At 38.5% G+C, this 114882-nt stretch overlaps 4 protein-coding genes across 5 annotated transcripts; all 4 read right to left on the bottom strand.

Moving 5' to 3' along the window:
- Positions 1-1836: 1836 nt before the first annotated feature.
- LOC139144453 (uncharacterized) lies at positions 1837-24783 on the bottom strand. The gene is made up of 14 exons (XM_070715153.1): positions 24639-24783; positions 18262-18411; positions 16819-16992; positions 15960-16238; positions 14674-15018; positions 13203-13529; positions 11184-11531; positions 10679-10864; positions 10275-10448; positions 8140-8313; positions 7693-7866; positions 6880-6903; positions 6248-6323; positions 1837-5976 (listed from the first exon to the last, which is right to left on the bottom strand). The coding sequence occupies exons 1-14, from the start codon at positions 24697-24699 to the stop codon at positions 3759-3761; spliced, it is 4710 nt and encodes a 1569-aa protein (XP_070571254.1). The 5' UTR covers positions 24700-24783; the 3' UTR covers positions 1837-3758.
- A 6488-nt stretch (positions 24784-31271) lies between these two features.
- LOC139143994 (CMP-N-acetylneuraminate-beta-galactosamide-alpha-2,3-sialyltransferase 1-like) lies at positions 31272-41232 on the bottom strand. Its single transcript, XM_070714623.1, has 8 exons — positions 41077-41232; positions 38352-38571; positions 37725-37899; positions 37191-37350; positions 35423-35531; positions 34865-34956; positions 34015-34139; positions 31272-33242 (listed from the first exon to the last, which is right to left on the bottom strand). The coding sequence occupies exons 1-8, from the start codon at positions 41178-41180 to the stop codon at positions 33001-33003; spliced, it is 1227 nt and encodes a 408-aa protein (XP_070570724.1). The 5' UTR covers positions 41181-41232; the 3' UTR covers positions 31272-33000.
- A 5062-nt stretch (positions 41233-46294) lies between these two features.
- Positions 46295-59063, bottom strand: LOC139143993 (CMP-N-acetylneuraminate-beta-galactosamide-alpha-2,3-sialyltransferase 1-like). The gene is made up of 8 exons (XM_070714622.1): positions 58772-59063; positions 51380-51611; positions 50908-51082; positions 49527-49686; positions 48632-48740; positions 48143-48234; positions 47079-47203; positions 46295-46733 (listed from the first exon to the last, which is right to left on the bottom strand). The coding sequence occupies exons 1-8, from the start codon at positions 58954-58956 to the stop codon at positions 46480-46482; spliced, it is 1332 nt and encodes a 443-aa protein (XP_070570723.1). The 5' UTR covers positions 58957-59063; the 3' UTR covers positions 46295-46479.
- A 5119-nt stretch (positions 59064-64182) lies between these two features.
- LOC139143992 (CMP-N-acetylneuraminate-beta-galactosamide-alpha-2,3-sialyltransferase 1-like) lies at positions 64183-77747 on the bottom strand. Of its 2 annotated transcripts, none has more exons than XM_070714619.1 (9): positions 77441-77747; positions 72872-73007; positions 68782-69043; positions 67873-68047; positions 67543-67702; positions 66663-66771; positions 65804-65895; positions 65269-65393; positions 64183-64945 (listed from the first exon to the last, which is right to left on the bottom strand). In XM_070714619.1, exons 2-9 carry the CDS (start codon positions 72985-72987, stop codon positions 64704-64706), a joined length of 1281 nt encoding a protein of 426 aa, XP_070570720.1. In that variant the 5' UTR covers positions 72988-73007; positions 77441-77747; the 3' UTR covers positions 64183-64703. The 2 variants fall into 2 exon arrangements, with proteins under 2 accessions (XP_070570720.1, XP_070570722.1); XM_070714621.1 differs by lacking the exon at positions 77441-77747 and adding an exon at positions 73430-73619.
- Positions 77748-114882: the final 37135 nt, after the last annotated feature.

Here is a 114882-nt window from a genome sequence, read left to right as displayed (position 1 = left end):
ACAGAGCGATTAAGTTTTCTTGCTGATGTTGAAACTTCTAATGCGTAGAACTTTTGTAAAAAAGAGGCCTAACCAAAACAGAAGTAATATCATCGTCCCATTAAATGTGTGTTAGAGTGACCTTCGTCTCGCAAATTCTTAAAATTCAAATAAATTAATTTCAAGTGTAGCATGTCACGCTCTTTGTGAAAAGTGTCATTTTACAAGGTCCCCTATTTTTTGCAGGAAGATAAAATCAACGTAGATATACTGGTTTTTTGTTGGCCTTGTTATTTCTTTCTGTGTCCTCCGCTTTGTCTATACGTCAAAGAGAAAATAAGGAGTGTATTGTATCACGTACCATTCTCTTGAAACAAATAATTGATATGGAATGTATCTTTAATACTACTGATTTTTTATTCATTCATTGTTTTCTTAAATTGACCATCCTACAGACAAAAGAGCCGGATTACATGATGAAGTACCCATCGCCTCTTATCCCATGAAGCGATGAGAAATAAACTGCCTTCCTTAGGGGTCAAGTCTCGGGCTCACCATCCTATCTGAAAGGTCAATACGCAATCAGACCAAGGCTCCAGTGAGTACTTCATATTATTGACCTACTTAACGCTATGAGCGGAAAAGTTTTCTTTGTCGCCGCACTTGAGCGCGTCAAACCTTGTGACACTTACAGACATGGAGTGGGTTTTAATGTTTGTTTTTGGTCGAGTTTGGACTTCCAATGTTTTGATGAAAGTTCAAGGCGGAGAGACCGAGTCACATGCATACGATAATGTTTAGCGAGCAGGAATTTAAACTAAATAAATGTTGATTATGATTTTCTTATCATTATTTGCTTTATATGTCAAGTACCGCTCTTGTTTCACTCAAACAAACTTTATCAAGATGCCTGGCGTTCAACTTGTCAGGTGTGTCTGACGCATGTGATGCCAAATGTTGTCGTTAAGCATTATCATTGCACACAACGCCAATACTCTGTAGTTTAACATAAGCAGTAGAAAAACATGCATATGTCTTTATAGAATAAAAATAAAGAGTACTTTCTAAAGTTAAAGTTGCTTCACTTCTTTTGACGGTGAGCAAAGCTCCGTTGAAACTAGGACGCCCTTAACGACACCCTTTGCAGATAGCCTCCAGGAAAAAGAAAAGCGTTTTCAAAATTAAACAAAACGGAGCTCGAAGTTATAGTAACTGATCCATGGCGTGACTGATCAAATGCCAGCACTGATTCGACAAGTCCTTTCCAAGCGAGTCCATTACATGAAGGTTTGTTGAGGAGGCTACAGCTTGAAAAACAAGGCTATACGAGATGACTTAAGGTAGAACGCGCCTCTGGGATAGATATTCGGACTCTCAAACTTTTTCAATTCTTTTCTGATCTACCACTTGTGGGGGTTCATTTTAAAGCTCTTGGTGTGAGAAAACTTTTTACCGTCTTAATCTTTCGAAAATCGAAAATTTTTATTTTTTTCCATAGAGTTAACACAGGGGTGGCGGCCATTTTGAATTTCGAATATGAGAAATATCTCTAGTTACTTGTCTCTCTGGTACCAAATTTTGCAAGATGACCCCTGATTTTTATTGTTGATTTGGTAAGAGGAGGGTTAGAGGTTTCATTGAGGAAAGTTTAAGCAAAAGTTTAAGACTTTCACTTTGGAGGTGTATTCTACCTTAACCCTTTCACCCCCAGTTCCCTGTGTACAGGTCCAACTTTACCATAGAAAACGATGGATGTGGGACAAACCATGGTGGTGAAAGAGTAAAGATACATCAGCCTGCACCACAATGACTGTCACGCTCTTAACAAATGCAATAGAAAATAGAGAAGACATTGGAGCTCATCAATCCTCTTTGTTGTTTATTTCAGGGAAGCAATGAAGACACTGCAAACCCCCAACTGTTATAAGTTTTATCTAGGTGATACCTACATGTAGGTCAGGACACGTGAGGGCGCTAAGGCGCACATCTCATCACAGTTTAAGAAATAGAAGTATGCAAACACAGTCCCTGAAATACTTCTTAGCTGTCCGGTTTCCTGTCCCATTTCTTCCGCTGGCTGCTCTGTGCTTAAAAAAGTTAAGCAAAGCGCAGCCAGCAACGGAAATATGCAACTAGACTAACTTAATGATCTAATGTCATGGAAAACAAAAACGGTTAAGATTGTTATTACTATTTCTGCCTTCAGCGGTTTTTATTTAACAATTTTTACGTACATATAATCATAACTGAGTGAAAACTGAGTGAAAAAATAAACTAAATTTAAAAAAGTATCTCTCGTAATGTTCTTCGCCGGGAAGTTACAATGGCTACAATGAAAAAATCAAACTCACAAAATTTACATTTACATTTTAATTTACATATCAAACGGTGACTGGTAGTTTATAAATTTGATTGGCTTTTACCAGACAGGAGACAATTTACATTGGTGTCGAAACAAACTGCTTTACTCAAAGCTTAAGTTCTGAAGGATGTGAAATTATGAAGTCTAGATTTGCACTAACGTTTTAGTGAAATTTACAATGTCGATGCACATGGCAGTGAATGAGGAAGATATGGTAGTGCAATTTTAATTCGACATTGAACGCAAGATTTTTAGAAATATTACTCATGTACTATTATTGCTGTTTGGTGTTTTACTCGCACATATAAATATAGATTGCTTGTAAAAAAGCGTCAAGGGAAACCCCGAAAACCTTTCATTATAAATTCTTTGAACTAAATTAGTACTTGAATACTTGCTGTTTACATATCCTGTATAGCTCAGTTTCGTTGCATCATGATGAGCGCCCTCAGAGGTGAACTTTTATTAAAGTAATGGTCATCATGAGAACGCGTACTCAATAGAACAAATACAATATAGGGCCACCATAATAATCATGTTGATAGATCATGTATGGCGCAGGCATGTTGTATATGGTTTTTGGTAATTACTCTTACCGAATAATAAGGAAAAATAAATTGAGCAATAAAAAGGACATGAACTACAACCAACTACTACTCTTCCAGATCTTATTGAAGACTTTCAAAGTTCTCGTACGGCAATTCACTACTATCAAAGCTCTGCGCCAAATATGATCTCACGTGCACGTTCTGGATAATGCTTGGCGGAAATGCGAACAAATGCATCTACAGTGGAGGGCCATATCCTAGCATGACAGTGCACCCAGAAGTTGCGATGGGTTCTTTCTGTTATTGCACCGAAACGTGAAGTGACGCTGAGGCTGGATATTACAGTCCTCTTGTTACCGGTTTGGAAAGCGATCTTGTCTTGCATTAACTTTACAATAGAATACTTCATAGCAGGCAATGTGACAGTCCCGGTCCGTCATAAAAAATAGTTAATTCATCAAAAATATTATTTTATACCGTCGGATACTTCAAGTAATTTCAAGTACTGGCATGCTATATATGATATCTCAAAGTTTCAGGGTTTTGGATTGGTTACTGTTTGACGGATGAACAACAGATATAGTATATGGTTAGCTTTATCACAACTTATTTTAATTTGTTGTACTTAAATTTCTTCGAGGTAGCTTACCCTATTGAATTTTGTAAATTTCGTCATTTTGGAACCCGTTCGAACTATTTGAATCGCGCATGCATCTTAGACCCGACAAATAAGTTAGCTTATCGTCTGCTGTTCTGTAGAGATTGTTGATTACCGTCGATGGCGTGATTCGCCGCGATCTGCTCTGATGGCTTCATCGCACAGTTGTGGTCTTGAGACGAGATTTGAACCACTTGATTATATTCTGATATTAGAAGCCACTGCGATAATCACTACGGTCTAGAGTTCCTCTATTTTCGTAAAGATTATTTTCAACAGATATGTGGCCCTGGTCGGGCATATTGACATAATGTGGCGGAGTATGTAACGTATTCTCCCTCGCAAGTTCGTAAATATTTTCTGTGAGCTCGACGTCCTGTTCGTATAAGTCTCGATTCGAGCTACTTGAGGCGCTCGTAATGTTATCGTTAGATCCTAGTCGTGAAATGTTCCTAGTTTCGCGCATGCGTGAATCACTAGTAAAACGGGTGTCGTCTGCTGATTCGTAGAGAATGCCATCACCGTGGATCAATTCACCTCGGTGGACATTACCGTCGGCTCCGAGGGCTTCCTCGTAGATGGGTGCTTTTGAACGAGGGCGATGAGACCCATTTGGCTGGAAGACACCGCGATAATCGGCATGGTCACGATTCAACCCATGACTTTCATTCGGATCATTCACTACAGATATGTAGTCCCGGTCGCGCACATTGATATACACTGGCGGTTTATGTGACGCATTTCCCCTGGCAGGACTGTAAACGTCATTTTCTCTGAACTTGGTATCCCGTGCGTTTGAAGAGTTTTGAATCGCTCTTCTGGCGGTATTAGGAACATAGTCGTACGATCTATCGCGCGAAATGTTCCAAGTGTCTCGGATGTATGATTCACTCTCTAAACGGCGGGCGTCGTCTGCTGGTTCATAGAGAATATTATCCCTTTCGAGCCAATTGCGATCGTCGCGGTCGCCAGCGTCGTCGCCTCTACCGACCTTATCGTAGTGGTGGGTTTTCGAGCTCAAATGATGTAAGCCACTGCGATTGCCATCGCGATCTCCATCGACACCGCGGTCGTATACGTCATTTTCGTCGGAAATATTGTCGTGGTTGTACATATTGGCATAGTCCGGCAGATTATCTAAGGAATGTCCACGGGCAGGCTTGTGTATATCATTTTCTCTGAGCCTGAAATCGTGTACAGTCGAGTAACGAATCGGGGTTCTGGGAGTGTCGCGAATGTAATCGTAAGTGGGCAGTCGGGAAATTTGCCTGGTGTCGCGCGTGCTTGATGCACCGGTAAGGTCGGCGGTGTCCGCTGATTCATACAGAATGTTTTCACGATGGAGCAATTCACCGCGGTCGTCAGGGCCGTCAGTTTCGGTGTCTCCAACGTAAAAGTTTGTTTTTGAGCCTCTGTGACGTAAACCATTTGTGCCGGAGTCACTGCGATTATAGTCGCCATTTTGGTTCATTCCTCTGTCATACAGCTCGTTCTCAACGAAACCAAAGTCCTGGCCTTCTACTTCGGCATATTCTGGCAGGTCCTCCGACGGGAACCTTCTGACTGGTTTGTAAATTTTATTTTCTTTGTACCCAGCATCCTCTCGGTTCGAATCATTAATCTCACCCCTTGAAGAGGTTTTGGGTATGTAAGAGGATGGTCCTAAACGTTTCTTGTCATCGGGCACGCTTGCTGGATTCACAAAACCTGTGTTGTCAGCTGTGTGGTAGAGACTGTTGTCGCGTTGGAGAAATTCGCCACGATCGTCGGAGTCGTCCGCTTCGAAGGGATTGTCGTAGATGGGCGAGTTTTGAGCAGTTTGATGTGAACCACTTGACTCGGCGTGAACGCGATCATCGCCAAGGGCTTGGTTCGTTCCTCTTTCACGTTGTTCACCAGCAAAACGGGCATCCTTCTTGTGCACACTGGCATAGTATGGCAAGTTATCTGACATATTTCCGCCAGTAGGTTTCATAATGTTACTGTCTTTAAGGCCAACGTCCTGCACCGTTGCGTCCAGAACCGTTTGACTGGGGCTGTTGGGTAGTGTACGACTGTCTCGCTGTGAACGTCTCCCATTGTCTGCATTCTTTGAAGCTGTCGGTTCCGCCTTGCCGTGGTCAAGTTGGTAAATATTATTTAACGCGACAACACTGGATATTAAACCGGAATTAATTGTTTGAATGTACACACCACCAACATATTCCTTTGACAAGGAACCCTTCGATGCAATCCTCGGCAATTGTTTTTCCGAATCATTCATATCCTCCATGGCGAAAGTTTGGGAAATCGTGGCTCTGCTGTTTTTAGCGTTGTTGAGCGAATCAGTTCCCTGGTCCATAGATGGCGCTATGCCTTGGTTATGAGGTGTTGCTGGTTCACCGTAAGGTTGCTGGACCTGCTCCAAGTTCGCCTTCCCTTTCGACGACCTGAAAAAAAGAGACAATGTATGCTTTAGAATCCAACTGTCCGTTAATTACAGCTACTTTCGTAACATTTATTACTTTCGACACTAGTGCCAATGTATTGCAATTTTTTAAATTCACTTTTCTTTTCACATGCCGTTTTTATACTTGATTCCGAAACCAAAAACTGACAAAAATACAAGATGAAAACATTGATAAAGAATAAATTTAAGAAATGTATATTGAAAACAAGTTAACGTGAAGTTACGCTGACTAGATTTAGCTTTAAAATTACCTTCGACAGCAGACGATTAACACTATAATGAGGATAATTAATACTGCCAACGAACATCCTGTAACGATCGCAATATCTGTATATAATAAGAAAAATAAACAAATGGTATTAACTTGCAGTTGGAATAATGTTTATCTAATCAGGTTTCGTAATATCCTCTCTTTTGCGGGAAAAGATGCCCTCAAGGTCCCTAATGACTAAATTGTCTTCTTTGATGGTTGACTCGCCGGTCCATTTACATAGGTATGTTATCCGCTCTGCCTCCACTCAGGTCACCATTATTACCCTCCCTACCACCAAGTTGAAGGTTCACTGGTGGGTCCAGTGATCACGTCCCAAGGACACACTCAATTCACAAGGTCAGCAAACGGAACAACTACAGTTGGGACTTAAGTGAAACTGAGGAAGTGTCGCTGTGGTGTTACAGCTCCCATCGTGCCCACCCATCTTCAATAAACGAACTCAACCGTATTTTGACTTCAAATATACTGTTTATTCGTCCTCTTTCAGAGTTTAGTTTGGTTCTCTTTATTCAGAGGCAAATTCATGGGACGAAGAAATAGAAACAGAGAAAGGATACATTTTGTGAATTAGTATCGTCAAAATAATATGCATGGTTAATATTTACTTACACATAGCCTGTTGAGTAGCTGCCTCTGAAAGAGATGGTATGTTCAAAGTAGCATGTCATTTCTGATTATGAAATAGTTGAGCAAGCGAGGTATATCCGCGTTTGTCAGGTTGCCTTGGCAATTGACAACAGAATCTAACAACCCTCACTTTTCTTTACAAAGCAGAACATTTAAAAAAAAATATTTCAATTTCCGCAAACACAAGCCGCTGAATTTTATTTAAACCTTGAACAAAAAAGGGTCCCCAAAGGTGGTAGATCAAAAGTTTATAATCGATTAACGTGGACGCCATCAATCGTTATTGAGCACTAACGAAAGCTGCAATGTTGAATCATTAAGGATGATTTTGAGGCATTTTTGACATCAAATCCAAAATGGACAACAATATAGCGGCGTTTCAGAAGAACAAATCTTTAGTCATTACATCAGTATAGATTTTCTAATATACTTTGAAAGGTAATATTGTTCTAGTCTATATGACCAGGGAGTTCGGCGCCCTCTAGAGACTGGAGCTAACTGGCTTGACTGTTAGCCTCTCCCCATCTATACGTTGATTAGGGTGCTGCTTCAATAGGACGTTTTAAAGCTATCATAACATTGTGTAAAATATGACGATTTCGTGACAATTCTATTCACAATTTTACATAGTTATTTCTACAGAACGGTCGAAACTTTAACTTGCTAAGGGATCTAAATCATCCAGTTATAATATTTTGTAGTTGCGGTCAGCTAGTCACTGCTTGAAAATCACATGGATAATAAAATGAATCTAGCTAGGACTGACATTTTTTGTATAATTCCGCTGACACCTACCGACACATGTTGGGACATCATCACTCCAGTATCCATTTGATAAACAGGTTATGCTTTCTGTACCGTTGAGGGTGTACCCTTCGTTGCAGACAAATTTGATTTCTGATTCGTACGTGAAGTTTTCACCAATTTTGTTGCCATTTTCAATTTCTCCGGGATCTCCACAGGAAACCGCTAGGTAAGGTGAATTAGACAAATTTACCATGATCTAAAAATAATCTTGTGGAATACATGTCTGAAAATGTAATACATTGTTGTCTTTTTTTCAGAGATGGGAGGTTTGTACTTTCCTTGGTGATGAAACCTGATTGTCGCCCCGGTTTGGATGTTGTGCGGTAAGTAAAGAGCGAATTCTGAATCAACGCTTAGCTGAGCACCAAGGTATATGTGTGCGCTGGGGTTATCTGATACAAGTTACTGGACACATAAAAGGTCAAGAACACTTACGATAGCATGTAGGCGGTTCTGAATCCCATGTTCCGTTTATCAGGCATGTCATGGTTTCAGTTCCGTTCAGTATATACCCATCGTGACAGTAATATGTGACGTTACTACCGTGGGTAAAGTCGACGCCCTCGAAGTAGCCATTATCTGGTTGACCTGGGTCATCGCACGACACAACTTTGGGAAAAACACAGTGTTATTAAACCAGAACACAAAAGAGGAAATGAGAGTCATCGAATGAAACCAGCGAACGGCCACTTTTCGTGTGTGGATGAAAAGTTGACGTTACCTGTCGATATCAAGGGAGCCTTCAGTAATTACTATAAAATGTGACCCTCCCCCTATCCTTGTGTGTAAAATGTGAACCCCTTTGTACGGCATTCTAAAACTTAACCCTCCCCCCCAAAAAAACAACTCTGCAGTTCTCCCAGGAATAAATCAGAAAAAAATAAAATAATTTACATAACAATAAGCTTAATTGTTATGTAAATTACAGACAGAGTTACAGGGGGTTGGCCTGGCATTTTGGGAGGGAGGTTTGCAATTTATCACGCAAACATTTTTGAAGAGTCATGCATTTGCGGGAGTGTCACTATATTTTGCGCAACTATAAGGAGGCAAGATGTGGCAAGAACATCAAATCATAATACATGGGAGTCTATCAGGCAAAGTATTGACCATTCCCCCCGCACAACAAGCCACATCTGTACATTTATGTATGTTTGAATGTATATGTAAATGTACTTTACTTGAAGTGGGAAGTAAACCGTGCATGTGTGTACAAGCATTTGGATTTTTGGATTTCACTGAAAATGTTGTTTTATTATACATGGTAGTCTATGATGGTACAATTGGATGTGTGTGCAAGAAATTGGATTTTGCAATTTCACCGAAATGTTGATTCTAATATACATGGTAGTCTATGAGGAAACCAGAATCCTTTTTTCCAGTACAAAACTCGGTAAATCTGCGTATTAAAGTGTGCTTGATTATTGATATTGATGTACTTGATTAGACTGGGATGGTTACAAATGGATGATTGTGTGTGCAAGAAATTGGATTTTGGAACTTCAACGAAATGTTGAATTCACCATACATGCTAGTCTATGAGAGAACTATGATCAGATTTTTACAATGATAAAACATAAAACTAACAATATCTGCGCATTTATAGACATTTGATAATTGATATACACTTTGCAATTCCTCATATTTTTGTCTCTTGTCTTTATCAATTTTAATTGGTCAAGGTGTTCAATGTGGGATACCACTGCATCTTCTTGGCCTGTGAAGCTTGTCGATATTGTGTATGTATTTAAAAGAATCAATGTATTTCGTTGGCGATTTCCTAATCAGGAAATATCAAATGGACATTCAAAGGTTTGGCCGTAAAATCGTCTTCTGCTAAAAGTGACCCTCCCCAAGATAGGTTTTTAACAAGTGACCCTCCCCCTTGGAAAGTTTTCTAAAAAGTGACCAACCACCAATTCCACCGGCCCATCCCCCCAGAAGATCAAATGTAGATCACAGAGTCCGGATTTTTCACGTTGTATGCAGTCTATTATCTTAGTTTGAGGAAATCATTAGGCAGATGAACAAACATAGACAATGTCAATATGATCTACGGTTATCAACTTTGATGTTAACAAGAGCACACGCTACGTCTACTCGCAGGTTAATCAATTTCAGCCGACTGGTGATTGCAGAGCATAGGAACAAACTGATTATTTATAAAAATTGAATTTGTAAATACATCTACATGTTGCAGCCGAATGTTCCAAAGCAAACGGTAACCTGCAAAATGTTATATAGTTTCACACTATGAGGGCATTGCTATTGTGATAATTTTTTTCTCTATTTGCAAACCTTGTTGTGTGCACATACATGTAACAAGTGTCGAGCAGATTGAATACTGCTTGTTACAAAGGAACCAAAGGGTAGTGATTTCATTTATTGATCATCGCCTAACTAAGTCGGGAACTCATGGATCCGGTTTCCCTGCGTGCGTGCGTGCGTTTATTTGTCCGCCCGCAGCCGTTTCTAGGACATGACTGAATCGATTTGTCGCAAACTTGGTAACTTAACGAAATTGAGACAAAATGTGAAATTACACCCACACTGATGGAGAAGAAGCTTACCGATGCAGACCGGAGGTGGTGCACTCCACTCAGCATCAGCCTGACACGTCACTATCTCACTTCCGTTGAGGGTGTAGCCTTCGTAGCAAGAATAAGTGACGTTGTTGCCGTAGGTGGTGTCATTCCACTCAGCGTACCCGTAATCCACATCCTCAGGATCTTCACACGTCGCAACTTTAAGTACAAATTTATTTTTGTTTCAGCAAATATTCAGAAATACAGCTGATAGCATCTTGTGTGTTTAAAAGAATGGTGGCGTTAGAAATGAAGATTATTTGATGTGTAGTCTCTTTGACTTGTATTTGTCAGAAATGTTGTTCTTATGTCGTTCAACATATATATAAACATTAGTTTAGAAACAACCAACTGATATTTTGTTTTTGCTGTCATATTTTTGAACTTACTTGCACAATCTGGCAACTTTCCATCCCATGTCCCGTTTTCAAGGCATGTGATTTCTGTGAGATTGGAAGTTGGTAAGTAACCTTTGTCGCATTCCAATGTTAGATTTTCGCCAGGTTTGTGACTTGACTCCGATGGCACCGCCTGACCGTTCTCCACACTCTCGTTGTAGTAACACGACCATACAGCTGGAATATTGACGATGAAGGATAGTTATTCGACTTATTCTGGTAATGTCTGAATTTTCTATAGTCTTATAATTAACACGAAAGACAATTCAAGGAACTTTAAAATCAACAAACTGAGTGACAGACAGTTTCGATTTAAAGGCGTGGAGCTACTAGCTGTCGTGCGGTACTAAATTCGAATACTGAAAAGAATTGGAGATTTTATCTCCCGGCATGTACTATGGCAAAACATTTCTAAAATTTAGTATTCTCGGTAAAAAAGTAGCAATGTTTGTTTTACTGTCCTATGAATCTGTAATTCGAAATTTGATCGCATTACCGTAGAATATTGCTCTAAATCGTCCAATGGCGGAAGGATCAGCTTCTGACGAGGACAGTCGTATCGCTGTTTGGTTAGAATTTGAGTACGGTACTTTTGGTAATCCGCAGTTGCAGTTCCAATAGTACCTTACGATTGACGAACTGTTTTCCGTTGAATCTCCAATCTCAACATAGTCGTTTTCCCGGAGGAAAAATTCGAGGAACATCACTTTAACCAGAGCATCATCCTCAGTTTGTATGTACCAGGTGTAGGACATATTTGTCGGGTACGCCAAGGGATAAAATGGCGACACCACTGTCCCGTTCAGACCCTGTATCGTTTCTTCAGACCTGTTTGAAGGTATTGCTAAAAGAATATACACATCGTATTAAATTTAAATGTTGAAACATCCCAAGACTTCGTTGACAAAATCAGAGTGTTTTCCAGATAAAAAATATGCTTGCATATCCGTGCTGATGCTTAAAGGTTTTTACCTATAGTAATCCTATATAGTTTTGTTTCTAAAATATTGTAGAATTAGACAATATCTATGTTCATTTAATATAAAAGCAGAGATAGACATTTCAATGCTCTGTTACACACTGACTGAATGATCCCACAAACATGTATCTCTGAGTACAAATAATATTCTTGTCCACATGATTGTTGCCTATTAACAGAACTTATACTTGTGACCTTTTTGTTTCCTTTTAATTTTATTAGGACGTTCGAGAAATAAAGAATAAATAAATAACAATATACGCTACGCCTTTTCTTATGTCAGGTGCGAACGTTGACTGCACTTTGATTTAGCTGCCTGTGTTTGCATTCGCTCGTCCAGGATACGGATAGAGCGCTAATCTAAAAGGCAGTATGAAGCACTGATATCGACAGTTATTAGAATGTACAAAGAAAGTCACTGCACATGTACCCCTGTCAGGATACAGGTATGGCTGACTGTCATCCAGTGAAAATTCTATCCAATTTATCTGATTATTTTAAGATACTAAATACAACGTGCATAGATATAAATACAATTACATGGTCAAAAATATAATTATGTAAAACAATCACTCTACTCCAATTTTTAACTTCATCGAAGCACTTCTATTTCAAGTGGCCCCTAACCGACCGCCATTGTTCCAATGCTGCAGACGACACCCTACAAACGGTCACGTGAAAGGGCACTTGTACAATACCCGACGTCATTTTGTTTTTGTTTATTTGTTTTTTCCCTTTTGGCACTAGACTTCTCTATTTCTCGTCACGTATTTTTTTGGCGAATCGCGCATCGGAAAAGCAAGGTTGAGTGTAATACTGACTGTTACCTTGAAAGTAAATCATTCGCATATCGTGAAACTTTTTGTGTTTGGTAGATACAAATCTTTTAGTTTGACTGTGAACAACTGCATATTCATCACACTTCTTCTAAAGTATACAAGACTGTGTTAATAAGCCAAACTTTAAAGTTGCCAACTCGTTTAATCACTGGTTAGAAAAACATGAAAGTCTTTCCGGGCTTAGGAAAGACATAACCTAAATATTTTAGAAAAACATACCTAGGGGTTATGGTCTTAGCAGAGATAGATGACTATTGCCAAAACACACTGTGCAAGTTAAGGTAGAACGCGCCTCAGGGACAGACATTCGGACTCTCAAACTTTTACAATTCTTTTTTGATCTACCTCTTGTAGGGGTTCATTTTAAAGCTCTTGGTTTGAGAAAAAAATAACCGTCGTAGTTTTTCGAAATTCGAAAAAGCTGAAAGACCTGCATATCAGTACTGTTTGTTGATAGTCAGTAACACAGTTATGGTAAAATTTAAATATCAACAATTAAGAAACGCTTACGACTCCTTGTGTCACCGTAATATAAGGGGAAGCATTCACAATACGTAAATTTACCAGACTTTCACTTTCAATTCGCAAGGCTACACAGTGTTTCGAGGTTCGCAAAGCCGAAACCAACTCTGGTTTTTGATTTGTCTGCCAGTGGGTATATAGAGTATTTTTAGATGCAAACGATGACTGTACTAACCTTTCCATGCCAATGCAAATTTGAATTCATCACCAGATGCCTCCTTTGCCGTAAAAGTGACATCTACCCGATTTGATGTTGATATGTAAATGCCTGGTAGATTGTTTTTCGTGAAAGTTTCACTGAGTCCAGATTCGACGTCGATGACAACTACCTTGTCGTTCTTCTTGTTCAGCTCAAATATCGGAAATGAAATGTTGATCACACTGCCATTTGGCGCGAATATATTCCACTCAGCATCAACTTGTGGATATGCTGCTGGATAGTCTGGCGAATAAATAGTTCCTCTCTCACCGGTGACACGTTCTCCCAAATCACCAGTGTTTGCTATAAACGATGAGACTTACATGTACTTTAAAGACCGCAGACAAATGGTTATAATTTACATGTAAGTGTGTTTTGTAGTACTAATATTTATATTGCACACACCACCAGTTCAACTTGGTAACTTGGTTCAAACCAACTGGCTCTTCAGAAGATATGACAATGATCACTTCTTTTCTTAGTTAAAAGGGAAAGATATGTATACGAGAGGAGTAGTGAAGATGTAATGGTATTTAATGACACCAGCACGTGACGCTTACGGTAATTCCTATCGTTCGCTTCTAATTCCGTTTTAAATTTGCGTATTCTGGAAACATGCATTTTACAGTCATGTATGCCCAACGTTGCGATAAGTACAAACACACATTAAAATAGTCTCGAAAACCCCCCTCGTGTACGTGCTGTCTCTCACCTGCACGACACTTTTCTTTATTTATGTGCATAATTCACTGCAAGTTTTGAGTTTATGCAGAGCTCGTTGTTGGCGAGGGTAATAATTGAAAGACAAGGAGTGATCAAATGAAAGGAAGCGTTTTGATGTCTACATGACAATGAATGACATGGCAAAATGATCATGACATACAAGTAACACAAGCATTAAAAGAATTATGAAAAATCTAAATGGATATGATGACCGTGTTTCAAGTTGGTTAACAGTTTCGGTACTAAGTCACTGGTGCCATGTATATATAACAGTACTCAAATTATCATTATTCACTCGCTTTGTATTTATCACCGAAGACGTGCGCTAAAAGTTATTACATTTGCTGTGTTTTGCAGTATTTTTGTTGTGTCAAAATACGGTCAATATTCTTCTCCGACAATCACGATCGAAAAGCAGGCTGTTCGAGTTCACAAGTAAACGTTGCCTGTCTACAACTAAATTTCAGTTTGGAATAAAAATCATTTGTCAGAAATAGTTCACATATTATCCGGAAAGAGTAAGAAAATGTACATAATACATTTACGTATTTAGGCTATTAGTATACTTACATGCTCGATCGCTTGCCCTCGCTTTAAGTCACTCACTCACTCACTCACTCACTCATTCTCACACACACTAACCCCACACCCAGTCACTTATTTATCCAATCGCAATATACACACAGTGTAGATAGGGACGTTTACTTGACGGCGTACTACTCACCTTCGAATTGTATCGCAAACCTGTATTGGCCGTCAGAGACACCCATGTCGTCCGTGTGAAAGGTTACTATCATTTCGTTGGCGGACATATCTGGTATGTACAAGTCTGCGACGTCTGCTTTGGAGAAACTCACTTTTCTATCTGCATTGTTATCTTCGATAACAATTGTATCGTTGTCGTTCTTCAAATCAAAAACTGTGAAAGTACTCGAGATGAAAGTGTCTTCCGCCGTGGTAATAACCCACCGACAAGAGTTGTTCGCATAGCCTCCTGGGAAGCCTGGCGAGTATATAGTGCCGTTATCCCTCCGTATGTTGGTATCATTTCCACAGTAACCCATGTGTCCTGAAATTACAGGTAGTGAGAGGTTTGGATTGTTGATTAATTATCAGTATGGGGACTTTTTTCGAATTACTCTGCGTGAGCAGATCGTACAGAGGTGTCGTCTTGTAAGTCACAGATTTCAAAATGGAGATCAGTGTTCAAATTACTCCAAAACATTTAACTTTTTATCGAGCGAACTACAATTTGCGAGGCATCGGCAATGCCGAGATGTGACAGTTTTACAAAGAATTTGATTTGCAGACGTTTCCTATACTCCTTGACATTTACATGTTTATCCTACACCGTATGCCTGTGAGCGAGATTGTGCACGTATAATCGTATAATGCAGTCAGCTCATTTGAAAATGTGTTTCCTGTGACTTGTATAAATAGAAAGTACCCTTTTACGCTGTGCCAGTGCAATAGGTATACTTTAAAATGTTCACAATGTTCGCGAATTAGAAGACAGACAACTTTAACTCTTCAATTAGGATAATATACTTAGAATTGTAAGAAATTCCTTCATTTTTACAAAATTATGCGTATAGCTCACTCAAGGGAGTACAATTCAACGGTGTGCTGAAGTTTTATTGCCATCTTGCTTCTTTTAAGGGAGCCTTCGTGAAACATTTGTACCCGCAGGCAGACCACCTTGGGGACAATATGCCGACTTTGCCTTTGCTCGGCCAATTCGTTAGTACGCCCTCATATGCTGTCGAACAACCGAAGTGACCCCTTTATTTTAGCAAAGACTTTAATACAACTTACTTATGATAAAATATAAAAATCCTCAAACAGGAGGTTAGTTCACTTTCAACTTTACTGATCGTGTATTATGAAATAGGTCAGTTAAGTTCAAAATAGTGGAAGACCCCAAACTTTATTATACTTTCCGATGTGAAGGTTATGTCAGGCAAATTGGAAAACTCTTCAAGGAGCTAAGAACCAAACGTATCGCCTTACCGTTGTATATGCCAATACTCGATGGTCCCCCGCAGGCCTGTGCGTCGTTACCAGAACAAGGGGTTTGGCAATGTTCGTTCCGCAGCTGCCCTTCCTTGGAATCGCCGTCGATGGCGTTTAAACAGTAACAAAGACTACCATTCTGAACGCCAGCAAATGAACGCCTATCACTGCAGAAGCTGAGACAGCCCTCTATCGTCAGGGATTCAATTTCTTCGCCCGGCACAAGTGAGAAGTTAGAAGTCGTGTTGTGTTGGAAACACCCCAAGTATTCGGCATCTATAAGGAAGGACACCATGTTGATAAAGTGGACAAAGGAGAAAACCTTTCAGAACATATAGTATGAACATATGTAGCTACGTATAATCAATGGTGATAAATCTACGCTATTGCTTCCAAAGGGTGGCCAGAAAAACAAATATTATGTATCGAATTTAACACCACCTAAGACCATAGTATAATGGTACGTCCCAAACCATGTAAACGAGAAAAAAGACAAAGTTGGATCTGTTGGAAGATTGCAAGATACGTGAAACTTAAGTACAGATATTATCACTTTGTGTATGACGTAATTAATATGTACATATATTGCTTATATATATATATATATATATATATATATATATATATATATATATATATATATATATATGACAGGATTGCAGGATACATGAAACTTAAGTAACAAATTTCATTACTTTGTACTTAAAGTAATTTGTGTTATTATGTGTGTGTATATATATATATATCTATATATCTATATATATATATATATATATATATATATATATATATATATATACATACATGTATATATATTTAACAGAAGAACACATTGTCTTTAGTGACTAAGACTTACGATTACAGGATATGGTGGCGCTGTGATCTTTGCATTCTTCCGTTAGACTGTCATATTCACAATCCTGAAAAATCGTTTCATTCCCTGTGCATTTGATATCGGTCAACCATATACCAGCCCAGTAGTCGTTCTGTATGATTGTATTCCCTTTATCCCACATAGCACCTGGAAGACCTGCGTGGACAAAGAATGAGATAACAATTTATCATTTCCAGTGACTAGAGACCTCACCATTGACTTTTTAAGATTACAGAACAAGAATTTGACCCCTTTAAAACAATGACATCTCTGCAAAGAACGGAGCTTGTTACCCCTCTAAAGAGTATTTTGTCTGGGCGCCTACATATTAGTAAATGCTGTGTTTATTATATTGTAATCACTGCCTATTACAAAGCAAATTTAAATAACCTCTCAGATATCGTTTTTACCCTCCCCTGTACAAACATTGAAGTGCTTGCACTTTGAGTTTACGAAATCAAAAGTTGTTGTATCAATCTCTGTGATTTTTAGTTGAGGGTCTGGTTCGTTTTCTATGACATGTTAATTTTTCCGGCGGATGGTTAATCCATGGTCAGACAAAATTAAACAAGTATTAAAATCAAGAAAGCTAGGACAGATAAAAGAAATCTGAGACACACTTTTCAGGTCACAATGTTGTTAATCGTACATTACAGACGTCAGGAGAAGATAAAGACCTACCTTCTAGAAGTTATTTAAACTAACTGTCACATGATCGTTATGTAAAAAAACAACAACAACGGTTGAACAAAATACAAACCACAGCATCCTCCAATATCCTTGTTTTCAGGGAATGTATACGTAAATTGTATTATGAGCTGATTTTTTCAGAGAACTTATTGTTTGGGAGAAACACACACTTACCCCGCAGCCTTAGTAGTAAACGGCGAAATGTAAGCTTAGAGGGCTAACCTCGAAAATACGCCGACTCAAGGGAGTAAAACGACAACTTGAACGAATGTTGACAATGGGTGTCGGTCCTCATTACATTGCTTAGTCAAGCAATCAACAGAACTACAGTTTATATCTAGATTTTTCAGAGGTATTAGTACTGAACACATTTTTGTAAATATCGCCATGAAAATAGCACAGACAAGTAGAAAGACTGTCTCTCTATTTGTCTGTTACTGTAGTAACTTAACATGTTCGTTGCTTTGAGAAATGTTTGACTGTAAGAATCGTTTATGAGGGAGTGACTTTTGGTGATTGCGGTGATTCCAAAACCACTGTTAGTCATCTGAAAGACCGAAGGAAGAGATAAGCTCAATGTATCTTCAAAATATGCGCATACCTGATCTGTCTTTCGTGGGATTTAATATCTAACTGAAGGAAGAAAATCTCAAGGTGATTAAAACGTGTATGAACATTCACTGGTATCGAGTAAAGTGTAATCAGTGGTGCCGTACAATCGCTTGAAATACATACCTAGCTGCCTGCAGACAACGTCAGCTTCGTTCATCGTCCAAGCTCGATCAGTGTCACAAACTCTCATCCAGGATGTGATGTATCCTTCCGAGACAAAAACTTCAACTATGCCTTCATATGACGTCCTGCCTCCCACGATGCGCACACCATCTCGAATATAAAAGTAATCCACAGGGCAATTGATTGGTATATAGTTAGTTTTGTGACATTGGTGGTCGCTTAAATATATTAGGCATTAGATATACACTTGCCTCCGTAACCAATGGTTTTCCAAATTGACCAGGGAGTTTCGGAATTAACGAACGCGAAGCGCAACAAAGGCGGTGCGCTGTGCAATAACTCCGGGTGATATTCACGCAGTGTACCACACCTGGCGACGTGCATCACGAGATTTTGACAAGTTCACATATATGAAGTGAACTGGTCAAAACCGAGTAGTATACACGTTGCTGGGATGGTTTATTGCTGTCATATCATAACAGTGTATTGACATTCTGGCGTCACAGTGAAACTTTAAAAGAGGAATGTGTTTTTTTCTAGATGAGAGCTCGCGCGTGTTATAAACGTGCTACATCGCGAATATAGCACAGTGAATTTCACTTCTCGACCAATCAGATCTCTTTTTTGCACCATCAATATACTGGGTTTTATATAATAGACGTTGTTTGACCTTTGATGGAGTAAACACGTGGAAAATGTTACACGATCTTACTGTTCCTGTAAAAAACGAATATATCTCAAAATGACTAAATCACATTATGAACTAAGTTCAGTACAGAACCTATTAGAGGGAGACAGTCGTCGGAATCGCGCATGCGCGGCATTTGTTTACAAACAATGTATTTCATGCATGATATTCAGATGCTTCAAGTCAACATAGCTTCAACAATTAACTTTTACGATATTCATTGCTAACAAACATGTTTCAATTTTCATCAGTCGCCAACGCACCCTAGATACAGTGTTTACATCGGTCATATGGGTCCCTGGCAACCTTTGAGCTGAGAGTTCCGACGACTGTCTCCATTTAAAATGCTAAATGGGAGACTGCTAAACTATAATTTAGACGCTCTTGCACTGTGCTTGCTGAACGTTCCTTCTGAACGTTGAGTTCACATTTTGGGCACGTAACACATTGCACCACGTACATCGGGAGCTTCGCTGGGCAATTTCCTCAAAGCTACGTGTCTTGGAAAAAACTTTCACCGTAATCCTGGTATTTTGTTAAAAACCTGATATTAACAAGCTCAATTAGAAGAGCCATATCTAATACTCAATGAATGCGAAGCTGACATTAAATGCTTAAGGTTAGTGGCATGGCAGGCTCGACTGAACGTGCATGCGCTAATACCTTAAAGTATATTCGAAAAAAACTAAATCGTGTCGGAGTGGACTATTAATCACATGAGGTTGGATGCGGATGTGCAATAGTGCGCGTTGAGAATATTGATTAATGTTGAAATTTTTGTCATTTTGGATGGCATATACAATTTCCCAATATTTTTTACATTTTATGGGTCGTATGTGATGTTAATGACTTATTTACAAACACAGAATGGCAATGGTTTTTGACAATAATGCTTTCATTGCTGATTCCACCCCTGTTTTGGCCGCCATATTTAAAGGTCGTAGTAGTCACGAGTCCCAGGCGCATCATTGTTTGGCGTCATAAAAGTGACTGATTACAGACTTAGGGTAAAACAGGGTAAACAAACCCAACTCGAACGTAGAATTGAGTTCATGAGTTTTCTCGCTCTTAGGTTCGGCGGTTTTGAAAGGGTAATCCCCCGAAAAAATCGTAGGAAATGTCGAGAATTTTACAAAGATTATCTTTTTTTAATCGTAATGCGTATGCATGGCAGAAATAATTCTTGTTGGTATTTACGGATATATTGTTAAACGCCTATTTTAGTATTATACGAACGATCCTTTCTGATGAGATTTTTTATTAAAGGAGTAGAAAAGCTCACAGACTGATTAAGTGCTCAGAAGGAAGATTAATGTCACCGAGTGGAATTTGCAGATAACTTTAATTTTTAAAACCTTGTCAGTGCCCTCCGTGGCATTTGTTTTAGTTTATTTTAGCAACACCCTGTTATGACGTTTACGCGTTTAACGTCAGAAGTTTTAGTTCTTTACCATATAATAATATATTAACACAGTCATAAGGTCATTGGTGTTCGTAATTAGCACAGATCTGGGGTTCATAGAACTGTTGTTGTGTTCATTATCTGTCGCTCCATCTGTTAGTTTTACATCCCTACAATGACGTTTCAGTCGATCAGGGTATTCAAATTATTATCATGTTGAACAATTATTTTATTACCGTATTCAGCAAACCGCGTCACACATATAAATTCAATGAACTAAAAAAAGACCCGTATCTTTCAGCCAGGTTGTTTTCCAGATAGGAAGTAAACAATTTAGTGAACTACCATTGAGAATATTTTTATGGCTTGATGAATTGGTTTTAAGGTAAAGAAGAAGTCGTGTCGAATTTTACGTTTACTTTTTGAAAGATATCGAGGATCGTATTGTGCCTCGAGTCTTTTGCCTTTTGATTTAACCGGGTGGCGATCTGACAGGTTGTCCGTTGAACACATATTGTTCATCTGCCCTTTTTAGCCGAATAGGCGTATGAATACTTCCCCTTTTTGAAGCGAGAACCGAGCAACATGGAGATTGTTACTGTATCTGTCGCCAGGTGTGTGTATTGACGGCGGAAGTCACTTGCAAAGATCTACGTTCTAACTAACCCTAAGCCCTATGTTCACAGCTTGAAGAGATTTATACCCGCTATTTTCAGACTCTAGTTTTGATTCCCTTTAAGCTCGTAAAAATTGTTTTCTGCTATCGTTTGGCTTTTAATTAATCTTGATAAAGAACGTACCATTTCCCCCGAAGTCAATATTTATTCTTTTATGAGCTATAATTTGACTTTTAATTTGGAATATTCGCGTCGGCTCATGTGACGAAGAAGTACGGGACTCCTAAAATCAAGACAACCGAGTAAATCAAGGCAGCCAAGCGAAAAGGCACAATGCGATTTTTGGCTGCAACGATGAGAAATCAGAGGTTAATAGTAAAAAAATGGTGTTTAGTTCAGCGTCTACGTGCCAACGTGGTTCACGAACTCGGAGTTCATTTCTTTACTACAGTGAATTTCAAAATAGTTTGGAATTACAACGTGCTTGTGTGACAAGAAAAACGTTTCTGGCGATAGAAAATAACGCCAACTGCATCAATTGCAAACGTTCTCCTTTGATAGATTTTGCAACAATTTAACCCAATACGACGTCCACTGTTCTCACTGCCAGAACACGTTCAGTGTAGGAAACACCAATCGTTGTACCGACCCGTACACATATCGAGAAAAAAACCTGTCGTTAACGTTCTGTGCAGCTTCATCACCGGGAAATGTGATAAAGGCAATATTAGAATGTTCAAGCAGTCAGTGTACGGGTGAGTTTTTCAATGGGAGAGCGGGGGAAGAGCGGCAACGCTGATGATGTTGACTGTGGCACAATGAACGTCGTATTGGGTTAAATTGTTGCAAAATTTATCAAAGGAGAATGTTTGTAATGAATGCAGGTGGCTTTATTTTCTATCGCCAGAAACGTTTTTCTTATCATCCAAGCACGTCGTAATTCCAAGCTATAATTTATTGAAAACTCAATGGTTGAAGGGCCAGAAATGCTAAATTTAGATGATATTTTCATTATTTTAATTGCAAATTCTTATTCCACTCTTAATAATGTTGAAACACCCACTATTCAGCTTGTCAACTTAGCGTGTATATGTGCAAAATCCGTTGTTATTGTTTATATTTGAATTCTAGTCCGGACCTGAATTCACTTGTCAACAATAACAACGCTATTTACACATGCACAGGCTGAGTTGACAAGCTAACTACCGTGTATATCAACATGCTTTTGGGAGTAGAACAAGAAATTATTGTTCACATTTGAAACAAAAATTAGTGAGAAAATCATCAAAAGTTACCGGCATTACTGGCCCTTTAAGAACGTCCTTTTATGAATATCAAAAGAACAATATATAACAATGTATGAGTGTAAATATTTTTAATTAAAATTTTGTCGATTAAACACTCTGAGTCCACCGTGCAAACATTGTGTCGGCCGCTGTTGTCTTTTAAACTACAAACGCTAGCCTAGTGTTTGTTGGTGAGTAAATATAGAAACACTCGGCATCACGGTGTAAAACAAATACAAATAGTTGTTCATTTTCGAAACCTGGCTCTGAACAACGAAGCGATTTCTCCATTTCGCTGCTGTCGTGCCTGCTACGTTACAAGGGGATTTCGTTCGTAAATGATGGCTTCCGCTGCGAATTTTCGGAAATAGGGATCTGAAACTCCTAGCTTATCGAGGCCCGTAGTATCAGGATAGAAATAAAACTCGGCCACCCATACTTGAGTTAAGTGTATCCAAATACTCGAGATTCGGATTTCGAAAAATCTTTTGACTATAAAGCAAGCGCTTTTGCGGTCGTATGAGCCCCGAAACTGAAATACTTAAACTTTTGCTTAAACTTTCCTTTGGGGAAAATTGCGACCGTTCTCTTAGTAAATCAAGAATAAAAAAATCAGGGGTCCCCGTGAAAAGTTTGGTAGTAGAGAAACAATCTGTTTAGCATTTACCGATATTTGAAATTCAAAATGGCTGGCATTTTTTGTGTTCAGTAACTCAAGGGGGGGGGGAATTAAATTTTTGGCTTTCACAAACTAAAACGGTGGAAACTATAGCAACCCAAAGAACTTCGAAGTAAGCCCTGGCAAATGGTAGACCAAAAAAGTATTGAAAATATTTGAGATCCCAAGTATCTGTCCTTGAGACACATTCCACCTTGATGAGATGCATTTGATAAATGTTCACCGCGATCTCAGTTTTCTTTCGTAACAGCCTATTCTATATCAGATTTCGTAACACAGAATTTGTACCACGGCTATCATATATTAACGCTGCGTAGAAACGTCAACATTAGCAGGAAGATGTAATTTTCGCTAGTTAAAGACTCTGAGGGCCTGTGATATAGGGGATGATATTTAGTACAACTAATGTTGTTGCATACATATTCAGACAAACATATTGCAATTAATCCAGTTCAATAAGCACACCATGTCAAATATCTGTTGCACTGATATCTGTTTGAAATTGTCGATTAAAACTGGCAAACGTAAGTTTGTATCGACATTTGTAAGAATTCCAAAGTGTTTCTGCAAGCTTCTCCGATTTCACGAACGCCTATTTTTCATTATCACTTACCTTAAAACTTAAAGGGCAATACCTGTAACTATCTCGAAGATTTTCACTACTTTGTTCCTCGAAAATAAGTACTTTCCAAAATCATTCTCGAGTCCTTAAGGTCGTATGCACCTCGAAAGTGAAAGACTTAAACTTTTACACAAACTTTCAACAATTAAACTTTCAACCATTTTTTTGTAAATCAAAATAAGATGCAGGGGTCACGGTGCAAATTTTGGTTCTAAAGAAACAAATAACGTAATATTAACCTGTATTCGAATTTCAAAATGGCTGCCATCTCAATGTTAACTCAATGGGAAAAAACAAAATTTTCGATTTTTGAAAAACTCTGACTGTGAAATTTTTTCTTACCCCAAGAGCTTTAAAATGAGCCCCAACAAGTGGTAGATCAGAAATGAATTGTGAAAAAAGAGCCCGAATATCTGTCCCCAAGGCACGTTCTACCTTAAAGCATCTTGAAATATTAAGTACCAGCCTTGCAAGTTCCGTGCAGTTTCTACGATATACAGTGTTATAGTAGACAAGTGAACAAGCCCGCACTAAAATATAAATGACTGAAAAACAAGAACACCGAATATTACACGCATACAGACTATGCTGACAAGTTTACCACTGGGCAATTCCACATGATTATCGTGGGAATGGACCAAGAAAACGTCTAAACGGAACCAAAATACGGGAAAATAAATCAAAAGTGCCAGCGAATGCAGTCTTTGGTCCTTCTAAGCATGCATACGTCAGAAATAAACAATACGTGCACTAAGAACGCACGGACAAAACGCTAAGGGAATGCGTTTAAATAAGTTAGCTTGAAACAAACCCCGTTTTTTAATGTATCCATAAATATCCCTCACAAAGACATTGAAATAAATGATAAGTTAATTATGTAGTCAGATCCAGCAAAAACACACTCGTTTGAGTCTTGTGAAATCAGTTTGTACAAGATTAATGCATCGGTCTTCATATCAGATATGATATTCTCCCACAACGAATACTCGCTGATTTATGATATAGACTACTATCGCTACATATTAACTACGCACACTATCGCACATGTAAATTAAAGGAAAGAAAAACACAGCCTCCCCTTACCTTTGCAGAAAACAGAGTAAGCGAACGCAAGAATGAAGAAAACGTTTAACACTGCCATCATCACAACATGTCTATACGGGCACACAGAGTCGGGTCATATGCAAGTACGCACATCACGCCGTAGAGGCTCTTGGCTCACCTGTTCCAGCTTCCTGGTGCAAAGGTCATACGTTGCAATGCTCACTTGTCTGATAAAGACTTATGTTGACCACCAGCAAATTTGCCCGCGTTTCGGTTACTGTAGTAACTACAACTCTTATAATTAGACTAAGTGGAAGTATGCAGTTTTTTTCTTGCTTCATGGCGGTTCAATAAATATCTGTAGCTATGCCATTGCGGGAAAAGACGGTCGTTGTCAACCAGATGGCAGAAAATTACTATTCACGTAATTTATGATCTTTCATTTCCGTCAACGAATACAATGTTTCAATGCATGTGTCTACCCCCACAGCTGGCTAGCATTCAAATTCATGATTATTCCAACTGTGTTAATTAGCCTGGAGAATTGGAAGATTCACGCTTCGCATGTCGTTGACGTCAAAAATGACGTCAATATAACGATAAATTACTCGTAGGTGAAGCCTGGAACGTACACAGAAATGAGTGTATTCCTAAGCACCGTGTGTATTGTGTATATGTCAGTATCGCTGCATGCCTTCTACAGAACAATGCGGCAATGTGACATTTACTGGGGGGCGTGCAAAAAAACTACTTAATCATTTTTTGTTTCATCGATTTGGTCTGAAAAGTTATAGAAAGGTATAGTAAACGAGTCCATATTTTCGCATTTTAACATACAAACGATTCTGAGTAAATGTTTCAAAGATCGTAAAACATTAACCTTCCGTGTTATATATACAAAGGAAACTTTAATTTATATTTCACAGTGAGGACATTTACAGTATATTTAAAGGCCCTTTTGGCGATCCCTGGGAGCGCCTTTGTTCTAGTCTGCAGGAGGATTAGGAGATGTGATAACCGTTTCTTTTTCATTGAAATTGTAATCTAGTAGGTAAATTTTTTATGAGACAATCTGGCGCCAACACAGGCCTTTAACTAAAAAAGGGATCATCAAATCGTGAATGCTGTCATCGGCCCTATTCTTCGAAAAGAATTTCAAAGGTCAGGTTTCGGTCTTCTTCGTTCGCTTCGTGCCGCTGGTTTGAAAATTGTTGACAATTGCTGACAATTTCCAAAGTTTCAATTCGTTAAATATTGTGATTCGTTCTTCTTTTTGTTACCTTATAGAGACTCACTTGGTTGTAATAGTGGAGAAGTGAATTGGTCGTCACGCCGTACGCAAGCAATTTAATTTCGCGCCAACATTCAGGGAGACTGCCGACGTTATCTTACCTGTGAGCGACCTAACGACCGACACTGCGCCGCGCTGTGTTGTGTAGAGAATAACTATTTGTGACACATGTGTTGATTAAGAAAGTGGAAATCTTTGATAGCTCATTTCAGGATGGCCTGACAAAAATGTCAAAAATAGCTGCAAAAGTACACCATTGAGGATTACATCATAATTTGAACATATCACATTAAGACCATCCCTGAGAACATGCCAATCAAAGATATTAGACGAGCACGGTTTGACAAACAAATTTTGTGACCAACAAGGGTAAAATTTGCCCCCGACACACAAAATTGCAGATGTCATCATAACTTCAATATATCATATTAAGATAACCTCTAGGAAACTGTATACCAAATATCAAAACTATCAGACGAGCAGTTTTTGAGAAACAATTTTTTGAACCAAAATGGCAAAAATTGCCCCAAAATTACAAAATTGCGGATTTCATCATTATCTTAATACACCATGAATAAGATAACCCCTAGAAACCTGCATACCAAATATCAAAGCTGTCGGATGAATACGTTTTGAGAAACAAATTTTGCAACCGAAAATCGCAAAAATTGCCCCAATATTACAAAATTGTAGATTTCATCATAGTTTGAATATATCGCACTTTGATCATCCCCATGAACCTATATCCCAAATGTCAAATTTGTCTGACCTGCAGTTTTGAAGAAAAAGATTTTTGAAGATTTTTCGACCAAACTGACAAAAATAGCCCCACAAACAAATTTGCATATTTCACCACAAATTGAATCAAACAAAGTGAGGTGACCCCTAGTGAACTTCATATCAAATTTCAAAGCAACAGGACAAGCGATGTCAGAGAAGAAGATTTTTGACCAAAACAGCCCAATTGCCCCAAAATACAAATATGCATATTTCACCACGATTTGAACAAACGTAACTGAGGTCACTCGAAGTGAACCGCATATCGAATTTCAAAGCATTCAGACATGCAGTTTCAGAGAAGAAGGCAGTTGTTGACGGCCAACGGAGGGACGGACTGACGACGAACGGACGACGACGGAAAATCAGTCCATTTGATTAGCTGCGCGTCGCTGAAAGGGGAGCTAATAAGATCTGAGACACCTATAGACCATGCCATATTGGCTCAGTCATTTCAACAGAGTTATTAACTATGTCAGGTCAAGTAAAACTTTTCAAGAAAGGGTAAGTAAAAGCGCCGTCTGTAGTTTTGTCCTTGCCACCATGTCAGTAACTTTACAAACATACATGCCGAAATGCACCAAGTATCCTTCAGTGGACTTTTAACCCTAAAACATTGTAGATAAAATATCAACTTTCTGTGCTTATCACATGGAGTGTTCTTACTCTATACTTCCGATACACTCACAATTAAATACAGGTATAGTGCTGTAGCAGTTTTTAAGTAAAATAAAATGAGCACTAACTTCTTCTCAGTGCAAGAAGAGCCTGGCTATCGAGTTGGAGTTTTCGCCGTTTGGTAACCTGTATAGTTACATCATATTTATTTACAAAGTATATTAACTGAATCGTATAGCTGTCCTTCCTTGAAATAACGATGGCGCGATGTAGATGTACAAAAACGTTATTACGAGAACTCATTAATATTGCAGGCACAGCTGAGTATCTGTCACAGCTTTTGCAATTTGTTTCGTGTTTCTTGGCTCATGTGACAACTACAATTTCTAAGTCTACTTCTCACAGGTTTTTTAAATACATAACTGAGCTAAAGTGTGTCCTGCATTGTTAGTGATGAAAATCGAATTCAACTTTTGACTTAAATTACAGTATGTTGCAAAATAGCTTGGAATTACAACGTGCTTTGGTGATTAGAAAACGTTTGTGATGTGATAGAAAATAACGCCAACTGCATTCATTACGAACGTTCTCATTTTAGAGATTTTGCAACAATTTAACTCAATACGACGTCAACAATAACAACGTCCGTCAGACACAGACAAAACAAATAGACAAACCAAATACTGAGTATTTCATAATACTGTAGGAAAGAGATCAAGAAACTGCAGTTGTTAAAAGGTACAAAATTATTAAAAAATTGTCAGAAAGTTACAGTTAGTGTATAACATATCAATCAGGAATTGTGATCAAGAATTTCATGTTTCAGATTAACACTTAAGACATTAGAATGTCAATGTCATATATGTAAAACCACGCGTGTATATATTCAGTAGGTGTCAACATAGCTTTGGTCACTTTGTTTTGATTTTGCTACACTGGGCGCCATATTCACCAGCGTTCATGAGCCTTTTAAAGGGATACAGTCGTTGGAACTGCGCTCAAAGGTCGTATGGGACCCATACGACCAATGTAAACACTGCATCCAAGGTACGATGGTGATTGATGAAAGTTAAAACATGTCTGTCATAATCTACATCGTATAATTGAAATGTTGCATCTATGATGATGAGGTGCATCTAGATATCGTCCACGAAATGCATTGTTTGTAAACAAGAAACCCGCACAGGCGCAGTTCCGACGACTGTTTTCCTTTAAACCGTATTCTTGCGTCTAATTTCTACGTCCAAAGCTTCATTTTCAACGACAAATTACCAAATTGTCCTGAAAACGAAAATTTTGTACACTATTCACTCGGTTATCGCCTGCCTAAGGGTGACCATGGCCAGGCTTGGGTTTTGGACAATAGTAAGTTAGTGATCTCTGAAAATTTGGCTGCGAAAAAACTTTACGATCGAGCTACGAAAGTATAATAACGTAGGAAGGAAAGAAGTAAATTTTCATTAACTCGTGCTTCGTTCTATTTTATGCGTGGGCTACTAAAAAGAGTAATTTATGTTTTATTATCTCATCACATCAACATATTTCCATGAGCTCTGGTGATTAATAAGTTTCAAATTTATCTTGATATTTTGTCAGTGATGATAATGATGAAGCTCTAGATTGTGCAGGTTTTTATTGACATTCATTTTAGTCAATCGGTAATCTGTACTTTATACTGACAGTACTACAGATCACTTCTGTGGCCCCGGATGCCGATCGGGCTAGCTTGTGCTGAAGTATCGACTGTCAGTAGACTGCTGGTCAGTGAATCGCGCCTAATCACAATATTATTGAAATCATGTGAGAACAGAACTAGCGGCTATGAACACCACCGTTGCGATCATTACACTGCAGATCTTCCCAGAATTAAGAGCTGACTCAATGTTGCTGAAGAAGCACAAGTATGTGGGTGTTTTAGTGACAATAATTTGTCTTTTATCTCCGATGTGTTATCTCTATGCAGATCTGATATCTTAGGGAAGTGATATAGCTATAGTGTTGCCACCTTTGCGTTTGCATGAGAGATTTAAACTAACCCTTTGAGTGTTGTAATTTTTCCCACCAAAATTTCAGTGCAATATTTTACCAAGTTTTATGAATTTTTCTGAAACTTTTTCAGAAAATTTTGATCAATTTGGCATCACTTTTCATTAGCTACAGTTTTTCACCAAAATTTTGGCAAAAATCTGAAAAAAATGACTGTGGCACACTTTATAAAGGTGACAAAAATTGACTTTAGCGCCAAAAGGGTTAAAAACAAAATATTTTAATGCTATCTCCCTCAAAAGTTACTGAAAGGTTGTAAATGATGTTCTTCGTTATCATTGTTGTTATCAATATATATAATATACAATGAAATCCTGGCAGTGTACAGCATCATCATTAAAGCAGGCGTATCTTTCACACTCTCCTCCAGAGTTACACAAAGGATAGCACAAGATGCGCGCGCACATTATCTGTTCTAGTTTCGGGCAAAATCCCACAATTTCAATGGTTGTCAACAAAATTATCTTGATATTTGGTAAGTATATATCTCCATTGCCCTCGCCCTGTATGCCATGCAATATTCCTGAAACCTTTAAAAAGGGTGACAAATCAGTGATAATCTATCCTGTATTTTGGACTGTTGTATGCCAGAAACTTCGAGCTCATTTTGGCAGGTCACATACTGACCCGCCAACAATAATTTGTCCTATTGACTGGATTGGATGCGCTGCAGCAAGGCCTGAAACGTTACTTATCCAGTTTTAACCTATACATCCGGTGGTCACATTGTACTGTATAAGGTGCATGGTTTCTTGGGATGAAACCCACTAATGTTACAATTCTTAGGAAGCAGTCGTTATTTACGGCCAGGGCTGGTTGGGCGAGGAATTGTTGTCGAAATCTTGCATATTCTTTTGAAAACATCGTTCCCCACCTTAAGTAAAAAAAAATATAGTACCGTCCCTGCCTTATATGTACGAAGTACACTTCAGTGATTTCTGTCGGTAAAATTGTTTTAGAGAGTTAGAGAGATAACATTTCATGCGTCACCTTGAGAATTTCTTGCAAAACAGCAGTGTTAAAGGTATACTGTCACCTGTTCCAATTTTGCCACAGTTACCACGGAAAGAGAAAATCTAACCAATCACAGATTTTAAGCGGGTGGCCGCTTTTTAAAACAGCGCCCTCACATGGGTATTTTGAATACCAAGGGACGCCCTTTTGACCATATATGGGCATATTAAGATTACAGGTGATTGTATACCTTTAAATGAGCAATATTTTTAGGTTTTGATACATTTCCTTGTGTCTGTGACAGCTTTCTGTTCTACAATATGTTAAGTGCCTTCGGCTTATAAGCTGAACATGTAAAACCAACACTGTTATCCACACACAGGCTGAATCGATCAAAACCTATTATTTGTATATTCAAATAAATTGAATATTATGCAGTGTGTTACGCGATAACAATTATATGCAAATATTCATAAAAGGTGTGTTGAAAGCCTCATACTCAATAGTCTAACATTTTTGTAGCGAGGTAAAACATTTGTAGCTGTAAATCAAAGAAAAATACTGAAAATTATGAAAAGATACAGAATCCATAATGTTTTGTGCAATTAAATTAAGTCAATAAATTCTTCCGACTTTGTGACACTTCTGGGTATCTAAACTTTGAAGACGAGGCAATTATTATGGTTTTCCTGCAAACGACGTCGCCATTATATATAATTCATTGACCACTTTGAAATCAACATAATCTGCGAATTCCTGTCTCACTTTCTCGCCTCCTGCATTTTAATCAGAGTTTTGGCCGTGAGTCTCGTGACAAGAAAACACCGGATATGAGGCGATGAAACATCAAATGTACCAGTCATTGTCGCAAGGAAAGCTCTCGTGTATATAGAGAAAGTTTGATTTGCTATTGATATTTTATTTTTGAGATTTTGCTATGACATATAAACATATGTGAAATTAATTACACTCGCAAAGTCAGTAGGTTTTCAGTAAGAAAATTAACAAATGTAAATGACATTTAATTACTAATTTGTACAGAAAAAGTCTTTGAAAGCCTCAGTTGCTCGAAAATGGCGATATTTACACTGATTCAATATGACATTAAACTGGTCCAATAATCATTTCCATTCAAGGTAATATATTACCAGGTCCATGGGACAATTGTGATTTACAAATTTAAGTAGGACCATCCTGAACCACTGATAGTTAGTGGTGGTACCAGGTGTCCGGAATGGGTAAGCGTACCCTGCTAGCGTGCTACACCCGTCAGGATTGGTCCCAAAATTGTCTAAATATTGTATGAAAAGATACAGGATATGAATCACTGTAATAAGTCAAAGCCGGGAATGCTGTCATTAATCATTTGAGTGACCGAGGTGTCATATTTGGCCACAATGTCGTCATATCGACCGTAGAACTTTTTGAAAGTCCTAACGAGTCCTTTTGTTGTGTATCCTTGTCTCAGTAATTTTGATGCCAATGAGCTGTGTCTCAGTTGAAAATCAGTGTAGGAATCACAAGCCCTACAATACCTGAGAAGTTGAGACACGTACACACCATAAGCAGGTGCAGATGGAATATTACTTGACAAGTGGGGATAATTTATGATTTCAAAATCAAAATCATCCCTTTTGTCATACAGCTTAGTGTGTAGCCCATTAGTACCCACTTGTAGGAACAGATCAAGATATGAAGCAGAGTTCCTACCCTCTGTTGTTTCTTTGATTTCCAACTCATCAGGGTAAATATGATGTAAGTAATTTGATATGTTTGGATTGTCTAGACTAATCAGATCAAGCAAAACAGCAGCCTTCAGACTGTGTGGTACATGCTATATTTAAATTACACTGGCGAATATATTCGCGACGATTTGTCTTCAGTCCCTGCAAAATTTTTCCATTATCAATTATTTTAAATAAATAACGTGGTCGTCCTCACTCGTCAGCAGATTTTGTCACCGAGTAAAATATATGTTATGATTCAAATAGACTGGCGCAATAGTCGCTTGTTTTTTTTCGAGCGTAAATGGTCAAAAATCGAAATTTCTTTCTCATAGAATTAACACAAATATCAAATACCTGTAAATATCATGTAATTTCTTTCTCTGGCACCAAGCCTTGAACTGTGATCCCCAATTTTTTATTCTTGATTTGGTAAGAGCATGATTCAAAGTTTCATCGGTTGAAGCTTAAGGTAATATGAGCCTCGAAAGTAAAAGACTTAAACTTTTGCTCAAAATTTTCTCATTGAGTCTTTCAACCATTCTCTTTCAAAATCAAGATAAAAATCGGGGTTCACCGTGCAAATTTTGGTACTAGAGAAACAAATAACCCAAGATTTACCTACATTTGAAAATTCAAAATGGCTGCCATCCCTGTATTAACCCTATGAAGAAAAAAAAATAAAATTTCGATTTTCAAAAAAACTAAGGCGGTAAAAGTTTTTCTCTTTCCAAGGGCTTTAAAATGAGGCGCCCCCCCGCAAGTGTAAACCAGAAAATAATTGCAGAAATTTGAGAGTCCGAGTATCTGTCCCGAAGGCGCGTTCTCAAAAATTTAAATCTTTCTCTACCGAGGCGAATGCTTTCATCCTTAATTCTGTGTGGCAAAGAATAGATCGTTCGTGGGTGCAAACAAAATGAAATACAAAGGGTAGCGTAGAGCTAAATCACCAAATGGACGTAAACGCATATCATTTTGAGATGTTTCAAGGTCATATTCCTGTTTCATTTCTTTGCTCTGTCTTGCTTGGTCGAGAAAGTCCAACAATATTGTTCTGTTCTAGTAAATTCCAAAGATTCCATTCGTTGATAAAGTTGTGATTCGTTCTCCCCTTTGTTATTCTATATGTATTCCCTTGGTCGTAGTAGTGGAGAAATGAACTGTTCGTCACGCCATACCCAAACAACTTAACTTCATCACAAATATTGAGGGCGACTGCCGCCGTTATTGCACCTGGGAAAAAACAGAAGTTCAATCTCAATTCCGAACATATGTATAACTCGTCAAGTCACTACAAATGTTCGATACATTCGATCATGATCATTGTTCGATTATCAAAGCACTCTCGGAACCAGATTTCTTATCGCATGGAGAATGCGTCCGATACAAACCGATCTCCCTGACGGCCAACCATGAAACATCATGACTTTATCGCAAATGACGTCATGCTTTCTCTCATTAATATGCATGATAAATATTTGTCCCCATTTTCCGCACAGACGACGAAAATAAAATATGTTAGTGTTAAAATGGCTACTAAAAGTCACACTTATTTGTATGAATTTATGGCTCAGACTACAAGCTGCAACAACAGCCACGTATGCAACAACAACATTTGACCGAATTTTAGGCAGTGTTGTCGGATGTTGCGCGCGTGCAGCTTAGCAGCAAACCTGAAATCGCGATCAACGCTATGCGCTATTGACGCCAAATCAAATTGTGCTAACGAATGCACCTGCAGTATCGTTGAACAGAATTTTAATCGGCGTGTTGACATCCCCTAAGCATTTTTTCGAGTGGGAGATGATGCCATTTTGCAGATCTCACATGTTGCAAAACATGATAAATGTACTGTAATGAACCATACCGAAGTTACGAGGATATTGTACAAAGATTGGATGGACAAGAATGGCCGAACATTTAGTCTTCGCACAGTAGTTCAACCCCTGCGACCAAGATTGTCATGTTTTATCATACGTTTCTGACTTTAAATTAAAATTTTCACCTGTAGAGGGATAACGTCCTCTCCCATCAAGAAAACGGATCTTGAAATGTCGTAGCAAATCAGGATGTATTACCCTTATGCGTTTTGGATTCAGCAGCGAGCCGTTATTGAAATATCCCTTAGAACTATGAAAAACAAACAAAAAGGCACAATTTAAGTATGGTTAAATGTAAAATTTCTTTTCTGACTGAAGCGATTGCGACAAAATGTTAAACGGATATGTGATGCAATATTTATGGGATGAAATGATAATACGGTCGCTCAACAAATATTATATAGGGACCCAGTAAACATTCCTTACAGCTTGGTGCTGGGTCAAACGAAACTATGGTATTTATTACTTCTCGATCTGCAATTATAATGGTCTTCTGAGAAGTGTGTCTGACGAGAATTATAGGACTCCACAAGTGCATGCCAAATTACTAATGCTTTGCCATCTCATTGACTGCGTTCCGTTTTAACTTTCAATCCACCTCGAAAGTATTAAAAACCCTTTGGGTGCTGTAAATTTTTTCCGCCAAAATTTTAGTGAAAATTTTTTTCTGTAATTTTTTTGACAATTTTGGAATAAATGGACATTACCTTTCAAAAACTGTCATGGTTGCATTTTATAAAGGCGGCAATAATTGAATTTGTCACTCAAAGGGTTAATGAAATCCGTCTGAATGGAGCTTGGGTATGTATCGTCTCGCAGGACCGGTTATTTGAATTTTGAAAGTGCGCTGATTGGACCGTTCCAACGGTGATAGTTATTTTAATGTCATGACATTTTTAATTTACGAATTTTGTATTTTAGTGAAAACACTGTGCTTTGTATATACGATATAATCTTAGTTGCTCATATACTTACAGCTTCGGTACAGAAGCCATGCTGCCGTTCAGGAACTTCTCTAGCCACGACACAATATACGGTGAAAAGAGTGGGGCTAGAAAGTAAACATTCTGAATAACAACAATAACAATAAAATAAACAACAACAACAAACAGCAACAACAGCAATAACAACAATAATGATAATAATAATAATAATAATAATAATAAAAGCAACAACAGCAATAACAACAATAATGATCGCTGGATGTATGCCAACACAAATACTTAACATTTAATGCTACACTTTTTACTTATTCGCTTTCTTAAATTCCCTTTCAAATTTAGTAAATAACACCAAAACAATTAAAATTGAATTTTCTATTTCTATTGTTTGTGGTGTTTTCATATTGACAAATAATGTCGGCAAATACAATATGGCCGCCGCCACTTCTGTCACATATGACGAAATGCAGTATTGTTAACATGTAGAAGACGAAAGTGTCAGTGGTAGTGGCCCTCGTTTATTTGCGTATTTGCAATTAATGATTCCTAAAAATGTTGAAGATATGGAAGTTTATTAAATGAGTTTCCCCACCTCAAAGTTTTTAAGCTCTGTAACGTACATAGATTTTGGGAAACCGGTGTAGACTGTGGTTTTGCTGCCAACATCCCGTTCAAACCCACGTAGTCGAGCTGTGTTCATTCTATGAATAGTTAAAATACATAGAAACCTACATGTGATGAGTAAACATTAGGAGCACTCTGCGTCACATTTTGTACATTTAAGTGAAATATCCACTCAGATATAATTGTTCAATTATGTTAAAGTGGGCGCCATATTTGTTAAAAATCTTTGCCAAGCAAAGTTTCCACTGGGGTCGAATAGCTAAGGTGATAGCCTCGTTTTCATAAAATATGTCAACTATCGTAAACCCCATATGTGCTGCTATTTATCAATTCCCAGACTGATCACGACCTAGAGTTGTAGAAAACGCTAAGCGAATGACACATAAAAGAAAGGCTTTGCATATCGTTGTGTGCCGATATTGTGCCTAGATTAGCGTCAGTAGTCAGTCATTACTACGCAAAAACATTGTAGTACTTGGTAATGTTTCGATATTGTCTCGATCTACTCTGTAGTTACTAAGAGAATCGCTTGTTTTAATTTCCATACAGGGAACTTTTCTACTGCATGCACTCTCTTAGTCAACAATTTGATAGTCATGACTTTGCTTGTCTAGATGAATACACTGTGTTACGTACGGGTGATATATAAAGCTACAAAATGTATTCCTACGTTTTCAAACTTAAGCTTAGAGTCATTAATAATCCACTTTTGATTTGCTGTTTCCAGTTACATAACAATAGAAAATGTGTCATCGTAAATTCAAAAAAATCAGTGTACAATATTAGGAACTTTCTTTATTCTTTTCTTACTGACTGAAATCTCGTGTAATTTCATTTTATTTCTTGTGTACTAAGTACATTATTTCCTGATATTATTAATTCATTTAAGTATTAGCGCCTCAAAAATGGAAGACTTATAAACTTTTGCTCAAACTGTCCTCAAGCAAACTTTCAAGCATTCTCTTTCAAAATCAAGAATATTAATATAAATCGGGGGCCACCGTGCAAAGTTTGGTTGCAAGAAAGACAAATTACCGCATGTTTAACCGATATTTGAAATTCAACATATCCGCCATCGCCGTGTTATGAGGAAAATAAAATTCCCGATTTTTACAAAACTAAGCCGGTGAAAACTTTATTTACTCTACAAGCTTCAAAATGAGCCCTCACAAGTGGTAGGCCAAAAGTATATTGTATAGTCCGAATATTTGTCCCCGAGCTGCGTTCATGGATAAATATAAGAAAATACGATCATGAATTCACAAAATATGGTGGACAACTGAGGGCGCCGTCCCACCGTTCTCGCAAAAGACCGACCCGATTAATCTGCGTCTGAAATTTTGAAACAAATACAAATGGCTTCAAATGGCAACGCAAATTATTTATCTTAAATGGAATTCTAACTCAGATTAACTTTATCCTGGCAGTCGACACTGACATTGAAAGTATTTGACACGATACCTAGTTGTGAGCCCAAAATGTGGGCAAGTGATTTGTCAGTATCACAGCTCAGTATAAAATTTTAGATGCAATGTGCCTGGAGGAAATATATACGATCTGTATAGCTGTTGTAATGTCAACAAACAAACAAACTAACATTCTTTTTAGAAAGAACAAATAAATGTGATCTGAATGATATTTGTCTTTAGCAATAGGGGACACTGCATGCAGTGCAAAGGAATTAGTATTTGGAGTCATGTGGTCAGAAAATAAGAGAAGATGTGGCATTCACTTACCGAAAGACATGGTCATAGGAGTCGATCTCGGCTCCAGCGTTCGAGCCTTTCAATATTCCGCTATTCCCAACCACGGCACAGCGAACACACTTGTCCGCATATTTGTCTTCCATTATCGGAGCCGCTGAATAGTTTTCGTTGTTGACCAGACGAATTAGGTCTTATAAAGAACAACACAAAAGGAGAAAACATACTCACCTATCAACAGCTGCATGAGTAGTTTTAACGAATTGCTACTTTCCCATCCAAATATTGATCTTTTCAATAATTTTGATCAGTTTAAAATTGACATTAGACATTCAATTTTTGCTAGTTTACCTACTTAATTGTATTTCTTGTGTGTTTCTTTAGATTCACCTTTTGTATAGATCTCCCTTTTCCTATGTGACTTGTTCTGTGATTGTATTTGTCTGTAATTGTAGTTGTGTGTTTATAGTTTATTTGTGGAACCTGTAAATGGGACTAGTTCCTATAGGCTTTCCTAATAAACAAATTAAAATTAAAAATAAAATACATAAAATTAAGAGTCCTCACTTCTTCTTGCGAACCTTCTTAATCCCATCGGCGTATCGGTACAAAATGTCAAATTGTAAAAACTTTCCCAGTTGTTGATGTCATTTCTGTCGAGGAAAGGCTTGATGCGGGGGTCGAATCGCTGATTGAACCACTCTGACCGTCCCGGAACATTGCGTAGGCTGCGTGCGCATGCCTGCAATGGAAATTCGAATGAGTACTGGACTGATGCACTGACTGAATAAGAACATTTTCATTAAAGTTGGGATTTGAATATTGTCCAGTAGTGAGAACAATGGACTACTAGAATACTGGACGAAAACTTGAAAATTGAAATTTGTTTTTAAAATTAGACATATGCGAATAATCGACGATACCGGTAAATGACACTCAAATTACCGACGCATTGCCTTAATATGCTAAATCTTGCTAGGTGTTTGAATGTTTTGTGACATTCGTGTTTCAGACTATCAGAGAGTTGCAATAAAATCTCCAAACGCGCATCATACAGTTTGGAGACGATGACATTGTGAAATATGATGACAATAACTCCCTGTAAACCGGTGGGACAGTCACGGGTAACAACCGATTCGGAAGTACCTTTTCACACCGTATGATTATTTTCGAGTACTATATCCTGAAACTTACCGGCTGGCTGTAACATTTTCTCAACGTCGGTGGTCGGAGATAGGTTTCCATGACTGTCATGCTCTTTGTCTTTATTTTAGGAAGGTCGGCTTCTTTTACATTCAAAGGGCCATCTATATGAAAGACTTCCCTGAGTTTGCCATCATCGTTCAGGACCTCGTACAGCGCCCTCACCGGCACAGGTGCCGGGGTTGCACAAGGCGACAATGTGTCATCAAACCTATAATTAATAATCGGGAATTCCACAATAGGAACGTAAAAGAAACGGACAGTATTTACACAAAGGAAATTATTTTTAATATGCGTGATAATAAATAGATACTGTCTCTTCTGTTGCTGCTCCGCTAGGTGACTGGATGCCGTATGTTGTAGGTTCGAACCTCGAATGAAGACAATGTATTATATCGGAGAATACAGCGTGTCCGGGGTTTTACCTCCTTTTACATGCAACTGAAATATTCCGATCACTTTTCGGTATTACTTGCAACAAGGGGGCTCTTAAACTATTCGCTCACGAAACTTGAATACGGCAGCGAGGGAAACACGCGATAAAATAGTTTTGCATAAACGAATCCGCTTGTTCTCAATAACAGATCGCGCCAGTTCGGTGCGGTTCAGTCTTTTGGCATTCAATGGCACACCCACGACTGTATTGTTGGTAATAGCATAGACCAAGGTCAATTGAGTGTGAACTGTAAAAAGACTGCAGCGAAGGTGTCCAATTAAAACTCTTTCTTATATTGATTATTTCATGGCTGCACAAATTTTCAAGATCTTAATGGTCTAGCACCCGAATACTTAAACCAGGTGTATCCGACATAAATCATTTAAATACCCTTGGTTCCAGTAACCGTATAACAAGTTTATAAACCGTGCAACTATCATTTGATATGATAATTCTCTTTCTAGTAGATGCATTGGGAATTTGCGATTTAAAAGCCAAGCTGTGCAATTTTCTGCAAACAAATTTCTGAATAGAGGTTCTTCACTGAACTGACTTTCTTCCCGTTAACTGTTCTGTTGTTGGAATGTGTCAATGTTTTCCAGTATGTTTAATCAGCTGCATTTCGTTTGTTTGTTTGTTTGTTTGTTTGTTTGTTTAACGTCCTTCCTGAGGGTTCTGTATATGTACGATATTTTTGTAACTTAGACTACCCTTTTGAAGTAAACCATCATCATTATCACCATCATTATCATCATCATCATCATCGTCGTCATCATCATCATCATCATCATCATCATCATCATCATCATCATCATCATCATCATCCTTCCTGGCGGCTCTGCCTTTAAATGATTGACATACATACAAACACATCGCTGCACAGTATTACCAGTATTATCGTACAAGACTCAAACGGAGTTCCCATAATAAGGAGGTTGTAGTGGGTCTTGACAAGCTCCTTAAGACAACCACTAACCATGATACATACAACACCAAGAACTATAGAAAAGTGAAACAATGAGTCAAATTACAAGTCATTACAGAGGCACCAAAAACAAATAAGGACACTCGGTCTGATCGCCACACTTTGGCCAAACAGACTGATTGATTGAGTGTTTCAGTTTGTGCAAACATTTATCATACTGTGGAAACAGATTGACTGCGCACGACATTTTAGCATTGAACTTCAGGTTGTATCTTTTATACAAACATGAACCATGTACCCATGATATACTGTGTATGATCTTTGGTGTGTATGATATTTTGTTTCTAATTCAATTGTGAAGTCCGCAAACTATTAACTCATTTCAAATCATGGGTCACTCAGTGCTACGCGTCGAACATTCAATATCGCACACCCGGCGTTGTCTGGATTTGAGCAGGGACCAAGGCTCAGCGATTCGAACTATGAAAGAGGAACGACTATGAAAGGAAAATGCTTGCACACCGTATTGAGTTTAACATGCGTGCCTGCATATGACGAATAGCCAATAGGGTGACACATTCAAACAGTAGCCGCAATTAGAGCATCATACCTCTTCGTACACTTTTTCAGACATACCATGTCAAAGTTGATTCGATCATGTGACGATTTTATAAGTCCTGCCTTTCCAAGATGGAAGCAACCACACGCTTATTATTATGTCCAGCACGAATCAATGTAACTCAAGGTTCACGTAAGGTCAAAGCAACACAAAGCAAATGATGACCCGTATATATGCATTCCGTTTTGTAAGAACAATCAGAGGCGACGCCATGGGATCGATGTCGAATAAACACGCGATGTCTTAAGGGGATTTGACCTCAAAGAAAAGTTTCCCATCAAAGAAGTCCAGAAATCGAGGCATGGAACTTTTGATAGAGACCGTACAACATAGAATACACTCACATTATTATTGTCATATCAACCTAAAAACTTGCACCTTGCTATCACTTTCCGCGGTTACAAATTCGAAACCTTTGCATGGTGTACCTGCCCCTTGACGAAATACAGCCATGTTCTTAAAACAACACACCGAGAGCAGAGAGAAATTGATCGTGTTGTACGGGGAAAAATGAATCAAGAGACATAAAATAATATTTAATCTTTGAGTTCTCAACGTCACAGACCAAAAGTCAACTCTCGCACTGACAGCTATAGCTACCAAGTACAATCATTCAAAGTCTGATTTCAGCACTTTCATAAATATCACTGCGCAATAAAACTGGTATAGGGAGGGGACAGTGCTAATGTACATTGGCGAAACTAACAAACACAATAAGCCTTGTGTCAATACTCACGTGCCCTTGCCTTCTTGCGGACTAATGTACGCGTGCAGTACAAAGTAAAATGCCGTGATGCTGATAGAAACTAATATAATACCAATGCATTTTCTCCTTCTCATTCTGTAAGCACAGCAAATAAAACAACGCAGATATCTTCATGGACGATGATCTCAAAGATTTGCATATGACCTAAAGCTACAGAAGTATAGTTATTGTGCATGACAAAAGACTCAGAGGTAAGTACGTGCTCACTCCAATACCTTTGTAATTTTTGTAGACACCGATTTAACAAGCAGCGACTTATTTCCAACTACTAGCGTAGGCGAAGCCCTACGAAAAAATGTATCAGATACAAAAGCACAATTTCCGTAGAACCATGTTTCATTACTTCTAAGTGTACCACCGTTCCCAAAAAACTGCGACTCTAAGCCTGTATCTATCGTAGTTAGATTTCAATTTCGAGTGTAATCTCTGTCAAAAAATTATATTCTTTTTCTTCTCACCTTTCCTTTCGTTCATTGTTCTGTTATCCTCCTGTTCATAATTTGTCCTGCCTTTTCATATTCTCCTTCTTGCCGCCTTTTGCCCATTTTAAATTTTTCAGGCTCTAATTGGGTGTGAATTTCTAACGTTTTCATTTCCTTATCAGACCGAAGCACATTACATTTCAAGACAGACAATAATTAATTTTACAACTAAATGTTTTACTGTGTCATATTGTGTTTTTCTCGTCAAAGAAGACTTTTCGGTTTGAAAGTGCCGATGACGCTAGGTCGTCTTTTCTGAGATAACCGAAACACATCCTGATCTAGTTCATCAATAAAGTCATCTTACTTGAAGTCTGGCATGTTGTAATTAGCTGACTTCACAGAGTGATGAGAAAATGAATGACTGCATAGTCATCTGATGCAAAGTGACTATAACTCTTTTTAAACAATTGATGATATTTAAGATACAAACTTGTCCGGATAACAGTCGAGTCTCTACTTTGCTGTTATAACAGAAAGAGAGCGTAAAGTTCCTGATGTCTCTTTATGTAGTTTCTTCAAAATGTATATAACTAAGATATTAAGTTATTGATTAACAAAATGGGTCTGTGGAACGGTAAAATCTGTGTAAAGCCAATAGTATACTTATCCCTCCGCTATCTTACTCTCTAGTTGACATCACGTTAAGCACACTGAGGCAAGAAGTGCAAAATTGTACGTTCACAACAAGATCAGAAAGTCGCACAAGCTAACAGCTTAAATCCAAGTAAAATGCAAGTCTAATCGGATGACGCATGCGATTCAGACATTTTTAAATTTCTAATAAATTTAAATTGCAATAAATCCACTGGTTCAGACAACATCAGCGCAAGGATAATATCTCTAACAACAGACCTATTTCATTCCTTCCTCTTGTACTAAAATTGTTAGAAAGACATGCCTACGGTGATTTTTATAATATTATGTCATTTCAAATTTTATTGTCAGATAACCAATCCGGTTTTCGTAAGTTCTATTCTTTTCAAATAGCCTTAAGTAACATTGCAAACTTATGGTACCAAGCAATCGATAGGGGAAATCTAATAGGCGTTTTACTTGTTGATTTTAGAAAGGCTTTAATCATGATATTTTCCTGCCGTAGGCTAACTCAAACTTTGTGGTTGTTCAGAGCAGACAACGCGCTTTTTCACTTCATACCTAACAGAACTCAGTAGGTTTCTTTTAACGGAACCCCAAGTGACCCCTTTCTGTCAGTACAGGCGTACCACAGACCCTGTTCCCCCTTCTATTTATAAATGACTTCACACTGGTTTCTGAACATTCTGATATGTATGCTGATGACACTGCAGCTCAGGTGATCAGTCCCAACATAGAGACATGAATCTGATCATACGCTGGTGCGATCAAAATAGCATGTGTGTTAATTCACAGAAAACTAAGGCTATATACAACCAAAACCATTGTTTCCTTGCTCTGGAATCAAATTATTTTTTCTTAATTCCTGTAACTCATAGCGAAATGCTTACGGTAGACTATTTCGACTGAATCACTCAGCCTTCATCAGCTGTTGTGTCATTGCGAATGGTGTGATGACGTAGACCGGTCCACTGACTGTAGGAGAGCGTTGTAAATTGGCCTTTGTGCTCTGATTTCAATGGTCTCTTTCACACAGCGTTTGATGCAGTGATCTTCACATGAGGTGATCTTGATGTTATCGGGATTGATTGAATGCTCTGTCTTTTTGCAGTGTTCATATTTTGCAGAGGTTTCTCATCTCTTGTGTTCTCTGGGTCTCGTTGCAAGTTGTCTAGCTGTTTCCCCGATGTAGTCTTGATTAAATACGTCACACTTGACACGATAAATATACCACACTATTTTAACTCTTCAGTTCTATCTTTAACGTGGGTGAGTATTTGTCGTATGGAGTTGAACGATCTGTGTGGCACATATTGACGCCATGAAATTTAAAAACTTTCAGTAAAACTTCAGATGTGCCTCTCACATACGGAATGCCTACACTGATGTTGACTTGTTTTGATTTATCTGTGTCCTTGTTTTTATCCTTCTTTCTGGGACTTTGAACATCCACTCTGGGTACCAATTGGTTCCCAGAGGTCTCGTGACGTGTTCAAGTTCTTTCTGCTTATCTTGTGTTTCTGTGACTATTGATTCAGCCCAGTGGAACAATGTCCTGACTACTGATCGTTTGTGTTCAAGATGATGATTGGAGTTGAAATTGAGATATTGATCTGTGTGGGTAGGTTTCTGTATTCTGTAACTTTAGTGGAGCCATCATCATTGATGTGAATACAACGGCCAGCCCTCAATTAGTATGAGGGGATGGAAATACCAGAAGTTTACAATGCCCTCCTGCGGCCATTTGATCGGTCTGCGTCATCGTATCATTCACAATGACACAACTTGTGAAGGCTTGGTGATTCAGTTGAAATATTCTACCGTAAGCAGTTTGCTATGAGTTACAGGAATTCCGAAAAAAGAATAAGGCTATATAGTCATCGAGACATCACAGAAAAAAAAGCCAGATCGAAATATCACATCAGTGTAAGGTGTGGTAATGATCAGCGTGATGATGTAACTCATGAAAAATTGTTGGGAAAAGCATTGCTGCAACTTAGAAAGTATACGTGCTTTTTTTAACTCAGCAAGCCAAGATGAATTTTTACAATTGATTAATATTACCTCATTTTAACCACTTTTCTAACATACGGGATCATTGTTACAACAAACATTTACTTCGTACTGAAAGCTGTAGCCAGAGTACTTTTAGACTCTGATTTTAACACTCCCAGTTGTAATTTATTCGACGTTTTAAATTAGTTACCATTTAGACTAATATAAGGATTGTATTTAATGAATCAGTCTTAATGTACAAAATAAAACATAATTTAGCTCCTTAATATTTCCAGAAGAGTCCGGAACGTCCAAATGAATTATATATACCAAGACACAGAACACAAAATTTTAACGAGACGTTTTACGTTTAACGGTGTCAACATATGGAATTGTTAACCAACAGATGTCAAATATTGTTCTACCCTTCTTTTAGGCAAATTCTAGTTCTGAAGCCAGTTTTGGCTTTTTGAAATTTTGCCCTTTGATACATGTTGTCTTTTATGTATATGTTTTTTGTTCTTTTAATATTTTAATGTACATGTTGTATATACAGATATATTTTTGTTGTATCTCGACACTCTGTGAGAAGAGCCCTTGGCTCAACAGTCTATGGAGTTTAAATAAAGTATAATAATAATTATAATGAACGTCTAAGTTACTCTGTGTGCCGTGCAGTATTTATGGTTAAAACACCTCTAGAAAATTCAAGGATTACAACTATATACATGAATATTAACATCATAGTACATCGAGATTGTAGTACAACAAAACTACAGAGTTCTTGAGCAATATGTAAATAATCATTCTAAAATAAACCAACTGCAATTATCGAGAAGTTTCTAGTTGACCTTTCATGGCGGGATAATGACCTCATCATCATATTAATATCATTCTTTGTCTGTTCAGTGAACTTAAGTGATGGGGTTCAAGGGCTGAAATTCACTTTTATTTGAATGTAAATTTTTGACTTTAGAGTTCCTTTACATGAAGTTCCTATTTTTGTAACCAGCTTTGATGTACGATGATACCATCGAATGCTCATCGGCCCATTGCACCACATCCCCGGTTCTGACTGGGTAATGCGTTGTTTACTGTTTTACGGGCCAATCTTATAAAACTATCATCGGCCATACATTCACACGTTCATGATAGATTAGTCAAAGTGGTTGGTGATAATGACATCATCAAGTATCACAGAGAGGGACAGCAAATCTGCTCTAGCTATATTACTATTTATTGTAATGTTTATGAAAACCTATTGCATTTTTAACAAAACATATCACCCAGCGTATCTTTTCATAAATAAGTCATAAACCAACCACACTTGGATACTCTAAATAAATTACAATTTATTTTACACTCTGAAACACAATATTATTTTGATAAGCTTTCAGGTTTCTCCATTAGGAGTATTATCTTCGCTTTTGCAAGTATTGATGCTTCTTTATTGTACAATATTGACGAAAAAAAAATAATTGCAGCTAATATGACATTCTTTGCTAGAATATGAATAATTATGTATCACGGCCTACTTACACCGGAGAGCGCGCACTACTAGTAATAGTGAAAATACCAAAACATTATGTCATAAACTTATGTTAATGAGTGCAAATGACTGGAACTATTTTGTTTGTAAGCAAGTATAATTTAATAAACAAACCAAGGTTGTTCGTCTGCAAGTGCGAGAAATACCTTATTGGCATAGAAGATTACAAAGACGATGGCTTTCTATCTAATCAGACTTTAAGACAGACACATATTGTTTTGCGCTGTCCTTTCCCGCTGTGATTGCAGCGAAAGTTTGAGCGAGAACTGTTTCGCGTGTACATTACGTAAGTTCTACGTCTGTCTAGCGGAACATTACACAGCATTTCCAACAGCGACACAACACAGACTACACACATACATACATGTGTTTGACTCGTAAAAAAGTAAACAACACTACCCAATCAGAACCAGGGATGTAGCGTAATTAACCGATGAGAATTCGATGGCATTATCGTACCTCAAACTGAATTATAAAAACGGGAACTTGATGCGAAGGAAATCAATGTCGCCATTGAAATAAATTTAAAGTGACTTTATTATGAAAGGATAGTAAAAAAGTCACAATGGAGATGCAATTTAATATTCAAATAAAAATGACAGCTGGAAGTCTTGTCATACAATTGTCATATTATACAATTTTGAGTAATTATTAATAATTATTTCATTGGCCTTCTCGGTTGCCGTACTCGTACACTGTTGATCTTCACGAGATGGTGCATTATTCTTGTGGTAATGTATCGAATGGCCATCACCTCTTTCCCTTTTTCCTCGCCTTTGGCTTCTTGACTCTCGATGTGAATCGGTTGATGATGTGATTCCGTTCTAGCAATTTCCAGAGATTCCACTCGTTGATGAAATTATGTTTGCGTTGTGAGTTTCGGTTTGTTATTTTGGATGAATTCAGTTCGTCATAATAGTGGATAAATGAATTGTCCGTCACGCCGAACCCGAACAGTTTAATTTCATCGCACACATGTAGGGCAACTCCCGCTGTAAGTGCACCTGAAAAGACAGAATAGACGATAGTAACTGCTCCTTAGAATCATACCATCGGTTAAGGAACAATTAATGATGTGCAGTGTTTTACAACAAAGTATTGCAATAACGCATATAATTCTTGTGAGTGCATAATATGCTTTGTTCACAAGATTCCAGGTGCACTCTTTGAGCTTGGCAATAAAAGTAGATGGTCACAAGTTCTACGTCTGTCTAGTGGAACATTACACAGCATTTCCAACAGCTACACCACACATACTACAGAATACAGTATACCGAATGTTTAATTCATTTTTCTCAAAGCAAATGTCGTGGTCTCATCTGAATAGTATTCATAGTAAAAAGTCTCACCTGTCGAAGGGAAACGTCCCTTTCCGCCGAGGAAACGTACCTTGAAGTATCTGATAAAATCTGGATGCAGTACTCTTACCTTTCTTGGATTAAGCAGTGAGCCGTTGCTGATAAAATCCAATGATCTGTGAAATTGAAACAGACATACTTTAACCCAGATATAGGAATTATACTTACCCAAATTAAGCTATTACGGTCTTTTGGTTTAATCTAAAGTCCCGGACTTAAAGTCCGTAACTTTGCAATTATCAAGCTGATCAAAATAAATCTGAGCAGAGGAGGGATTTTAAACTAAATTTCCAAATTGAGAGAAACATTTCCGTTACATGGAGACACAATAACACATTTGAAGGCCTTGGCATAGTTATTAAGGAAAGTGGGTCATTTTAAATTGATTTAATATTTAACTTAAAGAGAATTTCATAATATTTTTTGGAAGGGTCATGCAAGAGTGATCATATAAAAATTATACGAATGGCGAAACATTCTGATTCAAATTACCCAGAGTACTAGTACTGTACTGAACATTTTCTAAAGTTCCCTGGCCCTATAGAATGTACTTAAAATGTGATTATAATGTATTTCCCATGTACATTCGTTGACTGATTCAATAGTAAGGCTCTTTTTTTCTCCATCATCAAACAGATGAAAACCGATATACAGGGTTAGGTACCAATAGCCTATTACCCTCTGAAGGGTACGACTTTTCAATCTTGAACCCGCCTTCTACTGTCCCCTCGACATACTTGGTTGTCGAACCAACCATCCTCTGAGGGTGAACCAGGTACTCTGCGCTATGCATTAGGGTATCCCTTCCATTATGTATTCTATCTATTATAGTCATCATATCTAAATATTGTGGACGCTCGAAGGAAATATGTGTTGAGGACTTATTGATAGCCAGGACTTCGCACTACATGAAAGAAGTATATTTTGAGTGGTTTCAGTACTGTTTCGGGTGTTTGAAAATTTCTGTGGGATGGGTACCTGTTAAGGTTTATAACTCTTTCATCTCCAACATGAAGATACTATTCATTGGTATCAATATGTCAAAATCTACTCACAGGTTTTGTTTTGAAGCCATGCTTCCATTCAGTAACTCCTCCAGCCAAGGTACCGCATACGGTCCAGACAAATGACATATGAAGTAAACGTCCTAAATAGAAAGAGTTATCATAGTGGAAGAATGTCATTCGAATACAGTATATGCAGTACTACAAATCTTTAACAGCATACTCCAAAAGGATGACATAATGATTGAAATTACACTGTTACTAAAATTTGTATTTTCTTTCAAGTCGAATGTCCTTTTTCCTGTTCTCAATTTACTAAACAAACTTACTGGCGACTGTTATATTCGAATGTCCTTCACTTCTGTGTTATATGTTGAAAGATTAAAGGCTATATCAAAAGCAACGTAATGATGCGGCCACCTAAGTAACTGGGAATAAATGGCAGAAACATTGCATGTACATAAAATATGCATCTAATTGTCTGTTTGCCATCAATGGAACCGAATAAGATAAACATATTGAAATGACATGCTTTCTTACCGTAATGTTTTTCAGCTCTTTAACATACACGGAATTTGGAAAGCCACTGTAGAAGCTGGTTTTGCTACCAACATCTTCCTCGAACCCTTGAATTTTTGCAGTGTTCACTCTACGAATATATATATAAACAATAACTAAACATATAAATATATATAAACAATATTCATGCGTCAGTCTCTTACATCTGTTAAAGCTGAACTCATTTCTAACGAACCTTCGGGCACGACTGAAGGAGACTGGGCGAACACTAAACAATAATTACAGAAACTATCATCACCATAGTGGTCCTAGTTGCTTCACAAACCTCCCAAAAATTTTACTTTTAAGGTAGAATGCACCTCGGGGACAGAAATTCAGACTCAGTCTCTTAAAGGTATACAGTCACCTGTAATCTAAACATGCCCATATATGGTCAAAGGGGCATTCCCTAGTATTCAAAATGCCCATGTGAATGAACTGTTTTTAAAAAGTGGCCACCCGCTTAAAATCTGTGATTGGTTAGATTTTTTCTTTCCATGATAATTGTGGCAAAATTGGAACAGGTGACAGTATACCTTAAAATTGTTCCAATACTTGGTGGCTCGTTTTAGAACATTTAAAGTAAGGAACTTTTAACCCTCCTTTTTTTGCAAATCGAAAATTTTGAAACTTTAACAACACTGATAGTTTGGGTTACTTCAATTGAGACCAAAATCATTGAAATCACACGTCACTGCGAGGCTACAATAAACATATTCTATGTAGCTTCGGGGCTGTCCATAAAACGGTTTAACAGTTGTGATCCAAGTAGAGGATTGACATCGTTACAATTATGTTCCTAAAAATGTCACCCAAGAGGTGCATGGTGTAGGACATGAGGTAATAAACAAGAGTATGAAGATAAACGGTAACTTACCTGAACACATACTCGTAGGAGTCAATTTCAGGTCCAGCTTTTGACCCACGCAGTACTCCGCTATTTCCAACAACGGCACATCGAACGCATTTGTTTGGTGATGTGACGTTTGTTATCGGAGTCGTAGAATAATTGTCGTTGTTGACAAGACGTATCAGCCCTTGCAACGCACAATGAGAACATAACGTGCATATTATTATCAGTATCCGTGCCAAGAGGTGATTTTTTTTCAGAAAGTTGGGATAAGGTGTTCAGTGAGTGTACCTTTGAAAGATGGGATTAAGGTGATGATAACTGTTCTGTTGGTTTGAAACAATTAAGGTAGAATGCGCCTCGGGAACAGACATTTTGTCTCAAATTTGTAAATTTCTTACTAATCTACCACTTGTGGTGGCACATTTTAAAGCTCTTGGTGTAATGGAATTTTTCACCGTCTTAGTTTTTCGAAAATCGAAAATAATATTTTTCTCTCCAGAGATGACATAGGGAAGGCGGCAATTTTGAATTTAAACATCGGTAAATATCAGGAGATTGGAGATTGGCCAATGTTGAATGTCATCAATTTCAATGTTTCAGACATTAATCACATAAAACATTGATTTTTTCAAGAAAAAAATAAGTATATATTTGATTGTCATGAAAATGATTTTTTTTTCCAAGAAAAAATACCATTTAACCCGTCTATGTAAACTAAAACTGTATTTTTCAAAAGAATTATTCACATATGAGAGCTCTTGTTCTACTATGTGTATATTTTCAAAGAAAAAACTGTCTCCATCAACATTTGAAGGTATCAATAATCAAAAATGACAAAAAAATGCATTTCTACCTCGCATAAATGTAGGTCTAAGTAAGTTTTAATTTTATTAGTAAAATATGAAAGCCTGACAGGATCTTCAATCAGAATTTGAATTTTTCTGAAACATTTATTATGGAGACATACCATTACATTTTCCTGTTTCTAGAATAAAATTGAAAAAAATATCACTTAGAAATTTTTCTTTTCACCTTGTTCATTTTTCCTCAAAAATATTCAAAAATGATGATTGCAATTTCTCTAAGATTTTCAGTTTTTCACAAAAAATGTCCAAAAGGTCTTGGTTTTCGTAAAGGGGAACTCTTTTTCGTTGTATTTTTGTTTCTCTAGTACCAAACTTTGCATGTTTTAATTCTTAATTTGGTTAGAAAATGGTGGAAATTTCATTGAGCGAAAATTTAGTCGTTCACTTTCGAGACGCTTACTACCTTAAAGAGAGCCAAATACAGAGTTCATAACGCGGAAACATCAATGCAGCAAAACAGAGCGATAAATACTGATCGTTTACTTGAAGTCTTCATTTTAAATGTGCAAATAAACATTACCACAATGTTTTATGCTTACCTATCCTTTCGAAATTTTTCAAGCCCATCATGTGATCGGGACATAATGATAAATTGTAAAAACTTCCCCAGTTGTTGATATCATCTTTGTCTAAGAACAGCTTGATGCTTGATAGAAACCGCTGATTGAACCATTTTGACCGTCCTGGAACCTTGCGCAGGCTTTTCGCACATGCCTGTGACAAAAGGTCAAGTAAGTAGTTTAGACTGACAGAGATGTAAAAGACTGTGGATGCCGACTCCAACTGCATTGAATTACTTTACGAACCAAAATAAAGCTCAGTACTGACCTGACCTGAAACTCAAGTACAAGAAAACCTCAAAATTATAATTTGCATTCATGTTGTCATTACAGAAGATCAATTTGCAAAGTACATTTAAATGACAGGGAACTTGGAGAACTAATTGCTCGCTCCATTATGTATGCATTTTAGTACATATTATTTGTTAAATAGTGACATCAACAATCTTACCTGTTTACTAAAAGTAAAAGATTTGCTTAACGTAGGTGGCCTTTCATATGTGTATAAGATCTGGGCACGTTTCTTCATCACAGGAAGGTCTGTTTCTGTCATATTCAAAGGACCGTCTACGTGGAAGACTTCTCTCAGCTTATCATAATTGTTCAGGATTTCGTTCAGCGACCACGGCGCTGTAGGGATTGCAACGGTCGTCAGATTGACTTTGTAGTTCGGCCTTGGAATACTGCAAGTTTAAAAAAGCATTCTGACATTGAATACCCTTGAATACTTATTCTATCTTTTGTACGTTTTGTCTGAATTTTTACAATCTATAGCCCTTTTTCGGAATTGCATACGCTGTTATCCGATCATTGAAGCAATACCAACATAAAAGGGCCATGTGTCTATGATTGACTTCAATATGTATTGTTTAAAGGTAGATGCTCCTGAACTTGAAATTCTTAAAATTGTGCTCAAAGTTGCATCACTGAGACTTTCAAACTTTCTCTTTCAAAATTCAAAATCAAATTAAAACTCGTTACAAATTTTGGTACCATGTAAACAAATCACCTTAAATTTACTGATATTTGAAATTATTCAAGACGGTCGCCATCTCTATGTTCACTCTATGTGAATATTACAAATGAAACAAATTTTCGATTTTTTTGCAAAAGCCGGTAAACTTTACTCTATGAGCTTTGACTTGAGTCCCTTACAAGGGGATAACCAAAAATATATTGTGAACGTTCGACAGTCATAATATCTGTCTCCGAGACGAATTAGTGGTGCAAAAGATATTGGCGCTATCAATAAACCAACGCAAAATGCATAACGGACCTTCAATTATTATGAGGGGGTAGGTCGGAGGAATCGTGGGAGGGTCACATTGTACAAACTTGCCCTAGGAAGAGGATCACATTTTGCATTGTGTTAATCAACTTAATTTCTAGTTTGGCTTGTAATTGTACATAGAGTTGTTTTATTGTTTGTCAAAAAACTTCTTACAGCCTAAAAGTCCCCAATAATATTTACCTACAGATATTGCAAGTTTTTAAGGAAAATGTTTAATAGTTTACCCTATATTACCATGAGAAGTGAATTTTTATTTTATGCGTAATTCCAATACTATATTTGTTGTTCACATCTGCACCTTCAAACACCTTACACCCTATTCTGATCAAGTACATTTGTATCTATTGACGAACACTTATAAAAGCATATATTTAGCTACTTTAGTATTGTAAAAAAATATTCATAGTTTTCTCATAGACTGTCATGTATAGTGAATCAACTTGAAAATTTTTGATGAAATTTTAAAATTAACTTTTTGGACACGTATGTCCTTGTAACAATCCTATTCTGATCAAGTACATTTATGTTAATTATCCAACGTGTATACATGCACAGATGTTGTTAGTCTTATATTGGAAACAATTGTTCACAGTTTTCTCATAGACTCCCATGTATAGTAGAGCCACATTTTCGGTGAAATCCTAAAATCAAATGCCTTTAACACATATGCACTTGTAACCCTCCTATTTTAATTAAGTTAATTTATGTCAACTATCCAACGTCTAGAAATGCAGATAATCCTAGTTTTGTGTTGGAAAAAATTATTCATAGTTTGCCATATGAAATTCCAAATCGAATTTCTAATACACATATGCACCTGTAGCCACGTTATTCTCTCAAGTATCTTTTATAAATTATCAAACGTCTATAAATAAACGAATATTGCTAGTTTTATGTTGGAAATAAGTGTTCTTAGTTTTCTCATAGAATAATCTATTCAACATTTTTCAATGAAATCCAAAAATCAAATTTCTTGCACAAAAATGCACTTTTTTCCTCCCACTTCAAGCATAGTACATTAACATGAATTATCAAAGATATATGAAAGTACATATGTAGCTTATTTTGTAGAGGAAGATTGTTAATAGTTTCCCCGCTAGACTCCCATTTATCCCCTGCAAACGCTGTCAATGCTGGACAAGGCCCCACATCACTGTCTTGCCCCAATCTTGTGGGGCCCAAACACAAATCCATATATGGTAAAATGTGGTGGAAAGGGGAGGAGTGCGTTGTTAAAGTTCAGAGGAGGTCCAGCTGCCGAAATGGCAGTCTTGCCTGGAGGACGTCTCAGGGCCAAAGAGGATGGTACAAGCCCACACGATGACCTCTTGACCTCCGCCACAGGCGGCGCTGTATGAACGTTTGCAGGAGATAAAATTCCTTACTTTTGTAACTTCTTGTATTATGATTTGATATCATCGGACGAAACACTATATCGGCCACATCTTGGCTTATAATAATTGTGCAAAGTGGTGACCCTCCCCCAAGGCTTGTATGAAATTTCATAACTTCAAATCTGTTTGTAAGAAAAATTGCGACCCATCCCAAAAATACTGGCTTTCCCTTGAAATTTCTGTCCAGTTCCTTACGTGTAATAAACAAATTCAGTATTTCTATCAAGGTGCGTCACACATTTCAAACTTCTGAGTTTTGAGAGGGAGGAAGGGTCACATTTTAGAAAGGGGCATTAGGGAAGAGTCATGTTTTACATGATGGATCACCCTCAATTTCCTCCTGCCCGCTCTCCTCATAAGAACTGAAGGCTCCCTAAGTAATGAGGGCAATGTTATGTGTGAGTCCAACAATAGTTCACCTTTTTCTTGGACTCACATATACCATTGCCCTGGAAATGTTCACGTCTTTCATTATATATTGCAGCTGTCGACTTCCGCTGAATCAAGCAAAGTGCGCGGTGCGCTGTTGCCCTAATACAAAAATTTACATCACACCCAAATGTGCTGCTTCAGAGATGTCTTTCTTCACCAACCCCGACTTATATCCACCAAGAGGTGAGTTACAGACCCATACTTTATCTGTGTATCGAAATTCAGACTTCGGTGTTTGAAACAAAGCGGACTGTTTCGCATTACTGTAAGTTTAGATAGGAATGTTCAAATGCACCTACTGAGCCACTTCGAAAATATTGGTTTAAGGGCTGGTTGTACCACCGCAATCAGTGCCAAACAGTATTTTAGCATCGGTAGAATGAGCTCTCGTCCAAACAGAATGGCGCATGGTAGCATAATATAATTACACTTTTGCCACATGTTTTCAATTTCTTTGAAAGTGTCATGAACAATATTTACCACAGATTAATTATAAAGGTCACTAATTATACAAAAGTGTTATTAGCTGAAATAAAAATATTAAACTTCTGTAAAATGCTGTCATTGCATCACCACTTTATATATCCAGTGTAATTGCCATTGTTCAAGACCTTCAAGCGAAATATGCGAAACCGTGAAGGCTCATTAGATCTGCAAATTATAAATTAGCTGACATGAAATTGCGAAATGACTTTCAATATTGTTTTAACCTGGTATCATCAATGTACATTGCATCTTTTGCTAACTTTGGTCGAGTAAATCCTGGTATATATCCCTGATTAGGAAAGTTTATTCAATATGCAAATATGGAATTGACTGAAGTGAAAATGCTCAATGAATTTCAATGATGTTACATCATAGTATATTTAATCTACATAGTAGGTTTATTCAACTTTGGTCAGGTCAATACAGATATATATCCCTAATTAGAGAAGTTCATTAAATATGCAAATTAGGAATTTGCTGAAGTAAATATGCTTAATGACTTTCAATAATGTTAAGCCATATAGTGTCTTAAATATACATACCAAGTTTCGTCAATTTTGATCGGGTCCATTCAGGTACATATCCCTAATTAGTATGCAAATTATCTTTCATGTCACCCCTTGATACCTTTCATGGCTGATATATCTTGGTGTGATCAATATTTGTAGCAAAACGCATCAAACTGTGTGCAGTCATTCTGAATGTATATCCGTTTTTTCTAAAATCATTAATTATGCAAATACGCATAATGTAAGCAAGCCACACCAACCCAAAACTAATCATTTCTTGCCATTTTCAAACTGAATCTATGTACCAGATTTGACTCTGATCTGGAGAGCCTTTTTTTGAGATATCGGGCCCACAGACAGACAGACATCACTCTGACATTAGCCAACGTATGTGAGCTCGTGAGCTAAAAAACGGAAGCCTTGGGACCTGGCCAAAACGTCATGTGATTACTTTTTAGCTTGTTGGTGTCGTATTTCATGTTTCCGGAAACGCATTCGATTACATTTGAAGGCCAGTTTACACAGCAACGAAGTCACTAGACTGCCTTGTTGTGATGAGGCATTCGGAGAATGTAAAAGTGTTCTTAAATATTTTACCTGAAAGTGGATTTTAATAGCAAGCTGACCTATTTCTGGTTAGAAGGTTATTGAGGGATTATCGCCAATGAGATGTCCGAAATGTAATGTTCATCTTGTGCTCGTAGAAGGGGTGATTAATCTTACAAATTGCAGGAGTAAACAATTTACCAAAATTCACAATCCATTGCAAGTTTCAGAGGATGATCTTTTAACTTTTAATTCGCTTGTATTACCTATGCCCGTGTGCTCTCTATTTACGCCAGGTGTCCGTGAAATCTTTGAAAAAAACGCCTGAAAGTGTTTGCCATAGTGACGACCTTGGAGAGAACCACGGATTGACCAGATGACCTACACAGGTCAAACAAGGACATTACTTTTGTTTGTATGCGGTCTTCCTGTCGTGTTTTAGGTATACAATAGGTTGCTCATTGTACATCTAAGTAACAGTAACTTAAGTACTCTTAAGACCCCAACGCGAAGTGCCTTCTGTATCGTGTACTGGACAATAACTGTTTCTTTTGATTGCAACCCGCCCTGCACATAATGATTGGAAACATGGCCGCCGGGAAACAAGCTACCCAATGTCTGCATTGCATTGCACTGTACAGAAGGGCATGGACAGTTTCTTTACAGCATTGGCCCAGTCTAATTTCACGTTATTATTATCAATCATCGCAGTTTGTTCATTCGGTATAAATCTCTTTTTTCTTATCAGAGGGTCTGTCACTGTACAGAAGAACATAGCGTGTACAGTACCATGACCGTTCGATTTTCGATTAATTTAGCGATGGAAGTTCCATTTGGTTAAATAAGTCATCACTTTAACGCCATCGATTTTGTAATTAGAAAACTATGACAAAGTTGGGTTTCATAGCTTTTGAGGTACCATGAATACAAACAAATAAGAAGTAACATAATCTCAACGTGATGAAAATGATTGATGATTGACTGGCACTCCTGAAAATTATAAATAATAATAGTCTGGCGGACCTTGTAATGTTTTATCTGGAAGGGATTGGAGTTTTGGGCAGATTTTGATGCGATATTACATGTATCTCCATTCAATATTGAAAGCTAATAGACAAATATTGGCAATAAAACTCTTTTAATAATGAACAAATGCAGCAACTAAAATTTTTACTATGTACAAAATAAGACAAATTCCCAATCATATGTTCAATTACACATTTTAAAGGAGGCTGGTATTTCGTTAAATCACCGGTACCTAAAATACGATTTGCAACCTAAGTGAGTCATAAAAGTCGACAATATTTTCAAAATGGTGAATTCCTCAGGCTAAAACACCTAGATTACAGAAGTCAAAATAAAATTTTAGGTGAAACAAGACTTCCATACCTCAAATGTCTAAAATGATGAAAAGATGCATGACTTTCATAGTTTCACAAACAAACAGACCGTTTTGCCATGAAAACTATTGAATTTGCGTTTAAAAGTATTTATGAGATCATTATCTCAAAATCTTGCTTTAGTGAGAAGTCGACTTTTACCCACAATGCATTCGAAAATCATGCAGTTTGACCCCTTAGCACAGGGTAATAGCTATTTAAGGTAGCGAGCATTGACATCTGTTTTCAGATTATTCAATTGCCAAGCACCCGGTATTGACCATGTATGCTTAAACAAATATTACGTTTTGATCTGGGGACATGTAGATTATTTTGAGAGCTAGCTCTTCTCACATGGCTATGACGCTAATTGAATATTCAAACATTTACTTTATGTATGATGGTACCGTGGGATTTAAGGATTTAAACACTGAACACGTTATAATTGTGTGTATAATTTCATCATGTAAACTCATAGCGTGCAAAAGACTAATGTAAAACGTTTCCTTGTAGGATAGTTATAATTAGTGTCAATGTTTGTCTGCGCACTGCGCACTCTGTGCACTACAACAATTGTCCAAATGGGTAAAGTATAAAGACTGAAACTCTAGCTTAAACTTTTCTTAATAAAAGTTTGAACCTTTTTAGCGACACAGAAAAAGTTAGTGGTCACCTCGTAAAGTTTAGTACTAAGCTGGAGAAACAAATCACCTACAATTTACTGATATTTGGAATCGAAAATTGTCACATTAGCTCTTTGGTGAAAAATTGAAATTTTGGTTTTCAAAACATTAATACCATTACAAGTTTACTTACGTCAAGAGATTCAAAATGAGCGACCAGAAGCAGTAAAGCGGAAAAGAATTCTTTAAATTTGATAGTCCGAATATCTGTCCCCGAAGCGTAATACCTGGCAGTTCACGGTAAATGATTTTGGCTCTTATGTAACTTTCAAAATAAGCTACATTTCCCTAGAGCCAAACTTAATATTTTTAAAATCAATCTGGTCAACAAACTTTTGTAATATGGGATAAGCTAAAAGCAGATTAGATTTCCCGAGAGACTTGTATCTGTTTAAGGTATGAATTAAGACTTGTCATGCATATTTGTAAAATTTAATGTTGGTTCCTGTATTTTCCCTTCTTAAAATGCATTCATGATTAATGTACTTTGGATTTCGTAATTTATAAAGCTATTGGAGAGATAAAATGTTTTAGATAGCACTTAATCCCTGAACGTACGTTCTAGATTCGATGTTTGTCACAATTTCTGAGCGTCGTTACAGATTCTGCGCTCAACCACGCCCCGGTACGTGATGGGTCAACTCAGAGTGAATTATGTGTTTGACAAAGGTCAAAACAACTCCATCAGCACTAATTAAAATATGGACCACAATGCGAACGCAGGCACATGATCTTGACAGAAACACATCAACAGAGCAACTTGGAATTGATTAATTTTCAAACATTGCCCTGTCATGGCATTAAATGTTACTATAGATTCATAGGACGGATAACGCTATGTGTAAAACGGCTAAACGAAACCGCTTACTTTAAGGGTAACTCTACAATCGGAAGCCGAGAAGACGTGAATTGGGGAAGTCGATCACATTTGACATGTAAAGAAATCACCATGCAATGAAATCATCATTTTTCAGTGATTCAATGTAATCCTACTGCTCCAAATCTTGGAATGAAACCTAATCTTTTGTGTTAGAAGAAAACTTCACTGTAATTTCAGTCACTATCACGGATATGAAGCCGTGCATGAAACAGATTCTTGGAATTCGCTGATGCTGATACTCACATGACTTTAGGCTTCTCTTCTGTGATAGCGCGATGGCAATGCAATACGAAGTAATATGTTAATATGATGGCAAAAAGCAGAAGAAAACGGAAATGGGTGAAGAATTTAATCTTGTCCTGGTGGCCATGTTTGTGAAGGCGATGTACAGACGCAGAGGCGTGTCTGGCATTCCGTCGTAAGGTCATGACTCAAGCTGATTTGCATTCGACCTTTGACACACAAATGTCACGCAATTTTCAGTTCCTCGTTTCAACGACCTCAAACATATCCCGGACCTCAAACATGTCCCGGAGCTACAAATGCAGTAAGATTGATAGATAAGGTTAAACTCAAGTCTGGCATTACCTACCCGATAATGGGACGCTTTTCATAGTCATGATAGTTTCTGCTATTTAATACTGAAAGTTGAATACGAAAATACAAGATAAGGGATGGAGATAATAAACGATGGAGGGGGACCAGTGCTTATCTTAAAAAAATATCCTACTTTATAAAGGGATGCATTTAAGTCAAATTGACATTTTTGAAGTCGTACTAATGGATGCATTTAAATACATGAATGGATATGAAAATACAAGAAGGCTCGAGACAGAATTAAGGGGGGGGGGGGCTATCGTTTCTTTTCTAAGAAAAAGCATCACGCTAATTGCTGCATATAACAATACAAGATTAGGGCTTGGAACAGAATTACCAAGGGGGAAGGCTAGTTATTTTCAAAATAAAACCCGCACTATAAAGAGGTGCTGTTAAAGACATATGCATTTTTGAGGTTATAAAAGTTGCTGCTATTTAATTCTTCAAACAGGATATAGACATACATGATTCGGGCTTTGGAAAAAATAAAGGGGAGGGCTATATTCTTTTCAAAAACATACCTTTCCTATCAAGAGATGCTGTTGAAGATATGCATATTTTTGAGGTCACAGTAATTGTTGCTTCTTAAGTCTTAAAGCTGGATACAAAAATACCATATTAGAGCTTTAGTGAGAATAGACCTACCCTAGAGAAGGATGCTGTTGATGACACGCACACGTGTACAGTCATACTAATTGCTACTGATTAATTTTTTAAGTTTGACATATAATACAATATTAGAGCTCTAAACAATATGGGGATGGCTATTTTCGTAGTTTTTAATATACAGATACTAAAATTAAGGGAAATGTGAAGTCATATACGTGTTTCGAAGTCATACGTATTTAATGCTTAGTGGAACAGAATACACAAAAGGAGGGTAAAGTTTTTTTCCTAACTATACCTACCTCAGAGCGAAACTGTTGAAAACATGCACAATTTTGTAGTCATACAAGGGCGGTTATTTGATTCTTCAAGTTGGGTATGAAAATAAAATAATGTTGCTTGGAACAGATTAACCAAGAAGAGGGCTGGTGCTAATTACCTACCCTACTATATGGAACAAATTTGTGGTCATATTTACATTTTTAAAGTTGTATATTAATCTCTTCAATTTACTACTTCAAGTATGGTATAAAAATACAAGATTTGGACAGATGAAGAATTAACGGGGAGAGGCAAGTATTTTTCAAAAATATACCTCCCCCACAAGGGGTGGGTTTTGAGGTCATACTTTTTGCCGCTAATATGTACTTGAAGTTGCATAAGATTAGGGTCGGGACAGGAGACACTAAACGGGTCACTAGGAAATGTTTGAGGCAAAATTGGAAAAGCATTGGAAGTGTAACGTAATCAGATTACCAAGGAAGATTTTAGATGCCAACTAGGACACTTTAGGAGTCAGCCAATTTGCTTGAATTCACGGATTCTAGTTCTATGTGGCTGTGGAAGCATATAATGAGCTGATAATCAAGGGGTCTTTAGAGGTCATGGGACACTTTTGAAATCAATTTGATTCCAGTGGAAGCGGAAAAATTGTCAGATTATCAAGGGACCCTTTAGAGCTTATCTGGGACACTTTTGAGTCAAATTATTTGCTTTTATTAAATGAAAGTACCGAATATAGCAGTGGAAGAATATAATCATTAGAATTCTCACGGGACACTTTAGAGGTCATTGGAGACACTTTATATGTTAAAAAAGCAGTAAAAGCGTACAATAATCAGGGTATCAAATCACATCGAAGTTGTCATCGCCGGCACTAGTAAGTAAAAGAATTAGCTCTAATTCAATGCAAAAAAAAAAAAAATCTATATAGCACTGGGAACATATAATCATCAGATAACCGTGAGACATTTGTGAGGTCATGGGACATTTCAGAAGTCAAACTGATTTATACAATAAAAGAACAGAAGTTGGATATAGCAGTTGAAATATATAATCATCATAAATACCAGGGGACACTTTAAAGGTCATTGGGGAACTGTTAAAATCAATGAATTTTTTTCCATTCAATACTAGTTGTTGGATAACGCAGTGGAAGGGTACCACCATGAGATTAGCAGGGGTAGCTTTGCAAACTTTCAAAATGTTTTCTTGCAATTTAATGCAAAAAAATTGACCAGGATCGGCTGTTTTTTTCTATGGTCGATTCAGCTACCAGCAAAACATTTCTTCTTTTTTGGCCTTATTAGTTGTCAAAATATCACCATTATTTGGGACTACTCAACTGGCCAAAGCAAGACGACTTTCTAAAATACAGATATGAACAAAAAATGTTCGTGTGTTTCTGTCCATGTTGTAATTGTCTGAAAATCTATGCAAATATGCAAATTAGTGATAAGCTGATCTAAAAACGTTAACCGAATTTTAGTAATGCTTTGCTGTAATATCTGCAGTGTACATAGCAAGTTGTGTCAACTTTGTTCCAGTTGATTCTGATATATCCCTCATTAGGAAAGTTTATTAAATATGCAAATGAGCAGTATCTTTGTCATAAAACTTCTACATGTCATTTGCCGTATAGTACCTTCATTAACATCTGTGAGAATAAAATGAAATATAATATTATATACATGGGCTAAAACAGGGGTCTACTCAACGATTTCGGATTTTCCAGGCAGTGAGTCCGACCCCCAGGCCGTAAATAATGTCGGCTCCCTTCTTACAATTTGCCTCACTGCGTACAGCTCTTAGGCTTGATGGGCCGGATATTTGTCTTGATAACTATTTGTTTTAGCAATCAACATGAAATTGCTGTGTTCAATCCACGTTCTCTCTAATCTTACAGACAGGTAACGAACAAATAAATCTAAGTTGGCCATAAGATATACAACATCACCTCTAGGGCACATGCTTTGAACATGGTAGATGATTATTCATACTGTATGAATGGATTCGATTTTCATAAAAAAACAGTCAGTACTTGCAGTGACGTCGAATATTTAAAGCATTTCTTGTTCAATATTTACATGTTGGTAACGTCTTGTGTGCCAATCATAGGTGATCCTTTATTTGTTGTTATTATTGTTGAATGCTGCAACCCACACTATGCTTCTCTCGTGGTGTATATAGTCGGAGGTCATTGGAGCGCCAAAGCACCCGCACACGGTAATCTTTCAGTCCACAGAACCCCTAAGACATTATTGAATAAAATTGACGCGCAGTTCGGGCTGGTTGAGCAAGATAAAATGCATGGAAATTAATAACATGATACAATTAAATATATTTGTCGAAAAGCACTCGAATAAAAGATCAGTACTTGGGAAGTTGTATCAACGTACAACTTCATGCCACGACATGAGTGAAAAAACCCCGCAGACTGCGTGGAAATTAAGTTCACCTGAAAACCTGTGTGAGGTACGGGACTTTTTAGGTCTTGACACATGCTTTTATTTTTTTCTAGTTGACTTTTTGGTATGCCATGCAAATACTATGATATATTCACATTTCTTTGTGAATTCATTTCGTAACACTACCACTGTGACTAAAGATGATCACTTCGATCACATGACCAAGATGGCGAGGCGAGGTTCGTACCGAAATGTTAAACCTGAAGCTCTCTACATGCAAATGTGACCAGCCAATTCAAAGACTTTGGTGGTTTCTGCGATTGAATGTCTAGCTGAGGTCAACTTGAGGGCATAGTGTACACCGGCTATACTGAAATACAAAAACTGCCAAATATACATAAGATTACAAGTCGCAACTACGGTATACACGCCATAACGTCTTTATAGATGGCAAGGTTTTAAAATGACCTCGCTTGAACTTTTTATACGAAAATGAAAAAAAACTTTTGATCAAGGAGACAGACTAGGCCAAGTAGATAATTTTTCCCATAGGATGGATTGATGCACTTATTAACAATCAATTATTTGCCTCAAGTCCTTACTGTACAATTCGTATGAACTGCAACGTATCTTGACAATGACATATAATGGAAGAGGAACAAGATACCAAACGAGTAGAATGCTCTACTGTGAACACTGACAAAAACATATACTATCTACAACGACACTGGTGTCAACGAAAATCAGTCTTCCGAGTGAAAAGGCGTCAAAACGACAGTAATGCGTGCGGGACAAGTACTATGGGCCGTACAAAATTTTTTTCTCTGCGAAAAACAAAGCTTATGACCTCATTAAAAGTACATATTTTTTGAAGCCTAGATCTTGGCGAATACTGTGATATGTATTTTGCTACCATTGTTTACATTGTGACCATGTGACAAAAATTTGCATAACCTCTCAATAATCGTTTTTTTCTTCCCCTTTTAATACAAACAAGGCGTTGGTGACGGGTTATTCTGAGCAGTGCGAACATCAACGGGTCATGTGACCTGGGTGACCTCCTATCCCAGTATAATTCTTGACTGATACACAGGTAGACAAACAAGCAGACGACAGACACGGGAAACATGAGCTTCAAAAGCTGGCCCATAACACAATTACTATAGCAGGCGGTAAAATCTATAGGAAGTGTTGTGTATTTCTTTGTAATTTCGTGCACGTCACGTTGGTCCAAAACAGTTCGTGCCATTAGTATGCGCTTCGGAAGTGAGAGACAAACTTTTGTACAAACTTTTCTCAATGAAACTTTTAACCATTGTCTGGCCAAATCGAGCATAAAAAACAGGAATCACCTCGCAAAATTTGGTACTAGAGAGACAAATTACCTAATAAATCTCCCGACAGTTGAAATTCAAAATGGACGCCATCCCTGTGTTAAGTCTGTGGGGGAAAATTCAATTTTCAATTTTCGAAAAACTGAGACGGTAAAAAAATTTTCTTATTTTTTCTTAATCTTTAAAGTGAGCACCCACAAGTGGTAGACCAGAAACAAATATTGATATGATTTGATCTGTCCCAGGGGCGCGTTCTACCTTAATTAACATACAGTTTGACAAATATTAAAACATCTGTTGCTTCTTTCACAGCAACAATTACTTCATGTCAGTATTACCATCGCTAGATGTGACACTAACATCCGGAGCCAAAAGATGCAAATCTAACAGAGAGTGCGAGACTTCAATCATCACAACTCGGCAAAAGTCATACTGACGGGAATTGAATTTATTTAACTTATTTATATATAAAAAATAAACCGTTCAATGTAACAAAAACACAAATGTACAAATTCAGGGAGCTTCCGTGCTCCACTGTACTAAAGGAAATCAAAATCCATGTTTGTCAGACAAACGGAAAGAATCTGAAGCTGTTTAGTACTTTAAAATTCACTCTGTCTTTAACCTTGAATGTGGTATTTCTGTTTTCAAAAGATTCCTTGGAAGTGTTGTTAAAGTTTATGAGGGAAAAGAGACGTGAATGCGGGTAAAGACTCGGAAAAGTAGCCCTGCATTGGTCTCTGAGTTTGTACTTCAACATGAACAATTTAAATGCTTAAATTTATTTTATGGTAACGTGGTCCTCGGGCGAAGGAATATTTGCACCGCAAAACTTTATTATCTTGCGATTTCTAAGTTTTTGGTTTGATATTTAGATAAGCGGATGTGGCGCAACAGACAGTAGTGAACTCGGTGATACCTCAACCCTTCGGTAACGTATCAGGGAAAAGGTCAAGTGTCTGTTTTGTTTGCTTGTTCTGTGCCTTTGGGCCGGAAAAAGCTGACAATGTTGTTCTTCTCAAGTAAATCCCAAAGATTCCACTCATTGAGAAAGTTGTGGTTGGTTCTCCCTGTCGTGATTCTGGCAGTGTCCCCCTTGTCGTAGTAGTGAAGAGTCGAACCGCCGGCCACGCCGAACCCGAACATTTTGATTTCGTCGCAGTTGTACAGCGCAAATGCGGCAGTGATTGCACCTGCAAAACAAACAAACACCATACCATGTACCATGTTTCAGTGTTGTGATCATGAGGTAACTTTGCACAGAAATGCTCAGACCGCACCAAATCACACCGACCTGATGCACAGCGTTGAAATTTAAAGCACCGTACGGGTGAGGGTTGATTTGACAGACATTCAACTACTTCATTCACAAAAGTAAAAGTGCCAGTCACTTAGAAATAAATATTCATGTACTTGAAATAGCCTTGCAAGGCTAACACTTGATGGCGACATTTATATAGGCTCAACACACAGGAAGTGTCAATGGGATGGATGAGGAGCGCGTGATTGACCTCACCTGTTGAAGGATAAAATCCTTTCCCATTCAAAAAGTTTATCTGGAAGTGCCTCAGAAAATCGGGATGGAGGATTCTGATCATTTTTGGATTCATCAGTAAGCCATTATTGAAATTTCTTAAAGACCTGGAGGATTTAACAACACACAAATATTGTCAGTGTTCTTCCTATGTACAATAAATGACAATTCTGCCTATTCATGAAGGGTTGAGGTATCGTCCGTTCAGAGAAGAATACTTCCAGAGTTTTAATAAGACTCCGAGCAACGTCCGCTGAGATTAATCTTGTGTGTGTGTGTGTGTGTGTGTGTGTGTGTGTGTGTGAGAGAGAGAGAGAGAGAGAGAGAGAGAGAGAGAGAGAGAGAGAGAGAGAGAGAGAGAGAGAGAGAGAGAGAGAGAGAACTACACTGTATTAACTAACAATGACATCCACGATGGTCGAACATATAAATAGTATATAATATCTGATTTACATTCGCCAGGACAACTTCAATCTGAAACGCTTCATTAAAACGATAGAGGGATTTATTTACTCACAGTTTTGGCACCGTAGCTATTGTCCCGTTTAAAAACAATTCAAGCCAGGAGACCATAAAATGTGTAAATATTGGAAATATGAAGTAGACATCCTGTCGGAAAGAGGGTAACGGGGATTTTAGAAGATGAAAGCAACAACGATTATGATTGGTGTTTGTGGTGGTGGTGGTGGTGATGATGATAATGAAGATTGGTGATGACGACGACGACGACAATGATGACAGCGACGACATGGATGATGTCGATGAAAAAAATGATCATCGCCATACTGGTTGTTACCTATCACAACTAATTATTTGCCGAAGAAACTTCACTCATGTTCTTAAATCAAAAATATCTTTATATGCATTGCCTTCAACAACATCATCCGAAAAGATTAAAATCGCCCTCTCGTAGATACAAAAGCGTAATTTAGGAAGAGTTTGAGATGATCAGAAACATGCATGTAAGAAAGACAATTTGAATCAAAATTTCAGACCATGTCACAGGTGTATGTCACTCATGTATACTGAATGCACTCGAGATAATGGTATGTTTATTAAAGAATTCGGATTCTCTCACATGCTTTTCAACGGGGCAATAGGTAAAGCGGTTTAAATTACATTTCTTGCTCTCTGCACGAGAACGGTTTGTATCGATGTATTGAATGCAGAGGCTACAAACAAAGTGGTTCGGTCTCCAAATATATGCTCTTTATGGGCATTAAGTTTGTAGACATAAATATGAATATTGATCAGTTTGGTGCGTAATCAATCAACCGTGCAGTATGGTTTAACGGAATATGTAGCTCTGGCTTGCGAGAATGGCATTTCACGTTCTCGTACCCTTAGAACGCAGCAAAACGTTCATGTTTTCCTACCTGAAAATCATTCAAATCTCTGAGATACAGTGACTGTGGGAAACCAAAATAGAAACTAGTCTTGTTGCCGACGTCCTTTTCGAAGCCTCGCAGTCGAGCGATGTTCATTCTGAAAAGAAGTTAAAATACACAACTGAAACAAACGGTTCCTCTCGACAGAAAGCGTCGAATAACAAACAAGACTATAGTGAAAGAGTAGAATGCGCCTCGGGGACAGATATTCAGACGCTCAAATTTTTACAACTCTTTTCTGGTCTACCACTTGCGCTGGCTAATTTTAAAGCACTGGGAGTGAGAAAAAATCTCACGCTCTTAGTTTTTCGAAAATCGAAAAATATATTTTCCCCAAAGAGTAAACAGAAGGGCGGCGACTATTTTGAATTTCAAATATCGCTAAATGTTAGGTAATTTGTTTTTCAAGTAAAAAAAATGTACGGTGACCCCTGGTTTCATTCTTGATTTGGTAAGAGAATGTTTAAAGATTAGATTGAGCAAAGTTTGATCAAAATTTCAAGTCTTTCACTTTCGAGGCACATTGTCTTTGCTCTTGCGATAGGACTGATTACAGAGATACCTACGCGTGTATCTCGAAATGAACTTGACATTTTATTGCCATCCATGACTTAGCTTTTCGCTACAGAAAACAATACCGAGAAACATTACAGAGAAAAGTCACTTGCTGGACAGTGAATCAGCGAGTGATAATATTCTGGAAACTCATTGATTCTCAACATTCGCTGATGACGTTGATCACGCAGGTAGTATTGTGGCGATCGTTAACCATCTTTGCTAGGCTGAAAATTTATACCAGACCAGTGTGTTTTACAAGGTATCAGAATAACATTGAAAAGAAGGTTGTTTCCTTGATTATATAATTTACCGGAATACGTAGTCATAGGAATCAATCTCGGCTCCTGCGTTGGACCCTTTCAGTATTCCACTTGTTCCGACGACGGCGCATCGAACGCACTTGGTCTGCGATTCTTTGGAAAAAATCGGCGATGTCGAGTAATTGCCATTGTTCACAAGACGGATAAGTCCTTTGGAGGAACAAACTGGCCGGTTTACCCATAGATATAATATATGCTATAAAACAACATACACATTTTCTTTGGCGCTTCATGAGAGTCTTTTAGCAATTCAAAATGACAAAGTTGTTGTATTTGAAATTTCACACCACACTTGTAGTGAATAGAGAGGGCGTCCTTACCTCGCCGCTGCACATTTCTGAGTCCCAACGGCAAAGCAGGGCAGTACGACAGATTGTAAAAGTTCTCCCACTTGTTGATGTCATTTTTGTCCAGGAAATGTTTCAATCTGGGATTAAATCGCTCGTTGAACCACTCGGATGGTCCTGTCGTGCTCCGCAGGCTGTTTGAACAAACCTGCGATGGATTATGGATTTGTAATGAATAGTTAATGGGTGATAATCGCTTTCTCGGAAAGGAAGTCATCGTGTTTTGACAGGATCCAGGGATATTTTCAACATTTATCAAAATGGAATCAACTTTTCTACTTGTCTTACAACGTATTTATTACGAATCAAGTCAACTAGTTGATTTCAAGCTCAGAACATAACTATATAATGCGACAAAGCATCGTCTCTATAAGTACAATGAGCACTGGCGAAATAGATTAACATTCCTCATATTTATGTAAGGAAAGGTGCACAGTTTCCAACTATATATACTCAGCATCTGTTTTTTTCACATTACAGATAGACAGTTTATGACATCAAAGCTTCTTCAGGTGCACAGTAAAGGTGTGTTGTAAAGCAATGTTTTCTTAATGTACAGCATTTATTTATAAGCACGATCTTTGTATTTTCCGTTACACAGTACACCTGAAGAAGCTCTAGTTTTGGAGCGAAACGTTGTGTCACAAGTTCATTAAAAGAAAATTCAGTTGTCGACGATAACATCGGGCAGGGCGAACATGCAGGCTCAGTTAAAAAGTTGAAAACTAGACATTTCTACATCGCTTCGGAACTATAGAACGAGAACAATATACTTTACAAACTATTTAATGGTGCAAACACTAATGGAAAATACATCGAAGGTTACATATTATGGAGTTTCAAAAACAACACTGAAACAGACTACCGGTTTGCTTGACTTACTGGTTTTGTGTAACTATCAACCAATGTCGGTGGCCTCATATAGGTGTCTCGGACGCTTTTCTTAGATTTTAAGACCGGCAGATCAGCTATGGTCACATCAAGAGGACCGTCAACATTAAGGACTGCTTTCAGCTTACAGTCATCCTTCATGAGTTTGTTCAACACTTCTATCGGCATCGGTGTTGGCGTGGCGACGGCTAGGGGCAGCTGAGATGACTGTGCCTCCGCCAATGGACCCCGTCTCGTCCAACTATGAGTAGTACTGTGGTGAAGAAAGGACACGGTTAGGATCAAACGGCAATGATTAAACTGAGTTTGAAGTCAATGACTGAGGTTACAAGTATGGAGTTACATTACCAAATTTTGTAAATAAACACGCAATTCTGATGAAAGGCGCTGTAGGCCTAAATAAAATTATTTATTTGCCGTCCGCGTGCTGGTAGGTTTTCAGGGAAAATTAAGAAAACAAACAATGTTAACACTATTACAAATAAAAATATTGTTTTCCACAAGAACCCAAGTAAAAATTTAGCTTACGTTAATACATTTGTGTTTTTTGTCTGTGTTTGTTTTTCCCTGGCTGGCTGGTAGTTTTTTCAAAAATTCAAAGACGGCAAACAAAGAATTTTCTTTAAATGGCCTAATGGTAGTAAAAATGTAGCCATCAAACGATAAATAATGCAGGGAATCTTAAGACAACTGCATTTTGAAAATGAACATATTAGACTTTTACTCATATTTTGCTTACAAAACCGTAACCTAGTAAAAGTAAAAGTTACATCAGATATTGTTGTATCGACAACAAAATTACGTAGTATTTACGAATATTTTGAATTTAACCAACCACGCTGTTTTGTACCCGAAAACATATGTTTTTACACTAAAGAATGATAAGTGTTTATCGAAAGAGCTTGAAATTAGCCCTTGGAAGCTCTGAACGTTTTACAAAGCAAGTCTATACAATCTTCTCTTCAGAAGAGTTAACATACATCACTTCGGGGCCGAGGCTGACAATAAAGACCATCATGGAGGAACACCGGCAAGACAACTCATTAAAAATGGAATATCGATACTAAGAAGGCGGCAAAGCTGTGAGACAAGTCATTCAAAATTTAGCATCAAGAGGCCATGGTAGGTTTTGGGATGTCTGACATCGGTTATATCAAGCACTACACTTCAACATAAGGCGAGGATAATGGTCTGACATTTGTTATGTCAGAAGCAAATATCTTGCGACGCCAAAATGATCTCCCACTTGTTGAATTTGTCTGAAAGTCAAAATCTGCAACTTCTTTAATTTTTGGCTAAACATATCAATGGAACGTTTATTGAAGAATGAATATAATAAACACGATTGGAACTAATTTGGGATAATTAGATAGTGAACTAATGTCGGTTTAATCTGCAAATATAAGCTCATCTGCTTTTCGCTTTGTTTTATGAGTAATTTGTAATATTGCAACATTCAGCTATAGGGCACCCGACACTTTTGAGAAATTTGAAAAATATAAAGATCCAATTCTCTCAAATTAGTTCCAATCGTGTTAACAGCGAATTACTTTAATTGACATTGTTGCATTTTGATATATTATATGCCATCAAAGGCAGTCATGTAGAGCCAAGGTTAAACAACTCTACGGTTGAGTGAATGTCTTTGTCATCGGGAAGCACTGATCTGCATAAGGCAACCGACCATGGAAAAGCAGTCAAGTGCGCTGGTGGAAAATCCGAACAGAAATGAACATCATCATGGCGACAGATGATAAAAACGTTGTTGCTACACTTCCGTTTATCAGTACTCATCATGATTTCAAACGGATTAATTCAACCAGGGTACAGACTAAAATGTTTAGTTGTTTAGGTTGCTCCGTATTTACCGATCTTCGTGGTCGGAGGTAGCAGAGTATATACCGTACCCGACTGAATGTTTCGGTCGTACCAGCGGCATGATTGCGAGAGGGCGGGGGGGGGGGATGTGTGGGTCTTTATTTGTGCTCCTCCCATCATCTATACGACGACGTTATTTATCAGTTATTTTTATAAGAACGGTCATGGTATTAGAGGAAGAAGTTAAAAGCACGAATCAAGTATAGGCCTTCTTCCGAATGGCCTTTATCACCATGAGCCGTATGGATCTGTCGAGTGTATGGTTTCACGGATACAATTTGCTAATCATTCGAACGACAACCAAGAAATGGGTGGAGCGGTCATATTAATATTTCACAAGTTACCCAACAGGATGTAGGTTTAAGGTCGCCAATCACGTGACGGGGGCGTGAAATCGATAGATTTCACTGAAACTGTCAAGAACAGCGATTATGTAACACCAGCAGAACATGGCTTTTCTCACAAGGGCAAAAGAGTTTGGTGTATTTATGGTGTGCGGTGTAAGAGCGCTCAGTGGCGCGGTGGAAATGAGACACGCTCTGGTTCACGTGAACGAATCAGGGTGGCCCTATTGAATGACCGAACAAGTCAACAAACTCAGTCCTTTCAAAGGACGTGCATGTAATCGCATTTTACCGACTCATAATATCAATGTCAAAAATCTTTCATGATCGTCACTGGTAAAAATAAGCTCGTAAAACGAAATTAAAATAACCCACCGTTCTGTATAATGAAGTTCAGAGTTCATTAACGCAGCCGTACGCTAATGATACCCTAGAGTACATGCCCAGTACTGGTAAATAAGCGAGATATGTTTTGTTCTGTATTCATTTTTATAACATCCTAATAACTCATTCCGTATCGCGATTGGCCAGAATACGTCATGCTACGAGAAAATAGCTACGTTCAGTCCCTACTGATTACGAAAAAGTGACGTCAGGGGGTATTTGTAAAGGCAACAGAGAGATTTGGAAAAGTGTCCGGTCACATGACCATTTTCTCAGGTTCGTCTGCAGCTTTTTGAGCTATGGCGAGTGATTAGAACACGAGGAAGAGCACTGGGTATGAGCTAAGAACCTCTGACTAATATTTGGCAAGATTTTCCATTCAAACAGCGTAGGAATTTGAAGACTTTATTGAAAACAAATGTCCAAGTGCAACCAAGGACGTTAAGCGGTATGCTAAGGACATTTTTGTTTCTTTTTGTGAAGAAATTGGCACTGATGTTCCCGCTACAGAGTCGCCAAATAAACTTCTCGTAATGTATTCTTTCAGAGTCCATACATCAAATCACATTAAAATCAATCACGAAAAACAGCATTAGCATGTAGCGTGTCATAAAATACCCATAACCAAGTCTCCATTCGGGCCATAACGCCCGTTTATTACCCCTCATAGCCTTGCATTACCAGAAACAAATTGCTATACCCCTCGACCTACGGCTTATGGGAACAACGATCAATTTCTGGTAATACATAGTAATAAACGGGCGCTGTAGCCCTCATAAAACAGGTAATATGTGTTTAATACGCAATACTGTTTAAATGAAGCTAACCGTTGAAGGTGTGTCTTTGTGGACAACTCTTGTAGTGTGTTCAAAGGTTCGGACTTTGTGCCCTTTTGCCGTAGAAATATAGTGCAAGCCTAAAAACTGAAAGCCTTAATCTTTCGTTCAAACTTCCATAATTGCGAACGAATTTAATTGAGGAAACAAATCACCTAATTAATCCACCGATATTTGAAATTTGCTGGCAATGTTGACTCTATGGAGAGAAACATTTTTTTGCACATGCGCAAATTAACAAGATGAAGAAATTTTCATGTATTCCATAAGCTTCAAATTGAGTCAACTTCAGCAGTAGACGAGAAAAAGTATCGAAAAAATATCGGTGTCCGGAGAAATGTGCCCTGGGCGTGTTCTACCTAACAATCTGTATGCGGTATAAAGTAAAGGCTGTCTTGGTCTCTTTGGCATTTTATTTTTTGGGCTGTGTTTCAGATGTTGCAGCCTGTCAACCCATAACTTGTCTGCTGTAATTGAAAAATAGTATCAATGGCAAACTACTTCTAGGGAGTTCGCTATGCGAAATAAAGTCCAATTGACACAAACAGCGCGGTGCATGACTTGAATGAGGTCACGCGGCCTTCAAGTCGTAAACAAAATGAAAGGTAATATCTGAAAAAAAACAACAAGTACACCCACCTGTAACGCTTCTCTAAATTGATTGTTGTCGAAAGTTGAATGGCAAAGTAAAACACTGCGGAAATGGTAAAGCCGAGAACGAAACAAAAACACTCTTTGACTTTCATTCCCGGCATTTATCTTCGGTCAGATGTCACTGTTAATAAAAAAAAATGAACCACATAAAAAAAGAAGACTTCAGGTCATGACCCTCTCGCACAGACCACTCCCGTAACCTTGCCTAATTGGAATGCCTTTTCTATTCAAGACAAGAGTCTGGGTGTGTATGTTGTGATTTAAACACCGACCCAGTGTGATATGAATAGATTAACTTTCATTCATCAAGGTCTTTTCGGTTTACAGTTCGTCGACGGTTCATTTACAAACAGAGATTCACGCTATTATGTACTTCGAGAGCTGAAATAAACACTCTGTACCTGTCCCTATACTAGAGCTACATGTAAAATAAACACAAGCTGGGAATCTGTCCGTCGAGACCTGAAAAAAAAACCCACTTTGTATCAGGGTTACAACCACAATTAAAACTTTCAGCGTGCACCCTGTAAGTGCTGGACTCACTCTTAGACGATTGAGAAAGTAATATGAAGGATCGTGTCGATGCGAAGAAATCGTAACTATTTTCCTATCATTCACGAATTACTGTTGACTTGACAAAGCTGAGGTTCGCCATAACACCTAATTTTCTTTGCAAACGCCAGCTGTCAACTACATCTCATCGAGGTCCACACCAGCCCAAAATGGATCACATGACATGTGGTAGCCTTCTCTATGTATGCCGCTTCTTTCATCAATGCCTTTTGGACTCAAGGACAGCGGTTCAGCAGCTTTATGAGGTCAACAAGCTAACAAACTGTCAACTGTGGTCTGCACAATAAGCTATTTTGTCGACAACTAGAATGCGCCATCTGCGTAATGAGTTATCTTCCTAGTCAGTTGCCTCGTGAAGGTGGGTGAAGGGAACTTAGTTATATGGCCGTTGTTGTTGTTGTTGTTGTTGTTGTTGTTCTTGGACGTCTTGCTGTTGGCTAATAAAATTGTAGATCACTAGGTTCATTTAAGTCAAATTGTAGTTGTTGTAAAAACGTAGGAAGGAGCACCATTAATAATTACACTGACTACACAACTGAATTTTTGAAGTAATGGAGTGATAATAAATGCAGTGCTAACCGTACCAGACCTCCCAATCGGAATAAGTACGACCGTCGCCCCTGTATTAGTACCCTGGTCTGTAGCCCACGTCCCCGGTAGTCCCTTTGATTCTCACGGTACGTTGTTCCTTTGCATGTATTTTAAATGACACCAATATAATTGAGAAACAGCTACAACAACTCAGTGTTCTGCAATTTTATTGGCAAGCAACAACAAACATAATAGACGACAGCAACCCTTGGAAGTTAACGTAACAACAAAAACGGGGGTGGGAGGGGGAAGGGAAACGTTCAGTGATCGGTAAAATACAGTCTCTTGCACGCTTTCACGCCCTGGCATCCCTCCTGTGAAACAGTCAATCATTCTCAGAAGGAACTAGGGTATAGACGGATAGAGTCAAAATGCCATTGCCAAGAATTAATGATGACAAAACATGATTAGACCTAATTTGGGATAATAGTATAGTTTAATTGTTCAAATTTATTAAAAGTTTCAGGTAACCTATAGCTGAAAGTTGCAATATTTCAAATTACCCATAACAACAAGTGTACTACTAGGAAAGAAAAGCAGATGAGCTTACATTTGCAGATCAAACCAACATTAATACACTATCCAATTATCCTACATTTAATAGTTAAAATCGTATTATTAGAGTTTTCTCCTTGCAGGTTTTTCTCACGAGTGGGAATATCCTGTGCTTGAAAAATTGAGGGATAATTTGGTTCTATGATTGAGGGGGGGGCATAATAAATTATGCAAATTTAAGTAAGTTATGCGTTTTTTTTCACAGTATTTGTTAATTACTAGTAAGGTTATGGATTGGGTCCAGTTTCTTGCTCATTTCCACTCAGTAAATGTTACTTGTACAAACTTACACAAATCATGATTCACACTTATTTCATATAAATTCCAACACAGTTTTGTCATGGGGAACCTAACTCTAGTTGACAGTTTTTCAGTTTTAGCACATCTGCAGATCGGGAGCTAGTTTTGTCATTTTTACAGTGGCTGGGCAGACAGTTGGCTAACCCAACTGTGTAATGTTACATCATAGGCAGCAATAACTGTCGGGATGCCACTATCAATACTTTGTTTGTATCCAATATCCTTAAGATCTTACTTTCGAGGGACGGTGACCTGGCGCGCCTTTGTGTTTATAGGGGGATTCGCGCAACCGTGCAATACGGAGAAAACACGGTGATCATTCGTATCTATCCCTGATGATATGAAACGAAAAAGAGTGCAGAGGATATCCATAATTTTGTCACAAAGACAAATCAAAAACAAAGCAAACAAATAAACCAAATATAAACAAACAAATAAACAACTGAAAACGAACAAAACGAACAAGAAATAAATAATGACAAATTGAAAAACAGACAAATAAACAAGTAAATAATGAAATATAGGAGAAAATGAATAAGAATTAATATAATTTACACAACAACACATGCACCATTCAAGATGCGACGTCAGTGTTATCCTCACTCAACTCTCTCACTGAGGTAGCATCTTGACTATGTTGCATTTATTGTTCAGACAATTATTCCTATTCTTATTCAATGTATTATTTTCCCTTATGTTTATTTATTTGTTTTGTTGATTGTTTGTTGTTTACCTTTGATTGTTGGTCGCGTATTTGTCTATTTTGTTTATAGGTTGGAGTTTTGTTTTGTTTGTTTGTTTGTTTGTTTGTTTATTCTGGCTTCCCTGTAATTGCAGGTCAAAAAGCTTCGTGAACATCATGATCTTCATGGATAGTAAATTATGTGGCGAAATCTAGCCCGTGCCAGTTGTGTTCTAAACTAAATTTAGCATTTAGCATGGTAGCTCACGATGCGTATATATAGCACATACTACAACGAGGCTTGCAAGAGTTAAAGAGGTTTCCAGTAGCCATGTGTTTAAACAATTTGTAAGTTTGAACGGGAGTAGTGCTGACCATTGAGGTTACGATTGAGGTTGCACATATTAAATGAACATATGGTATATTTCAAGGAAATTAGGTGTGAACAGCTACCTAGAAATTTAAAACTTGCTATTTCATTTCAAGGGACAATATTAAGTTTCGAAAATTTACTCTTACAAATTATTACGAGCTATTTTGAACTATGACCTGGCCAAAACAAAAGAAAATTTCATCTGTAAGTATCATGCTAATTAGAGTACAATTTTTAACAGGTTGTACAGGTCTACAATTGAGTGCACTACACAGCATCATTAAGAATCTAATTTTAGACACGGTGTAATATGCGACTGGGTTCATGAATAATCTATGAGTACGCTGCGGTGTGCGGGAGCTATATAACACCAACAAGTGCACAAGGCATGGTCAGACATATAGATGTACAATTTCCGAAGCCAGAAATCTACAATTTTTTAATTATTATTGGACGACGTCATCTAGAAAGCCCTTATACTAAATAGAGCGAACCTCTGTAAAGTCGCCGAAGACAAATAAATCCGAGTGACGACAAATAAAATCCGAGTTCCGTCTTTGTGTGCGCATCAATGACCGTGGTGACCTGGTGCAAAATAAAATGGTTCAGTAACCAGGAGCGGTGTGAATAAAAAAAATATTTGTCACTATGCATGCACATGTCACTTCCCAATGGCTAAAGTTCACGTTCGAATCAGAAGGAAATGAGGCAGGATGAAACACACATACAAATATTTATGTTAAGCGATGTTTCCGATCGAGTTCGGCTGCAGCTCGACTACTCTGTGACGCATACATAATTTATGAATAAGTTATAAGTTATCATAAATAACATAATTTATTTCTGCTTTTTGTGTATTGTGATTAGGAAGAGTCATAGAGAGGGATTTTGCTACGCGTTGTGCACATAGATAAATATTCTTTGACCAGAGTTTGCTGACTAGACTAAGCTTAGTGACTCTTGCTTCTCAGGTTTAATGAGGCCAGCCCTGTATCGAAAGACAAATTTCAAGGTAATCAGCAGTGATCGGCAATATCATGTATCCTCTCTTTATCGTCACTCCAAATCTTGAAAATTGACTGAAAAACACAGATCAATTTTGACGCGGATGAGGTGAAATAACTGTGGTGGAAAAGAAGCCACACTTGCATTCGTAGTTGATTTTTGTCCCGTCGTGAAACACGGAAACACCACCGAGAGAAGTGTTGGCCACAGAGAAGGATCCCACGCCACGTCATGACTTTCCCTTTTAGCCACACTGGGCGTTACGGTACTCTGAGCGGTGAAGGCTATGTATACGCTTAACTGAAGGAGTTTACATATGACTACGGCGTCAACGATGAAGACGACAGAAATTTACAGATACTACGGTTTCTTACAAGTCACAAATGTGTTCATGACGCAACACACCAATTGGTATCGTCACTTTCTTAAAGTATGCAGAAAACTCACGTGTAACACAATACTCTGCTGTACTTACAATGTCAATGTAATTTTACAGCTCTGTCGCAGTCTGTCCTTGAGACGAAGGCGTAGAGCGCGCGACGGTGGAAAGTCTTCCAGCAATATTTTCGGCGTGTCTTGTGAGGCTTGGCGCCGCCTGGCACACATAACCTTACATCACAAAGAAGACATATGTTGACATCATAGAGGTAGGCACTGCGTTCAACGTTGTACTGTAGAAATTCAATGCATGACTGACGACCGGGTACACAGACTAACACTGTACGTCAGATGATTCTATTCGTCTTCTGGCTTCATTAACTGTAGGTCATCACGAGGCGCATGCGCTCTTGTGTCTCCGAACATCGTATGATACGTGGCATGAGTAATATTAATGAAATTGGACATAGTTTGTTTATATATATATATATATATATATATATATATATATATATATATATATATATATATATATATATATTTCTCGTGTCTAAACATATGACTATTGTACTTGCTCTGCCCAAGGCTTGTACAGTTTTCCCGTAAAATAAAGCACGTTTGTTACCATGGCAACTGATTGATGAAATCTCTCATTCAATGCACTTTTCGTCTGAAGAAACATGTTGAAGTTATCGCGACGCTTGGGCATGCGAATGAATATGACTGCATATTGCGAAGATACAACTAGATATCCATATTTTGTTACTGCACAGAAGGATTAATGAAGCCTGCGCGCCGTAATAGTGGCTGGAAGACGTTATTTTGGTTTTATTACGTCGAAGTGGTAAGACGTAAGTCCCACGGGCGAGTACATCAACATTAGCGTTTGCCAGAGCAAGGCAATCGCAAACGAGAGCTTACATAACCGAGATAGCAAACACGCTGCAGGCTGAAAAACCAGACTCAGCCCATTATCGTCATTAAAATAATACGCTCACGATCAACAGGCTAATCTACATAAGGTTGTTTGAGATGCAGAAATAGTAATATTTCAAGTGGGCAACATTTAAACTCGTAATGCAAAAGACGAGCGGCACCACGGCGAGAGAAATGTGCGATTTGAGCTGTTCCGAAAAAAAACAGTGTTGCGGCATTTATGACTTCTTTACTGTACCCGCAATGAGACGAGCTCTTTTCAATCAATATACCGATTCGGTTTTACCATTGACGAATCGACCGAGGGTTTTGGACTGAGTACTGTGTTTCTATTGTCTACACATCCTATTTTGCGTTCAGAAAATGTTATTGATGAAAATAGCTGCACTGTATTCATCTGCAGAATCTATAAAGTGCTGGTACCATTATGAATGGAACGATTTCATACACATGCCTTTTTTGGCATTAATTTCCTTAGATGGGCTTAAATTATGGTACGAAAATGGTTGTTTCAACATGACCGTATTCAGCTTTAGAGCGATTGATGAATGCGCGGTGTGTTTATTTAGATTTGCCTTATGATAAACTGCAGCCACTCTTTATAAACGCTCAGAATTCAATACCAGCAGAAACCTGGTGCAGACAGAATGTTAAACTGGAAACTGCTGCCTTGTATATTGACTGTAATCACTGTATATGTGTCAGGACCTAGGTAATTTTAGGGTCTACTAATTTTATATCAGGTAATTTCACTGTAATTTCCTTATCTGACAAGGTAAGGTACCCTATAGAACCACCAAACAACATCGCTGAAAAAATCATATCAATGCAGTTATTTATACTCGACAGACGATCTTGTCGCTAAAGTAGATAGCATTTGATCAGTCAAGCTTTGTCATTGTGAGACGCTCATACAGAAATTTGCGTATATTTACTGGCTTGTGTCTGCCTTTTCCTTGTTAAATTAATGATGTTTAAGCTGAGGTTGTGCGTCAAAAAAAATTGTAAAATTGTAAACTTTGCACTTTCGATTGGACAGCGCAGACACACAAGAAAGATCATGACGTCATCATTGTTTATACAGCAACATGAGTTTAAAAGGTACACTTCATGCGTGGCACTCTAATGAAACAAAAAGTTTGTCATGTTTATGTGAATAATTAGCATACAATCAAAAGTCATAAATTCCATTTTAACGTTTTGTTTCTTGAAAGCGAAAATTACACAATGAGATGTTAACAGACGATTAAATGTCTTCTTATGGTATGAGATATTCCTGACATTTTAACTCAGAGACCAGGCTGTAAAAGAAACACCTTTCAAGATCAAGTGTCCAATTCATGTGAATGGCTTTGAAATCGTGTTGTTAGGTTCCTAATAGGCCATTTGATTTTAACAAAATGATTAAAGAAATTAGCGTATTTGCAATTTTCCTGATTTTCGGCTCAAACACGTTCTGTGAATTTGTTCATTCAATTTCTTCAAATTTTGTCTTTAGATTCCTATGGAAGACTTGATTCAACTTTATGAAAGTTATGATGTAATTTGCATATATTTGTAAAGTTTTCGGCAAATTTCCTCATCGTTATAAATATTGAGGATATTTCTTTAAGTACACCGCCTTCCTTTGGCAAAACATCTCAAGGTGCAAAACAACACGGGCATAGAGCGTTAACAAATGAGGAAGGCTCACTTATCATAGACGAACAGATTTCAAAATTGAAAGTGGAAGCCAGTGCAAGCCGAAGAACATTTACATGTTTAAATTTACGACCAGCCCCTCTCACTATAGTGTCATCTTTGTTTAGAGTTTATATTATTCTATGTTATTAACGTAAGCAACAAAGGCATTATTGAGCTGAAACATCACATTAAAGTACGGTCGGATGTTTGCGGTGCTCCGTGCTGAATACTGTGGCATAGCTTGAATTGCCTACGTGAGCTGGCACACTGATTCTGTTCGGTTAAACCAAATTTCATGTGATCGGCATTTTGCAACAAAACAGGGCGAACGTCTCGGTGCCAAATATTTATACGTAGCTTTACGCGATGATTATGGGAACAGATAACGTTATGATTTGCTCATGTGTACAGATCTTTAAATTTGCAACAAAATCTTTACAGGGGCCCAGGCTGTGCTCGGTCTGGTCCGCGAATGGGAAGGACTACAATGGAATGGGCAGCTGTGGGGAACTCAACATGTTTAGCGACAAAGACTGGACATGTTTGTCCAAACTGTCGACCGAAACCAATGACCCATAACCAGGCTGACTCGTTACGATTTTGTATTGGGAGTGTAGTATGTCAGTTAAGATTTGTAGCTTGACGTGACCAAATCGCTTAAAACCAGTAGCCAAAACGTAATGGCTGCCGCTGACAGCAGAGTGTCGCCTTCTTAGTGTGACCCTTCAGTAGGGTCCTTAGATTTCTTAGCTCATGCATTGCTAACGTCCCTGTTCTTCATTGACTCGATTCCCCGTCCATCACGCCGTACTCGAAATCCTGTCGATAGCTCTGCAGGACAGAAGTTTCGTGTTACAAAACACGCCCTCATGAGGTCAACCAGTGTCGCCGTCAGGTCAACTGACGCTTGTGTCACATTTCCCTAGACAGCCAATTCTGAAAAAACTTGCCCGTGTATCCCAGCAGACTTTACGTAAAATACACAAATGTGTAACCTAATGATGGTATTTGTCAAAAGTAATTTAATTTCTTGCTGTGGATCACCAGGCAGCTGACCTCGAACAAACAAGCTTCATTACCCTTGAAGCTGGTTAATACCCGTCTTTTCTACACCAGTGGCCACAAACACATTCTCTCTCTCTCTCTCCCCCCCTCTCTCTCTCTCTCTCTCTCTCTCTCTCTCTCTCTCTCTCTCTCTCTCTCTCTCTCTCTCTCTCTCTCTCTCTCTCTCTCTCTCTCTCTCTCAACCAATTATGGCAGCATGCCATGAAGGGTAGGTCCTTTTACAATTACCCAAAAGATGGAGTCTAATGTCACGATCGAAGTTCCTTTTCACACGTGTCTTGAGTTTTCTCGAGACACTTCAAAGTCATTCGGCTGGCTAAAAAGGACATAATTTGAACTACTTTGAATATTTACAGTACATATTATGTTTTATTTTAGCTACATAATTAACTTTAAAAGCATAAAATTTTAAAGTCTTTCACTCTGCTGTTCGTTTTCCCTTCTTTCCAACAAAGGTCATGATGTCGCTATGCTCACAAAGACATGGGTAAATGATCACTGACAGATATTGCACTTGCGCGAGACAGCATGTCTTGTGTACAAATAGACCTGATATCTTGGCGCGCCCTATATTCGGGTGTAGTCACGAAAGTCTATTATATAGCTTCAAGTACTGAGTGGAAATTTCAAGTACACGCTCACATACCAGTCAACTTACTCACATACCAGCCGCCTAGCTGCCGGTAGTCGTCTCTTTGTGTCTATTCATTAGAGATCATGAGGAACAGAATGTGTCGTTCTAACCTCTTCTGTCTATGAATGGTTCTTTTCTTTCGCTATACTTAACTGTCACTGTATTGTCTTGCTGTAGGGCAGGGCGTATCCTTGCATTGTGCCTCAGTCTCTAAGCTAGCTCTGCGTGGCCGTGGCAGGCCTGTGTGGTGGGAGGCCGTATATAACGCCGGTAACACACAGCCCTGCCACGCAGAGCTACAGTGCATTTCACCTAAGTACCGCAACTCAGCGTTTGAGACGTTTACAATCCACGTACAAAACACACGATTAGCTTGGGTATCACGGACACATTTCAAAGTCACCGACTCGTCGATTAATTAAAGTAAACCAGCATGGGGCAGCCGCTGTCTGGACTGAGAGATAAACAGTTGACTAGACTTGATCTACAATGTAACTGTTTCTTTTACAATTTCAGCTAAGAGTTCAAGAGGTGAAGGTATTCTCAACAGAAACTAACTAAAAAGCAATACAATGTAGATCAAGTGTATCTCTCAGTCTAGACAGAGCGGCTGTCCCATGCTGGTTTACTGTAATTAATCAATGAGTCGGTGGATTTGAAATGTGTCGTGATACCCAAGCTTATCATTTGTTTTGAACGTGGATTGTGTCCGTCTCATACGCAGAGTTGCGGTACCTAGGTGAAATGCACTGTAAGTCTCTATGCGTGACACAGTTACACCAATGCCATATCTATCGCTGACCTTAGACTCGTTAAATAGTTTCAAATCTACTTCACTGTATTCAATCACAGCATTGGGTGAGTCATAGTGTGCCTACTGAAGGTGAAAATGAAGAAGTGGAGAACTGACCCGCCTGGGTTCATCAACAATCTACGCAAGGGAGTTTCTTCTGTATCTGAAGCGCAACAACAGCGTGTAAAGGTCACGCTTGTGCTGCCGGAATCCAATGAAAGTTCTCTGATTTTTTTCAGATACCCCATAACAAATTCGAAATGCGTTCAAATACCCCATTCTGACTTGCTATAATTTTCAAATCCCGCTAAAAAAGAAACTGGCCTTATTTTGAAATGAACATATTTAGTGTGTGTATATGTATGTGTGTTTCTCATCCAGGGAAGGAGGGCGCTGTTTTGACACATTTTCTCATACAGGAAAACTTCATCTAACAGTAAAACAGGGATCACATCAAAAAGTTTTGGAAACAGGATGACTTCCCTCATCTGTCAGAAAAACTTAACATAATTAATATAATTGCATAAAAGTTGCATTAGCCGCACCTTTTGGCCAATTTTTCAGTTTTTTTTTGTTCTGTGTATCAACTGCAACAGTTTCTTGTTCTTCTTCCCACAGCATGCCAGAATAACAAATATTGTGTTTGTCTAATAATCTGTACACATGTAAAGACCGCAATCATTGTTACTGATGACAAATGAATTCTAGTCCGGACTTGAATTCAATTTTAAACAATAACAGTGCTGACTGCACACACATGGCCGTGTTGATAAGTTAAAAACCGGACTTTTCATTACTCTTCAGGGAGTAGAAAAAGAAATTGCAGGAGATACACAAAACCACCTAATAGCCAAAAGTTGCCGCTATAAAAGAACAGCCAAACACATATTTCATATCAATATTTCATATCAATCAGAGATAATTTCGCTTGGAGTCCCTTCCTTCACTGAAGTCCCCAAATCCCTTCATATGTCTATGCAATATCCTTCAATTCTCTCTAGTATCTTTCTCTCCCCTCCAGAGGTGTTTGTGAATGCAGTCTTATGTGAAACCCTAGAGCCTGGAACTGTCTAAAGTTCGCTTCTATCTTCTCATGCATAAGACTTTCATTTGCTTTCCCTTATAACCACTTCGCCTGACCTGTAAACCTGTCCCCGTGCAATAGAACCACTGTGCACTAAGCGTAGTTTTCTCTGGATATTGCACATTCTGTTATTGACCCTAGAAGCTTAAGTCCCGCTCATACAGCCGTACGGTCAATTTAGCGGAACACGATTGGAACTAATTTGGGATAATTGGATTTTCATATTTTTCATATTTCTCAAAAGTTCAAAATGCCCTATAGATGAATGTTGCAATATTACAAATTTTATAAAAACAAGTGTATAATGTCAAAGCAGATGAGCTCACATTTACATTTGCAGATTAAACTGACATTACTTCACCATCCAATTATCCCAAATTAGTTCCCATCGTGTTGCGGCTATTATCTCAGACATTTGACAAGTCGTTCTAGTCCCGAAGTTTGCGTGAATAAACGACTGCGTCTCAGGTAGTCTAAATGTCGACATTATGGCAAAGAGAGGGTAAGAGAAGGACTAGCGTGTATGTCAGGACAGAAAAAAAGCGGTTTATACTCCAAGAAAATGAATATGGAAGTAACGGGATAGATTACTGGATGAATTGGTTGATCAATCTATATTTGTCCGTTTAGACGCCCCTTGTGAGATATTTGAAATTTTGTAAGTAGTAAGGAATATTTGACCTCCAGGACAAAATAAGAATTTTACACCCATTTTATTCATTTATCTACATGAAGCGAAGGAAAATTTAACCATCCATGTAACTAAAGTGTGACCCTGACCTATATACGAACTCACGCATGCGCAACAGGGGTTTGGCGCAGCCTGAACTAAGCGGGAAATTCCCTTCTGAGCATGTTTATACATGTACGGGAAATTCCGTGTGAGTCAACCGGGTCATCAAACTAGCCTATATAAAGGTTTTTTTACACCCGTTGTCAGTCCGGTCGCGGAGTCTAGCTGATGTTGAACACGAAGTTCCTATCGGTACGAACTTGTTCACCCGATAGATAAAATTTTAGTAATTTCCTCTGAACTTAAAATATGACGAAAGACCATTACTTCAAACAAAATGAGTCGTTTCAGATGAATGGTACTGATATCTAAAGTGTTCACTCTTTTATCTTTACGTACAAATGTAGTTCCTAAGTCGTTCTCTATTCTATTCCCACCAACAAAACATTCAATACTCATTTCCCCTCCCCGATCTTTATCAATACTTATGATAATATCACAAGTTGTTCTGTTATCTGTTTTCATAGCATAATATCCAACCAAATCGTCAAATTCATCTCCAGTAGCTAACTTTACACATCTAATGAGAACTGTACCATGTTGAAGTATTTTCATATTATCTGTCATCTGTTGATTTACTGTCTGTAAAGTGAGAACAGCTGCCTCATCACCGACACTTTTAAGACCCAGTTTCTTTAAAGTTGTGTCCCAAAATAATCTAACTGGAACTCCGCTAGCTGTATACGAGCAATAATTCTCCCCTCGTTTATCCACCTTCTTAGTGTATTATCTGCCTTCATTATGTATTAAGAGGACTAATTTTAAGATGAATTGGTATACCAAGAAGTGCAATGTATGGATTCGTAGGAGTAAGCCAACTACGAAAATCTAACAATTTATATTTGTTTACATTGCTATCAAAATAAATCACATTCGGAGTTCCTGGTGGTTCAGCAACACCTCCTGCAATTTCACTACCCAATATATCTAAGATGTTACGCGGTACATTATAAGGCATGAATTTCTGACTAGCCGAATCCCATGTCAGAGCAAAAGGAGTAGAATCATTCGAAGCCTTTGTGGCGTCAATTACAGTTTCATCAATGTCTTTAAGTTCGGAAAATTCTACAGCATGCTCGTGGGATTGCACCGCGGCATTGGCTAAAACGAAATATTTTTCGCGGTCCTTGTAACGAAGGACGTAATCCTTATTATGATTAGCAGCCATCTTAGTATTATTGTTAACTTTAACATCACTCAGATCTTCAAGCTCAAGATTTTGCATACGAATTGTACCTAGACCGAAGCCACTTGGATCAGACATAATTATGCTATATACAGTGAAAATTAAAATAATACCTTGTAATATACACAACCATGGCTTCAGCTATAGGAATGACAGTTCTCGGTGCTGTATTAAATGCAACAGCATTCACAGGAGGAAATATTATCGGACAAAAGCTTTCTGGGAATGGTGACGCTCTTATTGAAGAGAAAGTCCGACATGATAAAGCATTAGAAAAATTTGAACATGATCGCAACGTCTGGTCAGAAAAAAGATTACTCCAGGCTGACTGGGAAGAGAAAATCAGGCAAAGGACGCACATGCTGCGGCAGAATTAAGAGATACAGATGCAGAAATCCTGGAAGAAGCAGAAGCGGTGCAAAGCCGTTCCGAAGGGGCAGTTCAATTCTCAGATTATTATCAACCAGTCCTGAGCAAAAGAAATATGAGATGATCTATATTGCTGGAGGATTGGTCGTGGGATGGTTTATCTTCCGATAGGGTTACACCGGCCCCGCTTCAGAACGACTACAGCAATTCAATACAAAAGCTAATTGGCCAGTTATTGAAATCGATCATGTTCCCATCCTGATCTGTTATCCAGATACGCATTGAATTCATGTAATCTCCCCCTTTTCTCAATGGCATAGAAATTGCTCCGTTTTTAAAATCGTAAGTAACCTTTTCACTTATTTCTCTCGTATCCCGGATGGGAAGTATTTGTAAACAGTTCGATACTTTCCCTGTATGTATCCTCCGGAGGCACCCGAACCAAATGAAACATAATTTCCAGTAACATCGACTACATCTGAATGAACTATATATTTAGTGACTGTTAAGAAATCCACTTTCTTCGGACTCATAGTACTTTTTATAACTGGGTTGTCCTCTGGCTTATCTGAAAAGCCAACGACGTTGGCGAAGCTACCTGTAGCATTGAAATAAACTTTAACATCTTTAGCCAAAGTTAGAAGAACTGGTTTGTCGGCAGATGTTTTTCAAAATTAATTTTTTGCTTCAACCCGATTGCTTTGTTTAACGTATCGATATTGTAGTTACCTGGACGTATTGATTTAGTCTTCTTCGGTTGGTCACCTTCTTGATATTTTATTACATTATTCGTCGATGTATGTTATGCCATGAATTATATAGTCCACACTCTAGCAGTCTTATCTTCGTAAACTGCGTCGTGTCAATGCAAGGGTAAAAATTAACAGTGACTGGTTCACCTGTTTGGCTTTCAATCCAAATGATCATTGTTGTACGTTGTATATATTACTAAGTATAAGTGTTCGATGAATATTATTATTATTCCGAAGGTGCCCATTACACAGTATAAGGTTCTGCAGGAATAATATTTTCTGTTCAAGGAGATCTTTGGTTGCTACCGCGGCAGCAGTCGCACCGCCTAATTTTGCCAATCGAGTCAAATTTGGACGACTTGGATCGCCAACCTCTATTTTCAGAAATTTGCTGGAGATCATTAGATATCCCATCGCAAGTCCTGCGATTACAATACCATCGTACATTGTGTTTACAACTGTTTTAATATCCATGATTGCTGACTAGTATATAAAATAAAAAATAAAAATAAAAAATATGGGGAGTTAATCCATCTCATACAATGTAGATGAGCTGGGAACACCCCCCTCCCCCTCCCCTGTCGGAACTGTTCCAGATGGAGCTGCTACGTGCTCTGTTTTTTTCGCTTTCTGGGGAGGATCTTTCCGATCTGGACTCGATCTATTAACGGGACAGGGGGTATGCCGAGCACGCCCCCAATATAACCCTAATGCAGTCAATGAAACTCCCACAATTCCTAAAACAAGATAACATTTATTATACCAGCTATCGCGTGAATTATTATCACACTGTTCTTTCATTGTAGGCGGTAGGTCTGCCGCTACCGCATCGCTATCCCCCTCCATTGCTTTTAGTTTCTTCTCCTTGTTTTTCCTGTTCCATTCCGCTAATTTCTTGCCCGCAGCAACTCTCCCTGGATGCTTCGGCGGTAACGTCACTTTCTCTATGTTGCGCTGTGTCGGTGGTAGAGTCGTTGTTTCCGTTTGCGGTGTGGGCTCCGTCGGCGGGCCGGAGTCGTTTGCTGAGTCGGCGAAGTTGAATCCATTTATTTCAGGTACTATATTAAACCCGATTTTTTTAAAATTTAAATGTTTACCCGTAATTAAACCGGTGGAAATTAGAGCAATCACGGGCCCCCACGTGTACGCTATCCGTCCTGATAATCGTTTTATTTCACTGTTTAGAATAAATCCTTTTTAAGATCAGTGGCATAGTTATCTCGGTCATCGATTGGAACTACCTGACTAATTGCGCGGGCTCCTAGATCTATGAAACTTTGAGTGATGGTATCACTTATAAGAGAACTGTATTTCGCTTCATAGACTTTAAAGGCTCGTGTTATGAATTCATCTTTCCACGTTTCCACTTCTCTAACTGTAAACTCCTTACCAAAAAATAACTTACTTTGACCACTTGCGATGACACAGAGTATTTTTTCACGTTTTGTCTCTATTATGGATTGATTATTGTCCGAAGGCACCGAAGGCGCCGAAGCCCCTTCGGAATGCGCTGCCATATTTGCCGCTGCCGATGACTTTATTAAATTCTCCATTGTTTGCAGTATGTTATCTATTCTTACTAAAAAATAAAAAATTCGTTTAAACCTGAATCCGAAATAAAGTATTAACATAGTCTGGAATGTTAGTACCCCTAACAGAACCGTACCGATAGGGATTCCGACAGGGATTCCGGGAAAATTCTCCTCCATTTAAATCTATATGTATATAGAAACACGAATAATGAGTACAGACTTATTCCCAGTTGCTTTTCAATTGAATAAGACGAGCATACCAACAGTACAGCATGCTGATATTCCTTCCAAACCGGACGGGGGAATAAAACCTATTCTCATGGACTTAGAAATATATGTAACGCCGACAGAAAAATTTACTTTTCATCCTCGGGATGTGTTCAAAGATAACGTAATCACTCATCGATCAGCTAAAGAAAGTAATGTCTGGCTGGGCGGACCAAACATGAAATACTGGGACCAGCAACTGAATTTCGCCGTATGGTGTAGCACTACTGGTTGTGGTATATCATTCGCCCATCTCTTTGATAAGAAATTTCCACCCCAAATACGATCATTCTGCCGTTTCCATGTATACTTTACAATACGTCGGATCCTTCACGAAATGGGCGTTGCACTTCCAGACGACCCCCTCCCCACCTTCAAAGCGGGCGACAATCCATACAATCTCGTCCAATATGAACTTCTCTGTACAGAATTTGGAAATATAAGTCCAACGAAGTCCGACTTTCGTTATCGAAAAGGTCAAAATAAAGGTCTTGGTTATGGATATGAATATTACACTAATCGTGGGCCCGTTCGACAGCCAAAAGCGATATACAACGGTCGGGACTTTTTCCTCTCCGCCGACGGAGGCGTTTTCTATACACATACCATTTTTGGAAAGAAAAAACATGTACTGTCCGACAAAGACCGACCGCACTACTATTTCTTCCGAAATGATGGATCGGAGGGACAATACAATAGTTTCATTCCTCTGACAGGAGACTCGGGACTAACAAAGGCTGGCCTAGCCCGCCTCAATGAAAGCCTTGAAGCCTACGTATATTGCATACTTGGCGCACAAGCAAATATTCGTAGTACCATAGTGGGTGATACTGGCAGCGCAGAGCAAGTCCGAAAAGAATTCGGCGTTCTCCTCGAAGATGAAATTCGCAATACCGACAAAGTAATCAGTTATAGGCGATATCAAGACACAATAATGAATACTGGTGTCAAACTTGATATGGCAGTCTCACCCAATTTACTTCTCTTACCGTCTGAGATGGTCATCCTTTCGGGCCCGGCAATCTCGGGTTATAATAATGAATTGCAATACGCTACAGAATCTATGTCCTTCGGGGTGAACGGTGATATAAACACGGAAGTTCGAGAAAGTGCTGTACACGAGATGGAGGGGAGGGATCCTGTGAAGTGGCAGGACGAGCCCGGAGAGTCACCTCACAATGACACGACTCGGTCCCCGAAGGCCCTTCGGAACGCTTCGGAACGGGCAGCAGCAGTGACCGGCGCAGACCCTATTCATGAATATGGTAAAATTGGTTTGTTATCTTTAGCAATATTCATTACATTAATGTACAGTATATAGATCCGATCCGATGGAAATGTTCGCAACCCCACCATTCAACATGATTGTAACTGGACCGACAAATTCTGGCAAAACGGAATATGTAATGGATCTCCTCACCGGTCCGTACCTAGGAAAATTCGAATATATAGTTTTCATTTGTCCGACATTCATGAACAATAAAACGTATAATAAAAGATTCATTTTCACCGATGACAATGTGTTTGTGTTTCCAGTCGGACTCGATGCTGTGGATGATACACTAGCCTTCGTACGGAACGAATGGGTCGGTACAAACACTTTAATAGTACTCGACGACTGCGCCGCGTCCAAAGATATGAAGAAGCGCAGTGACGTTTTAGTCAAACTTGGTTTCAGCGCAAGACACGACGGACTATCTGTCTGGGTTCTGACTCAACAATATACTAGTATTAGTAACCATTTAGGGAAAACATACAGATGTTAGTACTATTTTACACACCGAGCAAGACAGACAACAAAACTATTATTAAAGAATATGGAATGGAGGTGTCAGAACGGGAGGCCACGGACCTGGTCAGACAATTGAAAAGTAGGCCATTCAGTAAACTAGTATTTTATTTACGGCATCCGTACGACATAAAATTTTTCGTATAATATAGCATTATGGAAGCTGAAGCCGAAGGTGACAACACCGAAGGCACTCTTAGAGAATTATATTACAACCCGAAAACTGGTTTTGGAGGTGTACAAAAATTGTATGACGCAGCACGCGCCAGTGGACTCCACGTTACTAAGAAAGAGGTACAGGACTGGTTAAAAACTCAGCTAACTTATAATCTTCATAAACCGGTCCCTCGTACTCGTGGCGCGTTCCGAAGGGGCCGGCGCGTTTTCGTAACATCGATAGACGCTCAGTGGGAAGCTGATCTCGTGGAATTCCCTTCATCATTCGCAAAAGAGAATAAAAACATTCGATACATGCTAACAGTAATCGATGTGCTCAGTAAATATGCCTGGGCCAGGCCGATACAGTCAAAAACGGCTGATGATACGTTGCAGGCGCTACAAGACGTGATTAAGAAATCTGGGAGAAGACCCGACAAACTTCAGACAGATGAGGGGCGGGAATTTACTAATCGAAAAATGCAGGGGTGGTTGGAGGAGGCGGGAATTCACTGGTTTCACACCTACAGTGACAAAAAAGCTAGCGTCGTTGAACGTTTTAATCGGACTCTTAAGACGATGATGTGGAAATACTTTACATATAAACAGACACGTTCCTGGCTCCCCATTCTACCCCACCTTCTCGAGAATTACAATAACACCGTTCACGGAAGTATCAAAATGAAACCCAGGGACGTAACAGAGGAGAACGATTGGCAGGCATTTTATACACTATTCGGTCCTGAGTTGGCAGCGGGGGAGCCAACCTGAATTCAAGCCGGGAGAACGGGTTCGAATTACAAAATACAAGACCACTTTTAAGAAAGGATATTTACCAATTGGACAGAGGAGATTTTCGTAGTTTCAAAAGTTGTGTACGCAGCTGGCTTGGGAACTCCACCAGTTTACAAAATAAAAGATCTGAATGGAGAGGAAATACTCGGCACTTTCTATTCTGATGAACTTCAGAGCGCCCTTTCGGACGAGCTGTACAGAGTAGAACGAATTTTGAAGACGAAAAAAATTAGAGGAAAGAAATATTATCTGATAAAATGGAAAGGTTATCCAGAAAGTTTCAATAGTTGGGAGCCGGAGGAAAATGTTATTAGAACTTCGTAAGTTCCTGTCCATGGTACTTGTCAAGTACTAACGTAAGTACTAACGTAAGTATTTACGAAAGTTATTCAATAAGTACCATGGAAAAAGTCTTAATTTCTTGAAAGAAGAAAGTGACAACTTACCATTATTCTTCCAACCACCTGGCCAAGTATTTATCATGTACTGTCGTAAGTAATGTTCACTTATTGCATCTTTTTCGGCAGTATGTGGATGAGGTGGTACAGGGGAGGTTCCTGAACATATTAAGTTTGCAAGATCTTCAAAGCGACTGTGCATGTTACCACAGTCCGTTCTTTCGAGTCCCCCTTTTTCAGCTTTATCTATAAGTTCTGGTTGAAGTATAATGTACACAACTGACATGAGCCATAGACAAGTAACTTCAAAGTACCTTTCGGAACCGTAGGGTTTCATAATGTCAAGTGCTCGTAGGTCAAACGGAGCATTATAAGCACACACAGATTCACAAGCGTTAAGAAGTTTGTGTATGTTCTTGAGTGAGACTCGAGGTTGTTCTAGTTGTTCTTGACCAGGTGGGAAGTACGCTTTTTCAAGTTCCTCCTCCTTGAAACCGTCTATTAAAAATCCTTGGTGCCGCCGCTCCATGCAATTCCAAAGTCAAAAGCTTGTGGATATTCTACTGGTCCGACTGTCTCGGTATCAATTGTTGGATTAAGTATATTCTTGAGAACGAGGGGGGTAAGAGCGTTCCGAATTACCAAACATGGAAGTCTGTAGTCGTGGCAAATTTCTAAGAAGTCTGTTTGAACTTATTGTGAATCTCTTCTAGTTCTTCTAAGGCGGTACCGGTTATTTCGTACGACCTGGCTCGAGTCAACACATTCCGCCTGCAATAATCCCAAGGCATATCTTTGAATATGATAATGAAACTGGGTAAATGGTCAAATGCTCTAGAAACAATCTTTTTTTCTTCCCACTCCGTGGAAACGCCCCGGATTCGAGAAAAAGTCAGATGTTGAATTATGGAAGAGTCACAAATAATGTATTGTTCTGAAGGGCCCTCCCCCTCCTCCCTCACCCAAGCCTGATATTGTAAATTAAGAGTATGTTCTATAAACTGTTTCTGAAAATCGGCAATCGAAACGGGGGAGCGCCCATTATAAAAGTCGGCAATGTTGCTGGAAAAAACTAGTGCCAAATTCTGGTACGTGACACGGATCCAAATTTATTGCATCGTAACTCTTACCACTTCCAGTTGGTCCATTTATGAATATGTATGACATTTTGGGGATACTATATCATAGAAATTTTTTTAAAATTTTTTTTTATTAAGATATATACGATAAGACAATGACAATCCTTTCTATTCAGATGCAATAAAAATACTTGAAACCGGAGAAAACATCAAAATTGATGATGGAGGCAAATTAGTATTTGGTGAATATGTAGATCCTTTCATATACATAGACAGTGAGCTAGAAGTAGTTTTCAACATCGGACCTAAATATGGTTCTAGAGATCCTGCTACATGCGATGGGGTGTGTGTTCGTTGGCAACCGAGTCTTCAAAAGTTTACCGATTTAATAATATTCCGTACCCTAGGTGAAAGTTTCGATGCATCTACTGCTAAAAGTTATGCTGCAAGCCTGGCCGCTCACTCCAAGAATACTATCGGAACCGTCACCGAAGGGTGCAGATTTTACAATCCATCTAAAGTGTATCAGAAGCGAGGGAGCGAGGGGTCTCAGCCGGGCATGAGGTATTTTAAATTTCAGTTTAAAAGAGGGAGAAACACTTCCAATTTCGCTACATGTATTGATATGGTTCAAGAAATTGACTGTGCTTTTAAAGCAGTGAGCCCATTGCCAGTCCGAGAAAATCCTGCTATTGTACCTCGTAATATCAGGAAAGGTAGTAAGATAGAATTCTTAGCATTTAAACCGCGATTAAGTAAGCGTGCTCTTTCTTTCACTGTTGAGAGATTAATATTTTGTGCTGCACCTAATAAACCAGAAATTCAAGATGCGGAAGAACTAGTCGACTTAGAAAGATTAGGCGAGATATATAAACAAATAAATGCTGCCAAAAATATTATAGTGGATTTTGATGAATTAGAATAGAATATTTCTTTTAAGAAAATTTTTTATGATATATATAGGACAGTACAATGGATCCAATCGTGAATGAATATAAGATAAACCAATTGGTCGATATACTTGACCTCGATTTAAATAGAGGGCTAGACACTCAGAATTATCTGTATACCATGACTCACACAGATTTAACAGATTCTTCAGGTAAAGGTTTTACTCTAGAAAATCCCTTCGGTAAAAAACCATGGATAGATTTCAATGATCTTAGAGAAGAATTGGTGAAGAAATGGGAGAAGGTGCCGCCGCAGTTTATTCCAAGGAGACTTACTGTGCATTACAGCATAAAAAAACGTCGCTTACGGAGAGCATTCAAAGATGTAGTTATAGAAAAAGATTTTTCCTACGAAGTCAAGCGAGTCGAGGATATCGCGCAGATTGATATCGAAGGTATGGCCAAAGAAAGAAAGATGTACCGTGTTTTATACAGAAATGGAAGTCAAATTCAAAAATCCAAAAGATCAAAGTGTGCAAAATCGTACACACTATGTTAACTATAAGGGGGGTATATACACAAAAGATAAGGGAGGGGCGGCAGTGAAAGAACAATTAGTAAAAGACTACAAAGAATGGCTTGATAAAACTGAAGCTGTTGAGGGTTCTGGTCTAGTTCTCGAGGAGATACTTAATTTTAAAGTAAGACTGGTAGAATTACTACTTGGGGCTGGCCCCGGCCCCCAACTGCCGGAATGGTTGAAAAATAAGAAATGTGTGAGCGATCTTGTGCTACTCAGAGGCGCCGAGAACTGCTTCCAGTATGCCGTCGTAGCAAGTTTAAAGTTAGCCGACCCCGAGTTTCGTAAAAAGAAGGCTGGTAATACCAGAAAAAATTGGAATACGTACTCTCCATTTATAGCCGATTACTGTTGGGACGGCATTCCATTTCCAACACCCGCCGATGATACTATTTTCGAGCGTTTTGAGCGACAAAATCCGAGCATCAGACTCAAAGTATTTCAGATCTGCGAGTCCGATCCCGATCCGTCCGGTATAACTGTGTTTTACGGAGCCCCTCACGGAACGGTTCCGATAGGGGAAGGTGGAACCCGTCCCGGAACCGTCCAGACAGCGAAGATTTTACTAATAGTCGGCGCCGATGGCAACCCTTCGAGTCACTATGTACCAATTACTGCGGAAAATCGCCTCTTAATTCTAATAAAAATCGTAAGAATGTGCACAGACGGAAGTGTATTTGTACGATTTGTGGAAAAGGATTTGCGTCAACAGGAGAGTTGGAAGAACATGAGAATTATTGTGGAACAGACACTGCCCAGCCAGGTTTTCCTAAGGAAGTATGTCAATTCGAAGGACATCGGAAGAAGGTCCCCGCCCCCTACGTCGTCTATGCAGATACTGAGGCAATTATTGAGAAGGGGACCGGTCGACATATTCCAATTTGTCTTTCGTATGTTATGGTGGAACGGGGGTGGGGAGGATCGCGGACCTCTTCGGAACGAGGCCGACCCACTGTTTATGGTAAAAGAACATTCACGGGGCTCTCCTGTGTTACAGACTTTCTAAAGGATATGAAAGAACGGGCTGAGAATTATTCGAAATCGTATTATTTGAAAATAAACCAATGAAAGATCCTTCTAATTACGGCAATCCAGTCTGTATTGCATGTGGAGAGCCGGCAGGATACCTAGACGGTGATGATACTTTTTATTGTGAAAAGTGCCGTCGTTGAGAACCATTCCTATCTACTTTCACAACCTCAAGGGATACGATGGTTCTTTTATTTTGAAAAAGTTACATGAAATCGACGTCGGAGGGGGACCAGAGCCTAAAATCATAGCTAAGACGGGCAATGGTGGAATTATGGGTCTCTCGAAAACATTTATTTTTCACGCCTCAATTGTTGTCGATGGGGAGATGGAGATAAAGAGACGCCACTTTTCTATAAAGTTTATGGACAGTGCTCAGTTGATGTCTGGGTCATTGGCGAAGTTGGCAACGACTGTGCCGGACCACGGATGGACGGCAGTACCACTTACGTACCCGGACATTCAAAGGGCGAAAGGTTTCTTCCCCTACGAATATTTAGACTCGGTGTGACAGACTGGGAGAGGGTGAGCTCCCGGAGAGGGGGGAATTTTATAGCGAATTGACGGAAGAGGGGATTTCAGAGTCCGATTACGAACATGCATTAAGAGTATGGGACGAAGTTGGATGTAAGACGATTCGTGATTATATGGAATTCTATTGTGAGACTGACGTTCTACTTCTTGCAAATATATTTGAAAATTTCGTGACACATGTTTAGAAGCGTACAAGTTAGATCCAGCCCATTACATGTCAGCGCCTGGCTTGACATGGGATGCCATGTTACTTTTCACAGGTAATAAATTTAAACTCATTCAAGATGCTGAGCAAATGAAATTCATTCAGAGGGAATACGAGGAGGTATCAGCCAGTGTAATATTCATTATTTACAGACAAATCATCCTGCTTACGTCGCCGCTGGCGGGAACTGGGATCCAGAGAAGCCGGTGACCGAAATAAAATATCTCGATGCAAACAATCTCTACGGCTGGGCAATGAGTCAGGATATGCCTACGGGCGGACTTCATTGGATGAAGATAGAATGGGAAGAAGGGGGCGGAGCCGGAGCCGAGGGCGGAGGGGTGGAACCATGTCCCACCTTTCCACCAAGTTTTCTAGAAGTAGACTTAGAATACCCAGCCGAATTACATGAAGAACACAGCGATTTGCCATTAGCACCGCATCACTATGAATTTCCGAGGCAGGGCGGTCGACTGATTACAAGTGTGATGGATAGAGAGTCCTATGTCTTACACTACAAGTTGCTGGAATTCTATCTTCGGATGGGAATGAGATTGAAAAATATTCATCGGGTGCTTGCTTTCGATGAAGCTCCATGTCTCAAACAATATATTGACTTTAACACTGAAATGAGGACAAAGGGGACGACAGATTTTGAAAAGAATTTCTATAAGCTGATGAATAATGCAATGTTCGGTAAGACAATAGAGGATGTTCGAAAGTACAGAGACTTTAAATTTGTTTCGGACTGGAACGGCACGGATAGTGGACGTAAAAAGATTCAGAAGTATAATCCAAAGATGAAACATATAACTTTCATAACTTCCGAAGAGGATGGCGATTCCTGCGACAGTGCCCTACTGGAACTGAAAACGGATGAGCATAGATATGTAAAACCAGTTTTCATCGGCGCCGCAGTACTGGAACTTTCTAAGCTGCTTATGTATGAGACGCATTACAATTACTTTCGGGTCAAGTTCCCTGGAATACGATTAGCCTACATGGATACTGATAGTTTTGTTTACAGTGTGCCGATCCCGGATCCGGACGTAACTTTCAATGATATAGTCCGAGAAGATGTTGAAAAGAATGGTGAGAAGTCTATATATGATACTAGTGGGATGAGTGGGCCATGGTAGCCCCCGATTTTCCGAAGATTAATAAAAAAGTGATAGGTAAATTTAAAGATGAGTTGAATGGTGAACCTATTCTTGATTTTGTCGGCATACGCTCGAAAGTGTATGCTTTTCGAACTCCAACTTCGGAGACGAAAAAAAATAAAGGGGTGAAAGATGTTTGTGTTAGAAAACATTTGAACTTTGAAGATTATAAAGATCTGTTTGAAACTGGGAAGGAGCCCGAGCCGGCACAGTTTGTACAGTTTGTACGGAAAAAGGCTGGAGAAATCCGTAGTGAAAAGCGTAGTAAAATCATGATGGCGCCAAATGATATCAAACGTGTGCAGCTATACAATCCGGACACGGGCGAATGGCTGGCAGAAACATGGCCGATAGGACGGACGACGGGTCATGGTTAAAATTGTAAAGACTTTAATCTACTATTTTCAATAGAGACCAGGGCATCACTGATAACATAAATGTGGGCAAATATATTATCATTGTGAGCGTCATCGCCAACCCACGCGGTATCTTTCTTCAGGATCTCAAGTTGAATTCCGTCCTTTGTGTTCATTACTTTTAAACCATTTCCATGAAACTCAATATCTTTAAAGCTACGCAGATCGATAAACAGACAGAATTTATTCTTCAAATAATCGGCCTCATCTATATCAATTTCACACCAATCTTTATCTTCAGCAAAATACCGTCGCACCTCTCGCCAAAATTGTCTTGGTATCATCTTCTGAGCGTACACTTTATTTGCAATGCCTTCAATCATTACAGACACAGATTCAATGGAGGGGTTAAAGAAAAGTTCACTGTTCAGTTCTGACTGATTCTGATTTTTAGTGAAGAGTATAGCGATACCTCTAATGCTACGTCGTGGTACATTTATATTTTCATTGATAACCGTGTCCGATTCTTTGAATGGGATTGTTCTAAAATAATGTATATGCTCGTAGAGAAAACTTTTCCCATTGTTGTAATAACCAGCAGTTGACCTCGCGAGATCGAGGTCAGAAATTGTCTCGTATTCCATTTGAATGTTTTTTAATTTATAATTGGTTGTAATCAGTTTATTACTGACAATTAATTGGGGGGCGGGTGCCAACGTAATTTCCCATTCAATATGACTCCCTAACGCTTTTGGATATGCAACTCCATGACCTGTCACGAGGGGATGAGTGAGACGAATAGCATATTTTGTTTTATATGTGTCGAAAAGTAAATTATCACCCACGACGGCGGCATCTGCATCGGCCGCGCCACTTCTCAATTTTCTTAGATTTTCGTTCTGAATTCCGTACAGTGTCATGTTCGATCTCTCCTTTTTATGTTTGAAGAGATCACGATAGCATTCAATGAGGTTATATTTACTCAAATCGGAAAGTGCCTGGCCCTCAAATGTGAGTTTCATACGCTCCACCAAATTTTTTGCAACATTTTGTACTACACGGGTAGTTCCACCTCCCATTACTTCGAGATCAAAAACCAGGTCGAAAGTATCTGGAACTAAGAGTACTCCGCTTTCTAACTTTGGACATCGTATGATAAGTGTCTGGCCTGGATCTGCCTCACTTGGATTATGAGCAATCACGTGATGAGTTCTTTCTGACTTTGTTCCATTCGGTATTCGGTTGGTGAAAGTCGGTGATAATGTTCTATCGTACCCCATTTTCGTGTAATGTATATAGTAGAAGAAAAAAGAAAATAAATCACATCTTATATTTCACTTCGTGTATATAATAACTTAGAAGAAAAAATCACATCTTTACGTAAATATTTCCGTCTGACTGAAAGATAAATCGATTGCCTGTGTCGCGAATCAATCGAAGAACCCAATATTCTTGGAGATGATGAGCCTCTTGGTCATCCTCAGTATCCTGGAATACAGCTATGAATTCTAGTCGCTTAAAGAAGTTAGTCTTTTGACATTCCTTCACGAAAGCTAATATGTTATGATATAGATTATCATCTTTGAGTCGGACACCTGGATTTGCTCGAAGGATATGGCGATTTACCCGTCGAAGTTTGCACCATTCCAATTTGACAGAGAAACCAAACAGGTCTTTATTTTTAGAAAGAAACTTTGCAATATTCTTTTCACCAAACATGTTGATGCCATATTAATACATAATTTTATTTATAATGACTAATGTTAATCCAGTTAAAAATATCCATAGCTGTTCTCCAACAAATCCAACAACCGATCCTGCTGTTTTTAATAGAAAACTGACGAGGGAACCGATTAAACCTGGTATTGCAGCAGCACTTTTTGCGGCCAATGTTTTTAACCATTCACCAAATTGCTTTACAATTTCTTTCGCTTTTGTATATACTTTGGGTGGACCTGAACCAGACCCGCCAGTTCCTGCTCCTCCTCCCCCTCCTCCCCCTCCTCCTCTAGTCACAGCCAGAGCAATTGTTGATATTGTCATTCCAAGGGCAGTCAGTATTGCAGCGATTGTTATACCATTTCGTTTAAATAATTCTGTCAGCTTCAGCCTGAGTGACAATTCTGGATCGGAAATTACATCACGAAGAGACCTAGTCGACGCCAGTCTTTCACGTGCCCCACTGATCATATCAAGTTGTACTTCAATTCGATCATCAATTTTAGCTAGTCTTGTTCTGAGTTCGGGTGTAAGTTCTGTCTGCTCTAACAGATTTTCTCTTTCACTGTAAAGCTCATCAAGACGCATATTTGCCATCTTTAATTCATCAACAAAAGCTCTATATTCAGGGTTTAGATTGTTCCATTGGTCGATTTTATTTTCAAAAGCTTTTATTTTATCTGCATTACCAGAAGCATCTTGCCGTAACTCTGTCAGTTTATCTTTGTATATACCCATGTCTTTTGGTGACATCTTCTCAGCCGGTATTTTATCATTTTTCACATCTTCAGAATACAATGTACGACTCACATATTCAGGCTCTGCGCTAGAGCGGCCCCCGAATACTTCTCTCATAAATTCATGTCCTCCTTTTTCTCTCATTAATGTGGTGAGCTTATAAAATCCACCTCCTCTATCTTTAGACAGCTTGAGGTTTTTATAATACAGCTTTCCATCCCTAATCTCAGATTCCGTAGCCAATACATTTAGTGCATCCGGATCAGTAATTTTATTATAGTCTAAGAATTGATTAACCATACTTAATTTTTTATCTACTCTAAGTTCAGTCAAACGACCTACCTGCGGGCTATCGCGTGCGCTAGCCTGGAAAGGATCGACTTCTGCAAGGGCATTATCATCATAGGAAAAAGTTGTTTCAGCAGTAGCATCATCATCGTCATTTACATTTGCATCATCTAAACCCTGGAGTGCTATATTTTCTTCTCCTCCTTCTGCCATATTGTATTTCTATATTACTACAATTATTTTTTATCCCCCCTTACATATACAGTAAAAATGCACATCTCAGTTGTTGAAAGCGTTGAACAATTGGCTGATTACATAGAAAGAACAAGTGCTGCATATCGACGAAGTTATAAATTAATGGGTCGAATTGATATGGCTCTCAATATTACTAAGGGAATTCTTGTAAGTTCTGCTGTCATAGCAGCAATTCCGACAGTTCCAGTTCTTTTAGCTTTAACTCCTATACCAGGTGTTATTATTGATGTAATACAAGGAAAAACGGGTGTAGCAAAGAGACGAGAGAAATATAAACATTATTACGTTCAATATAAACAGCTGCTTACACAAATACAAGAAAAAGGTGCAACCCTTCGGAACGAGGAGGCTCCGGGGTCAGAACTTATTCAGGACATATTTCATCAGGCGCTAGAAATTCAAAAACAAGAAGGATTTAGTCCACCTCTGGAAAGATATTTAAGACATTATGGATTGAATGGATATGAAAGTTAGTTCGTACCGATAGGAACTTCGTGTTCAACATCAGCTAGACTCCGCGACCGGCCGGACTGACAACGGGGGTCCTTTATATAGGCTAGTTTGATGGTGATGACTCACACGGAATTTCCCACCTTCCCACCTTCGGAACGTGTATAAACATGCTCAGCAGGCCCGCTTAGTTCAGAACAATGCACTGCTGCGCCAAACCCCTGTTGCGCATGCGTGAGTTCGTATATAGGTCAGGGTCACACTTTAGTTACATGGATGGTTAAATTTTCCTTCGCTTCATGTAGATAAATGAATAAAATGGGTGTAAAATTCTTATTTTGTCCTGGAGGTCAAATATTCCTTACTACTTTTGTATTCCGGTGGACGAAATCATAGACAACCTTCTATGACTAAATATGCTTGGTCAGTGAATGAGGGCCAGAAATTAATGTTCTACCACTTGCCTGCAAGTCAGATTTGGTATAAAATCTGTGAATAAATATCAGGAGACGATGGACAATTGGTGCTAGAGAATCAAATTACCCAATATATTTACCGACTCTTGAAATTCAAATTGGCCAAAGCCCTTGTGTCAACCCTACTGAGAAAATTTCATTGCGATTTTCACAAAAATAAGCCGGTGAAGTTCATGAACTCCATAGCCTACAAAGTGAGCCCCCACAAGCATTAAAATTTTATTCAACATTTGTTGAAGAAGTTTTTTTTTGTATTTTTAGTTTAACAAACAAACAAACAAACGAGCGAAATTAACATTTACATATTTTAATCAGCGACGGCCATAACCTACCATAGTAGACGAAAACAGTTTTGTAAATAATAGAGGATCCGAATTCTGTTCCAGAGATAAATTCTACGGTAACCTGTCGTCGCAGATTATGTTTGAGTACATCCATACAACACATACATACAAGCAACAAAACATCAGGTGTATTATATAAGAGGTGAAAATGCAAACGAAGTACAGTTTGAAGTCTCTTCAATTTTGATAATAAATGTTTTACTTGAGGTACACACATTATTACTGTTTGAGTTGAAATATGTGTTCTATAGTCCTTGTATGCACTACACGTCATGAAAAGCGCCACCAGCGGTGTGTCGGACTTTTATAAACGTAGGAAAGGGTTCCACGGCGAAGGTTTTCTGCGAGACCTTTCACAGGTCGATTAGGCATTATATTTGTGATGATTTTTCCTATTATTATCATAACAAATGATTATGAATATTAATAAATTATTAATATGAATGTTACAGAATATTAAAACTTTTTTTACAAACAATGTCGTCTACTTTGTGTAAATGCCGTCTGGAAACTCCATTGTTGTGATAATTATGATTATTAATAAATTACGATTATGATTAATAAAATCATATTTTACACATTGTAATCTGCTTATGTGAACAACCCTCTGGAAACCCTTATATAGTTTCACAATCTATGCCAAAATATACAAGTGACACCATTGCCCAGGTTCAGTCTACGGCGAGAGTTACCATTGCCCAGGTTCAGTCTACGGCGAGAGTTACTACACAGTGTATATAATGAGAAGGTAGCCAGCTCCACTCGACAGTAAACTGACATACCCATGAATTAATTACCTCCTTTTTCTTCACTTCTGCATGTTGATTCTCAAAATTTCTCACGGTTTTGGCAAGTCCATAAATCAGCCATCAAATCTACCCAGTTTTGACCACTTAGACGGAATATTTGTGAAGTTTGGGGCTACGAGGAGGTATATCGCCAAAAAAAGATGCTGTCCTCGCGAAATCGACAACATTTAGGGCCGTTTGCGAAATTTGAATGTAGCCGCCAAGCGGGGCCGAGGACGGAGCCATGATTTAACGTTATTAGATATGCTGACATAATTGAGCGTACGGCCAATGAACGCTGGTGACCTTTTTTACACGTGAAAATTACACTTACACTATAAGATTACTTCATGGTCTGTCCAAGGATGGAGGGCCTCTACGGTCCTAGCTATGTGTATGAGTGGTCACAAACGGGTGACGGGTTGCAGATGCGTTTGTTTCTGACAGATAGACCTTGTGAAAATTGTCAAGTTCAGCGACTTGGCGAGGAGACAAATAGACATCACATTTTATTGGCTACACTTTCTTCTCAAAATTTCGGCAAAAGTCTGAGAAAAATTGACGGGGGTTTATTTTATAAAGGGGGCAAAAATAAACTTTGGCGCTCAAAGGGTTAAAATGATTGGAACTAATAACAATTGGATAGTGTATGAATGATGGTTTAATCTGCAAATATAAGCTCATCTGCTTTTCTTTTTAAGTTATACCACAGGTGTTGTCTAAATGTCCGTCCCCAGGGGTGGGTAGGTGTTTCGTTGTATTGCTAATAAAGATATATTCTACCAACCTTTGGTGTTTTGGTCTTAAACTTAGCACTGCCCTTGACAATCTTGCGTTAACGTTTTATCAACATGCTGTATCTATTATCTGATGAGTTTGAGTGCCTAATTGGCCAAAGTAAGCAAGGATAAATTACTAAGCTGTGGACGCTGTCACCAGATTATCATCGGATTAAATTTGACAAAGTCAACAACGAACGCGCCAGTACCTTACTGGCCGATTAGGCACTCAAACTCATCAGATAATAGATACAGCATGTTGATAAAACGTTAACGCAAGATTGTCAAGGGCAGTGCTAAGTTTAAGACCAAAACACCAAAGGTTGGTAGAATATATCTTTATTAGCAATACAACGAAACACCTACCCACCCCTGGGGACGGACATTTAGACAACACCCTGTGGTTATACACTTGTTTTTATGAGTAATTTGTAATTTGTACCGGGTACATATGGCTTGCCACTCTCGTGAACTTCGAATCGTCGATCAAAATCACATCTTTTCGGTGCTTTTCTCTCACAAATTCAGCGAAATTGAAGTTTTTCATAAATTGTTGGATTCAAGTATCCCTTTGAACGGGCTTTCTTTGGGGAAAAATATTCCATCGGCAAGGTGCCAGTGGCCGACGCCACATTTCTTTTTGACGCCATCGTTAACAGGTTAAAGATGACCTAAGATGACCTTCATACTAATCAAACCAATCGCGATGCTCATAACAAAGGCAACATAGGCGCGTCCATCAGCCAATCACACTCTTTAACAAGTGAAAGATCGGGCTCAAAAAGCCACAAATGGGTATCTAGAAACTGTTTTATGTTTGTGCAGTTCCAAGTGGGGAAAGGGGTCGCGAAACTGCTAAGCGTACGTGTGCCGTCTATAAAAACAATCTAATTATCTAATTACGTTAAAAGTAGCCGGGAAAATGCAAAACAGGCGGGTTATTTACCCGGCACCCGGCTTCCCAGGACAACACTGATCACTGATATCCCCCTCAACCCCCTCCCTGCGCCGATAAGGCCAAAGTAAGTAAATTCTTTGTTTTGCGTCCACTCTAAATGGGAAAAGGTACGCGTCTAAGCGGCTGAAAAACACACACAGAAAATTAACACAATGTTATTTGATTGCAGCAAATAAAAATTGTAACAAAATTTTAGTTCAGAAAAGCTAAGCGGCCACGTCCTAAAATTTCCTATTCAAATACACTGTGTGTTTTTTTTTAATGAAAACCTTAAAAACCTAGGCGGGTTGAGACGCAAAACAAAGAATTTAATTACTTTGGCCTAACTGGTGTTCCTGAATAAGAGGGTAAAAGAGTAGTACTAGTAATGAATAATGACATGTATATATAAAAAAAAAACGGTTCCCGTGTAAGCGACCAACGTTCTCCCCTTCGATTGAAACCCTTTGCCACTTTTGATAGATTCAAACACCGTTGGAGGTTTGTCGTATATATAAATAGAGAGGAATAGATTAATACATGTTAGCCGCTCACAGGGTTGTCAACAAGCTTGTGACACCTGCCAAAATGCACTTGTTGTTGCTATTCAGACCAGCGGGGCTTTTGAATGACCTATTAAAGGCGGAGCCTCCCTTTAAAAGGACGCCAAGGTATGGCGGCGTTCATTGTGTAAGTGGACACCAAACAGGCAACACGCGGGCACTCGCTCCAGAAAATGCAACTTTTTAGTTTTCCCCGGCCGCAAAAACCCAGACAGACTGCCAAGCGGTCAGCGTGACGTTGCTGCTGATCGAACTCTGTGGTTATATTCAAAGTCTAACGCGACTGGAAGACAATTTTTTAGGAAATTCGAGCGTTTGTGGTGGGGAATCAATGACCGTTGACAATTTGAACTGGCCGTCAATCAAAAGCTTGCATAAACTCTGTTTGCAGGATTAGCAACATGTGACAAAAGGTTGAGATCAGTTTGTGTAATTAATGTTATAGAAATCAAACATCATACTGGCCATGTGTTTGACTGGGAGGAGAACTCCACTAATGCGAGAACCAGGGATTGAAAAGTGCCGCTTTAAAGTATAAGAAAGAATTATACTGCTATTAAACAAGTTTTGTGTACGAGCTTTTTTTTGTTCCCTCCTCTCGCCCCTTTATTTCCTCGCTCTGTGCATGTGAGTCATGACGATTCAGTGGTAATCATGTATGCAGTATGTAGTGCGCCATCCGTGAACTTTTCTCCGTGAACTTTTCGTACAGGATTCTTGTGTTGACCCCCCTATTGTTAATAGAGTATTCTTTATTCTTTCTTATATTTTAATTGGTCACTCATACGCCCCTGTGTTAAGCCCTTGAATTTCCTACGTGTTCAGATATGTTTAGATTTGAATGAAATGAATGCAATATCATATCTATGCTAAGGGAGCGTTCAGTTATTATGGCCGTGTAGGGGTGGTAAAATCTTCCTGTTCATCAGTCAAAATAAGTGCAAACATGTGGCAAAAGTTAAATTTACACAAAACGGCAATATATAATGTCACACGTGAGCATTTTCAGTTCACATCTGGTTAGCTTATGTGTTCACAAACGTGAACTAATGTCGCAGCGATGTCTGTCTGTCTGTCTGTCTGTCTGTCTGTCTGTCTGTCTGTCTGTCTGTCTGTCTGTCTGTCTGTTGGACTTATCTGCGTAAGCACAGCAGTAAAATAATCGCTTTGATTAAGGGAGAGCTTAAGTGAACGACTTTGGATTTTAAAGTGTAGGCTACAATTACCTCCATGGTTAGACTTGTCCAAGTCTGTAGGTTATATGTCGTAGTAAAATAAATAAATTTCATCAGCAAAATTTGTCTTCATTTAATGTTGCGTGAGAGGTGTGCGTAGAGACTATAATCGAACTTACGACATATCTACCTACATCAAGGTCCTCATGTTGCCTGACTTTTCTGGTTGGAGCGTGCTGTTACGTGGCATTAGTCATGCTATCGGATCAAAGTACTACCAGCTGGTATACATTAAGGTTTGTACCCGAGTCCTTAATAAAACATGACACATCTATTGGATGGGGAGGGGCTTGCAGTAAGATGAGAAGTTGGAGGAGAACCCTATCAAGGCCTAAACTAATGGAAAATATCTGCATAGTTACATACTAATGGAATCATTTTTCATCGCGTCGATTCTGCATTTCTACCAGACAAAATCTAGCTGTCACTCTTGCCATATTTGCTATAATCTCTGAAAGTAATCGAGTCACCACGACTTTGCAGTGCAGGGCTTTTTATCGGCTATGTCTCTGAACACTTCAGATATTAAAACTATAGCGAAAAATATTCACGACAATAACACAAATAGACGCTAAATGTTGCATTAAGTAAAAAACTACTAGGTTTGTCACTGATGACACAACAGTTACTGTATTTCATAAAATCCCGCTTCACAAGTTGACTATTAACTTCTTCAATATAGAATTGGACCATGTAAACAAACCATCAGCATAGTGTGCTCTTACGTGGCATTAGCCATGCTATCGGATCAAACGTTAGGCATTTCGTCGTATGTAAAACCCGAACAGAAACATATACTGGTGGTTTGCATGTATAAACAGAAAATGCTGGCGCACAAACAAGTGAGTGAACTCTTTACATTAACTCTATTTCTGGTAAAGTGCTCTTCTTTAAATTGTCTTGCTGTAAATTCTTGCTACAAATTTCGCAAACAGTGTGTATAATACGTATCAATTGGAACTGTTACAGAGACAGTCTCTTACGATTCATAAGGGACGCATTTCTATATGAAGCTGCAATGCCTAAGCCCAATCATAACATAGGTAAACAAAACAACAATCGAATGGTCTTTTTGATCATAATAAATAAAATATTTTTCTACTGCTGTCCGTAAATGTCGGATCTGCTCATGACATCGTAAATGTTCTGTCCTTTGTGCTAAGCACTGTTTTCCTACATATCTACATCAAGGTCCTCAACATATGTTGCCTGACTTTTCTGGTGGGAGTGTGCTCTTACGCGGCATTAGTCATGCTATCGGATCAGAGTACTACCAGCTGGCACACATTAAGGTAACTGGATGATTTCGTTAATATCCGACACACCTAACAATCACAGCAACACGAAATTGTCCGAGACTTTTCGCTAAAATGATTTGCAGTGTCTCAGACGGGGGAGGGGGGGCAACGATATTGACACCGTAGACAGTTTAACGCTGCAGGAAGCGGACAGTTGTCAGCTTTTCGACATCATACACCATTTCGCCGTGAAGTGGATACCATGGCAACACCAGTACCTCAGGACTGATATTCCTGTTTCGAAATATGCTCGGTGTCGATCATGTATAGAAGCCGCATATTCAAACATAGCACTGTCGTCAACGAGTGACTGCAGTAACAAACAATCAATTCAAATTGTGTTGTACTAAGTAATTTTAAATACGAACATATTTTCACACACATACATGTATGTTGTCTATTTTTTGCATTTTTTAATGAAGCTATTTTATTCATTAATATGATATCAAACTTATACCCCGTCAATATAAGAGTCCTGCTGCATTAAAGGCAATGAATTGCATTTGCTCGAACGGGACACATTTTCTTTTCTAATTAGGTATGTATGACGATACGTTATTATTAGTATTTCTCATCAGTTTTCTAGGTAAGGGAACATTAACGTACATTGCTCCTTGGAGAAAAAACCAGAGTATGCCAATATATGATGTTTGCTTCATCAAGACACGAAAAACAGCAAGCACAACAATGTCGTCCATTTTGACACGATTCGCCATGACCAACAACCTGTCTGTGGCACTGATGAAGACTAGCAAACGTAGAGGACATTTCAACATTATTCCAATTCGTGAAGACAGTCCACGTAAATTATTTCTACCACCCCTTGGTGTGAAGCCCGGTGATTGGACCAACTACAAGTACAACATGATGACCGTACATGTACGCTACAATAGATCAGCTTTTGAAACGTTCATGAATCCAGGCACCAAGTATATCTCAATATTACGAGAGACATGCTCACACTTTGAATCGGATTTTGTGTATTACAAAATACCGGCTGTTGTCAGAAGCATCAAAAAGAATATCAGTATCGAGGAGACTCTCCAAGAATACTTTAGAGATCCAGAATTTTATTGGCAAAAAACGAAGGCAAAATACGGAAAGACGATCATGTTTTTTACACGCAATGTGCAAGCCTTTGATCTTGGGCTGGACCATATTTATCACAACGATACCGATGTTCTCAATTCCTTCATAAGAAAATTGAAGACGAAATTGATTTGATGCTTATCACAGAATACTTCGACGAGTCGTTGTTATTACTAAAGAAACTTTTACACTGGGATTGGAACGACGTCATGTACATTGCGAAAAACGCCCGTGCGAGAAACACCACCCGAGCCACATTGACGCCCGACCTCTGCGGTAAGATAGGAAAATGGAACAGAGCGGACTATTTGTTGTACCAGACATTTAATAAAACTCTCTGGTTGAAAAATGATTATACAATCTCACCCAGTAGTACGTTAGTTTTGAATGATACACATGACCTTTGACTTGTGTGAGACTGTAATTGACGGCAAGCGTGAACTCATTTTATCTCAGCCCATAGGTGTTTCAGAAATTTCAAAAACCCCGGTCAATACTTGTAGAATTCTAACAGGTAGTTCTGAAATCCACCTGAATGTTTATTTATATCACAGCAATTTATATAAAATTCCCAAAGCGTTACACAACACGAGTTTATAGTGATCAAAACTCATTACTCTCTGAGCTATATCCCCTTCATGTATGTAGAGGTCTGAACTAACCCGTTACTAACTAACTAAATGCTTTTATTTCTTGTGTTCGTTGAGATCCACAAACAAGCCCTCTTGTATTTGTTGCATGTAAAAGAATCGATAACAGCAATATAAAAGAAAGATTATTGTTTTGCAAGAAATCGAGCACGGAGAAAAGAGGCAGAGACCCAGACGGTGTCACGGTAGTGTCTAATCCGTGACGGGGTGCCTTACCACACCCGTGTAACAGACATCTTTAGGCTGAACACGATCGCAATTTTTTCTCTCCCTGTGCCGCTCATATCGTAAATTTTCCACTAAACCACCACCTCAGTCACCATAAGAACACGATGTGGAGTACAATAGGTAATAAGGCACGCAGGTAAAAATCAGCGCCATTGCTATAATTTAGTATAATTTTGAAGCTGAAAGTTCAATACAGTCCTATGGTGTTATTTCTGTCGAGGGTCTGACATGCAGGGGACATGGTATTAGGTAGCCCAATGTGCGGCAATCATGTGCTACCGTCTACACCACTGTTATTATGCCTGGCATCCCTAACGTGTTGGTTGCGTAGTTAGGTATGACCTGGGTAACAGCCGTGCACCTTCGAAGTCATTCAAATCTTCGACTGGCGACGACGCTCGGATGTGCCATCCCCGGCGGTGCAGTCCCCGGGTTGGTGGGTACCCATGCTTGTTACCCAAGTTTGAAAAGTACCCCCTTTCCTGGAATATTTCTGAGAAAAACACCCCCTATTTGTGGCAAATCTGGGAGAAATTAGCTGTAAAAAACATACCCTTATTTTCGAAATCTAGGAGGTTAGTATGTTGACTTCCAGGGTTGACCCTGGAAGTTGACTTTGTATACATGTACATACATCACAAATGTTTGTCCTCACCTGATTTTAGTCACATTCATACACAATCATCTTCCTTATCCGTTTGGATCTGGAGTTCTCTGCTGGCTCCTGTGTGACAATACACCTCCCATCATCTTTGTGAGTGAGACTAGACCAGATTTAGTGTCCTAGGGAGATTATGAAAGGACTACCCCTAATCTCGGAGGTTACTCTGAAAAAGTACCCCTTTTTCTCGATTTCACGGACCTAGAATCTCCGAGATGACTGAAGAAAAACACCCCCTTTTCCGTGAATTTGGTAACGCGCATGGGTACCCACCAACCCGGGGACTGCCACCACCGGGGTGCCATCGCTCTAGAATTTTGCCAAAGCGCCCCTCCCTTCCCCCCCCTCTCTCTCTCTCTCTCTCTCTCTCTCTCTCTCTCTCTCTCTCTCTCTCTCTTCTCTCTCTCTCTCTCTCTCTCTCTCTCTCTCTCTCTCTCTCTCTCTCTCTCTCTCTCTCTCTCTCTCGTCAACAACGAACCATTGGCTTGAAATTAAATCTGTTGAACAGATACATTTTGAAAGTGGCCAGAACTGACCATATTTACTCACTTAGTCAAATTCTTAGTACAATCATGGTCGTAAAAAAATTCAATCCATGGTAGAACTAGGAAGAGCTGAGCTTTTATTAGATTGGCGATAAATGCCACGTTGCACAAGTTCACCGCTTTTTCAGTAAAATTTCATGTGCACAGTTACGCTAAACGCAATACACACAGTTGGCGTCCTCCTCACTGGGCCACCGGAGTAGCATTTAAATTTTAGTTAAAGAGACGATAACATGTCCCCTCCCATTCAGTCTTTATATCCGTGCGAATATAAGTTTATGGGAGGTCTTTGCTTGGTTATTTAAACCACAACGTTCACGCGGCAAACAAAATACACAGTGTACAGATTGCACATAAAATTCGAGACCTGATGAGCGTTTTTGCCGTTTCGTCTAACACCTGTAAAATTGCATTTGCTGATTGTGGGCCGCATTTATTGCGTTGTAGATCCTCATTCATATCCTGCACGGGGGCCAAAACTAATATCAACCTAAGCCGGACAATTAGAAACTTGTTATCATTTGAAGTCAAATCTTGTAAATATCGTTTATGACAACAAGATTTCAACAGGGGAGCTAATAATGGCATATTTCTGCCTGCCTTAGTGGGTCTCTCTCTCTCTCTCTCTCTCTCTCTCTCTCTCTCTCTCTCTCTCTCTCTGTTATCTTCTACATGTATCACTTTTAGTTCAAAGTTAGGATAACGACAGATTCTATGCTAATCTAGTATGACAGAACATTCCATTCGTGTCTACGTTGTGCAAATCATAGTATATTCATATTGGTTACGAAATACCTGAAGTACAGCCAAACCAGGGAAGTATCACAAACGGATTCTATCTGAATAGCAACCAAAGACACAGGTATATATATATATATATATATATATATATATATATATATATATATATATATATATATATATATATATATATATATATATATGTGTGTGTGTGTGTGTGTGTGTATTTTTCACTTCAGGTACATTCCTGGTTGCAAAATACAACACTAAGAGGAAAACCAAAACGAAAATGAAAGCGAACAGAGCACGTGCGACAGCAGTAGAACTTCTGGGAAGCCACAGTCGAAACTGTCTCAGCTTTTACTACTACTTGAGCAGGAATATTGTTTCGAGAAACTTCACCTTTCGCGCCTGTCTTCTACCGGACACCAAAGCCGAATTTGCAAAATGTGGGACGGTTTGGGAAATGGTGGATTCAGTTGCTTATTCTGATCGATGGAATCATGTCTCTTTAAATATATCAACTACAGGCACTGCACAGGTACGTTTGTCGCACGTATAACGATTAATTCCATGACGCTTTAACTTCGGAAAACTTTTTTTTAGTTGATCATACACCGTGAAGCAAAATGCCTGATCTACAGTTTCCTTTAGATGCTTGATGCAAGTAAAAAGTACTCATCCTTGTATTTTCTGTCAAAGGTCATTTCCAAAGGGTCAATACAAAATACTCCGTGGTGGACTGTAGGGTTTTTATCTCAAAGCGTAGGCTTGGAGTCAGGTTTTAATAAATCAAGATATAGTTCACGGTTCTCACTACAGGCCTGACAGATACTTGATACTGAAAATCCATACTGCCGTACAAAGCAATTAGTAACTGTACTGTATCTCTGAAAGGTGTACCATTACTTCAATATCTTTACGTGTACATATTATTCGATTACGTGTACGGCAAAGCGTACAAAGCATCAAGATATAGCAATGCGTACACTCAATAGCAATCTTCTTTAAATATGGATTGATTTGAAAATCGTTCTGATGATTCTTTGTCTTCAAGGTCAATTATAACTTTGATCTCTTTTTGTCTCTTATCATTACCAGGTGGCATTTGAAGCTATTTCGGGACAGTTCCTTTCTAGTAAAAATAAATCAGTCGATCCATTTATTGGATTAGATGATGTATCAGTAGAGCGAGACAAATCTTGTCCGAACAAGGAGGCTGTAGATTAAGATCACAGTTTTCTATTTATTTCAAAGGGATCGATTGAATTGAAGATGGAATAGTAATATATCGAACTCAAATGCCACGAGTAGAATTTCACATACTATTGAAGTCATTTCAAATTGCTTTCGGTACAAAGAAGTGTGACTATCATCGCCTATAGACTTGTCAGTGGCATCATGTATAAAGCAGAAACATAAATTAGTTGACATTATCAAGAAAATTAAAATCAAACATAAGCAAAAAGCACAAACAAATCAAACATCAATAGATTCACAGTTCTAGCCTCTTTACTGTATAAAAGGGTACATCAAGGGGTATGCAAAAACCGGACAAACTTCGATAAGACTAGCTCCCCGGTTGTGAACACATGAATTATTAACAGACCATATGTCTGTGTGAAGCTGGTTTCCACCATTGGACCGACGCTACTGGATGCTGGTTGACAATCGTACAACATTCCGTCTTACGAAGGAGTACTAGTTGTCTGAGAAATTTAACAGCCGACTGTATGTCACCTCAAGGGCGTGTGGTTGTGTCTACTTCTCACCTGCAAGATGTCGATGGAATACTACACTGAAATGACTGTGATTTTAATCATTCATTTGAGTTGAACTGATTTTTATAAGAATGTGAATCATTTCGAAGAAAAGTGTTTGATCCGGAATTATCGATCATTGTTAACCTTGCATCAGCCTTGCTAATTACACAAGTGTGTATCTCGCCATAACGCGTATTGTCTTAGTGTTGATGCCCAACCTCCGATATGACAGCTTGAGGGCGCTGCAGAAATAATCACTCTCACAAAAAGTTAGTGGCTACAACACAGACAAAGTATTACAACCAGTTTAAACATGTGGAAAGATGTGACATTAGCTTTTTGTCGGCTCAAAATTTGTGTCTTTATTCATATATTTTAATTATACTGAGTTGTCCTGGAGTTTTGGGGCATTAAGATTTTACGAAAACCTTTTAACAAATCAAGGCATTGTTGATATTTCACAGATATCAATCACATGTTACATGTGGTACCTTCTGTCTTGAGTTTGTTCCATCATCGTATTTTAGCTTTCACAGGGCAGCTATTGTCATATTTTACACACGGGACATGTGTAGAGTACCCACATAATCTTAATATATTTGAGTACTACTGTAATCTTATACTCAGATTACACTGTTGATCCGTGCAAATTTCTGTCGATTTCTCTCCATTAGTCCTCAAAATGCACACACAAATTTAGAAGTTCAAATCACAGTCTTAAACATGCCCACACATTTAAATTCAGTCTGTAACATTTTCAACCAGATATGACTGAACATGCTCACGTGTTTCATTATATATTGCAGTTATGTATAAATTTGAACCTTTGCCACATGTTTGCAGCTTCATTGAAAGTGTTATGATCAACATAATGAATAATATTCACCACAGATTGATTCTAAAGCCAAGTATATATCCCCAATCAGGAAAGTTCATTAAAATATGCAAATTAGGAATTGACTGAAATGTTCTCATTAAAATGCAAATTAGGAATTGGCTGAAGTAAAAATGTTAAATGACTTTCAATAATCTCGTATCATAATATCTTTAATGTACAAAGCAATTCGTCAACTTTGGTCTAGTCAAGACAGATAAATATCCTTAATTAGGAAAGTTCATAACATTTGCAAATAAGGAATGGCTAAAGTAAAATTTCTTAATGACTTTCAATGTTGTATCATAGTATATTTAATGTACATAGCAAGTTTTGTCAAATTTGGTCTAGTCAATACAGATAAATATCCCTAATTAGGAAAGTTCATTGAATATGCAAATTAGGAATTGGCTGAAGTAAAAAAGTTTAATGACTTTCAATAATGTTGTTTTATAGTATCTTCAATATATGTAGCAAGATTCATCAACCTCAGTCGAGTCAATTCAGATATATATCCCTAATCAGTTAAGTTCATTAAATATGTAAATAGGGAATTGGCTGAAGTAAAACTGCTTAATGATTTTTTGCTCACGTGTTGACACACGTGGGCATATGTCGCAGCGATGTCTGTCTGTCTGTCTGTCTGTCCGTCTGTGTGTCTGTGTGTCTGTCTGTCTGTTGGTCCATTACTCAAAAACGGCTTATCAGATCAAAATCAAATCTGGTACATATATTCAGTTAGCAAATGGCAAGAACTGATTAGTTTTTGGTGGGTGTGGCTTGCATAGTTTTTTGCTCATTTGCATAATTAATGATTTTAGAAAAAATGGATATATATTAAAAACGACTACACACAATTTGATGAGATTTGCTACAAATGTTGATCACACCAAGATATATCAGCAGTGGGAACCATTAAGGGTGACATGAAAGATAAATGCTAATTTGCATATTTAATGAACTTTCCTAACTAGGGATATATGTCTGATTTGACTCGATCAAAATTAACCAAACTTGGTATGTATATTAAAGATACTATGATTTAACATTATT

The sequence above is a fragment of the Ptychodera flava genome, chromosome 11 (genome assembly GCF_041260155.1).
Source record: "Ptychodera flava strain L36383 chromosome 11, AS_Pfla_20210202, whole genome shotgun sequence".
Taxonomy (NCBI): domain Eukaryota; kingdom Metazoa; phylum Hemichordata; class Enteropneusta; family Ptychoderidae; genus Ptychodera; species Ptychodera flava.
Note: the sequence above shows the minus strand (reverse complement) of the source record. Positions and strands in the feature narration are given on the sequence as shown.

Excerpts from the sequence above, each read along its gene's own strand:
- LOC139144453 (XM_070715153.1), bottom strand. The coding sequence starts at position 24,699 with ATGATGGCAGTGTTAAACGTTTTCTTCATTCTTGCGTTCGCTTACTCT. Across the intron at positions 15,019-15,959 it reads GAGTATTGGCATATACAACG|GACACATGGGTTACTGTGGA; the intron begins GTAAGGCGATAC and ends CTGTAATTTCAG. Across the intron at positions 5,977-6,247 it reads TTAATCGTCTGCTGTCGAAG|GTCGTCGAAAGGGAAGGCGA; the intron begins GTAATTTTAAAG and ends TCTTTTTTTCAG.
- LOC139143994 (XM_070714623.1), bottom strand. The coding sequence starts at position 41,180 with ATGAGAAGGAGAAAATGCATTGGTATTATATTAGTTTCTATCAGCATC. Across the intron at positions 37,900-38,351 it reads GAAAATGTTACAGCCAGCCG|GCATGCGCACGCAGCCTACG; the intron begins GTAAGTTTCAGG and ends TTTCCATTGCAG. Across the intron at positions 35,532-37,190 it reads TCCTATGACCATGTCTTTCG|AATGAACACAGCTCGACTAC; the intron begins GTAAGTGAATGC and ends AACTATTCATAG.
- LOC139143993 (XM_070714622.1), bottom strand. The coding sequence starts at position 58,956 with ATGACCTTACGACGGAATGCCAGACACGCCTCTGCGTCTGTACATCGC. Across the intron at positions 48,741-49,526 it reads TCCTACGAGTATGTGTTCAG|AGTGAACACTGCAAAAATTC; the intron begins GTAAGTTACCGT and ends ATATATTCGTAG. Across the intron at positions 47,204-48,142 it reads ATGGCTTCAAAACAAAACCT|ATCATTGGATTTTATCAGCA; the intron begins GTGAGTAGATTT and ends TCAATTTCACAG.
- LOC139143992 (XM_070714619.1), bottom strand. The coding sequence starts at position 72,987 with ATGCCGGGAATGAAAGTCAAAGAGTGTTTTTGTTTCGTTCTCGGCTTT. Across the intron at positions 67,703-67,872 it reads CAGAAATGTGCAGCGGCGAG|GACTTATCCGTCTTGTGAAC; the intron begins GTAAGGACGCCC and ends GTTCCTCCAAAG. Across the intron at positions 64,946-65,268 it reads AGGATTTTATCCTTCAACAG|GTGCAATCACTGCCGCATTT; the intron begins GTGAGGTCAATC and ends TTTGTTTTGCAG.